The following is a 136,687-nucleotide window of genomic DNA, read 5'->3' on the forward strand; positions in this document are numbered from 1 at the left end:
AGGATGATTAAATTTAAAGAGTCTTTTGGGGATTAAAAAAACTGCAATCCTTAGGGATGTGGCAGCTGAACTTGTGCAAAAATCAATACATTTATTACACTATGGTCAGTGATAGTAAAAATTCAGAAAAATATGCACTAAATAGTTGCATATAGTTAAATCAGAAAAATATAAACTAATTTCTGAATGAGAATATTCTAGCATGTAAAATTTAAAATGCAAAAATTCTATCTGGTCAATAAACTGATTTTTGTGATGTAATCATTTAAAGACTAATGGATAACATATACATGTGGGGGAATGGTCATGGATCTTTGCATGAAAAGATCTGGGATCAAAGCCCTGGTTTAGTCAATGATCCTTTGTATGACCTACAGTGGCTATGATTCTGCAAGCACACATGTTTAACATTATGCTTGGGAATAGTTCCTTTCACTTCAGTGTATGTGTAAAGTTAAGAATGTGCACATGTGTTTGGCGAACTGGGGCCTACATGTGCAATAAATGATCAGTGAATAGCTTGGACAGTAAATATGCTGTTAGCCAGTACACACTCTAGGTTCTGTTTGGTTGGGGACATGGCACAACAAATTGTGTCTGGATATGGACATATGAAGTATTTCTTTAATGTTAATTAGTTCAGAAGTTGATTCAGAAGTTAGGATGCTTATCCAGTCCTTAGTGGGGGAGGGGGTCTATAATTCTCATAGAAGCAGGACTTCTCCCATGATTTCTGGCATTTCCAGCAGAGCCAGACATACTGTGAGAATCTTTCCATTGACACTGCCACTCCCACACACAGCCTGCAAGCACAGAAGCAAAAATTAAGAAAATAATTTGGGGCTTTGGGCTGGTTGTGGATTTTTCAAGTAGTTTTGAAACTTGTAGTTTACATTTCGATTGACAGTTGAAGTTGGTTCCTTTATTCCTTAAAGTTGCTAAGGCCTGCTCTTGGGCATGTGTTGTGTGGGGCTGAGACCATAGAAGCAATTTGTCTTTTTCACGTTATTTTTATCTCTACCTTTCTCTTTTTCTTCCTCTCACTATTGCTCTCCAACATATGGAGAATCCTCACTGGCACTTGGGCAAACTCTTTATTTTGGGGTCCATTCCTTCTATCATTCTGCCTTGAATAGGCTCTTGTCTTACTGGAGCCCTTTGATTATTTCCTCCCCCATGCCCCCATTGAAACCGTTATCTTATTTATGAGTGCTTCCTTTGCATAGTCTGTGGATGAAGCATCCATGTCATTGTGGATATCTGTGTCAAATGCTTCTCTGTCCTCACTCCAGTCATCTTTTGGAACCCATGTCTCTACATTTCTCAGTCAGCTTGTCCTGCCTTTTGTGGGCTAATGATCAAATACTTTCATCACAGAATTTAGCTGTTCAGTTAAAATGGTAGTTCATAAAGTACAGAATCTCTGATCTCATCCCCAAAAGCCATATGGAAAGGACAAGGCCACTTTCCCCTTATATAATTCAATTATTGGAGTGTGGCTTTGTATGGGACAGTATATTTTATAATATGAAAACCCTCCTGTGCTTTGACCTCGTCCTTTTTGAAATGGGACTAGATCAAAGCATATTCATGAATTGTTAATGTGCATCAGCAAGGTCTATATGGACAGTTAGTCTGTGGCAGGATAGTGCAGGGTATATTCATACCCTAGTTTGCTTTGTGTAGACAAGCCTTGAGTGTGAGTGTGTGTGTAATATAGATGGATATAATCTGTCTATGAAAGCAATGTCATGAAATTCCATGAATTAGAGGAGTGGAAAGTCTGGTTTTCTCCCAGCCAATGAAGAGAGATCCATAGGTGAAGTTTGAAAACAGCCATTTTTCAAACCTTCTATATTAGGTGTACTTTCCCTGTGCACACAACTGTTCTTTTTGTTCCCTGAAAATGCCGAGAGGCCCAGAGACAGATTTAGATATTTAATTCATTTTCATTATTGGTAAGTTTCATTCTGCAAGCAATAAAAATAAACTCTGCTATTTGTGGTACAGTTCATTACCATTTATCAGTAGCTTTCAATATATGCAGTGCACCTTGAAGTTTGTAGTGGCACGTTTTGAAACATTCAGGATTGTTGAAGTGTTGGTCCCTAGCAGTTTTTCTTTTATCTTGTGATTTTAAAATGTAGTTCCATGTTCTGTACGTACTCAGAAAATTTAAGGATGGAAGGGAGCACTGTGATCATTGAGTTTTGACTTTCTGCATAACATAGGCCATAGAATCTCATAAAGCGATGCCCATAGCTTCTGGTTGAACTACAACATATGTTTTACAAAGATAACATGATTTAAGATTTCAAGTAATGGTGAATCAAGCACACTTTTAGGTAAACAGTTCTAATAATTAACTACCCTCAGTGTTAAAGGTCAGAAGGGACCACTATGATCATCCGCTTGTAGCTCCCAGTGGCCGTAGTTCACTGTTCCCGGCCAATGGGAGCTGCAGGAAGTCGTGGCCCGTTGGGGAATGGCGAACTGTGGCCACTGGGAGCTGCAAGCGGCTGTACCTGCGGACGCTCAGGTAAACAAAGCATCTCACGGCCCGCCAGGGGCTTACCCTGAACAAGCTGTGAACCAAGTTTGGGAACCCCTGGACTAGAGTAATCAGAAAGGGTCTACATTTGATTGGAGCACAAGAAAAGATCAAAAGAATAGTCAATTAGAACAGGTCAAAAATTGTATAAAAGACAGAGGCGGTAGGCAGGAGTTAAGAAACTAGGGGCAGGAGATAAGTTAAGAGCAGGATGAGTCAGGAGAAGTGAGAAGAAGCAACCACAGGGGCTGGGACAGAGCAGAAAAGGACCCTGGCAGAACAGAGGGAAAGAAGACTACGGAGAGTAAGCATGCTAGCTATAGTGTAAAATATAGATATAAATAGGATTAATGAATGTGTGTCTGTATGTTTGGGTGAATAAAAATGTGTGTTGGTCCTGTTAATGTTACATTATTTCATATGTACGTAGTTTAAGATTGCTGTCAGTGACAGCAGGCGACTGATCACCGAAAGCAGAATACAGCCATTTAGTATTGCTCCAACTATATGTTTACGGTTCGGATACTTTTAGCTTGTATCTAAGGATTGTGCTAAGGGATTTATGTTTAGATGTCTTGAATCAGGGAATATTGGTTACATTAAATAAAGAAAGTACTTTGTTTAGGAAGAACACTGCCTGGTTTCCAATCAATTATATTGGGAGGCTGTATCTGTGTCCTTTCAAGGGTAGCAGGTCTAATAGGACGTTTTTCCTGAGAGTGTTTTCTGCAAAATCCTGGCAATTCGTCTAGGGCGGGACCCCTTTCACCTTGCAAAAATGGATAAATGAGTCTACTGAAGAGAGCCTCTGGTAAACCCAGGAAGGGGACATAGGTGAGCTATTCTGGGAGTACCCTGGGTCTGTTTTTGGAGGTAACTCTGGCTGGCGTTAGTTATTTCAAGATTAGGTCCTGTGGAAGCAAAATGCTGAACATGTGCTTAACTTTAACCACTCCAGTGAGACTATTCACAAACTTAAAGTTAAGCACCCACTTAAGTACTTTGCTGGTCACATTGCTTTAGTCACACCCCAATGCACATTTATCCAGTGCCATCTCCTCTTGCTCTTGAGCCCAATACTTTCTAATTTGTATCTGTTTATTTTAGACAATAACGGCAGGAACCTCTTTCTCTGTTTTTCTAAAGCATCGATCATAACTCTAGTGATACATATTATAAATAACAGTAACAGGCCTAGCATGTTTGTTGCAAACAAAAGTGTTTTGGGGGCCCATAGAGAGATGAAGAATTTCTGCATTCAAACTACCTTATAATCATTCAATATCTGGGCAGCTCTGACATTTTAATGCAGTCTTTCAGTAAGAGATCTTTTTCTAAATGTATATGGCAATGTTATAGTTTAACCAACCTGTTTCTAAGGCAACTGTCCTTGATTTTATCAAGTTACAGAAGGGAACAACTGGACATATTTAATTATACTACTTGGGATGTACAGAGGGGAAAAATGAATTTATCAAGTACACATGGCCATCCCAGTCACCCACCTACTCAGATGTAGGATATTTTGTGTTGCCAGACATGTATTTTTGCAGTGGGTTATTCCTGGAGCCTTGAGACTTGTTTTCTAAAGTAAATGCATATTTTCCTAATTGTAATCTCGGATGTTGTTCAGCCCTGGAGAGGTGCCTTCATAACTCTGCTTCTTTTTCTGAACAACTGCATTCATATGTATGAAGAGAAATATAGAAAGGATCAAGTTTCATGAATGATAGATGCTTTGCAATTTCAGGTGGATGTCTTAACTCAAGGATAATGGGAGTGGTTGCTGTGTTTTACAAGGCAGTAATCATCTTTGATAGGATAAACTGAACATTTATATTGCAATAACACCTAAAAGCATAAAGAAAAGGAGTACTTGTGGCACCTTAGAGACTAACCAATTTATTTGAGCATAAGCTTTCGTGAGCTACAGCTCACTTCATCGGATGCATACTGTGGAAAATACAGAAGATGTTTTTATACACACAGACCATGAAAAAATGGGTGTTTATCACTACAAAAGGTTTTCTCTCCCCCCACCCCACTCTCCTGCTGGTAATAGCTTATCTAAAGTGATCACTCTCCTTACAACGTGTATGATAATCAAGGTGGGCCATTTCCAGCACAAATCCAGGTTTTCTCCCCCCCCCCCCCCCCCAACCACTCTCCTGTTGGTAATAGCTTATCTAAAGTGATCACTCTCCTTATGCTCAAATAAATTGGTTAGTCTCTAAGGTGCCACAAGTACTCCTTTTCTTTTTGCGAATACAGACTAACACGGCTGCTACTCTGAAACCTAAAAGCATGTTGCACTAGACACAGTACAGATGTAGAAAATGACTGTTCCTGCACCAAGGAGTTTACTAACTCCTGAAGTAAGAGTGGTGTAATGATTTAGGACCTCTCCTCACAATTCCTGGGCAGAACTGCAGACCAACTGAAGAGGACTGTAAATACCAGAGAATCTATCTAGTTTCTATAGTGAACACAGTGCGTGCTGGGTATAAGGCTGTTGAGTCAATACTGTGTTTTCAGCACCCATGCAGTGCAGACATGATCAATAGATCTCCTATTTGTTACCTTGATATAAGGTGCTCCTGATAAGTGAATGAAAGAAATTCTTCATAGAAGGAATCGGACTGTTTCAGGGGGGGAAGGGACATCTCCATATCATAAGACACGAGAAAATATTCACAGCAAATCCAGAAACCAATTAGAATTTCTTAGTTCAGGATTTGCTACACGCTCTAAATTTACCCTGAAAGGGTCACAAACCTTTCGACCAAAAATATCCTGAGTTTTTATGACTTCAAGTGGATTGACTGTCGCACCTGGAAGCCCCAGGCATAGCCCATTGTGCTAGGTGCTGTACAAAGGGGGTTGGGACGGGGACAACCCCAACACAAACCCAGGTGAAATGTTGAAATGGTATGATGGGGTAACATGATTTTGGCAATTAATTGATCTTTAATTATTCATGGTAAATAGGCCCAATGGCCTGTGATGGGATGTTAGATGGGATGGGATCTGAGTTACTACAGAGAATTCTTTGCTGGGTATCTGACTGGTGAATCTTGCCCACATGCTCAGGGTTCAGCTGATCACCATATTTGGGGTCGGGAAGGAATTTTCCTCCAGGGCAGATTGTTGGTTTTTTGCCTTCCTCTGTAGCATGGGGCACAGGTTACTGGCTGGAGGATTCTCTGCACCTTGAAGTCTTTAAACCATGATTTGAGGACTTCAGTAGCTCACAGATAGGTGAGAGGTTTATTGCAGGAGTGGGTGGGTGAGATTCTGTGGCTTGCATTGTGCAGGAGGTCAGACTAGATGATCATAATGGTCCCTTCTGACCTTAATATCTATGAGTCTGAGTTCTGAATTTCCATTCATGGGAAATTTCACCACTTTTACATTTGTTTTTCTTCCAAATCAGAACAAAAATATTCAATATAATTGAAAGTCCATTTTTAACAGAAAATAGTTTTGACTGGGGGGAAGAGGGGGAAATCTGCTTGGAAAATTTTCAAGCTGCTAAGAACCCAGCTTTTCATGGCTCTTGAGTACTTATTATCCCTTAATCTTGGTAAATGCAGATTATTAAAACTATTTTCTTTAAAGTAAAACTTCTTCGCAACTGCCTCCTTGTTGCATTTCTGCTTTAACCCCTAACTGGATGCACGTGTGTGGTTTTTATTTTTTAACTGAAAATAAAATTGAGGGATTTAATCAGCAAAGCATTTCCACAAAACTGGTATTTTGAACCCCTTTAGTTTACTTGCAAGATTTTTTCATAGCCTGCAGTTATGCTTATGTTTTCCTGAGCAGATTACAAACTATAAGATGGCAACATTCAATAGATTGAATGTTATATTTAATCAGTTAGGCCCTGTTCCTGTGAGGTGCTAAGTGCCCTCAACTCAAGCATCTACCCATTGGTAGGATGTAAGTGTACAGTTTGTTCTTGCTCAGTACTATGTGAGATCAGATCCTTAATTATCATTAATGTTCTCTCTACTGAAAGGAAACTGGATTCAATAGATTGCAATAGTGCTTCTAGGATTTATATTCCCATTCAGCATGAAAGAAGATTTGCTGAAAGAATGTTAAGCAGTGAGTTAAATTTGATGGTCTTTAGCACATCTTCAACATGGGGTTGAGTTGTTATAAAGTGAAATTGATTTCCAGATTACTTTGTCTTTATGCCATATATTTTAGGCCATAATAAGGAGATCTGTTAAAAGTGGTAGTGTCCCAATAAGAACACTTTTTATGGGACTAAAAAGTAGGCTGATAAAAAAAGAACATTTACATTTTCCATGTTGTGACTTATGACCATTAAAAAATGCCCTGTCAGTGTTCTTAGGTATCATAGTTTTAAGTAGGTGGAAATTAGCAAGAAAGCACCAAAATCCTGAACATAGAGATATTTTTAAAAAATTAACCCTTTGATCTGCATTTACATCTGAATTTACATTGGTCATGAGAGTTTGCAGCATGCCAGGATGTATAACATGGGAATATTAATGTGAATTACTGTTATTGCCAATGTAGTTGTGTATTAATATGAAATAAAACACATTTTAAAATATACGCTCCCAATAGTGATGTGGAGAGCAGCAAATCTGTGAGCACCTACTAGAAATGAGTCAGTGCCTAAGCCCTATTCTCCACATAACTGTCTTGTTCCTGACAAAAAATGTCCCTGGGGTTAAAGGACTGTCCAGAAAACTTCACTTCACAATACCCTCTAGGTATTACACTTGTACAAGCATGCTCTGCTCTCCCCATCCTCAAAGTGCCAGGTCTCAACTCCACTTTCTCCAACTACTGCCTTTTTGTCTCTTCATTACTAAACTAAATGAACATGCCATTTGCAATCATTGCCTTGAGTTCCTCTGGATCACTTCCAAACTGACTTCTGCCCTCTACTCTATTGAAATAGTTCTAATTAATATTTGCAGTAACCTCACGGGCTCTTCTCCATCTTCCTTGATCTCTGTTACGCTTTTGACACTTTCTGTCATGCTCTCCTTGACATCTCCTCAGTTCACTTGTGAAAGATATTTAAAACACACACACACCTCTCTGAACATTGGTTCAGTTTCTATGTAAGTAGATCTGCCTCCTCTTCTCTCCTGCTCTCTGTAGAGATCTCCCAAAGGTCTGATAATGTCCCCTCCTGTTTTCCCCTTCACCTTGTCTTTGGGCAGTCTCACCTACACATGTGGCTTCTGCTATCATCTCTCTACTGATTACACACATCTGCCAGTCCTCTCCAGTCTTGTGTTTTTTCAAACAAATCCTGCATTTAGTCTGTCTTGGGTGTCTCACGTTACAAACTTAATATGTCCAAAACTGAAATCCTTATGTTCCCTTCCCAGCTCCTCTCCACTAGCTCTGCTTATTGTCACTGACTACACTAAAAACCAGTGTCTCAAGCCACTTATTTATGACTTTTCTTCCTTTTTCTCTAAACATGTAGTCTGTGTCTATACCTTGCTGTTTTTTTCCTCCCAATTACCTCTGATTTATACTTTTATTTCTTCCATTACAACTGAAACTTTCAATCAAGCCCTCAATATTTCCAGTCTTGCTTATTACACCATTTCCCTCCCGTCCATTCAAAAAGCTTCCCTCAAAATATTTTAACCTATTAGTCTAACAATATCACCCTGGTCTTTGAGATCTTCCACTATATTGATTTCAAGCTGCTTATTCCCAGCTTCAAGGTCTTACATAATATCACCCTCCCAACTTATCCACCCTTGTCTCATTTCACTTCACTTCACCTCTTCCAGTATGGTAACAATACTAACCCTTCCCACACATCTAGCAGCATATTTAGGTTTCTATTATTTGTACTACGGATGTCCCAGAGGACCCCCATATGGGATCAGGCCTAATTGAGCTAGATACTATAGAAACATACAACAAAAAAAATACTGTAAACTCTTCAGGGCACAGACTAACTATAAAAAAAAAACAACAGGTGGATATGGGATATATGTGGGGAGCTGAACAAAGTGGTAATCTCTCAGAAATGTCTACATGCCTTCTTCCATGCTGTCCTTTATACATAGGACACCCTTCCTGATCTCATTCATCATGGCCTTATACACTCCTCATTCAAGTCCCACAAAGGATCCACTTCTCCTGTGATAACCGTGGGAAAACTAGCCGATTTACATTGTTAAGTGTATGGAGCTATTAGGAATAATGTATGCATTAAAACGAAACCTGTTAACTTTTCATTACCATGCCATGGCTAATCATCACCATGACACCACCTTTACGTTTGTTTGTTTGTGTGTTTGTTTTTTGTTGTTGTTCCTAGCTCTCTAACCTTTGTCTGTCTGTTTGCCTGCCTGTAGACTATACATTCTTTGAGGAATGGACCTTTCTTTCCCTGCATTTCCCCTCATTGGGAATATTATGGGCACTATCATAGACAAATAGGTAGAGTATTGGTAGATAAAGTTTAAAGTGTCTGAAATTTACCAATCTGCTAGCTGTGGTGGATATCTCTGCATATAACTCAATGAGTAGAAGCCCATGAATAATTTTTTTTTCAGTTAGCTGTCCTACTTTCACTCAAAAAGCATTCCTTCTGTTGTTTTTTGTTTTCATTTTGAGTGCACTTTACATGTGTGTATGAAATCTGCTTTGAAGTATGCTTTAAATGCATTAACTTAAAATTCCACACAAAGTAGTACAGTAGACCTCTGAGTTATGAACACTTCAGGAATGGAGGTTGTTCATAACTTTGATCAAAACATTCTGATTGCTTTTTCAAAATTTTACAACTGAACATGGACTTAATACAGCTTTGAATCTTTACTCTGAAGACCAATGCTGCTTTCTCTTTATGTTTTAGTAGTTTATGTTAACACAGTACTGTACAGTATTTGGTTTTTTTTTTCATCTTCTCTGCTGCTGCATACTTCTGGTTCCAAATGAGGTAGGGGTGTGTGTGTGTGACTGACTGACTGGTCAGTTTGTAACTCTAGTGTTAGTAACTCTGATATTCTACTGTATTTTGGAAATAAAGGTTACAGCTCATTGTGACATTCCCCAGAATATAATCTGGACACATGGACATCTGTGTTCCCTCAATTCTCCAACCTGGGGTTCCCTTTACACTGCCTGACTGTGAGAGAAACCATTCGTGGTCTGCTTACACACAGCCTCCAGCACATAAATCACTCCCAGCTATACTGTCTGAGTGTTATAGCCAGTCAGCTATGACTTACACTGCAGGCAACACCAGCAAACTGAAGTCCCAGACTTTCCCCCAGAAATGTGCATCTTGTACTGCCCAGCACCCTCCTGGACAATATAAACTCATATAAAGTTTGTCATTTCACTAAAAGAAAATGACATGCACAAACCTTGTTATCTCAAATGGAGTTTCCAAAACACCTGAATACAAACACATGGGTTTAGATAAAACAATAAAACAAGTTTATTAACTACAGGAAGATACATTTTTAAGTGATTACTTGTAATGAGGCATAAAAGTCAGAATTAGTTTACCAATTCGTAACTTTGTAACCAACACCTAACTTAATCTAAGTGAATTCAAAGCAAAGGTTTTGCTCACCACTTGCTTTCCACTGGCTGGAATCCTTTCAGTTAGGAGCTCTCCCCTGTTCATTATTAATTTCCTTGTCCTTCAGGTGGTTTTACCATGAGTAGAAATGAAGGGGGAGAGATTTTGGATCCTCTGTTCTCCTTTCTTATAGCTCTTTTTTTTCTTTGAAAATCATCTCCAGCTGAGGTTCATGATAAAGTATTACTTGTCTGAGTTGTTCTCTATATTGAAAAGAGAACGCTGTTGTATTAGGCACTATAACACCATGTAGTAAGACAGTCCATGCCTTAAAGAGGTGACAAGCGTGTTTGTGGAATGCACATGTGTGTTCAAAAAAAATTAAATGAGATCATTTATTCCTAGGGGAGCAATTTATTGCAGACCCTAATTTTGCATCTTTTTATAAATACATGTTTTTGATATTTTGTCACTTTGGGTCTACCAGCTGTTTTTAAGGCAAGGATTGTCTTACCGCTTGTTTCTGGAACACCTAATGGAATGTGCCTTTGATCATGGATAAGCCTCTGTATGTGTTTGTAATACAAGTAATAACTACACACTGCTCTGAAGCAATTATATTAGTTATTTTTTTCTTATATTCATCTAGATATAGTATCTTAGCAATTTTGAGCAAGTTTTAGGTTCAGATCTCTGTCCAAAATAATACTTGGTGCTGAGAACTCTTTCAGGTCTGCAGCTGGTTTGAATGTTATATTTTCCATGGAAAGCACTGTCCCTATCCATTAACCTTACTCCAGTCCTCTGATGCATTCCAGGTTCTTGGTAAGCTTTTCAAAGCTGAAGGATTTTCTTCTCACTATTCCTTAAAGAATACTGAAAGGTGATTCATGTGGGTTTCATACAATGACAACTTTTAATAGGTTAAGTTGTGAAACTGTTGTATCTGTTCAAGTATAAGGATAAAACCTCAACATCCCATCTCCAGGATAAAGCCTTCCTATTCTATAGGAGGTGACCTTCAGGTTCTTTTAAGAATACCAGGGTAAAGATTTCAGGCCCTTGGGAATATCAGCCTCATCTGTCACTAACCTCCCATTTATGTCCCTGTGGAGCATATGTCTGTATGATCCTTAGATCTTTATTTTTACTTTTTAATCAGTTCTTTACTTTGTAGCATTCTGTTTCTGTCATTTGCCACTCATTGATTTAGACTCCTATTCCTTTGTGTTCAGACTACATACCACTATTCCTCTGGCCAATTTCTCACTTGGTATTTGATTTCTAATAAGCTTAGTGTTAGGGGGCTTATTCCTTCACCTACTTACTTCCCTGGTCCTTCTCGCACGAACAGAGAGCAACAATACCCGAAGTCCAAAGGTGCAAACAATTCAATGTTTATTGGGGTGAACTTCCAGCAAGCATGATTCCAGTTTCCTTCCTTAGTGTCCCCCTTCCCAGCTCTGACACCACAGAGCCTTACCTGTGTCCCTGTTCCCATTCCTGCCCTTAGCTAAACATGATTCCAATTTCCCGCCCCCTTCCCTGTTCCCATTCCCCCCTACCCACTCACTTCCTGATTGACTGCAGACTATATAGTAAACCTTGAGTTCTGCTTAGCTATACCTTAACCAATCATTTTACCGAAATTTAACTAACCAATCCTAACATATTGTAACATCATTATTTAACCAATTATATCCCACCACCTTAATTAGTTTACACCCAGCAAAATTAGTTATACAGCAGACAGGAACAATCACAGAACCAGACAGAGATTATACAGACAAACAATAGGGAAATGGGGACTACAGTGATAGAACAACAAAGAAATGAGGATTTCACATCCCAGCTATTGATAAGTGAGTTCTTGCCAGACAAGATGCTATCAAACTAAGTTTCCTTTTACATCTTCTAGGCACTTCCCTTTCTCTGGAGGTGATAGGCATTATCAGGACAGGATTGTATTCCTAACAGCCTAATAGCACCTTATTTCAATGTGACTCGTTTGGAATGTGAGGATCTGACTGTTCGCTTCCCAGCTGATGGCTGCCTCTGCTGCTTGGCCAAAGATCTTAGCCTAAGCACAGGGCCTGAGACTGTCACAGTAAGAGAAAGCTCTTAACACCGGCAGACAGTGATTTTGATTCTTTCTTTTATACCTCTATAACTAGCCAAGTGATAAGAATATAGCTAAATTCTTAGAGTATAGGCCTTTACAGACAGGCCTGAATATCTATATCCTAACACTTATCATTCAATCTAATCTCTCTTATTTTTATATTATTGTATCAGCTAGTGAATAGGAGACCGCAAACAGGGGAGCTTGAGAGGAGGAGAAGGAGATCCCCCTGCTGCATGAACAAGGTGCAAGTACTACTCTTGGGGTGAGTGAGTTTGTTTGGCTGTTTATATTTTTCTTTCTCTTTCAGGTTATTTCCGTTACAGGGTCCATTGGGATTGTGTGTCTGGGGACTGTTTGAGCCTTTGTTCCCTGCATCATCTTTGATCAGTCTCAATCAGTCTTGTGATTGCCCTCCCATTGTGTGATTAATGATGGGGGGGCGGGGGCTGACTTAGGAGAGAAGGCCTTAAAAGCCAGAGGCTAAGCAACCAAGGGGAGCTAGCAAATAGGGGACTGCAAATGGTAATTTGAGAGGTGGTTTGTGGTAGTGAGATGTAATATAATAGCTATGGTTAGGAAGGGCCGCATCACCAGTGCCAACACTGTTCCTGTCTCCTCCACCTGCATGAGAACCTAACCATGGATGCCTCGACCCAGATCCTGGTGTGGATTTGCAGAGACTGTGGCCTGCATTTCCTATTCACAGAAAGCCAGGATTGGGGGACCATCCAGTGTGAAAGGTGCCTGCTGGTGGAATCTCTCAGGAAGCAGGTGGGAAAACTACAGGAGGAGGTGGCTAGGCTGAGGAGCATCTGTGCCCATGAGGAATTCATTGACCGTGTTCATATGGAGACTTCCAAGGCTGAGGACGCTATCCAACTGGAGAGGACTGCTGTCATGTCACAAAGAGAGGAGGATAAGGCTTTGGTACAGGGAGAACACTGGCTGCTGGTTACTTCTGGCAGCAGGCAGTGCTCCACCCCTATTCCCAACCCACTCACCATGGTGATGGAGAACCGTTATGATGCCCTGGCAATGAGTGATGAGGAATCACCCCCAAAGGTTGAAGAGGAGAAACCATGTACCCCCAAGGCTGGGAGGATCATAGCCACTACTCCCAGGAGGAAATGTAGGGTAGTGGTGGTTGGAGACTCTCTTCTGAGGGGGACAGAGGTACCCATCTGTCACCCTGACATGGCATCCCGGAAGGTATGCTGCCTGCCAGGGGCCCATATCAGAGGCGTTACAGAGGGATTGTCGAGGGTCATCCGGCCCTCTGACTACTACCCCATGCTACTCATCCATGTGGGCACTAATGATACTCCAAGGTATGACCCTCGGGTGAGGGAGTTGGGAGCATAGGCGGTGTTCTCTCCAGTCCTTCCAGTCAAGGGTAGGGGCTTCGGCAGAGAGAGATGCATCCTGGAGGTGAATGCCTGGCTGCGAGGATGGTGTCACCAGGAGGGCTTTGGCTTCCTTGACCACAGGATGCTCTTCCAGGAAGAAGGACTACTAAGCAGAGATGGGGTCCACCTATTGAGGAAGAGCATAATTGGCTACAGACTGGCTAACCTAGTGAGGAGGGCTTTAAACTAGGTTGGAAGGGGGCAGGAGAACAAAGCCCACCGGTGAGTCAAAAACATGGAGACCTGGGAGAAGGTTCGGAATTTGGGGGGAACATGGACGGTTACAGCAGGGATAACAGAGAGACAAGACAGAATTGGGGGAATCAAATCAGGATATTAGATGTCTATACTAATGCAAGAAGTATGAGGAATAAGCAGGAAGAACTCGAAATGCTAGTAAAAAAACACAACTATGACCTAGTTAGCATTACAGAGAGTTGGTGGGAAAATGCATATGATGGGAATATTGGACAGAAAGGTACAACTTGCTCAGGAAGGACAGGCAGGGAAAAAGGGAGGAGGTGTTGCCTTATATAATAAAAATATACTTGGACTGAGGTTGAGATGGAAATAGGAGACAGACTTGTTGAAAGTCTCTGGGTAAGGATAAAAGGGGTAAAAAAACAAGGGTGATGTCATGGTAGGGGTCTACTACAGAACACCTAACCAGGAAGAAGAGGTGGGTGAGGCTTTTTTTAAACAAATAACAAAATCATGGAAAGCACAGGACTTGGGGGACTTCAACTACTCAGACATCTGTAGGGAAAAATAACACAGCAGGGCACAGATTATCCAACAAACTCTTGGCATGTATTGGAGACAATTTTTTATTTCAGAAGGTGGAGAAAGCTACTGGGGAGAGGCTGTTCTAGATTTGATTTTGACAAATAGAGAGGAACTGGTTGAGAATTTGAAAGTGGAAGGCAGCTTCGGTGAAAATGATCATGAAATGGTAGCGTTCATGATTCTAAGGAATGGTAGTAGGGAGAACAGCAAAGTAAAGACATTGGATTTCACAGGCTAAAATAGGAAACGAACAAGTTATAAATTACTTAGACAAGTTAGATGTCTTCAAGTCACCAAGGCCTGATGAAATGCATCATAGAATACTCAAGGAGCTGACTGAGGAGATATCTGAGCCATTAGCAATTATCTTTGAAAAGGTATGGAAGATGGGAGAGATTCCAGAAGACTGGAAAAGGGGAAATAAAGTGCCTGTCTGATAAAAGGGAAATAAAGAGAACCCTGGGAATCATAGACCTATCAGCTTAATTTCTGTACCCGGAAAGGTAATGGAGCAAATAATTAAGCAATCAATTTGCAAACATCTAGAAGATAATAAGATAAGTCACAGCATGGATATGTCAAGAACAAATCATGTCATACCAATCTGATAGCTTTCTTTGACATGGTAACAAGCCTTGTGGATGGGGGAAAGCGGTAGACATGGTATATCTTGACTTTATTAATGCTTTTGATACTGTCTCGCATGACCTTCTCATAAACAAACTAGGGAAATGCATAAATAGCTGGAAAACTATTCCCAGATAATAGTTATCAGTGGTTCAGTCATGCTGGAAGGGCATAACAAGTGGGGTCCCACAGGCATCAGTTCTGGGTCCATGTCAGTTCAATATCTTCATCAATGATTTAGATAATGGCATAGAGAGGACACACAAAGTTTGCATATGATACCAAGCTGGGAGGAGTTGCATGCGCTTTGGAGGATAGCATTATACTTCAAAATGATCTGGACAAACTGGAGAAATGGTCTGAAGTAGATAGGATGAAATTCAATAAGGACAAATGCAAATTACTCCACTTAGGAAGGAACAATCAGTTGCACACATACAAAATGGGAAATGACTGCCTAGGAAAGATTACTGCGGATAAGGATTTGGGAGTCCTAATGGACCACAATCTAAATATGAGTCAACAGTGCAAAAAAAGTGAACATCATTCTAGGTTGTATTAGCAGGAGTCCGGTAAGCAAGACACGAGAAGTAATTCTTCTGCTCTACTCCATGCTGATTAGGCCTCAACTAGAATATTGTGTCCAGTTCTGGGTGCCACATTTCACAAAAGATGTGGACAAAGTGGAGAAAGTCCAAAGAAGAGCAACAAAAATTATTAAAGGTTTAAAAAACGTGGCCTTTGAGGGAAGATTGAAAAAATTGGGGTTTGTTTAGTCTAGAAAAGAGGAGACTGAGAGGGAACATAACATTTTTCAAGTACATAAAAGTTTGTTACAAGGAAAAGGGAGAAGAATTGTTCTTCTTACCTCTGAGGAAAGGACAAAAAACAACAGGCTTAAATTGCCACAAGGGGAGTTTAGGTTGGATATTAGGAAAAACTTCCTGTCAGGATGGTTAAGCACTGGAATACATTTCCTAGGGAGGCTGTGGAATCTCCATCATTGGAGATTTTTAAGAGCAGGTTAGACAAACTCCTGTCAGGGATGGTCTAGATAATACTTAGTCCTGCCATGAGTGCAGGGGACTGGACTACATGGCCTCTTGAGGTCCCTTCCAGTCCTCTGATTATGCGATCATTTTTTTTTTTTACATGGGTATAAAAATTTTGCTCAGACCCCCATGCATAGACCTGTGAACATATCTCCATTGCACTACTTTTAAAACTAAAATCTCACTCGTGTTAGATCTGTAATTTAATGTGTGACCAATTATCTGCAATTAATATGTAACCAACTTCCTAAAGTTCAGCACATCTGAAACAATTCGTTCTCTAAAACCTGATTTTTTTTTTATTGAAGAGGCTCAGTGAATACCAAATGATGTCACAGCATAGGAATCACTCGGTGTGTTGTGCTTCTTCAGAAACTAAGGGAGTTGTCACTTAATATAGCACCATCAGTAGTGACCTCTGTAGTTAAGGTCGTACAAATTCCAGGGTGGGGGCTCAGATGGAGGAAAGCTTTTCTGACCAAAAAAAGTGTTTTTGTTTTTTTAAAAAGCGTTCTTTACTCAGTCTCCTGGATACTGAGAAGACCCTGCAGTTCTAATGGCTCGGAGATTTAAGATAGCCTGAGCTTCCAATTGTCAGTAGATAAAATCTCCATAAATCCTGGGTGGGATTGCTGTCTATGGTTCCAAAATCTGAACGAACTTGCTTTAAAGTTTAAAAATGCTTACCCATTGTGTAGTAGTAGCAATAGGTTCTTGTAAAGGGATCACTCATAAATGGATGATCAAATCTGTGCATGTTAGTCAAAATGTGCTGGGCACTCTACAGGTATACAAGGAGAGAAACAAAACCTACCCTTATGAGTTTACACATGCTGAGGTACTCCAATCATGATTTGCTTGCCTTGCTTGTGTGTGGTGGGGTTTTTGGGGTGGGGGGCAGGGATTGTTTGTTTAGGGGGGTTGTATTCTTGATCCCTAATTAGTGTGAGGTCTTTGGGGAAGCATCTTTGCTTTATTTTGCCTTTTTATACTATGTCTAGCACACTGAGGGCACTTCCAGAGCAAATATTTATAATGGGAAACTTAAAAGATAGACGAAATACAGTGTGTACAATGTGGCATGAAACTGGAATGAATGAGAAGTGGACTGAAAGGGGACAAAGATTCTTCCCTAATTGCACAAGTGTGTGGGGGGGGGAGGTGATGGGAGGAGACAGAATAAACAGAATCTTGTGTTGGGCCAAAATGTGTGAAGGGTTCAGAAATTTATTGTAAATGGGTTTTTCCAGGTGTGATTAGGGAAGCCTGGCTATTAGCCTGTCTAAATTTGACTTTTTACAGAGCCTGAGAAGGCTAAGAGTGTGTGGGTCCATGGTGGTGGCTGTGTCTATGAACGTTTATCTTCTGTGATTTCATCTTCCCATAATGTCTGAGAGCTATGCTTTAAACTAGGAGTCTGTGATTGTGACTGGTGAGATAAAATTTTCAGTAAGATACACTAGCGTGAGCACTCTCTATGTGACAAATTGCAATGACAAGGCTGTGGTGATGTGAAATGAAATCATGACCACAATATTATAAAGAGGTGTGCTTGAGGCATCCTTGCTGAACTCCGAGTGAAGGAAGATACAGTTAAAATGCCCACTACTTGCACGCAGTTATTGCCAGAGCTGGTCAAATAGTACTCAGATACCACATTTGGAGAAGGGTGGCAATTGCTTTGTGAATCATTCACATACTAGTCTTATGTATCAAGGATATACACACTATCTGAAATTATTAACGATGTTCATTATAAAAATAGTGATAATGACTGTGGACTGTTCATACTATATGACGATGCTTGATCTGGGAGATTAGCTACTCATTCTCATGGTTTTGTTTCTGGGTAACTGATTCTTTTTAAACAGGAGAATAACTAATGGGAAATGACAAATAACTAATGCAGCTATAGCACAAATTCATGAAACTTTTTCAGGATATTCAGCCATCTCTTGCATACCTGGCAGTCATCCAAATATGCATAAATAACTAGAAGTATGAGCCCACAAAAAGATGCAAAAGCATTTGTGAATCTGTTCTAAATATTTATCTACCTGCTGTGGTTAGCTCCATACCTAACCAAAGGGCACAAATCTTATTCTCTCTAGACAACAGGCAGTTGTCCCAGATGTCCCAATTTTATAGGGACAGTCATAATATATGGGGCTTTGTCTTGTATAAATGCATATTACCCCTCACCCCATCCTGATTTTTCACACTTGCCATCTGGTCACTCTACTTGTATCACCCCATGCAGCCTGATCAAAAGTCCATTGAAGATGATGAAAAGACTCCCATTGACTTCACTAGATTAGGTCCACAGAGAGATATAGAGGCTTGGCAATTTGGAGACTGCCTGCTGGGAGCAATGGAGTTCAGGACCAAGTTTCATCCCAAGCCAACTAATGTGGGTGCTGAGACTATTACAGCAGCGGTGGATCCTGCCCCTTGGTGGGAGAATACTTTACAGAAGTGGGCTTGACAGGCTCTTTAGTGTGCAGACTGTTTTTGTGGGTATGAAGGTTGCTGCAACAAGGGGCCTCTTGAGAGTGGATAAAAACAGAGAGGAATTGGGATTCGGCTCTGGAACAGAAAAGAAACGAGAGGCAAAAGAATTAAAAGTAAACAGGAGATTAAATTTCTCTAAATCTTAATGCTCTGAACTACTAATTAGAAAAGTCATTAGAGAGAATTAGGATTTTAATCTGAGCGTGCCCCTGAGTTAGGTACTCAATTGGAACAGAGGGACTATACATTCAGGGCAGACTTCCAAAGGTACTAGATGGCCTTGCTTGCAGACCCAACTGCCAAAACAAATTGCCAGAGTAATTGAGTTCTTGTTTTTCTAACTATTTGATTGGAATATGGTTGCAAATTTTTCCACTGTGAATGCATGAAAAATAGAAAGGTAACCCATAAACATATGCTGCACTTTTGTTAGTTTCTATTTCTTAACATTTCTTTTCTAGTTACTTACCATTTAAAGGATAAAAATCTGTTATCTTTTGGTACAGTATCTATTTATAGTTGACAAGCTTGCTAAGATTTAGATGAGAGTATGCCTGTGTTTCCTTTGAAAAATTGTGGTTTTCGTCATTTGATTTCTGGCCCATCACACTGAGCTGATTAGTGTACTATGCAGATATTCTGACTACAAGCATAAATCAGTTAAACAACCTTTTAACTGTAGTTTTCTTTGAGAGGAAATAAATTAACTTTGACATGGTTTCAAGTGCTTTTTAGGACTGCTCAAAAACACTTTTACACTCATCTTATTCTCTCAAACAATGTCCGTTTAAACAATGTAAATAGTTAACAGGAGGTACTTTCCTAATGAAGGGGGGGAAGGAAGAGAGAAGTAATTACCATATAAAACCTTTTAAGTTCCTGATTTAAGAACAAGTACATATGAACATGCAGTGATTACGACCTACCAATAGGTGCCAGTATTAGCTAATTGTGATAAGGGATCTAATGACAAACTGAAACACATCATAGAAAAACAGAATAAAAATCATAAAAGGTGTATGTTATCTTTAATTCAAATGTTATTAGTTTCTATTTCTCCAGTCTTTTCTTTAGACCTCAAAAGGAACATTATTTTATCAGAAATTCCAAGGAAGAAATAGGAGAAGAATCATCCCCTTCCCCCCCCATGGCCTTAGTCACTTACTAAGTATTTTTAATTGTCTTCAAAGAGACTGCCCATTTTGAATGCAAGCTTGATTTCAGAAATGTACTCCATCAGCCTCTTCATGTGTTTTCTGCAGCATAAGGGTCTCTGGCATCTCCCACAGTTCAGCCATGAAGTAAACAAAAACACAGATTGGCCCTCCGTGTGAAAGAACAGACTGGGTGCTGCAGGTATTCATTTTGTTTCATCACAGCCCACTCTTTTAGGTAGGACATAGTCTTAGCGATGTGCAGCATCAGGTAGGTTTGCTGAGAATTCTGTATTCTATCTTCTCACCATTTGTGGTGGTGGGGTTTTTGGTTTTGTTTTCCCCCAATAGTCTACACTGCAGCCAACCTGCTTTACCTGGTGCATTTCAATCCATTTCAGAGAAATATTTCCCATGGATGTTATAAGTGAGATTTATGAAATATCTCTTAAAAGCAAAGCGCCCAGCCAGGGCTATCCTTAGGATTTATTTCACCCTACGCAGTATTATTAAACTGGTGCCCCTATGCTCCACTGAAGCCAGTCCCCATCCAGCACCACAACCCCAGTGTGTCGATGGGGCACAGCCCCCCCCACCGCCCACAGACCCCCAGAACGCTGCCCCCCGACACCCCACCGTTGCTGAGCTTTGTACACAGCAGACTCTGCGGCAGTGGCTCAAGGCAGGCTTCGCGCTGTCACATGCAGGCTACATCTTGCCAGAGCCCCCAGTCCTCCTGCAACCTCGCACCACTCCTGGCTCACCAGGAGCATTTTGACAGGAAGTACTAAGCAGTAATAACAACAATAATACATTTTGTGTATGTGTGTGTGTGACAATCTGTATTGGGGGACTGTGACTCGTGAGAGGCAGAGTGTGTGTGTATGTGTGTGAGAGAGAGAGAGCGAGCCAGTCTCTGTGTGTGTTAGGGAAGTGTGAGAGATATTGACTGCACTGTCACTTTAAATCCCCCCCTCCTTCCTTCCCTCTCAGCCTGGCTCCCCCCACCCCCCGCTGATTCACATGGAAGTTTCACTCCTCCTGGCCTGACCCCCACCAGAGACCGAGCGGCGCAAGCAGGCAGGGTCTAGGGAGGGACTCCACTCTGGGCAGCGGTGGGCCGGGCTGCTGCACCGCCAGTGACTGGCTGCTGAGGAGCGAGTGAGGGAGCGGGGTTGGGGGCGGGGAGAAGCCTGCAGGCCCAGCATGAGGGAGGGGCCAATGAGGGGAATTGTGCCCCAAATTTTCAGGTGCCCTATGCAGCCACGTATGCCTAAGGACGGCCCTGCGCCCAGCTCACAGGAGAAAAAATAACAAAAATGTCCACAACAAAGCAAAATCTCTCTGTTATAAGCCATAGAAACTGGCCTTAATTCAGGAAAAAGCTGATAACAATTTTGTATTGGTTAAGAATGGTGTGATATTAGGCAATATGACATTTTGTCTTTGTTTTCCCTTTTTGGTCAAACAGTTTCACTCAGTTTCTTTTTAGCCATACAACAAACAGTTCAGGTTCACTTAAAAACTGAACCCAGATGAAAGTGGCAAATCTGGTCGATGTTATCATTCCATAACAAAAGCTAAAATCTAGTGACATCTGGCCTGGGCTTTCACTCTGAAGGTTTTGCACAGTTCAGATCAGAACCCATCCTGTGATCTGTGCCCAGTACAAGTTTCTATAGTCAACCATACCGCTTGGTCTTTGTCTAATCTTACTGGACATGTGACCTTTCAACACACTGGAACAGCTGTATTTACAAATCTATTAATTTTTATTCCTATGAATCTGTCCCCTGTAAAATTGAGGCGTAATTGATCCATATAGGAGCGTGGCCACTGGTCAAGGGCGGCATGGGCCAAATAGCCCTTTCCCCCCTTTTCACTTTTACTACCAGTGGGACTGTTTAGAGATTAATTGGACTTCTTTGCATGACAAGGCAGAAGTGGCAGAATCAGGCCCTTCTTTGGGTAAAGGCACATAATGAGTTGTTGGACATCTGCTGTAAAAACAACCCTTACCTCTGCTAGGCAGATAACGTCTGTCTCTGCCCTTTATATTTTTGAACTATAACCTTTCCCACTTCACAAGCTGAAAACATTAGATGATTTTACAAGCATGGACTCTGTAAAGACAGCGGTGTTTTGCCAATGCAAAAAGTAATTTTTGGTTTGGAAAACTAATTTTTTTTTTAAACTTACAAAAATACTCTTACATATTGGGGAAAATTACATGCAGCAAAACACAGTAGCCCTACACAGCACTTACCATAAAGGCAGTTCTTTACTATCTATTTTACAAAATTCTCTTATTTTTTTCTCTTTGTCACGTTTAGTCCTCAGAAAAACCTAAAAGCAAAATAACTACTTTTTTTTCCCATTGTGTTAATCTGAGCTCTAGAAAATGTCACTCGCTAAGGTTTATGCAATTTTGAGAAAGTAATGAGAGAGCCCTAGCAGGTGAAAGTAGAGTGCTGAATGAGTTTTGCTATCCCAAGAGAATTTTCAAGATTTTAGAAAAATTTCCTGTCCAAAATTGCCTAGGCAATCTCAACAATCTTCATGTACCGAAAATCCAAAGAAAAAGTTGAATCAGGTCATTCAAAACATTTTGTTTCAATTTTGACCTTTCAACTTTTTCACTATATATTAACTCAAATTTCTAAACAAAAAATCATTACAAACAAAAAACCAGAATGCTTAGGATGTTTTTGGCAATTTCAAAACTCTTTCATATTCTTTTCAAAATGGAAAATTTGTTGTAATGTAGCCTTTTCCAGGAAAAAGATTGCCTCTTTATTTTTTTTTAAGAGTATGGAAAAGAGCAAAAAGCTATACAAATCTGATGTAGGTTAAAAATAGATGGATGTTCTGATACATGCTCCAGTAGTTGTCCATTGGGCCATAATTTCATGCAAAGTCTTTCTATTTATTTATTTATTTAATATAGGTAATGTTCTTGAACAGAATTAGTTTTTATATATTTATTTATTTATTGTGAAGTAAGGTGTGCTTTATAATGTAGAAGGAAACTGTGAAGGCTGTGAGAATGTTAGATAAGCCCATCAGTGTTGAGATAGCTGGTGTAAAATTATTTTGTAAAGAAAATTACTTTCCAGTGACAGCAGGGGATATTAGGTTTGCAGAATCCTTTGATGTTGAGCAGACTCTAATATCTCAACAATACTGTGCTATTGGTAAGTTAAAAAGCAGTGAGTATTGGCATATAGAAGTGTATTTTTTCACCTGACATTTAAACTTTTGTAAAGTATGAAGATAAAACATACAGAGGGATAGACTAGCCTGTTGGTGGCAGCAATAACTTATATTTAATTTCTTGCGAGAAGTCTGGAAAATATGCAGCCCACAAGCAAACTGTAGGCAACTGCATGTAATAGAGATTTCCAGCTATGCATCTGAAAATTCTACATTGATTCTTAACTCTTAATTTTAAAATCCAGATTTAAAATTACAAAAGTGGGTCTAGTCTCTAGTTAATAATTTAGAAAAATTGTGTATGAGCATGTGAGTAAGGACAGAGGCATATTGCTTGGCATGGAAGTTAAACTAACAGCATAATGAGATTGGCAGTGAGCTGACAACATGCCATCATTCTATTCTCAGCTTTCCCTTACAGAAGCTAGTTGGAAGTCTCCCGCTCTCTGTGCAACTTTTGTGGGCCTCAGCTTTGAGGAATGTTCAGCTTCCCCAAGTAGATCAGCAGACTTTATGGTGGTAACGCATCTGCAGTTCCTTTCTCTTGCTGATTTACCACATTCAGATTTTAAGAGGTTATTTTGAAATGTATAACACTTCCTGAGATCACTTTGCATATGTATTTTGAGCTGGAATTGCTGAAGTTCTGGAATAGCCTTCCAAGGCAAGCAGTGGGGGCAAAAGACCTATCTGGCTTCAAGATTAAACTCGATAAATTTATGGAGGAGATGGTACGATGGGATAACATGATTTTGGCAATTAATTGATCTGTAAATATTCATGGTAAATAGGCCCAATGGCTTGTGATGGGATGTTAGATGGGGTGGGATCTGAGTTACTACAGAGAATTCTTTCCTGGGTATCTGACTGGTGAATCTTGCCCATATGCTCAGGGTTCAGCTGATCACCATATTTGGGGAATTTTCCTCCAGGGAGATTGGAAGAGGCCCTGGGGGGGTTTTCACCTTCCTCTGTAGCATGGGGCATGGCTCACTTGCTGGAGGATTCGTTGCACCTTGAAGTCTTTAAACCATGATTTGAGGACTTCAATAGCTCAGAGATTAGGTAAGAGGTTTATTGCAGGAGTGGGTGGGCGAGATTCTGTGGCCTGCATTGTGCAGGAGGTCAGACTAGATGATCATGATGGTCCCTTCTGACCTTGATATCTATGAAGTTGTGTAGCATTTTATTCATTTTCCTGATTGGCTGTGCCTACCCCATGTGCTCAGGATGGTCAGCTGAAATCATTTCAATCTTTTCAGGAAAAAGTTACTCTGTTTTGTGTTGTATATTTCAGACAGTGTGCACGTGTGTTTGTGACTTCAAAGCTCAATGATGCATTGACAATATCTTTATAACCATGGAAGGGGAACCAATAAGATATTACAACATCAATTTCATTTGTCTGTTTGCACTTAACAAAACGTGCTTGTCATTGGTAAAAGGCCCAAATCAGAGGGGCTTGAAAAATGGGGAGGGGGGGGGGGGAAATCTTGTGAAAATGTTCATGAATTGTCACTGACAGTTAATTTTAGGTAAAATAATTTTGACACACTCTACACAAAAGGCAGACCGTGTCTGCCAAGAAGCCCACAATTAATAGACAAAGAAGATGGTAAGAAGTGGTAAACCCGGAGGAAGGGAGGTACTTGGATTAAATCTTTACTGCTCCTTGAGTTTTCATGATATAGTTTATGGGTCGACATCATACCTGTTACTAGTGTTATAGCCTGTTGTAGTGTAATCCAAAGAATTAGATTTACTGTGTGGGGCCTTTCTCAGGAAAAGACAGGCTTTGCACTGAAGATAACATACTGAATGTATCAGTGCATGTATTTTCTCATCTCCACATTGCCTGTTCTTTCAATTCTTCTTGCCGGAGTTTGCTGCAATGTTGCTGATGTCTGTGTCCTCAGGCTGCCTACCTATCTTGAATTCCATCATACGTGCCCCTCTTCCAAAGTTTGCACAAATGTTGTCAGCTAATCTACTGTAGGGAAGAAGCTGCAACACAATAGAGAAAAGACTTGTTGACCAGTGTTCAGCCCACTGGTGCACTGTGTTTAAAAGCTCACTGTGTTAGTTTTTGGGAGGAAAATTAGGACACAGGGTAGGCTTTTCACATCTAAAACTTTTCCCATATTAGTGTTATGGGAATTAGAATGAAATTTTAAGAAGATTCATAGCAATTCCAACAACTGGTGGTCCCTTCTCCTCCACCTTTCTTTCTTTGTTTCATTGTTTTAATATATAGTGCATAACAGATGTAAATTATTTCCTATCTCTTTATCACATTATAGTCTTAGCTGAGGATATTTGCAGGATCCCGATTTCTGGTTTATTTTGTTCTCAAATCTATAAACTTTACCAAGTGTTTCTTAAATGAATCCTCCATTTTCTTTTGCAATCCCAGAACGAATCAGTTTTTCCCATACATAACTTGTTCTTTTATCTGTATGGAAGATTTTTCCTTGACATAGCCCACATTTTTGTTTTCTCTTTCTTAATAGGCAAAAATGCTTAATATCATGCTGAGATGAATAATGGGATTGCAAATACAAGTTAAGTGCAGGTCAAATCCCAAAGTCATGTACATACCTAGTTAGTTCATTTAGCCAAGATTGATGTCCAAAAAGGACATGCTAATTTTTAAAGTCCATTAGGGTGAGTATTCAACTAAATTCCATGAAACTTTGTGTTGTTTTAGTAAAGATCATCAAATCTCTTTAACTTTTTAAACAATTCTAAGAGGCTCTCCTGTGCAGGGTGGACAGTAAGTCTGCCCACAATGCTGTTAAAATAAAGGACCCTGTCAAATAGGAGAATAAAGACTATTAAGTGGGGAAACTGTTAAAATATAGACATATTAGTTGTGCTCCTTTTCTGAAAACTTGTAGGAGCCAGATTGTCTGGTTTTGAGGATCTTTTCCAGTTGTCTTTAGCTGAATCATGTTCCAAAAGATATAGACTTCTTCAATAGCTTGTAGTTTTGTTTGAAATAATGGTGGTGGTTTTTTTTCCCCACTCCTGCCACTTCTTATGCCCAGTTGACGGGTATAAACCCTTTCTCACATGCTAGAGTGATAGCGCTTAGGTCAATAAAAGAATAACATTGCCCCTATGACTAAAGCTGACTGGAAGATTTCTTTCCTCTCAGATATATAAAAAGGGTAGCAAAAGTAGTAGTACTTCTAGCATTATCCTTGTTTTTGTATATATGGATCACGTAACCCCTTTCCACATGTATTAGTTCACTTTTGGTGTCCGCTTTCAGAAGTCCCAGAATAATTTGTTGGGTCTTCCCCCCACCCCACCCCCAATCGCCTGGGTTCACAATCAATGTCTGCTTTTCTTTTTTAAACCGGACTTGGTTCTTAAGTGCTTCCAATTTTCTTTACAATGAAGAAATGTTATAAATCAGTAACTTTTAAAATTTGGACATTGCTTTTTCACAGTTTTTGTTTTTTACTTTACAGTTAAATTCCATCTAACTCTTTCTCTGCTAACTTCTCTACACTGTTTACTTCAAACCCACACTTTCCTTTACTGAGGAGACAGATTTTGGTAGAGATTCCATCTTAGTATGCCAGGCCCAAAAAAATTCTTCTTTTAAAAGAGCTTAAAAAAAAACCAAATTTTTGGTTCAGGCAACATTTTCAAAAGGGGCAGGATAGCACTGGCCCCATTCCATTTCCGCCCAGACCCTGATGGCTTGTAAAACTCTGGGCCATCCAGTTACCCTGTAAAGGGGAGCAGACCTTTTTATCAGTCTGGAACAGGAAGAAGCTTTTGTGAATTTTTCATCTGCTGTAACTGAAACTGATCCTCTCTCCTTCCTCTTTCTTTAATATTATCTTCAACAGTGCCTCTATCCACCTACCTCAACATTGTGGGTGCACATTTCTTTTAAACGGGCAGCAATGTCAAACACCATACCTAAGAGAGAACCGTTCCTTTCACTTAAAACTAGTCAGTCACTGCACATGACTGAGTAAGAACATGTAGTTCTTTTGTTTTGAAACATCCTTTTTGAAATGTAAAAGTTCCATTTAAAAATGTTGAAATATCCTGATTCAGCATTATCAAAATGCCGTGTTTATTTTTTCACAACAAAATTTCTTCAGCACTGGCACATTTGTCTAAACATCAATTTAGATAAAAATGGCATTTTCTTCAAATTCTATTTTGACAAAATTTCCGACCGACTCTTATTGACACCACTATGTATCACTAGTCAAATGATATATGACTGTGAAAACCCTATCACCAGAACATCTTTAGGTAATTGATACAATTGATAACTTTTTAAAGACGCACCTATACAATTGCAGAACCAAAGGTAGTTACCTGTGCAAGGCATATAAATGTATTGGAAACTTATTCTCATTAATAAAATAAATGCTACTATCTAAACAGACATTTTCTTTATCTAGGTGGCAGTTTATCTAAATCAAAAGAATAAAACCAACCTCAAGAAAATCTTATGTCCCTTATTAAAAACATTAATTGGGCATTGATATCCATTTCAATACTGTAGCTTCAAACTAAGTTCTGATGTTTTAATTTTGCATGACATTTGAGGAATAGTGTAGTCTAAAGTGATTTTCTGTAAATACAGACAAAAATATTAAAAGACTTTATTCTTTTGGTAGACATTACCAAACATGTTACCATGGCACATTTATTCCTTTAATTTCAAGTAAATTTACAGTTTATGATGTTTGCTTCTCCAAGATTATATAATCCCTTTTTTATTGAAAAGAATCACAATTATGCAAATGATGAAATCCAAGGAGACAACAAGCAATTAACAGTGAAAGACAGGCTGTTACCTTAAAGTGTTATTCACACTGAACAAAATAGGACTCACTTTAAAATAAACCTTTATTAAAAAGATTCAATTTAGTGTATTGGGGTTTTTGTTGTTGTTGTTGTTTTAAAGACAAAAGTTCAGACAAAAGTTAGTAGTCTTACTAATTGTCATAATGTTTGTTAATGTCTTCAGTTTTTGTTCCTTTTACTCCAAATAGATTTGTCTGTTCCCTTGCTTAAAAAAGCAAAGGATGCTTCAGCAATGACTAAAGAATTGATCCTGAAAAGCTCTGGTGGGAGTTCTGTTACATCAGGATGAGACCCTTTCTATGGTAGGATATATATGAAGCTATAGATGAGCATAGGTACCTTGATCCCAGATATGAGAGTAGTTGCAAGTAGAGTTAGTTGTGTAGTCAGATAGCTCATCACTTGCAATACTGGAGGCAAATAATGCACCTAGCACTGTGTTTGGAGGCCAAACAGAGGGTTTGGCTAATATAGAAAATAGCCTGTTTATTTAGTGCTATCCATGTTGCACTCTTTACACCTACGCTCCATACAATGCATCACCCTCTGTTTGCTTCTGAGTGCACTTTTAATCTATAGAGATGGCATGAGTCCTGTCTATTTTTAGAAGCATCATTCCTTGGATTCCATCCCTATGGTTGGGATGAGTTAAGGCACCACAATGAACAACAAACCTTTCAACTGGATTGCATCATGTGTTCCTTTCCATGCTAGAATGAATTTTGCTGCCTCTCCTGTTAGCACCATGTGCTCAGGTAGTGTTCTGCAGTACAGGGAATAGCAGTTGGCTGATGAAGATAGCAACATGAGAAGGAGCCTCTCCTCAGCTGCTGTGGGTCTCTCACACTTCCACTTAAGGAGCAGAGAGACTCTGAGGAAGGGAACACAGGAGTGACAGTAGATTTTGAGCAGGTGAGCAGTAATTAGGGATCAAGCATGCTAGGCCAATACATTATTCACATAAGGGAATTGGGAGGACGTAGTGGAATAAGCCCTGAGCTGCGGGACACTACAGGCAGGGAAGTTCCACACCCTCTTCGTTCCCTCTCGTGAAAAAAAGTAATGGCCCACATTGCTTCTGCCACCCTTCCCTTCCCCTCTGGGTAAAACACCTTCCAGTATCTAAGCACGTGGGCTTCTCTCTTGGTTAGGATAGGTTTACAGTGGAGCTGTAATTTCCAGCTTGGGTAGATATACTTACACTAGGTTGATTAGAGCTAATGTGCCAAAAATAGCAGTGTAGCTATGGTGGTGCAAGTGGCGGGATGGGCCATCCATCCAAATGCATACCTAGGGTTTCAGATAGGTTCTTATTAGGAGTGACTAGCTCATCCAGCCATTTGTAGTGCCTACACTTTTAGTATGCTATCTTGATCAGAGATATGTGTAGTCAAGATGGAAATTACACTTTCAGCAGAGTGCTGACATACCCTCTGGGGGAAGGGAAAGGAAGGAGCCAGTGCAAAGAGCTGTCAGATTAGTTGGACCTGCTTGTGGGCTAGCCCACAATAATGTCCTCCATGACAAGTTTATATTATCCCCCTCTTGTTCTGAATTAGTAGGGGAATATCATAGGCAGGGACACATTGACTTTCAATGGGGATGGTGCTCCTAACTCACTTGGCCAGACCAAAGGTCCATCCAGCCCAGTATCCTGTCTGCCGACAGTGGCCAATGCCAGGTGCCCCAGAGGGAGTGAACCTAACAGATAATGATCAAGTGATCTCTTTCCTGCCATCCATCTCCACCCTCTGACAAACAGAGGCTAGGGACACCATTCCTTACCCATCCTGGCTAATAGCCATTAATGGACTTAACCTCCATGCATTTATCTAGTTCTCTTTTAAGCCCTGTTATAGTCCTAGCCTTCATAAAAATGGTGTTTGGATTCCTTTAAATAACAGTAATTGTTGTGAATAATCTAGGGATTGTCCGCTTGCTGCCAACTCTTGGCAATATGTTATTACTGTGGTGTGTGTTTTTTAAATTATAAACACTCCCAGAGGTTTGTGTGATAGATAAATGCCTTATAAATACAGATAATGAATACTAACATGTTTTGCCAAAAAACAAAACATTTTTCATTCCTGAGCATTTTCTCACAATGAATAGCAAAGTTTTCAACTGGAAAACTCTCATTTTTAAGCCTGTATTATCATCTTGATGCGGGGGGTAGGGGGAGAACGGGGGGCTGGTGATATCACAAGAAAATAACAGTTCATTAATTTAGTGCCTCTCATTTGACATTCTCAAAACATTTAATGAGTTAAACCTCATGTTACTCTTGTGATGTAGCCATTATTATTCCTATTTTTGTTAGATAGGAAACATTAAATACGGAAATATTAAATTAATTTTTAGTCCCTTTTTCTTGGTGTGAGTCATGAAAATATGCCTGTGCATATTTGGGACCATGTACAGTACATCTGGGTACTCTGTGTATGTAGTATATATACAATATCAAATGGGAATACTTAAATGCGGTGCTGTTTCTATTTTTGGAGCATGGCTACACTACATTGACCAGTTCAAGTACTTTGGCAGCTGGGATACAGAAGAGAGTGAGCTTGAATGTGAGAGACATTCCAGACTGGGGAGGCCTAGAAAAGTGTGTGGAATAACATCTGATGTGTTGTGTGTGACAAGCACATGCCTCTGAGACTGAAAGCCCAACTATATAGAACAACATTGGGGTGGCTAGATGGCAGGGACAATGCCTACAAGTGTTCAGGTGATGTCTTCATGCAATAAAAAGAACTTCATAAAAGACAGATTTCAAAATGAAATTATTGGAATGGAAGTCAAAGTTCATGACGTTGCTGACAATGTAGGAAGCATTTTAGTTTGGACACGTACAGAAGATGAATGAAGAGGATCTGGTGAAGATAGCATGGCAGTAGAGAGTGGTAGGAAAGAGACACCAAGGAAAGCTGAGGAAGCTTTGGATGGATTTCATCGAAGAAGATGGTAAGCAGGTGGACCTTAGTGCCTCTTTGGACAGACCAGGATGGCAGATGCTTGCACAACGACCCAACCTCAGATGATGGGATAAGAAGTGCGGGGGGGGGGTGTTATGTTTACATTTCAGGTTTGTTTTCAGGCCTTTCGATAGCATTCGTGTGTGAAATGCATTTTTCTGAGTGGTGGATATGAGACAACTGTCTATACTATTAATATTGGATCTATCTGTTTTTGGTTCCCTCAACTATAATACAATTAAGCGTTAGTCCAAAGGCAATGAAAGTTTGATAAGAGAGCTTTTGACTTAGGGGTACATTTCAGTAAATTGTGTGCAGTAGATGGATGCTGTTAGGAGTCACACACATGGTGTATTGGTGTTGTAGTTTTATGTGTGCGTGAAGCCACTCATAGAAATGTTAGGGTAGAATGGGCAGCAGTAATATATAAACACTGATTATACTGTCACTCCCACATGGAGTCTGAGTATTTTCTTGCTGTAATTTGTTGATTACACAATACACACCAGTCCCTAAATGGAGGTAGTCACAAACAACACAAACATAACCCCCTGTAATAGAAATACCAACCCATACATCAATGACTTGTTCCCAGGAAGCAAATGTGCCTCAAGAATTTAACTGTGGTTAGAGAGATTAAGGCTTGGAGCAAACTGCTGGTGTTTGCAACAGCTTCACCAGAAAGAAACTGCATCACAAAAACTATACAGCTTTTCTTGAGACCACTTTCTTACTGAGAAAAGCATTTATATGTAACAATGCTATCTAGTGACTCGCAGCACAAAACTTTTATATTTTGGCTATTATAAGTAAGGGCTTGTCTAAATGGAGGGGGGAAAGGGGAGAAGGAAAGGTAATGTACTCCACTAGGATATGATTTCTAAAGCACACTAACATGTTCTGTATTTCTTCACACAACGCACAGTCAACCCATGGAAAGATGTTGTGAAGGCCAAGACTATAACAGAGTTCAAAAAAGAACTAGATAATTTCATGGTCCCTCAATGGCTATAAGTCAGGATGCAATGGGATGCAAAACCATTCTCTAAAGCAGTGGTTCTCAAACTACGGCCGCCGCTTGCTCAGGGAAAGCCCCTGGTGGGCCGGGCCAGTTTGTTTACCTGCTGAATCCGCAGGTTCAGCTGATCGCGGCTCCCACTGACCGCAGTTCGCCGCTCCAGGCCAATGGGCGCTGCAGGAGAACCACTGCTCTAAAGTGTGCCTTACCTCTGTTTTCTAGAAGCAGGGAATGGATGATGGGGGATGAATCACTTGATTTTTTACCTGTTCTGTTTGTTCTATGTGAAGCACCTGGCATTGGCCACTGTTGGAAGACAGGATACTGGGCTAGATGAACCATTGGTTTGACCCAGTATGGCTGGTATGTCCTAATTGGTCCATGTAGACCCTGCTGGTGTGTTTATTGCAATGTTGTTTGAAATTGTACTACATTTAAGGTATGCACCAGCAAGGTCTACACAGACCAATTAATGTGCAACACATTAGTGATCTTGCAGGGCATTACCCCGCCATGTATACAAGCCCTAACAACTAAAAATAATCCAATAACAGTTGGATTATTGGTCCCATCCTGCTGTTTAATCAGTACAGCATTACAGAAGCAAGATAGCTGATTGAAGCTCCACCTGCATAATATACAGATACAGCTTCCGTTCTTCAGCCACATCATTCAAGACTTTCCTCTGAGGGCATGGGTAATGGTGCCAGGCTTGGAGGAGCTGTAGGTTTGGGCCCATTATTTGTGGAAAAGGAAAAATGCACAGGGAATTTCACTTGTTCAGTGGTTGCCCCATCTGTTGACCCAATTATGCTTCCAGCAAGTTAAGAAGATGCACATTTCAGAGATCATTTGACTGCAAGTAGGAGGAGTGAAAACGAGTATTTGACAGGTGTCAGGGGTGCTTTTTTTTATATATATCGGATATATTTTGAAGTCTTCTCATTTTCTCCCTAACCCTGTAGATAGATTTTGCCATGATAATTCTCACCTTCATGATCTCTAAGCATAGATGCTAGAACTACAGGTGTGTGTGTCGGAGCCGGGGGAGGGGGGGTAGGCTGCAGCACCCCCTGGCTGGGAAGGATTCCATTATGTACAGGGTTTACAGTTGGTTCAATGGCTCTCAGCACCCACATTAGACAAATTGTTCCAGCACCCCTGTCTCTACAATAATATGTCATCACTTTACATTTCCCTTTGAAACTAGGCGTAGATTATATATATTTCATACATTGCATGGTAATTGTGAGCCTCATCCAACTCCCACTTAAGTCAGTGGAAAGACATGTATTGACTTTGATAGGATGGAGTCCTCTGGCCGTGAGAATGGGAAACTCCTGGCCTTGTGACTTGCACTGATTGCTGGTGTTCAGCAAGCATAATTCAAGGTTTTACTATTAGTATTTAGAGCCCTAAATTAGTTAAAAATGTGCACACACACACGTGTGTGTGTGTGTATAATTTATGTATATGTAACCTAGTGGCACTGTTTGCCTGGCTACTATTAGGTATTGATGCTGATGGGAAATGTCTAAGAAGCAGGCATCATGTGCCCTAGCTATATGTGATGGCAGAGTTTTGGTTTTTTTTCTAGAAAAAGATGATCCCTGGGGCGGACTAAGCAGTCCTTTGGGAGAAACTGTATGAACAGCAAAATCTAGGATGAAGATTTTGAGCTGATCCTGGTTATTATATTATTTTCTTTATTAATAAACCAAACTCCAGGTAGAAAATTATTGTGGATTACATATACTATGAGAAAGGCTCCATATATATAAAATAGCTATGGGGCAAGACAAATCTACTCCCATTATTAGGCAAGTATATAATATAAATTTTATAGATTTTACTTTTGATCTTTACAATTTGTTTGTATGCAATATGGTCACCTGATGGAAGATAGCATGTCATATTGCATTCATACCATTTGCAGTTGAACAATAGACTGGACACAGAGGGCCAATAGCTGTGGCCAATAATGTGGATTTATTATACATGTGTAGTTGTTACCACCATAGTTTCTTTCCTGACTCTTCAGCATATTAATCAAGTGCACAGCAGTGTCAAAGGTCCTGTTCATGCAAGGTGCTAAGGATATCTTAATAGCATCCTCTCCTTCTGTCACTAAATGTCAGAGACCCTGGTCCACAGGGCTCTTTGGAGCTAACAAACTGCCACCATGGGGCCTGCTGACTGTTGTCAGAATAGAAGCTGAACTTAGAGGACCCCAATTCTGGGATCTGATTGGCAGAATGCTTGGGGCCCCAATTGGTCCACAGCCGCTATTTAAATTCAGCACAGGAACAGGAAGTTGTCCATGCAACTGGGATCCACCTTGTTCTGGACTGTGTGCTTCTTCCTTCAGCTCCCCTGGCCTTGACTCCCTGGTATCCCGATCCGGCCTGATTCTAGTTACTGATCCACGATTCTGCTTTTGAGTTCATCTCCTGCTTCTGATCTCCTGATAACCTGACCCTGCCTGACTCCTGACACTCAACTCTTGGTTTGCCCTCTGGCCTGTCTTGGACTCTGACCTTCCAGTATCTGACCTTGCCTCACCCTGCCCCTGCTTTGATCACTAGATCAGACTATCCATGTTCCGGTCATGACACTAAAGTCCATGGAATTGAGGGTATTCATCTGCAGCTAATTTCATGGAGTATCTATCCCAGCCAAACATGCTGAAAATCTTGTATGAAAGCCTTATGAAATTTCAAGTTCAGTTCTTCCTTGTTTTCTGTTTCTCATTGCAGAGTAAAAGATGGAAGGTTTGTTCTCTGGATGGTTGTCAGTGTTAGTATTTTGATAGTTGCCTGCCTCCAGAATCTAGACTCTTCATCTTGTTGTGAATATAACTTGTACATTCACCTCTGTGTCAGGTTTGCATGCTCACTTTCAGATGGCTGGCTGACTTTCAAGTCCCTTTTCCCCTGAGAAGTCAACTCTACCCCAGCTTCCTAGTAATTAAAATGGGGGGAGGGGAGACTAAAAACCTCCTGTGAACATATAGCACAGAGGCAGAATGTTAGCGAATGCATTGGTTTTCCAAGGTTTGGTGCAAAATAGAATATTTTTCTAAGTTGTCTGTAGTTCTTCAGTAGGTCTGAAAGTAAAAATACAGTTCATAACAACTGTCAGTTTTCCGGGGTGATTGTTATCCTATTGCTTAAAGTCAAAAGCAATGAGATCTTGACCTTTTCCTGGAGAGAATAAATGGGCTTATTTATCAATGGCCATCTCCTCCGTGAAGAGCTTACTTCCTGCATCTCTAGTAAATACGCAAACACTGTGTAAAATTATAAATATGCTTTAAGTGCTTGATTTTTACCTTTTAATTACTCAGTACATTCTCTATCTTTTAATCCTCCTCCTTTAGAATGTGTAAACTAAATTATAATAGCGTAATAGAGGATATGGTATCTCTACACACGAAAATGTGGTGTTTGATCATTTTAAACTGACTTCGTCACTTTGCAGGTATGACTCTCACTGGATTTACTTTATAAAGTAGAAAAGAAGAGGAGGCTCTTTAGGCAGCAGCAAAAAAGTAGGATTTATAATAACTCAGCATAGATACTTGTTAAGGATTAATCCTACCCATGACAGAGTTGATATAGAGAGAGTTTCATGGCTGTGTACAGCCACCCTCATAACCAAGTACTAGCAGTTTATATTTGACTTAATCCATGTGGACGGAATCTCCCCACGGTGTAGAAGTTTGTGCTAAGGGAGAAGGCGACAACTTGATGGAAAGGGGAATTTCTAGGTCCCCAAACCAATACAAATTTATACTGCCCTGTGCAGCAAGCACAAACTTATGGTGACCAGAGAGCAATTAGGGCCTCCTAAAAGCAGCACCAATACCATAGGGTATTGAGGTGGATGTGAAATCCTTATGACAGCAGGATTCCTTGTCAACTGACTGCACCAGATAGAACCTCAGCTTCATTTCACTGTGGTAGCTGTTAGCTGCATAGGACGGATTTGCTCTGTTCTTTTAAAATCAGATGACTGTGTGTCAACATTATTTCTGGTTTCAGAGTAGAGGCCGTGTTAGTCTGTATTCGCAAAAAGAAAAGGAGTACTTGTGGCACCTTAGAGACTAACAAATTTCTGATTGTGATGGCCTTGCCATAAGGCTCAGAATCCTTATGGCCACTGAAATATTCAGACCATACAGCTTACTACAATATCTCTTCTGGGTGGGAAATGGATAAAGGTGAAACTAAGACAATGAATTCTGTCCACTGTGGCTGGCAGCTCTCTTCATGCACTTGTGGACCACAGGGAGGGAGCAGATATTGGGGCCAGCATGTACATCTTGTATCACTTAGTCCAAAGTGAATCCGTCTTGAGGTTGGCTAGTCACTATCCCATCATGAAAATGAAGAAGAGCAGAAAAGCTACAAAAAGCAACTAAGTTAGTACTAGAGAATAATAGGTAAAATAGAAAGTAAGTCTAGGGGGAAAAAAAACATTTAGAGCCAGATTCTGATTTGTGAAACCAAAATATATCTCAAGTAATTCCACTGGAGTCAAATCTACAGTAGTATAATTTACAGCGGAGTTTAGTGCATAATATATAGAACTTAAAATCCTTGGCAGACTTAGAAATTAAGCTATTCAATAGCTAATTATTAATAAATATATAAAAATGTTAGCTGTGCTTTTCAATGTAACCCGTTTAATAACACAAGGCAGCACCGATGCAGAAAAGCACATTAAAAGCATATGTTCTTTTTTAATGGTAACATCTACATTATATAAAGAGCTATGAATAAAAGATAAATGTGGTTAATGCAGAATAAAACCTAAATATGCATTGCAGATGGGTGGAACAGCTACAGGTTTAGAGACTCATTTTAGATATTTTCAAAAAAATCTGAATGACCTGAAACTTATCCCTCCCTGCCATACTCAGTTTTCATCCTTCTTTCTCCTGAGCCCAACCAGATGCTCCCACAGTTTCTCAGAAAGGACTATGAAACTTTCTTACCTATCCTTACTTTAATACTAAAAATTGTACAAAAAACAAATCTCAAGTATTTAGAAACTCTATAGCTCAATATCTATCTATTTATTTAACTATCCTGTAGAGGTGATGATCATGGTAAACTGCAGAACCATACAATAAATTGGTCATGTTAAAAAGACCCCTTAACTCTGCCAATTAATCCATCTCCCAGGACATATTCTAACCCTCTGAGCAACACAAATTAAATCAGCCTTCCAGATAAACATTTCTTCTTCCCATCCACAAATATGGGTTCCCCTGCAACAAATCACACTAGTCTGAGGCCTAGAGATTGAGCTTTGGTTCAGTTAACTTTTCTTCTTAGGAAAATATATTGCTACTTCAAGGTCTGATAGCACTATAGGGACCTATGTTTGTTTAATTGGAAAGAGCTAATTTATCAGCTTTCCAATGGGAAAGCTTACTTGTACCCTGCAAGGGCCAGAGACTTTATAAAATCATGTCATTGGAAACTCAAAGACCACCTGTCATTTTTAGAGGTTTTAATTATCCCTCTGTCTCCTATACAGAATCATGGGTGATGAGGCACTTGGCTTAATAGGTGCAGGGAATATTTTTTTAAATTAATTAAAAAATATATTTTTAAAAATGCTCCAAAAGGTTCCTAAAATACATTGTCCTGTTGTATGTGGCATGCACAGCCTGCCTGATCTGATAGAAAGGCTTATCTATGGTCATTTGGGAAGTTCTGTAGAGCTCACTCCTCTTGTGAGTTAGATGCCAACCTTAAACACATAGTGCTAATTTTTTTATACCATGCTGCACCATCACGTACCCATATGTATAACATTGCACAAGATTATGTGTTAGGGAACTCCTGGATTCTAATTCAAGCTCTAGCTCTGACTTTACTGTCTGTTCTGGCTTTGGTAAAAAAAAACACTTAACTTGCTTAACCCTGCAAGATTAACATAAATAGATGATTATGTCTCCATATCTCAGATTGCCCATATGTATAAAACAGGTGAAACAACACAGTTGTGTTATGAGGATAAGTTAACATGGGCAAAGTACACAAAGGATTAGAAGCACTAGAGAAGTGCTAAATAAAAATATCATCATGATGTAATTGCTGTATGGGATTTGACACTTTATAACCTTCAGTGACAGACATTTATCAATACCCAGGACAGATAGATAGGATTTATCCTACAATCAGCAAAAACCCTAAAAGGACTTGTTGTAACTGTTCAGTGTACTTGGGCCTGTTAAAGGCATTAGAATAATTAGATTAAAGGTGGCCAGGATTAAAATGAAGACTCTCAAATCATTTTAATAAAATACTATAATATAAAAACATTACATAAAATGCATGGGTTCTTTCTTAAGGAAAACATACTTCTATATTCTGACATTTACCTAAAAACTAAAAAGGAAGAACAGAGAAAAGAAAAACTAATTCTATTTAGGTGCTTGTTCTATGCCCATCTTTGTGGAATCTGAGAACCAGATTTTTAAACGTATTTCAAGTATATTTTAATAATTTAGCCCCAAGTGCCTATCTAGGACTCAAGTAGTGACTGTTCTCTGGGACACATTTCCTGGCCACTGACAAATTGTTTCACAGTGGTTACAGATGGGATTATTTCATTTCTTTAGATTTAACCACTTTTTAAAAAAAAATGCCCATACAGAAAGTCTGAGAGCCCAAAATAATTACACTATAGTAACTATCCAGCAGTATTAAGTACTAATATATAAATTCATTCTGCCAGCCAGCAGAAAATAATCAAATGGAGATGGTAATTTACCTCAGCCAGTGAAGTAATCAAAATAAAATAAGAATCTCTGTAGAGTCCCTTGCTCCTAATTCTCCTCCTCCCACCCCTTTCATCCTGTCCATAGTAAAATATGCTGTGATCTAAATGTACTCTCTAAATGGACTCATGATGGGAACTGAGCAAATTAAACACCTCTGAGCCAAAGTAACAGTTAGTGTGATAAAGTCCAATAGTTGCCCAAATGGTGTTCTTCAGCCGACTGCCAGGATGTATGTCTGCATTAAAATACCTTGTGTTATCTAATACAGCCTGAAGTGCATTACTGAAGCATTAAGCCAAATAACTTGAATTGAGCCAAATAAATATAACTTGAACCTCTTCCATTTCCCCCTGAAGCCTTCAGTCATTGTGTGGGAGTGGAAGTGGAGGTGTGGTAGTTATGTAAATAAGTAAAGAGGGGAGCAGAAAGAGATCCAAACTAGTTAGTGAGTTGACAGACATACTTTAAGATTCAGAAAAGGGATGTATGTGCACGTGTGCATCAGGATGTAGGTGTAAGAGGTAGAAAGGGGAGGAGCCATCCACACCCTTTACTTTGAGCGTCAGCTGACACTTCTCTCTCATGCTCAAGGACTGAGGTGACACGTTATGCCTTGGCAGTGATAGGAGGATAGTGAAGGAAAACAAAGTAAGAACAACAACAAAAAAAGGGAGGGATGTGGTTTTCCTTTCCTATTTATTATCTGACAACATCTGTTGTACTGTCATAATACATTTGACCTCTAATAAAGCAAACTATTACTGTACACACAAGCTACTCCTTTATTGTGTTAGAAAAAGGAGCACTTGCAATTGTTCATCCTTCGATGAGAGGAAGAACAATATAGAGGGAGGGATGCAATCATCCACTTTCTCTAAATAGACAATTTATTTTGAATCTGTTGGGTTATAATGATAAACACACATTCATTTCTGTTTCTCCTGCCTTCTCCCTCTCTCTTTCTCTGTCAGGCTTTTGACATCTAGTCCAATTACTTTGCAGTTTGTCTTCTCCAGGCCTCGATTTTCCTTAGAGAATGTTTGAGAGTATTGGATAGAGTATTATCCTTCTGTGTGGTGCCTAAGGAATATCTGCGCTCTCCCTCTTGGGGTGGTTTGTGTCAGACATCCACAATGCATAGCAAAACTCTGCCTTTGACAGGAATACATACACTGACCTTCAATTAGACTGCAGGTTAAGACAATACTGGAAAATCAATAGCTCATTTTCTCTCTCTTCTGCTCAGATTTTGATGTTTACTAAGATAAAGGATGACAATGCTAAAGGCAGGAATCTTGGCTGAACATCCATTGATGTTACCATGGGCTCAAGGGGTTGTGCATTGGCCTAATCGTTGCAAAGCTTCCAAACTCAGATCTGTCAATAAATATCAGCCACCGCTTTAGACAACAACCACTACTTCCCCTTTGGCATCAAATATCACTTTCTCTCTTTTCTCCCCCAGACTTTCCACCCTGAGCTTTGCCGAGAAAGGTACTGAGTAATTGGAACTCCGGTCATGGAACGCTTTGGCACTGAAGGATGTTGTTTAATTTTATCACTGTTTGCAGTTGTCTAAACTTACTTTGCCTCCCAAAGGAGTGGAAAGTGGGATTTTGATGGCTTTCAGAAGTGTGCAGGTAGAAGTGTAGAGCAATAAAACTGTAGGGAAGAAAGATAATTATGAAATGTCCATCAGTTTTGTTATCGGGGGAAGTTTGCACTAAGAATACAGTAGTGATTTCTCTTATCCTGGTTATTGTCTCAGTTAATGCTGTTTGTCTTCCTCCATTTAATAATAGCAGCCATACTTATATTTCATATTGAAACTGTGCTCTAATGATATTGAGAGGTCGACACCACCCAACAAAAGCCAGGAAATTCTGTGTTTAAGATGCCATTCTCTTTTTTTAATTTTCCCTAAAAGCTACATGTTCCAGGGAACTAAACCCAGGAATCAAAGACCTGCTACTGCTCTTCCCAGTTCTCCCACTGATTTTAATGAGTGGCCTTAAACAAGGAACTTAGGCCTAAATTTCCAAAACTTGTTGCTTGCTATAATGTTGAATAGCATTTGAATGTTTAAATTTCTTGAAGGCACTCATAAATGAAGGGTATAATGTCTGTGTGCCTCTTCCTTAGAAATACGTATACCCAACTGCTAAGGTCTAGCCTAATAGACAAGCTCAGGAGCATGTTCTGAAAACCTAAGAAAATTTTCATGACAAGATGATATAAAAAAAAAGTTTGTCTCTTTATGCTATGCTACATCTTTGTCAGAAAATAGGTATGAATTTTTCTGTTTTAGACAATTGTCTCAATTTTTCCATCACCAAAATGGATGTAATAATTCCTCCTTCTGAATGAAAAAAACATTGTGCCATGTGTTATTATTTTGGAGTGGGGTTTTATAAAACTAGGCAGAAATCCTAGACAGACTTACAATGAGACTGCTGAGAAAATACTTTTCAGTTACCTATAAAACTTTAAACAATTAATCCAAGCAGAGGTATCCCTGCTCAATAAGGATCACTTAGCAACTAAAGAAAATGTGTAGTTTCAAACACCAACCATTTTCTCTGTGGTTGCATGTATCTTTAAAAGGTATGGCTAGATTTATTTTTTAATGGAACATGTTTATTATCTGCTGAAAGTTAGCTAATAATGGACATCAGTTTGACCTTTACTACAGCATCCGTTACTAGTGAAAGTTTTCATAAATAATACACATGGTCTTATAATGGATTTTTTATATGTAAGAAGTCAGATTTAAATAATCACAGTGGCCACACACTATGTTGTACAGGCACAAAAAATAAAACTATGTACATATGAACATAAGAATGGCCACACTGGGTCATACCAATGGTCCATCGAGCCCAGTATCCTGTCTTCAGACAGTGGCCAATGCCAACTTCTTCAAAGGGAATGAACAGAACAGAGCAGTTATCAAGTGATCCATCTTCTGTGATCCACTCCCAGCATCTGACAGTCAGAGACTTAGGGACATCCAGAACATGGGATTACATCCATGACCATCTTGATTAATAGCAACTGATGGATCTATCCACCATAATTTCATCAAATTCTTTTTTGAACCCAGTTATAGTTTTGGCTTTCTTTCTTTTTTTAAAAAAGCAACCTGCTGCCTATTAATGTCATTGGTTGACCCCTGATTCTTGTGTTTATGTGAAGGGGTAAATAACACTTTCTCCACACCCACGTGATTTTATAAACCCCCATCACATACCCCCTTGGTCGTCTCTTTTCAAAGCTGAACAGTCCCAGTCTTTTTAGTCTCTCCTCATATGGAAACTGTTCCATACCCTTAATCATTTTGCTTTCCTTCTCTGTACCTTTTCCATTTCTAATAACTTTTTTGAGATGTGGCAATCAGAACTGCACACAGTATTCAAGGTGTGGGTGTACCATGGATTTATATAATGGCATTATGATATGGACTGCCTTATTATCTATCCCTTTCCTAATGGTTTCTAACATTGTGTTAGCTTTTTTGACTGCCACTGCACATTAAGCAGATGTTTTCAGAGAACTATTTACAATGACTCCCAGATCTCTTACTTGAGTGGTAACAGCAGACTTAGACCCCCACCATTTTGTATGTATAACTGAGATTGTTTTCCAATGTGTATTACTTCACATTTATCAACATTGAATTTCATCTTCCATTTTGTTGTCCAGTCACCCAGTTTTGTGAGATCCCTTGGTAATTGTGAGATCCCTTTGTGGCAATATGTATGTGGGAATATATGAATAATATGTGGCAAATATATTTACTTGTAATTTTATTTTGCTCTGAAAGTATCTAGTCTGCTTTTTGAGCTAATAAATCACACTTTCGATAAAAAGCTGTGTTTAAAAAAAACAAAAAAACAAACAAAAAAACCCCACCTCAGCATAAAAATTGAGCCAGAGAGACCCAGTGGTAGTTCTTTGCCATGTCCTATGGGAAACTCTCTCTTAAACTAGCCTTTCTGCTGTGTTAGGCCTGCAGTGAAGGAGTGCCCCACATCACTTTACTTCACCCCTCTGGGGAGAGTAGTTTTCTGACTGGCAGCTTCCAGGCCTTGGCTGAAAATACAGTAACTGTGATGTGAGACCTTAAAGGTGGGGAAGTGTAAAGTTAGGAAAACTTATTAGGTCCCTTAAGAGCTACTTGAGGGAGGTGAAGGAGTCCTTAGACACTATCTGCCGGTGACTAAGAGTACAAGAAAACACAATAGTATGTAGCTAGCTTCACTTATCTGAATGAGAAATCTTTAAATTCTTCTATGTTTCTGCTGGCTCCCAGAGTACCTTTTTAGTTTCTTTCAAATTCCTACAGGTTGGCATCTCTCCTCTCTTCAGGTATATTTTCCTTAGGCCTTGAATATTGCATTTTAAAGGAAATAAAGGGTATAGCTCTCCCTAGTGAGATCTGTGCCTACATTAGTAATCCTAGTGACATGATGCTTTCTTAGGCACTAGCTGTGCATTAGTGCAGGCTTTTAGAGAAGCAAAGCAGCACAAGAGTGCTTGAGGGAGTTTTCTAATGAGCTGTCCATGTTTCCTTTCGAAACTTTCAGATGCCTCCTCGATACAGAGGGAGCTTGGTAATGGGATCTCTTTTCTTCCCTTTCCATATAGATGTAGGTATGATATATCCATGGTTTTTTTTAAGTGGAAGGTATTCTGGGAGTGCTGCATCAAGAGTTAAAAGCCCAGCTCATCTGTAGATTTTAAGTGTAGGAATCAAAGAACTTTAGGCCTGACCACAATGTTACCTCTCACATGCATAATCACTGCTTCAGTGAATAATGGTTTGCAGGACCGAGCTTATGTTTTTTTTTTCCTGTTTGTATGATTATTTTTTAAAAAGGTTTAGAATAAAATTCTCTTCTAGTCCACATAGCAGGTGATTATTACATATTCTGCACTCAAAATTTCCATTGATGTAGGCAGAGTAACAGGGGTGTCATTTTAGAAAAATGGCAGGCGGGTGGAAGATGAGTCAGTATATAGAACATGCTCTGTCCCAAATAGCATAAAGAATGAAGAAAAATTAGGCAGTTACTGATTTCCTAATGACTGTGTCCAAAGCTAGGAGTGAGGGGGCAGCTGCCACCCTTTCCTCATAGCAAATTATGCCCCTGAAGAGCATGGGGCTAGACGTTAATTTTAGATGCAGTGTCACAAACAAATATTTTTTTCTTAACCACTTCTTTACTCTTCCAAGTGGAGGTTCTGTGCTGATGAGCATAGTATCAGAATCTAACCCAGGGATTGGCAACCTTTGGTAAGCGGCCCATCAGGGAAATCCGCTGGTGGGCCACGATGGTTTGTTTACCTGCAGCATCCGCAGGTTCGGCCGATTGCAGCTCCCACTGGCCGCAGTTTGCCGTTCCAGGCCAATGGGGGCTGCGGGAAGCAGCGGCCAGCACATCCCTCGGCCCTGGTGTTCCAGTCGAAAAACAGACACCTGGCAACCCTTAATACAGATCTGCTTGGGGTTAAAGTAAAGGGAATTGGAAACAAAGAGTTTCTCTCTGAATTGGGGGAGCCGTGTTCTGATTTTGCAGCTGAAGTAAGTTCTCCCTCTTCTGTTTCAATTGGCTGTTAGTCACTGCATCCCAGAGATCTACGGCAAGGTTTTCTTTGTGGTATTGTATCCCTCCTTAGCTGAATGTTCTCATTAACTATGGGCACCAAAGTGTTCCTCAGTCCTCTCTGGTGGCGGTTGGGTTGTGCAATGAAGATTGGGTGACTCCTTGAAACTCTGGTGCCCTTACTGAAATATAGCACAGAACAAGACCCTTTATTCACTTTGATCTGGAAATTAGATCCTGGTTCTCTTATCCGCCTGAATTTTTGATGGATCAGTGGCCTGGTGCAGCACTCAACATTTTGAAAGAAACTAAGAGTGCCAAGCACCTAACACATTGCTTCACTCTCCTGGGAGGAAAATGGAGCTTTTATCAAGTTGGGTGATGTGGGGAGGAAAATACATTCGAAGCTGGCCTCAGAACATGGGTTGTTGTTTTAATTTTTGTTTCCCCTTTTCCTCTAAAAATAAATAAGTATCTGGCCAGTAAATTTACAGATTTAATCCTCCCCTCATACACAGTATCTCCCAAAATATTCTAATCGCTGAAGCAGGTTGAGCTAAATTAGTCAAATTATTCATTCTAGATTATTTGCTCAGTTCCCTTTTTGGTATTCATGGACTGTCTATGAGCAGAGTGTTTGCAGTGTTGGTCCCAGGATATAAGATAGACAAGTTAGGTGAGGTAAGATCTTTTATTGGGCCAATTTCTGTGGGTGAAAGGTACAAGCTTCACAAAGCTCTCCTTCAGGTCTGGGAAAGTACACCAGTGTGTCTGAGCTAAATACAAGTTGGGACAGATTGTCAAGCATAAGGCGTTAATATATATTGTGGAAGACCACTTTAATGAAGTGGGCAATTGGGTATTAGATTGATGAATATAAATGGATTACCCATGTTGTAGGAGACCACTTAAAATGAAGTGAGCAATTAAAGATCAGCAGGCAGTACCTTGTTTTACAAATTGTTGTGATAAGCCATACGAGTGTCTCTGAGTCCATGGTTTTTAGTGTCTAGAACAATTTTCCACTACATTTTAAGTGGTTTCCCACAACATGTGTTAACCACTTATGCTTAACTGTCTGTCCCAAATTGTACCTAGCTCAGACACTCTGGTATCCTTCCCCAGACCTGAAGAGGAGCTCTGTGAAGCTAAAAAGCTTGTACCTTCCACCAACAGTAGTTGATCAAATAAAAAGTATTACCTCACCTACCTTCTCTCTATGAGCAGCTTCTTTTCCTCAAATGTTAATAGTTAAAAAAACAAAACAAATTATTTGAAATAATGCTGCATGATCTAGATTGCTCATGAACAATTCTGTGGATATTCACTCCTGGAACTGTGGGTTTTTTTATGTCTAGTCAGATAAATCCCATGGCAACAAACCCTTCCAGCACAAATACTTGCAGGTGTTGATTTAAAATTCTTTCTGCAAATACTGATGCAGCTAACTTTGAAATTCATTTTGCATAAACGTGCATGCCACTAAGTCAGTCAGTCACAAAATGTTCATGAAAATCAAACATACTGAATGGATGTGAGTGTGGCGTAAGAAAACTGATTTTAAAAGCTGAACATTCACAAAGGTACTCCTCTTCTCCCTCCCCCCCATCCCTCAGAATGGGCCTAGTAATTGCTACATTACAAATAGAACCTTAACTCTTGCAACTATACCATTTAACCCTTCTGACTCAGGTCTGCAGCTTGACCTGCATACATACTGCAAATTGACAGGGGTTGGACACACATGTCAGCAGGAGTCATGGTCTGACCTGCCCCCTAGCAGGGTCATAAGCCCAGGTCCTGTGTTTGCTGCCCCAAGTCAGACCAATTTGCATGTAGATGGAAGGGGGATTAGGCTCAAACCTGAGTCAGAGCTCAGGTTTAGTGTACAGTGTAGACATAATCTCTCACGGAGTCCCAGAGCCTGGGCTCCAGTCCAAACCTAGACATCTACACTGCAGTTGTATAGCCCCACAGCCTGAGCCCCACAAGCCCTAGTCAACTGACATGGTCCAGCCATGGGTGTTTTATTGTAGTCACTCATACCCTGAGTGGCCTGAATTTCACTCACTTCTGAGTGATTTTTGAAATATAGTTCATCCAGGAGCCATTGAATTCTGACCTCACACTTGTAAAGCACCAGATATGACAGGTGCACAATGGTGCACCTGTCACATCCACTTCTGAGCCCAAACTCTCATATTAGGACATGGATGATAATTCTGGGAGTAGATAGCATATTTGGAAAGAAAATAATCTTTGTTTATTTTCTAATGGAAGAGTTACCAATCTGATATTGGTGCTACACTTTGGCATATCCTGCAGCACCCCACATTTCCTTCGCTCAAATGCACCAAAACAAATTTTTCATCTTTCACTGAGATCTCATGAGCGAGAGCCTGAATCTGATATCATACTGTCTTTCAAAAAAAAGGTGCACCAGTGACTTAATGGAGCAACTGCTGATTTACACTGGTATGGTGGTATTAAGAATTGAGCCTCTAAGGAGAACTTAGATATATCCCAGTTCTCCCCAGCATATACCTCATTAATGCTTTGAATGCTAGGCTCACTAATAAAAGGATTTCACTGATGCCTAAACAGCCTAGACAAAGTGCATAAACTCATCCGTGAAAGATACATATTATGTCTCCTTCTATTCTCTTTCCATTTTTTACATTAAAACACTCCAGACCATCATGTGTGCCCCTACACTTGGAAAAAGCATAAGATCTTTGACCACAGCTCTGGCTTGTAAGTAACTTTCTTTTGTGCTTCACTTGGTTAAGTAATAGCTTACATTAATTTGCACTGCACAGGATAAAAGCGTTTATAAAATCCACCTTCAGAATAACTTTTCTATTAACCTTGTGACTAACTTCCTTATCCAAGTCCCACATTAGCAGTGTGTGCCAAGAACATGTGCAGCAGGGCATGTTGGTGTGACTGCTGGTGAGTTAGAATCCGTCCTCATCCCCATCTTTAGACTTTCACTGGGATCCAGTAAAATGGTAACTTTTTGTGATGGATGAATTTCAGTTTGAATGGTGTTAATGGGGTTTGGAATGTGAATCTTTATCCTCTTTCAGGGGCCCAGACCTAATTTAACTTTCCAATCTCTGCCCCAGATGTCCAATAAGGCCATCAAGGTTCCTTTTTTAATCATATGTCGGAGTATAATTTGGCTGCTGACTTGTCAGATCCCACTAGAATTTTCATTAACTAAGCCACTTGGGTAACTCCAAATTACAGCTAACATGATGATAAAATACATAAGATTTGCCAGGACCACTCTCGGTGTAGGATAACTTTTAGGTATGATATGGCTGCTTTTGATACAGAAGATCATCACTCTTGAGTTTATACAACACCAGAGTTATTGCGTTTTTTTGTCAAGTTCTTACTAGATCATCAGATTTTTTTTTAAAATAAGTTTATTTTCAGTTCATATTTACCCAGCGCTTAGCGCAACAGGTGCAGGCTTGTTTAGGAAGCCAGAAATGAACAGAGGAAGCCAGCTACCTTCTTTGTGGATTTGAACTTCAAATGTTTGTCATTCCAGCTTTTCATTGCAGGTATAACAGGATTTATAAGTGTGGCTTGGAGCCATTGTTCAAATCCCAAGACAGCCAGTAAACTTCTAATTTGTTTCAGTATAGATAAACATGAAATACTGGTATGGAGGTGTCAGTAACAACTCCATCATTAGAGTATAGACCTTGGACTCGTTCCTCAGATGCACTGATCATAAGCCTAAGGGCTGCTCTCAGTTATTCTGGCTAAGATGGTTCCATAGGGATTAATCTGCTGTCCAAACATTGCCTGGAGAACTGTGTGCTCCTAACTCACCTCTTCTGTGCCTGAGGAAGGAGAAGGTGGCATAATGCTAGATCTAGCTATTTAAATCCCCTTTTGAACTTCTTGAGCTGTGCTGAGGGGACATGAGCAGGGCCAAAGGTTTGGCCTTTTCATTCTAAGCCTGATTTTCTAGCACCTTCTAAAGGTTTTTATCTAATTATTATTTATATTTATATAACAATAATAATAATAAACAATAACACCCCCCAACACAAGATTGGAACTTAACATACAGAGGAGAAAAGTATAAATCATTACCTTATATACATAAAATGAAATACCAATTACATAAAAGGCAATGAAAATACAGAAGACACAGACATAGGGAAGGGGAGGGGAGAGGATGCCAGAACAAGGTACTCTTTCTGGAGTCCTAACCCAAACTACCAATTTAGTCTTCCATTTCTATGAAATCTGCCCATTTGTCAATGAACTTGTCTGTAGTTCCCTCTAACTTTTGAATAAAGTAACTTATTCTTTCACCAATTGCTATGCTTTAAAAAGGATGTAAGAAAAACTTTGCTGGAGAATTTATTGAGGGCAAAAATTAAGCTAATGATAATATTTTCACCTAAGTGTCTTTTTCTTTTCTTTTCTTTTTTTTGAGGAGGGGAGGCATGTATTCACATCTTCTCTAAACTCTTACCATTGCTCAGAGATGGCTCACTTGTCACAGTGCAGTATATATTAATAGGATATTTTCTTCTGAGAAGTGTTTGACATTGTGCACTGAACCAATGAAGAGTAGGAAGGAATCCAAGGCATTGTCCGGGCTGACTGCTACCATAAACCACAGGTGAGTGTGTGTTGCAGATCCCCTCTATCCTGATCTGCAGAGGACATGAGGCTGTGACATCTCAGCTAGAGAGCATTAGGTCAGGCTGTAGCAGCTATGCGATTAACTCTGAAGGTCTCCATTTCAATCTCCTTTGTGTCAGTCAAGAGGTGATTGTCACACTACTACTTTCTAATACCACTGTTACCAGAATTACCCAGCCTTAGAGGTACTGTTTTTGGTGGAGACCATTCTAAATCAGACTTGACAAAAGGATAGTGTCTCCTACAAGAAAGAAGAGAAATTGGGTAAAATAAAAATATTTTAACTGCTGAACTCTGACTGTGCCTACTTGGTGATCCATATTGCATGAAATGGGCGATTTTAAATATATGGTATCTTGTTTAATGAGAGGGGTCCAGAAATCGAGAACAGAAATTATAAGAGGCATGGAAAGATGTCCACATGGGGATAGACTGTAAAGATTGTGACTAATAGCAGACATGAACAGAGAAGAGGAGATACTTTTTTGCACAGTGCATACACTAACCTGGTGGGGTTAGTAGATTTTAAGAAAAATAATTACCCATTATATATTGAGGAGAATATCCAGAGTTGCAGTAGAAAGAATAAACATGAGGGATTAGCCAGATGCTATGGTGTAGTTAGAACAAAAATGTGGTTATGAGTAGGATATTTCACAACTGTCTACTGTGGGGTTATTGAACTTTCTCTGTAGCATCTGGAATAGATGGTACTACTATTGGAGGCATGATACTGGACTAGATGGACCACTTCTGTGATATAATATGGTAATTCCTCTTTTTCCTGCACTATAAAAAGAAAAAGTATAGCATAATGCTATGCAGCAAGTAGAAACGCTGTAAAAAATGGTGGTTGTTAATTTGCTTGATCTGCCTGAAATTTGGTGTAATGGTGTCTATATTTAGTGTAGAAAGCCTTTCATTTCTGTTGGCAAATAAATGTACCATGTGAATTTTCATTTCGTGCCACATATGTAACATACATATTCTACCACTCTAACTATAACAAGGTGACCCAATCTTTCTAGCTATAAAATTTTAGTACTTGGTTTTATTGAACCCTAACGAACACAGCAAGCAGTATCTACACTTGGAGCCCTGTGGAGCTGTAAGGAGGTATAACTCCCACTAGCCCAGAAAGGAGAAGTAGTATAGGTTCATTAAAAATACGTGAATCTAAATGATGTTCTCCTGGATAAGAAACATTAGGACACACCATAATGAGTTAAAGGCAAATGAGATGATCAGAATTATGTTCTCTATAAATAGCTGCAAAGATGCTGACTGTGTAAAGAAAATGTAACATTTCAATTTGCAGTTATATTTCACAGCTAGTTACAAAATTCCCTGGTGCAAGATACACATTAATAAATAGACATCACACTGCACACCTCAACAGGATTGTATATATGTCCTTTAATGTATTTTCAGGCAATTTCTATTTGGGGGTAAAATGGCTATCAGACAGCATTTCAGCAATCACTGCCTCCCTGAAGGTTTAATCCAATATTATGAGTTCTCTATCACGTGGTTTCCATTATCAAAGTCATAAAATCACCCCAGCCATGTGGTGTAGGATTATTCCCAACTATTTAATCAATTTAGGAAATTATATGTTGCAAATCACCATGGTATTTAGCCCTGACTAGAGATAGGTTAATGATAAACAAAATTATTTGTTCTAACTGCTCTGACCTACACTGTGTTGTATCTTGCCCCTGAGGCTGTTACCCAGTCTGGGAATTGCAAGAGAGCATAGGCCACAAACCCAGCATGCATGCTGTGCCAAAGGGAGTTGGGAAAGGGTCAATGAAGCCAACACTGTAGTAGCTGGAGATCCTCTTAAACCAGAAAATTCACAGATGTATTAGTGGAGCAACTATATTATTGCACAGGATCTGGCCCTATGTATTAATAAAGCTTTTACCCATATCTGCCATTGTTTCCCTTAAAAATTGGAGGGATGCATATTATGTTAATCTTGGATTTCATGTGCCTAAAAGTGTTTGAATTTCTGTGTGCCAAATGGAACTTTCTTTGCTACCCCTAAAAATGTATCTGAGGAGTTGTCGGCCATTTTCTACCAGAAAGATGGATTCAAAGTTTTGTGTTTTTTTTTTTTTAAACAAATCTATCACTTTCATATTTCCTGCTCTTAGTTTCCATCACTAGTTATGAGGATAATTCTTTCCTTTATTCCAGCTGGAAAAATCTTTATTTTTAATTTACCGTCTGTCATTTGATATCTTTTTTCCTCCTGTCTTAAAAAATGCTGTCCCTTTCAGAGTTTTTACTATTTGTTGATCCTTTTCACATCCTAATTTTATCACATTACTGTTTCTAGCCTTTCTTATTTGTTTAGATTTGACTAGGGTGAATTTCAACTGACATCTTAATTCCATATTCCAGAATATATTTTTATAACTCAGATCAGCTTTCCTAAACTGATGTGTATGCTTGTGCGTGCTTCCCTTTGTATGTACACATCCCTTGTAAGCACATGGTGTGAAATGATGATTTAAAATTCATATACCCCATGCTCTCCTCCCAACATAAATTACTCCATATGGGCCTGATTCCAGGACACTGAGCAAAGCCTAAGGAAGCAGTCAGTATTGCTGGGTGGTGGCATTGGATGTAATCTACTGATACCCCATGCAGCGTATTAGATAGGTGGATGAGCCCAGGAGTTATATCTTCATTTGTGGTCAAATTACCCAGTTGCTCCCTTCTCCTTTCCAATTCCTATTATAGAGGTTGACCATGGAACTGAGACCTGCAGCACCCTGCTGATTCTCTCCCCCACCCCACCCCTCAACCCCCATGCAGCAAACTGCATCATTTCCTCTGAGCTAGATGTAGAATAGACTATATGAACACTTTTCAGAGTAACAACCGTGTTAGTCTGTATTCGCAAAAAGAAAAGGAGTACTTGTGGCACCTTAGAGACTAACCAATTTATTTGAGCATAAGCTTTCGTGAGCCACGAAAGCTTATGCTCAAATAAATTGGTTAGTCTCTAAGGTGCCACAAGTACTCCCTTTCTTTATATGAACACTGACTCTTTGACAAATTCTATAGAATATAGTCTTGCAACTTTTTTTTTTTACATATCATTTCTTTGTCAATAGCCAAGTAGTTACAATGCTCTTTTGCACTTCACGATGGCTTTTAATAGGTTCCATTTGCTGATGTTTCCTGATGTAGTTTCTTATACTACCAGAGTTTAGGGCAGTGACTAAAACCTTATTTCATTGTTTTGAAACTTAGTCAAATAAATAGGCAAATAAATGTCCATCACATTAACTTTTGCAGAAAGAAACAAAATTTATTTCATTCTTCATCAGTAAGGCAGTTCAGACCCCTTTATTTTGTCTATCCTTTTTAGTAAAGTATATATATTCTTATATTTTAAATACCCAGTCATTTTTCTGATTAAACCCTATATCTCATTCCAATTCCATTGAACAGTATCTTTCATTAAAGACACATGACTCTCATCCATCAGTCTTACACATATGTGCTTCTATAATTTGCGGAAGAACAATTACTTTCATAATGTCCTTTTCTCTCAACTCTTCTTTTGCTTTTCCTTAGTAACCCTTCGCCCCCACACTATTAGTCCACAAGTACAGAATGTTCATTCTCCGTTTGGGTTTATCTCCTTCATTCTAGCCTTCCTCACAGTCTATCTTCAGGAAGGAGGGAAACAAATCATTCTGAATCAATTCAGCTGTGTTATGAGATCTGCTCACTGGTTGATAGAGAAGTCTGATGCATCACTTACCACTGGAAGAACTGTGCATGCTGCAAGGGTTCAAGCCGACTCCTATTCAAGTAAAGGAAACGTCCTCGTTGACTTGAATGCTAATCTGAATCAGACCTTTCATACATAATTATACATCTGTATTGATGGACTTGTCCACTTATATTCATACCCATGAGCTGGGACACCAATCTATACAGAAATTAGTAGCTGTTTCCCACTACATCAGACAGAGGCGAAGAATGTGAAAGTAAACTGAGTGGCAAAAAACAAAAGTCAAAGTAAAGGGCTTGTTTTAAAAAAGTAGTGAGAAGGAAGTAAGATGAAAATGAAATGGGACAAGGAGATTACATTTCCTATTTTAGCTATAGTCATTGATTTTGATTTTTATAGGAAAATACACCATCATTTTTCTGTGTCTAAGGCTATCCTTGCCTTACCTGAAATGGTATGTTTCTTCATACAAGTAACAACATTATTTCAATTTTCTATTTAGAAATTGATAAAAATGCCTTCAGGAGACATAAGCTTCTCTAAAGATGTCATACACAAAACTACCTGCTGGTATAAAGTACCTACACTGCATTTACACAAAGAAAAATGAGCAGTGGAAAAAACACAATGACCCTATTTGGATAATTAACAAACCTTTAAAAACAAAACTGTTTATATCTTCTACCTGAATCTCAGCTGTGGTAAATCAGCGTTAGCTCATTGTGTTTAACTTAAGCTGATTTATTCCATCTGAGGATCTGGAATCCTTGTGGGTTTTTTTTTTTTTAAAAAAAAGCAGTTTCAGTATTTCTTTGAATATAATTTAAAATCACATATTCCCTTAAAACAGTTTAGCCTTCGGAGAGGCCTGAGAGTAAATCAAATGATATTTAACTTCATTGAAAAAATGACCTGTGTAGTCATGTACTTTAGGTCCCTACCACTGAGCAATGCAGAAGTGAACCAAATCCACGGTGCCAAGCAGATAGTGGGAATATTGCTTCGTGTGGTGCTTTCCATCCCCCTACAAAAACATCCTCACAATCCAGGAGCTATGCAGATAAAAAAAAACAAAACAGTACTCAGAGGCATGCGTCCTTTCATAGTCTGACAAACTACAGGAAAAGTCATGGGAAATTCTTACTTCTGCTTGATTTCTCAACATCTTTCATCAGCTAGTCTAAAAATTGACCCATCACCATAATTAGAAGAACAAACACAGTTGTTCATGCAAAAATATTTAAATCAGCCCTCCTGGTTCCATAATGCTTTCTGCCTGAGGATCTGAAAGAACTTTAGACATTGAATTTTCATTTCAATCATCCCTCGGAAGTAAGTATTTATTAATCCCTTTTCAAAGGAGGAGTCATGGAAATGTTAAGTGAGTTGTCCAGAGTCACACAGGAAGTTTGCATCAGAGCTAGGGATCAGTGTTAGGCTTCCTAGCTCTCAACTGTGTACATCACTAGAAAGAATAATAATTTCTTGACTTTGCTGGCTCTCCTTAGAAACAGTTCAGTTCAATCTGGAATAGGAAAATTATCAGCTCTCAAAAAATTTCCAGCCAGTGAGTTTCACACACAAGCAGAGCTGAAATTTTGGTGTGAAAAGCATGCTATCACTACGCAAAATCCAGCCTGACTTAAAACTTTACTAAAAGAATCTGAGCTAATCATTTTTCATCACTCGTCTACTGACCCTTACAAGAATTTTCCTACATGGTCTCTGGACCGTGGATTTTCACTTCAATCAGTGTCAGTACTTCTAAAGGCACATTTGTATGAGCATACCATTTCTTACCTGTAGAATCACAAGTCTTTAATGTTTATGATAAGAATGCAAATACACAGTAAAGTAAGATAAACACAAATGTGTGTACATGTATCTCTATAGTTAGCTATCGTCATATTGGAACTAAACATAAGTATTATATGAAGACTGAACCCTCTGGTTTTGTAGCATACCTCCTATGGTGATGTTCCCTCCAAGGCAGAGGTTGCATGAAGAGGTTATTACAGTTGCTCTTTCTGTGCCTGGATAGGCAGTTTTCTCTTAGCATTAGTCCAGTGAATGGCAATCTTTCCATTTCCATTCCACTTCAATGGATTTTAGATCAAGCCCAGTTTGCTCTTGTTTCTTTTTTTTAAACAGCAAGTTTTAAGGGATGTTTGTTTATTTTTCGTTAAAGCAAATAAACCACTATTATTTTGGAAATACAGAGAACAAGATAAAAAATCATCCTGAAGTTTCCCATTGAATTCACTTGGTTTTTGGATCAATCCCCATGCAAATGAAGTAACATCAGAATTTTTTAAAATACCTTTTTGGGTTTTTTTTTTTTTTTTGCTCATTCTAATTTATTTTGATAAGTCTTGTGAATGTAACTCAGTCTAGAGCTAAAGAATGAAGTCTCCACAGAGCTCATTATGCCTAATTCAACCTGAAAATTAAATCTGGCAATTTAACTTTTCAGAAGCAATGTCTCCTGTAGTGGAAAACAATAGATTCCTACAGTGGTTCTACTATTATAAAGCTGTATCATGAAATTTTAATAGGTCATTCAATATGTTGTGGCCTTGGGCTATTGATAAGCTACAATTGATAATTGTACCCATGTCTGTGGAAAACATGTAATTCAGAAACCTTTTTTCTTTTCACATGTAACAATTTAAACCTTATTTAGTTTTCTTGTAATAAACTGGAGCTTTGTCAGACTTGTCTCCCTACAACAAAGCTTCTCAAAGGCAGGTATCTGTTTGTCTGTGTAATATCTCTTTCCTACCACTGAAACATTGCACATTTATTCCAGGAGTAGTGAAAAGAGACCTGCATCCTATTAAAGAGCAGAGCTTTCAGTGGATAGAGTTGCATATATTTTCACTCTCCTTCAGGGCCTCTGGTTTAGTTAGTTATTATTTAATATGATTTTCAGGAGTCCAAGCACTGGATAGGCTCCTACCCATGAACCTTCAAGCTATATATTAAGTATTTATTAGACAGAAACCAAAGCAGGAAAACAGCATTCCTTTTCCAGAGGTCTAATTTAGTCCAAACACAAATCAATGCATAACCATGCCTAGTATTCTTCCAGCAAACACTATGTTTTTAATATGCACTTTTCCCCATAAGCAGAAAAATATTAACTACTTATATTTTTAAATGTGTAAAACAAATGTGTGCATTTCTGATCAGTAAAAATAGAAAGAAGAAAACTGACCATGTTGGGTGTTGGTGGAGAGTCTGAATTTCCCAATGTCTTTGGATCTGTTCAGGGGTGAAAGCGACACAGTTTTTCCTGCATAGCTCTACAGTAATCATAGGGTGAAGATTTGCTTCCGAGCATTTACCTTTAAATCATCAAATTCTTGTCTATGTAGAGACAGCTTAGACACATGCTGGATCAATGCTAGTATGCTAAGGCAGACGAAATCCAGGTCATGAGACCAAAGACTTGTATGCTGCTTTTTTTTTCAATGCCTTTTGAAGAGAGTGGGTGGCCTAACACTGTCAAAGGAGAACTCCTTCAGAGGTGGCCACAGCATTTCAGTGATCTTTTGAATTCACCGTCCAACATCAGAGACAAGGCACTAATAAGAATAGTGAATCAGCCAACATGTACTGACAACATGGATCAGACCCGTCCCTTGATGAATTTAGCATGGCTATCAGTGTCATGAAGAACTGCAGGGCTCCCATATCTAATGGCATTCCTGCAGAAATACTCAAGTACAGAAGGAGAGCCTGCTGAAGGGACTGCCTGGACTATTTCTTAATATATGGAGTACTGAAGATGTACTTCAAGACTTCAGACACCACCACTGTCACCATATACAAAAGGAACGGTGAAAAGTCAACCGTGGCAAGTATTATGGGATCTTGTTACTCTCTGCCATTGGAAAGGTTCTGACTAGAGTTCTCTTTTGAACATCTGCTACACAACATGGTTAATCATGTGCTACCAGAGTCGCAATGCAGTTTTAGGCCAATGCAAGGAATGGCAGGCATGGTATTTGTAGCCCAGCAGATGCAGGAGAAATGCAGAGAACAGGAACTTTACAGTCTTTATTGACCTGGCTACAAGCTTTTGACACCAGCAGTAGACCCAGGCTTTGGCAATTATTACCTAAGTTTGGTGGTTCAGAAATATTCACCAACATTCTGACGCTATTTTATGATGGAATGCTCAGATGAGTCTGCATAGATAGTGTTCTGCCGGCCCCATTTCCTATCACCTCACAATCAAGCTCAAAAAGAGGTCCTGTATAAACCTGTGCAAGGGAAATCCTGCACAAAACCAAAAGTCACCATCAGCAACACACAGCTGAGTGCTGTTACAGACTTCTGCTATCTTGGTAGTATATTGTCTAATGATGTTACTATAGACAAGAGCAGACAAGTCATATCAACAGAGACAGTTCATCAGTTGGCAGACTATCAGAGTCAGGCATCGATATGGTATTAAGCGCAAACCAAGTTAAGACTATAAAGCGGTTGTGCTATCCCACTTCTTGTATTGGTGTAAGGCCTGGACCTACAACAGGCATTAGATTAAGCTCCTAGATAAGGTTCATTGATGACATGTGTGTGCCATACTCCTGCATCAAATGATAAGATAAAGTTACCAATAATGAAGTTCTGGAATGTAGTCACTGCACAGGGCTTGAAGCCATGCTTATTGCATCAAAGTTACAATGTCGACTGGTCATGTGTTGAGTATAGATGAACCAAAATGCCAAAGCAGTTGCTGCCTGGTGAACTGAAAGTGGGCAACCGCATATGAAAAGGCCAGAATAAAAGCTTCAAGGACACACTGAAGCAGTTGAAACAGTGCAACATTGACATTTAGAACTGGGAGTCATCACTGACTGCTGGATCACGCTGGCAGTCTGTAGTCAGCGATGGGGTTACCTGATTCAAGATTAATTGCCATAAGTATTTTGAGGCACAGAGGCTAAATCGTAAACAGCAGCAGGCACAAATTGTAATTCCTTCCTCAACATTGAGCTACCTATGCACTTTATGAGGAAGGGACTGCCAGTCGCACTTCGGTCTTATTAGCTGCAAATGTACTCACAAGACATAAAACTGTCATCAACGTCATCTTCAGCCACCACCACAAACAACAACTACAACAAGCTTGAGATGGGAAGGAAGGATGGTCTTGTAGTTAAATGTTGGACTGAGACTTGAGAGATTTGGATTCTACTTCTGGTTCTGTCACAAAGGACCAGGAAAAGATTTCCCTCTTCCCCTCCCCCCCATACATACACACTGTCCATTGTATTCTGGGTTGTTGTTTGTTTAATCTCCTTCCTCTGAAGTGTCCAAATGGCTAGTGTCCTGTGGGCTGTAATATTTTGGATTCATTTCAGTTGTTGGGGTTGATTTGCAGGTTCCTGGGTGGGGTTGGTGGCCTGTGATAGACAGAAGGTCAGACTAGATGATCTAGTGGTCTCTTCTGGCCTGAAACTCTGTGACAAGCTTCCAGTATGACCTTGGCCAAGTCACTTCATCCCATTTTGTAAAATGGGGATAACAATACTCCTGTTTCCTTCCCTTTTGTCTTTTCTATTTGGATTATAAGTAAGGCTACCTTTTAGTCACAGGTATTTTTAGTAAAAGTCATGGGCAGGCATAGGCAGTGAACAAAAATTCAGAGCCCGTGACCTGTCCCTGACTTTTACTATATACCCCTGACTAAAACTTGGGGGGAGGGCCCTAGGGGTGCAGCCTGGGTGCTTGGGGGGGGCGCAGCTTGGGTGCTCGGGGACGGTGGCTCAAGGGGGTGGCTTAGGGGGGCGCTGCAGGTGCTCGGGGGGGGCGGGGAGTTGGCAGGACTCGGGCAGGTTTCCTACCCAGATCCTGGGAAACAGTGATCTCCCATTCCTAGCTCCATGGGCTGCCTCCGCTCCACCCCAAGTTCTGGTTCTGCAGCTCCCATTGGCTGGCAACCGCAGCCAATGGGAGCTGCGGGGGTGGTGCCTGTGGGCTGAGGCAGCACGTGGAGCTAGGAGCTGAGGGAGGGGAGTTCGTGTCACCCTTCTAGGGAGCCTCCCCAGGTAAGCACTTTCCCGCACCCGAATCCCCAGCCCTGAGCCCCCACACCCCCCTCCCCAAACTCCTGCTGCTCGGGGGCGGTGGAGGGTGAGACAGCAGCAGCCGGTACGACTGGCCCAGGGGCTGCCCAAGCTGCTCAGGCGGTGCCTGGGCCAGCCGCAGGGGCTGGTGCACAAGTCACAGAAATCATGGAAAGTCACAGAATCCGTGACCACCGTGACAAACATGTAGCCTTAATTATAAGATCTTCAGGGCAAGGATTGTCTGTAACTAAGTAGGTATATAATGTCCAGCATAATTGTTCTCCAGACTCATTCGGGGCTTTAGGTGCTATTTTAATAAACTGTAGTCAGCTGGTGTGATTCATCACCAGAGACATCACATATTTAAAAAGAATACCACTAAAATACCCATATATAACTTAGTTAACCTAAATTGACCAAGGAAGTGCAGGTTAGTTTGGAGGCTTTCTGATTTTCCTTCTGTGACAAGTTTACAAAGAAACTATTATAATTGGCTTGTGAGAAAAGTTTAATTGCAATATTTCTGAAAATATTTGTACTTATTCTATAGTTGCCATCATTTCCATGATAATTTTATACACTTTCCATGACATTTCGGGGTGTAGTTTCAAGTTAAAAAGAGGGAAAAGGAGGATACTGGTTGTCTCTAAGGCTCTTAAAGCTTCAGTTTTCAGTAGTGCATTGAGGAAGATGGATGTGAGCAACAATGCCTCTCAAAGCTACAGCTAAACAACATTTTAAGTTAAGTGTCTTAGAACTTGTGGGTGTAGGGGGAAGGTGAACCTTGTAATCCAATTAGTTGGAGGAGTCAGCAGATTTTTCCCCCCTTCAGCACATGAAAAGCATTTAAAACACTACCCTATATAAGAGGCAACGTTTACTAGGTAAAGCACAGAAAGGGTCAATACGCTCTCTATTACTGAAGAGTAAGCATTTTGTGCATTTGGAGGCAGTTATTAGACTTCTTATCTCAGAAAAAATGGCATCTTCTGAATGATTTGCCCAATGCTGACGCCTATTCCATTCCTGAAGGCAGTACCTTACCCCAATCCTGAGTGCTGGATCGAAGTACTGGTCTCAAATATTAATTTCTTTGTTTTTTCTTTGTGGATTCAAGCTGCTGCTCTTCCTCCTCTGGCGTAAGTAGTGATAGGAAAGGGAAATAAACTGTGAAGTTAGCTTTTCAGCTGCTCCCATGTTATTGGCTTTCAATGTCTTAGCAGACCTGGGGGTCCCGGCTTTAAGATTCATGACAACTGCCTATCTCTTGGGACTCAGCTAGGATCACCACCTGTATTTCAGGTGAAGACACAGTCATGAAGTGGGATCCATCCATGGTACAATCACCAAGGACTTATACGAGAGATGGTTTATGACCATGAGAGGATGTAGCTATGGTTGCTGTTGCTCAGGTAATAATCCCAATGAAAAGATAGCATGAGAAGTAATGGTATGCTCTTTTCTATTACTAATAGTTGCTAAGGTGTCATTTTGTGTGTTTCCTGAATACTCTCATACCCTGGGAGTGTTATTTCCAGACCCTTTTTCCCTTAAACTTTTTGACTTTCTATTTGTTTTTCTCTTCAAAAAATCACGATTAATACATTTCTAAAGCTATTTTTGAGTTAGTAACCTCTCGCGTGGCGTGGGAGAATTATTGGAGGAAAGCCACTTTCTGATGCAAATCCTCTGTTTTGTTTTAGTTTTGGGGTTGCTTTTAAAAAAAGGAAGTACATAATTTTAAAACCTTGCTCAATAAAAATAATCCTCTATAGAAAGAATAGCATCAGAGTTTGAGTGTCATGCCACTAAGGAGAAAAATAAAAGCCTATTACATTGCTCACCCTGTTATCCAACATTATTCACCAAATATAAACTACTTATCAGTTATGATTTCTTTTACCTGATATCCAACTAATTCTATTGTTTTTTCTCTTAAAGAATTCCATCGGTGACACTGATATGATCATCAGTGGCATCCAAGACTTTATTTACTTAATCCCTTTCTACCTTTTTATTCCATTCCCATATCTTCCTTTTTTTCTTACCCTTGCATACTCCAGCTAGCTTTACAGAATTCTTCTTTAAAATCAGCCATACTTCAGGAACACAACATGTGGAAACATGACTACTTCTGAACTCGGGGGTAAGTGGATACCATCTCCTTTTCCCATCTGTATGCATGTTTCCCGTGTATGTGTGTGTGTGTGTAGTGGGTTTGTTTGTTTTTACTGTGATCACTTCCTAAATCTCTGCCTCTGCAGGTGGTGCTTTCAGGAGGGATGTTCTAGTCCTGAAATCCCTGATTCAATGGGACTTGGATGTGCTAGTTCCAGGAATTGGGTCAAAACAACTGTCCCATCTAAGAAATGCATCAAAATGCATAATTTTGATGCATTATCAAAAAGGCAACTGGTGCTGGTTTGAAACCTGACTTGAACAAAGGTAAAAATCATCAGCCCACCAGAGCTGAAAGAGAAACTCCATTAAATAGTTGAATATGCTCTTCCCAGAACTGCAGCCACGGAGGCTGAGAACACTTACAAATTTATGGTTTTCTGCTTAGCTCAAATGCCAGAAAACTTGAACCATAAATGTTGCTCTCTAGTTTCATTTTTTGGTTCATATTGTGTTCAAGTTCCACCATTACAGGACCTTCCATTTAATCACTGATTCCTGTCAATAAACTAATTTGATTCAATGCTTCCTTCTCCAGAATGCTCCTCAGATGAAATTTTGTAAAGCCTAATTTAAGAGGAATAGCAGATAAATCTAAATGACTATAATTACCTTTATTATGATTAAACTTCGTTGTATGAAAAGCTGCATTACAGGAAAGGCTGCATCAACTATTTACCAGAAGACACATGATGTTGATGATGAAAGAGTTCAAATGAAATAAATAGAACACACACACACACACAATGTGATGATGCTGATCAATAAATTCTCTTCGGATAGAGGTAATTAACAAATTCAATCTGTTGTGATTTGAGAATCCCAAGTGATTTGAGAATCTTTAGGAAGAGAAATGCTAAAACCTTTGTCAACAGTAAGAGATCACATTTGTAAGATTAGTCCCGTCAGAGTTTAAAACAATAAAACGTGTACACTAGAAATGAAGTTCTGCTGCACATACAATGGAATAGAATGCAAACAAAATGGCTCACATGATTAAGCACACACAGGAGATGAACAAAGAACAATGAAAAACATTGGCTTATGAGCTCTCTTTCCATGGAAAATCCCGGAAGTTTTTTAAAAATATCCACAAATATTTTGCATGGTTCTGTTTCATAGAAAGTGAACTGCAAATCTGTTGGCAGGTGGCCTTGGATTTAAAGCAGTAATGTTGGGGCAAGGACTATGTCTACCAAACGTAGAGCAGTAAAGGATCCATGAGAATGGATGATCCTGGCACTGCAGGTCTTTAGTCATTTGTGTGTAGCGGGCTGTCTCTACTTACATATCTCAATCCTTCTCCCCATAGATCTTGCCACATAGTTGGCTATTCTGCCATGCTCCCACTGACTCCTGCATCACAGTTTTCCACACTGTTCCCTGACGAGAGAGGCTGAGGCCCTGGAGTAGAAACTTATGCAGCAATTCACCATGTAAGTTAGGACATGTTTTGATGGCAGCATGCTGCATAAAGCAGCTATACCTGCCTGATGACCGTGCCCCTCCAGTGCACAGCTTTAAGTACATATTGTTGAGTAAGAGCCAGGGGCCAGTGGTAGCTACTTGGTGAAGGGGACAGTGCTTCATAACCATCTTGTCCTCTGCCTAATCAATGAGTGTTTCCTTCTCTCTGTGCCATATAGCCAATGCCTGAGGGTCCTTGTCCTTTATATACAGGAAACACTGGACACCAATTTTTAATGATGTCTTCTTTTTATATTTAAACTGAGACTGAAATTAAGCTTTGTGATAGACCAATTAACGATGACCAAGGCCTCTAGTATTTTGTGATGGGAGAATTTTTTTTTTTCCAAAGAGAATTTTCTTTTTGTTGCATAATTCATTCTTCTATGATGATTTCTTTGTGTGATTGTAAGAAGTCTCTGTCTACCATTCCTTTTTGCCAGGATTTGCTGTGCCCTTTCCCTGGGATGACAGGGATTTATTTGAATTAATTTTAATTGGCAAATACATTATTCACATAACTGTGGCAGAGATAACGTTGTGTTGAAGCCCCTTGTCACAAATCAATTGTCACAGGAGTGGCTGAAAGCATACCATTGCTCAGTAAAGCACTTAGCCTGCATCCCTTGCACACTACTCTTAGAAAGGAACAGCGTTTATATAAACGAATACTTAAAGGCATATGTCTCAAGTAAATCAAATAAACAATGAATTGTTACTACAAAAGACATGTAATTCCAAGAATGACACTCATTACCACAGGTTTCAGAGTGGTAGCCATGTTAGTCTGTATCAGCAAAAAGAACGAGGAGTACTTGTGGCACCTTAGAGAGTTTTTCTTTAAGGTGCCACAAGTACTTCTCGTTCTTTTTACTCATTATCACCTTTCTTTCTTATTATTATTCTCACTACTTATACATACAATATATCCCAAACATCTGAGAATATCTCACATTTTTAGAACTATGTTAGTCTTATTCATAAGAATTAGGCTGAGTGATCTACCTGAATGACGGGGTTGTTGAACCATAGTTTGTATTTAACTGTATTGTGTTGTCACTCTGATACGCATGATAAAGCTCCAGTAGCATGACAAAAGGTTTCCTATCCTACCCTAATTGAAGAGGGCACTATAAAGGGTATGATAGTTTAGGCCTATAGTGTTGCCATTGGATATATACTCAGCTTCCTTCCCAAGCACTATTCAGCATATTTGTATCAAACTTCAAGACATTTGAAATGAGATTCCAGTTTGCATTTTGATGTATTCCTGAAGCTCAAGCCATGCCCACAGATATTTAACAAATGTGGGTGGGAATCTCCCTCCTGCCCATCTCTAAACAGCAATATCCTTTCCAACAAGCCCTGGCACCAGCTGCTTTGGACCTCAGAGGTTTTTGTGGGATTGTTGAGGCTGGGGCATGTTTAGGGGGTAATGAGGGGCCTCTGGGAGTGACAGCAGTTAGGGAAGCAAGGATGGTTCCCCTTTGAGATACCAGTTTTTTCATTGAACCTCTAGTACAACCTGAAGGGGTTATTTCATTCCCAGCCCATGAGAACCAAATGGTAAGGTTCAGTTTGTTAACCCAGTAACAAAGCAAACCTTGCTAGCATGCAGAGCCTGCCACACATTATGTACCTTTCTGTACAAAGGTGTATTTAAGGCAATACCTTGAAGTGCACATAGCAGTTAAACTTTAATTGTACCTGTAACACACTTCATTAGAGTCAAGGTGATTTGAGCCACCCCTCTAAATGTATTCCTCACTAGTAATAAGAAAAAAAGTTGTACAAATCAGATCTGGATAGAGATTGAGGAAAATTAAGGCTCCCAGTGCTATCTACTGAGATAGATGTGCATACCTCAAAGTATTTATAATATCCAGAAAATATACAATTGTTTTGATAAAAAGTTTTAAATTGTCAGTGTTTCAACCATATTTCAGTTGCATTAACTGCATATAACTCTTTGCTCTGAGACACTTGAAAATGTGACCCTAAGTCTTTGCTCAGTTTATGAGACTATGATTTACCAGCAGTGAGCAAAGATTTTTATACCACTCTAGTAGGCACTGCATTTTCTAGCAGGTACAAGATGGGTCTGAGAATTAAGAGATTAGGGAGTTTTTTATAGCTTTGAGATCCATTGATGAGCTTTAGGGCAAGGACTGTTGGTGACTATGGTTACATGGTGCATGGAACAATGGGGTCCAAATGTGCTTTGCTTCTAGGCACCAATGCAATATAAATGTTAAATATAAAAAGCAACAAACAAACAAAAAAATGTTCTAAGGGAGAGATCTGAAAAACAAAAATTGAAGTTAGGCACCCTACTTTCATTGACTTTCAGTGGAAAATGGGCAATTAACTGGCTTTCTGTGCCTTTTGAGAATCTTCTCCTTAGGACTTCATTACAAATTAATATTTCCATTGCAGCAGCATCTAGAAGCCAACCAGGTTGGAGTAACTAGTACCACAGCCATCATCCTATGTTATTGGAGAGGTTTTGATTGGCAGGACCTTTTTTCTTACTAGTGAGAGTTTTGTGGTGGGAGTTTCTAGTCAGAATGAAGCATAGTTATTTGTTGTACGGTAGAATTCTAGACCTTCCACAGACAGCAGGGCCTCATTCTGCTGGTTGCTGTATATATGCACAGTAAGAGCTTGTACCAAGGAGTACTGTGGTCCATTTCCTGGAGAAAGGATTGTTAATTGATAGTCCTCTTTGAGTTTATTAAGACTGTCCCATTAACTTCTGCCATAATGTGCTCCAAAGGCAACTCCATGCCATGTCAGGTTACAGAAAGTTACTATTAATGCAAGGGAATGCTTTTATTAATCAATAAACCAATTCCCCTTCTACAAGCAAAATGTTCTTTTGAAGAAATAGTTCTATAGAGCTTCATAAATATTCAACTCCCCCATTAGCCCAGTTATGTATACAACAATAGGTTTCTAACCAAAAAACACTTTTTAAATTAAAAGCGAATTCTGTCTCAGACACCAACCTGCTGGTTTCAGGTAGACATAATTCAGAAATGTAGTAGTTACAACTTGCATAGTTCTTTTTTAACAGCAGGGAAAACAGGAGAGGCCAACAATTCACCCTCACAGAATTGTCTTCGTCGAGGACATTAGAGGGATGACAGTACCTGACATATCTGCATTAAAAATACATCTGTTTCACAAATGGCAGGAGAGAAGCAGATAAAGGGTATTTTAGTACTTACATGACTCTCTTTGATGGTACCAATCTAAAATTCATATTGTGTCTAATTTAAAACAGCATCTTATTACACAGCACTGTATATTCCTTAAAGATATTTAGGAACAAACACTAGTGTACATAAGCCCTTTTAATTAAACTGAGGGAGGGAGGTTTAAGTTTTTTTCTTTTCCCTCAATTTTTTAAGTGTACTTAGCGCTTACCAAAGATATCAGCTGCTAGTGGAAACAAAGTAGGTACAGAATTAGAGAGATAGGGGTGAGAGGCCTCAGCACTGGTGTGACTCGTATGTGTTGTGGAAGGACAAAACTCAAAGGCCAGCTATTACTAAAGCATCCTAACTTTTCATGTTGCTTTACATCAGGTAAATATACCCTAATAAGGGATATACTACAGTCTCTTTCCCTTGGTGCAGATAGGTAATTTTATTATTAATGACAATTATGTGTATATATAGCTAAGAAATCATCCCTTTGTTATGGCTTGTTCCCATTATTATAAAAGTGGCATGTTTAATGCTGTTTGTTTATTGCAAATGCCACCTCACTGAAACCTGACATTTCCTGATTAGTCTCTTGCCCAGCTTGAATTACTTCATTATTCACAAAAGGAACAGCTGAAACTTTTTTGTCTTATAGAAAATTGTTCATTAGCAACAGCAAATAACTAACATTATCCAACTTGAAAAGCACAGTTTAGAGTGTCTGATTGTTCAGTGAAGAAGTATATGCACAGCAGATTATTTTCCCTCAACAGAATTCGTGGTTGGGCTATTTGTGCGGGTTGGGGGATGGAAAGGGCTGACAGGGAGGTACAGAGCAGGGAACTGTGTAAAGAGAACACAGAACATATATATAAGAGTTTAATGTTAAAGGCTTTATTCTTTTCCTGATGTGCATTTAATTCCTAATGTTGGAAGTTACATGTGCACATGAAAGCCCTTAAGAGGGAGCGATTCAATTTGCATTTTTTCTTTTGAAAAAACAGGCCTGATTCTCCACTCTTTTACACCAGTTTTATGCAGGTGTAACTCCAGTATGGCTCTTAAGACCAAAAAGCCCCGCATCCCATGTGGGTATCAGAAGCATCAGATACTCCCCACATGAAATCATAGCCCCATCGAAATCAGCGGCAGTATTCCCAGTGATTTCAATGGGGTCAGTATTTTACCCCCATTTCTATTCCCTTTTCTACTGCAGCCTGTTTGCTTTTGCCAGATGGGTCTATTCTCCCAAACGGCCCTCCTAAATATATGAGGAATGGTCATTTCAATCTGCCTATATAAGAAGATGAGACCCTTCTGGGAGAAATTCTTTGATTTCTCTTTACCATATTCAGTAGGTTCTGCTCTAGCATCTACCTATTTGCTCTATATAGCAATCAATCTGCATCTTTTCCATTCACAATTTTAGCAAACCCTGGTTGTCAGAAGCTGTAGCTGCCAAACTTGAGTTTGCTGTATAGTGTACATTCATTCTGTACACCACTTGGCTGCATGAGAAAACACACTACATTCTTCACTCTGGTAATAAATATGTCACTCCCCGCCTCCCTTCCCCCGCACACACACATATGCATAGAGAGTAAACGACTGCGTGCTTCCAAATTTCACAGGTGTCCCTGCCTCCATCTGGGTTCTAATTGAGTGACTTGTTCTCTTTATACCTCGCTGAGAAATAAGCTAATTTTATTTGTTTTGTTTTTAACTCCCACCTCTTGGCCATGCACTTCTGGTTTTCCATTCATTTCTAATTCACATGCCTAATTCCCATCCTTAAACTCCCACTTTAATTCCTTTTGTAGGTGGACTCTGTATGTGTTCTCTTTCTAGCTCTCGCTTTTCCTACAGCTAGAGGGGTTAATTTATGGTATATTAATGGTTTATTTGAAGGTTATGCCATGTCATCAACTACCGAAAATGCATTTGTCTTTTTAAGGATTGGCAATTTCCTTATAAATTGCTTACTGAATATACCTAAGGCATTTAGAATGAAATGGGGAATCTTTATGATATAGAAACTCCATTTGCACTGGTTGCTGAGGAGTTATAATTTTTCTGTCATGTAAATAAATTGTAAGATATTTATACACCTTGGTACATTATGCAGCATGCTTGTATTATAATATTAATTCTTAATAGCTTATTGTGAGACAAAGCACAAACCAAACCATTACCAAGAGCACTGGATGTTTGTATCACCACTGTGCACAAGAAACCTTTCTAATGCTTTTGCCCTGATCACCCAAGGAAGATAGTCGGTCTGAACCTTTCCCCTTTAATGCTGAGATAATTTTGCATTAGCACAGCACATCAAGAAATCCTAGCACTCACTACAAGGCTAAAGAAATATATGAATAGCTCTGCTGAGAAGGGAGAATGTGAAAGAAAGTTGTGGAAGATTGACAAGTGCTTTAATGAAAGAAGGAGTTGAATCATGTTATCTACATAGGCTGTACATCATATTTGGCCATGATTCACGTAATTTACTTTGCTGCTGATAGACACAAACCTATCTATCTAATATGTTGTACCTCTGCTGACTCCCCATGTGTAAGATTATAAGAGGATTCTTTCATATCTCTAATAGTAAAGGTCCTATTTTTGATATACTATCCCAGGTTTTTAGCTTTTTCTCACGACTTTGTCTCCGTATTTTGGAGTCATCCCACTAATTAATACTTATGCGCTATATTCTAAGATAATTGTCTTATTTACATTTACTTCCCCAATTTCTTTCAGGGCTCCTTTCAGATTCAAACTGCAATGGGAGTTACCACTACAATGCTTTTAATATCAAGTACCTTAACTGTGAACAACCACTTTTCATTACACCTCACCACTAGCCACCCAACATAAACATATCACAGCAGAGTTTGCTAGAAATGCTGCTGATAGAGGCAAAATCTAGGATGTAACCAGCATATGGATTAAACTAGTAGTAATGTTTTTAGTTACAACATTCATTATGGTATTGTAATTGCTGATAAATTATCTCTATTCATATTCTGTGGATTTTATGTGCTCTTACATATTCTAACATAGTTTAACTCAAGAAATGCAGCTAGCATTGTTAGGATTCATACCAACACCTAACTGATGTTGGCAATGTTTCCAACAATATATATAAGCACCACTGAATACGTCTACTTTAAAAAAAAAGTCTTATTTTTTCAGTATAGATTTAGAACATAGCAAATACTATAGATTCATATACAAGCAAACACGGATATAATGTATATGTAACAAGAAAATAAAGCTATTCTAATCTTGTGCAATAATCTGACCAGACCAAGGGCATCTATGACACATATTGTGTATTTTATTAGCTAGCACCTTTTTGAACAATCAAGCCAAGCTTTGTGTCATCTTTAAATAATTGTGTCTCCCTGCCACACCAGTCTCTTTCTCTCCAGTAAACTGGTCAAGGCTCTCCTGGCCCAAACTTTTCCTAGCAGATAACAATCAGTGAAACCCAGTGCCTGAGCACCTCTGTAATGTTTCTTTGCAATGCTCAGCCCCTAATACTGGGCATTCATAAAAGTTCACTGCTCTGTTAAAGGTCTGTTAATGTCACTGGGGTAAATACACTGTTCCCTTCAAACACAGCACTGAATTGGTTTACAGTAAAATTAGAACCAGATTGTTAACAAAAGAGCATGGATTAAGTGATACCAAGTAAAAGAGATATAGGTAGAGATGGTTACAAGCAAATAAAAGTGAAAACATGCTTCTAAGAGTCTAAACCTTAATCTAGCAAGATTGTCTTTGTTCAAGATGGTTTCTTTTACCCAACAGTCTCTCTTCCTGCTTTTTTATTGGCCAGGACCCATTACAGAGATCAAATCACTTAGTTTCTTTATCTCCTAAAGTGAACGAGAAAGATAGAGTCTCTCTCCATTCCTTACATCCCCAAAGGAATGTTTTTGTCTTACAAGACAGGATGGTGTCCTGGCGATTCTGCCTCTGGTGTGTCTCTGAGGTGCGGAAGCCAAGTTAATTCTCAGTGTCTAGAGTTCAGGAGCATGATAACACCTGCCAGTTTAGCTCGCTGGCTTTATTGACAGGTTATATGTAAACTGAGGTAAACTCACATTCCTTTCTCTAGAACAGACCAGTTTATCACCTTTACCTGGGCTAGACTGTCTGGTCTTAAACATGTTCTAGTAACATCATACAGAGGGAATTTATAACTTCACATATAAAGTTAACACACATGTGAAATGATCTAGAGTGGCTCAGGAGTATGAGTATCAACCTCAGGACAGATTCTTAAGAAGCTGTGCGCAAACCCCAAATTGGTTGAGTGTATACTTAGATTTCATCAATGAAGTATCAAGTGTGAACTCCTCAAGCACTATAACAGCCTTCATAAGTAATCACTGATAGTCCCCTTGAGTACAGTACTCCATTCTATCTTGCCGCCAGGCAAGCTTGCTTTTGTGATAGATGGTCCCTTACACCAAAAATCACAATAATATTCAGGTTATTCCCAGTCCCAAAGGACCAGTCATTTACCCGAGGTCAGTTACACCATAGATCTCTCACAAAAGACAACACTTATAGCCAATCCTATAATACATTAACTAAAGGTTTAGTAACTAGGAAAAAAATTTAAAGAGTTATTTAAAAGGTTAAAGCAGGTAAACATACACACACACATGAGTTAGCCTTAGGTTCCAAAAGGTATTAGAAACAGCTATAATGTGCAAGTTCTATATGTCCTTTAGGGCTAGCCCAGGCCAAGCACTGGGGAACTCTTGCTTATGCTTTGAAATCTTTGCCCCTCAGAGTTCAAGCAACATAGACATATAGTTCCTTCTTGTCAGGGATATTTATTCCCTTCCCCCCCTGAGTTCAAGCTGATGGGATGAGTCCACCTGCACATCTCCTTTTCTTGGGTGTTGGGGGCGGGCGAGCAATCAACAAAGTCTTTGTTCTTTGACATTTCACAGTGGCTTATTTGGTTTCAATGGGCCTTCTTGGTGGCAGGACCTAACACCTTTCGTAGGAAGCCAGTATTTATACATTAATTAATGCTCCTGTCCTGTTTGATTTACACAATTACAGAGGATTACAATGCAAATATTTAATACCACCTTCTAACATGGGATACAGCTTTTATGAGTAAGAATAATACACGAAGCATCCTACAAGTAGTTCAGAAAGGGTACACACATTCTTATAAATCTAATATCTATTTTAACAATACTAACACACAGGAGAGCCAGAGTGGTTTCTAGCTAAGCATCTGTCTGTGTTCTGTGTGGCCTAGGAGGCCTTGGCATGAGCTGGCACCTGGCCTGCCAGCATCACAACATTCATTTTTACAATGATAGTAATAACCAGCATCCTATTTGCTTTCATATGACACTTCACTAAGCATATTTTGTGCCAATATTATTGTGGCATGGTAGAGTGTGAATACCCAGCATAAATAATCAAGTGTTGGTGTACCACCAATTAGGCCATGCCAGAACATTAGGCATCCTAAGGTTGTAAAGAGAGATTCAACTGGAAGTATAAGAGAAATTGAGAACATATATATGTTGTGGAGTTCTCTCATTCACTCCAACCAGAACTTCAGGGAAGTTATGTATGTTTGGCTGGGGCAGGCAGAGAGTGTGTGTGTGTGTGGCAGAGATTGTGTATGGAGGCAGGAAGCATATTAACTAAGACCACTTAAATGACTTTCTTCTTCATCAGAGTTGAGAGAGATTTGCTGGGTTTGATATGGTTCTCCCAACTGATATGTAGGAAGGTCCTTATTGGTCATTCTGTCTATGCTTGATTTTGATGGCCAATATGATGATTTTTCTAATGCTACTCTTAGCTTTCTATACCAGAAGAAACTACAGAACAAATACTCCACCACCACTGATAGTATGAGCTTTGGTCCAAGATTGGAAAAACAGCAATACTGTATGTCAGGAAAGACAGAGATGAATTAGAAAGACATTCTGGAGTAAACTGCCTATTCTATGTTTGGCTGTCACAGGCAATACTATTACTTTGAAGAACATGTAAGTTTGCCAAATAGCGTTATACAAATCATTCATGGGTCCTCACCTCAAAACGAGAAAGAGAAGTGATCATGAGAATGGAAGAAGGTTATTAGTTTAGTGAGTGCCCATACGTATTAGAAAGTTGTCACTTCCTATTGTAGATAATGGCAACTAAAGCTGTGTCTGACAAGTCTAACTTCCATTTTTCTTTTTTACTTTCATGTGAAAAATGAGACTTCCAAGATCTGGAGAGCTTGAAAATACAGATAAATGATAAAAATTCTGCCTATTCCTTCAGCAAGCAGAGTTTTATTTCTGTGGGTTTTGTTTTAGATGTATGACTTTCAGGGAAGGGACTGTGCTTTTCTCTGTGTTTGGAAAGCAATGAGAATGTTTTGGGTGCCACTGCAATATAAATAATTAGTAATAGTAAGTGTGCAGATATTGACATTTAGCATTAACTAAAAGAACAATTCCTAAGTTTGCTCACATTCTGAAACTGTGTGTGAAAACTACCTTTTGGGGGAGCAAAAATCTGCACGGGTTTTGCCTGAGATGACCCCTTTTTGCAGAGAATAGCTAAAACCAAAGTGCCAAATGTTTCACTTTTTTTCAGAAATGAAGGGTGTGTGTGTGTGTATCTATATCTATATATTTCCAGCAATGTGAATGTTTTCACCCATCTCTGCTCTTTATTAATGACCAGATCCTCCCATCTGTCCATGTGTAGAACTCCTGTTGTGTGAGACTCAGACACAGAATCAGATTCCAAATACTAATAGGGTAGAAAAGAAGTCTGTTAATCCTCTCAGCAATTTAAAATTCCTACTTGGAAATTGATGTTCTGTCTTAAAGATATTTTGCTCATCCTCCAAAGATAATTACTTTTGAGTCAATCTATTTAAAATTCACCCCAAATATTTATCAATCAAAATGTTTCTGGAATATGTAATTGTTGGAGAACTAGCTGTGATTCCCTTATCTCCTGCACAATTTCAATCAACAGTAACTATTTTAGAAGTGGTGAGAGCTGCAGGGGAAAAAGTACCTTCACAAAAAACTCCATCAAAGATTGCAATCAAAAATAATCATAAATACTGTCTGACAGCTGTACAAGCACTCCAGTCTGACTTAGAAATTAAATTAAATTTGTTTAGCCCCAACATTTCTGAGTTGGAGAAGATGCATTCTGAAAAAAAATCCTTTGTTAGTTTAGTAGAGAAAGTTACAGATTTACAATCCTCCACTGCACATTTTTAAACTCTATCTGATTAAGGATAATGCTTTTATCATAAAATTGGAATATTGGAAGATAATATTAAAACGAGAAATCTGGGGTTGCCTGAGAACTCAGCAGGTTTAGATTTAACTACTGCATTATCTTTAGAGTGTGTGTGTGTGTGTGTGTTAGAGAAATTTGCCCACCATTGCATATCCTTACACCATTTACAATTTCATTTAAATATGGATCACTGATTTCAACAATTCTTTCATCTCACTTTGGCTATTACATTTACTTCTGGTAGAACTAAAGAGAGTTATGTCTGTAAGCTTGCAATAAAAAGTAAAGTATTTTGTATAGGGGCAATTCAAATTCATCACAAGAAACTTCTGATTTTAAAGTTAATGAGATTCTGTGCTGTACTGCTGAGGTGCTGGGCAGAACTCACAGACCAGGTGCAGGAAACCTAAAGTGAGTTTAAGGCAGAGTTGGCCAAACCGCTGCTTGTGAGCTGCATGTGGCTCTTTTACAGTTAAAGTGCAGCTCGCAGCGCCCTCCATACCCCGCCTTCTCTGCCTACCAGACTTGGGGGGTGGGAAAGCTCAGAGATTCTGCCCAGCAGGGTGGTGGGGCTAGGGGCTTCCTCCCACTGGAGAGGGGAGCATCGGGGCTTCAGTCCTGTGGGAGGCTTCAGCCCCAAGCCCCGATATGCACCTCCCCTGGGGCAGAATTCCCTAGACCCACCACCCTGCCACAGAGCTGGAGCTCTGGCTGGCGTGCCCTGCAGGGCTGAAGTCCTGGCCCCCAGCTTGCACACCTGGGTCTCGAACTTCTGAACATTATTGTATGCAGCCCAGAAGGTCAATAAGTTTGGCCACTCCTAGTTTAAGGCATCCTTTCAGCCTGCCAATTCTGGACTACCCACCGGGAATGGTGTACCCACCAGCATAATTGATTTTGTTCTGACAGCCTGTCTAAGCTATGGCAACCTCCTGGGGTCCTCTATGGGTAGTAGCGTGGCATGCTGCAGATCCACCCCTAGAACACCCACTACAGCAGGGCTTACAAGTGGGGTGGAGGGATCTTCATGAGGCAGCCATACAGCTGTTTTCTGCAGTGTCTGCACCAAGGGAATTCTCCCACAACCAGAACCAGGACTTCTAGGGCACCTTCATGTTACTATGGCCCTTTTACCTGGCATTAATGGACTGGGAAATGGGATCTCACCCAGAAATTGTAGTAGTTATCATCATAACATCTGTATTATTTCCTCTAGCACTTTGTGGATGGGGAAAATATCTTTTATTTGATGCCATCTCAGTAACTAAGAATTATATGGTGAAACGGATCTTTAATGGCCTACAGCGGGGCAGATTGTTACCAATACCAGTGAAAATTCAGATACAGTACAATGTTCTCAATGCAAAACAGTTTATCTGAGAGAGAATCACACAAGCAATAAAAGGTTATATAATACATCTTCCTAATAACCTCAATTCCCCAAGCATAAACCTCAGTAACTATGTTGGCCCTACACAGTATCCTGATTGACAAACAAAGCAGGTATAGCTACCAGGCTTAGATGGAGACTTCTTTTCTTCTTTTCTCTTCTCAAGTATACTTGGTCTGTCAAATGTCCCCTGAAGCAGGGTTTGGCTAACCCAAGGCCCTCTGGTTCAAAAGTCTTACAAAAGTCCCTCGTAGCAGAGTGTCAGCTACCCTGAGACCCTCTGGACTTCAGATATTAATTGGGGCACTAACTAATACCGCAAGTCTGATATTCATAGTACTTTTGTTCTTAAAGGAGTCCATGTTCCAGAAATATGCCCTGTGGGAGTTTCATTACTTGTTTTTCTGATTAATATTTTGGAAGGGGCTGCAAAAAGAGACACACCAAAGGCCATTTGTTATTTACTCTCTCATCAATCATTCACTTAATCTCTTAGTGTGGGTACCATCCTAAAGGGTCATTTTGACCTAGGTCATTTATCACCAAGCTCACTGGTCATGTGTTTTCTGCGTATTTACTTTTCTGAGCTGGCCATCGGCTGACATGACCAAAGTTTAAAGTTGAAACACGCACACAGAGAGAGAGATAGAGGATTAGGAGTGTGAACTACAGTAAGAGAACCTTTTAATGTACTATACGAACAGGCTTCATATTTTCCCCCCACATTTCCCTACCAACTGGATCTATAATCCAGTTCCAGAATTCATCTCACGTGTAATGCAAGGAGCTTTGAGTCTTCATCGGCAATCCTCAGGGAACGTATTGTCTGTTCCATTAGCCCTCTCAAAAATATGAAGATTGGTAGGAGATGGGGGAAGGGGAGAAAAGGGAGGCTATTGTGTTTCAAAGGTCAAGCAGAAAAAGGAGATCAAGGATCTTCTTATGGAACATTTTGAAATTAGCCATGAGGTTGGCTTGGCATCTGAAATCATATCAAAGTAATTAGATTTTTCTGCTTATATTCTTATTAGTTTTTCTCTGTTAAGATTTTCTTTTTTTATTTCAGAATTGATAAAACCCCATTTATACTGTAACCTACAAATTCCACAATCCACAGGTGTCCAATACTAGCCTTTAATCAGGAGGAGAATATTGTGCCTTAACGAACATATAACACAATACCTGCAATATTTTTTATATTGGCATTTAGGGATTTTGCCGTGGGGTTCTTTCCCACTGTCCCATTTCTGTGCAAAGCAGTCAAATCATTTGAGATATTCTTCCTGTGTGATTGCAGTTTGATAACATTTTGAGCAATTTAATGGATATCTGCTTTGCATAACCTCCTATTTCTCTCATTCCATTATAGCACATAAGGTTAATCAATTATAAGTTATGCTGTAAGAGAGGGTTAAAAATGGTCTTTCTAATACTCATTACTGGAGCTTGGTTCATATAAATCATTAAGCCAAAGTGGTGTAAGCCAATTTAAAATGTTTAATTTAGACATCAAGATAAATGTTTTCAGGATTTCAAGTAAGCTTTTTTGCTGAATCAAATTATAAAGTTTGTATTTGCACAGTTTTTTATGAAAACCGTTTACTAGTGACTGAGGACACAGGGTATTCAAAAGGCAGAGTACAGCACCAACCAATCAAATGCTATCAGTGTGGATATCATTTTGAAACACCACTTACCTTAAGGTTCCACTATTCCATCTTTCTCTTTATTCCTGCCTCAGGTGCCCTCATGTCAATTATCAACAGGATTCTTTTTGGATCTTAGTGCAGCATTTGATAGAGTTTGGCATAATAAGCACTTAGTGAAACTCAGTGAGATGGGAATCCATGGTAAAATGTACTTTTGGATAAGAGATTTCCTACAGTTCATAAAAATAGCAATAAAACTAAATGATACTTTTTCAAAGACAAGGCTGCTCAGTGTGGGAGCACCTCAGGGCTCAGTTTTAAGCTGTCTTTTCCTTTGGAATCTCAGGACACTTCAAATAATCTGTATACACATATGCAGACAATTTTGTACTTTGTATCATGGGTCATGAAATAGATGTACTGGAGAATGAACTGAATGAGAACTTGGATATTGTAACTAGATTGGCAAAGGAATATAAATTCCATCCAAAACTAGCAAAAATAAAGTCGGCCTACTGTTACATAGGAGGTTCAATTGCAGTCTGAAACTGACATTGGACGGAGATGTTATTGCTGTTGAGAGGAACCCAATGTACCTTGAGGTAACCTTGGATACAGAACTAAGGTTTGGACCACATTTCAGAAAGATGACAGCCAAAGCAGAGATTGAATGTTCTGTGATGTGTTGCCAGTAATTATTAGGATTCCTATGGTAGGACACTGAAAGCAACATACTACTCAGTAGTTCATCCAGTACTTGAATATGCCTTACCTGTCTCGTCACATATTGCTCTCAGTAATCTTGTGCAGTCATCTGTAGTTCACACAATAATTGGAGCTGTAAGATCTACTCCAACAGCAAGTTGTGAACAAGAATCTGATGTTCAACATTTTGAGAATCATAGAGAAGAACAGCTCATTTGGTATGAGAACTGTCTTTTCTCTCTGAGCATCACTGCTCAGGTCTATTCAGAAATTGTGAAAAGAAATCAAGGCTGAAACAGTCATCTTGTTTTGCAGGGTGTGTACAGGCTATGAAAGAAATGGAAGTACTTGATGATGTTAGGAAGGCAGAGTGAGCAAAGAAATTTTGTTTCCCTAGTAATTGAATCTGTTTGCTTTAGTACATTTCTCTCCCATTTGAAACCTTGCTTGAAATAACACATGAACTTGGCCACCCTAAGGAAAATTGCAGAAAAGACTATCCAACAGTATCAGTAACAAGACAAACAGATTCATGTATAAATGGATGATTCATCAGATAAATCCTTCAAGAATGGTGGATTTGGTGTCTTCATCCTGAGGCCTAATGGAGAGAGTACAGGAAACAGGATCGGTTCATGATATATCAGTTTGAGCTCTATGGCTGAATTGAAAGTTATTTTCACTGCACTGCAACAAGTAAACAGAGCAGAAATAGAGGTGCATGTTGTGATGTCTGTTGCCTCGCAAGCATTTGCAGTTTTTCAGAGTTTACGGAAACAGCAAAGGATGGTATCTAGAGTTTGTGACAGAGAAGCAAGCGGACAGTGTAGAGTATCCATCTAGCAGTCAGGTTGATTGCCTACCAAAAATTCATTCTTGAGACATTCCCAAATGGAACCACATTTTAAATTCAAATTCCTAAATAACAATAATGTAAGTTCCTAGACAACAATTTACACCACTTTCCTGTTGTCAGGCCTCCTGGGTCTTGAACCCAGATCTGAGGCAGGGGGCATCTTGGAAGTCACCACTTTTCAATCCTCCACACAGCAGCTCACAGGCAACAACTAGAACTGGAATCTAGGAAGCCCAACTGGGGCACAAGCCCTGCCGCTTTGCTCTGATTGGGAGTGCTCCAAGGCTCCTGATTGGTCCATAGTCCCTATTTAAGTCAGAGGAAGAAACAGGAAGTTGTATGTGCAATTGGGCTTCATCCTGCTGTGGACTGCTGGTGTGGTGTTTACCTGTTCCTGTCTGTTGATCTATTGGTATCCAGATAACTGCCTCCTGGTTCCTGTCCTCATTTATATCACCTGATCCCAACCTCCTGGTATCCTGACTTGGCCTGGCTCTTGGTAAACTGCCTCCTGGTTCCTGCCCTCTGGTTCTGTTACTTGAACTTGACAACCTGGTATCCTGACTTGGGCTGATTCTTGATAACTAACTCTTAATCCCTGCTATCCCGTTTGTCTCTCAACTCTGATCTCCTGGCATTCCACCCTGACCTAACTCCTGGTAATTGGCTTCTGGCCCCTGGACTCTTGGCTTATGCCTGGCCACTAACCTGGCTGCCCACGTCCCAGTCCTGATGTATGCCCTCTCAGATGGAGGCTGATAGAATCATAGAATATCAGGGTTGGAAGGGACCTCAGGAGGTCATCTAGTCCAACCCCCTGCTCAAAGCAGGACCAATCCCCAACTTTGTCAAGCCTGACCTTAAAAACTTCTAAGGAAGGAGATTCCACCACCTCCCTAGGTAACACATTCCAGCGTTTCACCACCCTCCTAGTGAAAAAGTTTTTCCTAATATCCAACCTAAACCTCCCCCACTGCAACTTGAGACCATTACTCCTCGTTCTGTCATCTGCTACCACTGAGAACAGCCTAGATCCATTCTCTTTGAAACCCCCTTTCAGGCAGTTGAAAGCAGTGATCCAATCCCCGCCTCATTCTTCTCTTCCGCAGACTAAACAATCCCAGTTCCTTCAGCCTCTCCTCATAAGTCATGTGTTCCAGACCCCTAATCATTTTTGTTGCCCTCCGCTGGACATTTTCCAATTTTTCCACATCCTTCTTGTAGTGTGGGGCCCAAAACTGGACACAGTACTCCAGATGAGGCCTCACCAATGTCAAATACAGGGAAACTATCACGTCCCTCGATCTGCTGGCAATGCCCCTACTAATACATCCCAAAATGCCATTGGCCTTCTTGGCAACAAGGGCACACTGTTGACTCATATCCAGCTTCTTGTCCACTGTAACCCCTAAGTTCTTTTCTGCAGAACTGCTGCCTAGCCATTTGGTCCCTAATCTGTAGCAGTGCATGGGATTCTTCCATCCTAACTGCAGGACTCTGCACTTGTCCTTGTTGAACCTCATCAGATTTCTTTTGCCCCAATCCTCTAAATTTGTTTAGGTCCTTCTGTATCCTATCCCTACCCTCCAGCATATCTACCTCTCCTCCCAGTTTAGTGCCATCTGCAAACTTGCTGAGGGTGCACTCCACGCCATCCTCCAGATATTAATGAAGATATTGAACAAAACCGGCCCGAGGACCGACCCTTGGGGCACTCCACTTGATATTGGCTGCCAGCTAGACATGGAGCCATTGATCACTACCCGTTGAGCCTGACAATCTAGCCAGCTTTCTATCCACCTTATAGTCCATTCATCCAGCCCATACTTCTTTAACTTGCTGGCAAGAATATTGTGGGAGACCATGTCAAAAGCTTTGCTAAAGTCAAGGAACAACACATCCACTGCTTTCCCCTCATCCACAGAGCTAGTTATCTCGTCATAGAAGGCAATTAGATTAGTCAGGCATGACTTGCCCTTGGTGAATCCATGTTGACTGTTCCTGGTCACTTTCCTCTCCTCTAAGTGCTTCAGAATTGATTCCTTGAGGACCTACTCCATGATTTTTCCAGGGACTGAGGTGAGGCTGAATGGCCTGTAGTTCCCAGGATTCTTCTCCTTCCCTTTTTTAAAGATGGACAATACATTAGCCTTTTTCCAGTCATCTGGGACCTCCCCCGATCGCCATGAGTTTTCAAAGATAATGGCTAATGGCTCTGCAATCACATCTGCCAACTCCTTTAGCACTCTCGGATGTAGCACATCTGGCCCCATGGACTTGTGCTCGTCCAGCTTTTCTAAATAGTCCTGAACCACTTCTTTCTCCACAGAGGGCTGGTCACCTCCTCCCCATGCTGTGTTTCCCAGTGCAGTAGTCTGGGAGCTGACCTTGTTCGTGAAGACAGAGGCAAATAAAAGCATTGAGTACATTAACTTTTTCCACATCCTCTGTCACTAGGTTGTCTCCCTCATTCAGTAAGGGGCCCACACTTTCCTTGACTTTCTTCTTGTTGCTAACATACCTGAAGAAATCCTTCTTGTTACTCTTAACATCTCTTGCTAGCTGCAACTCCAGGTGTGATTTGGCCTTCCTGATTTCACTCCTGCATGCCTGATAGATACTATGTTGATAAGACTGTACTGATAGATACTGTGTTGATAAGACTTGAGGTCAAAAAGACTATCCTGTACTATTCCATCATGAAATTTGGATGGCCGGGATCAGTCAGGCAAAGACACTATTAGGAGTATTTTTACAGTTCTTCAGGTTTGAGTCTACTGTTTGCTAGGATGGTACAAAAGCCTTAAGGCAACAGCAGGAAAATGTTTACACTAAAAATCAGGAGTCAACTGTCTAAAATTAAGGACTAAAAGCCACATTTAAGCAGCTAAACAACTAAATAATTGGTGTCATTTTCTAAAGTTCTGGACACCTGGAATTCCTACTGAAGTCAATAGGAGCTGTGAGTACTCAATATCACTGAAAAAACTAGACCTCTTTTAAGTATGGATTTACATGCTGAACTTTAGACAACTAAGTCTGAATTTTTTGGTTCAGGATTATTACACTTCTGAATAAACACAAATTAACTACCCTCCTTCCTCCCTCCACCTCTTTCCCACTGTCATTGTTCCCCTATCATCTCAAGTCTTAACTATTTTAATGAAAAGAGAGATACAGTATAGCATAGAGCTATCTTTACCTTTCTAACTGCTGATTCTTAAATCTCTTTAGAGTTACATTTTTGAAATAATCTACAAAGTCTGCTGAAAGTCTGCTGGCTATCTTGGCAGTATGCAGTCTAAAATAAACCCTTAAGGGCTGCAAAGACTTTTCCAGGCATACGTTCTCTTGGTGGCACAAATAATTGGTGAGACTGTAATGCATTATTTTACACAAACTGGCCTCTAGGTATTTCTAAATGAGTTTAGTCTCTTGTAGACACATAGTTTTACTGTAACTGTTTGTGTTTATTTTCTTAAACTAAGCTTAATTACCACATAAATATTTCAGTTACCACAGGAAACTGTTTCCATTAATCTGTATACTTTATTTACTGTATCCAGTTAACATCCTGACTCTAGGGCTGTGGTTAAGCAAGGACATTATTCTATGGAGGTCATCCTCTCTCATCACACCAAAGTCTTTGCTTTTATACCCTCAACAAGAACACAACAGAATCACTAAACAAAAGCTAATTATCAAAGTTGAGCAATGAGTTGCCTTGAGCTGACTAGACTATGATCTGAAGGACTCATTTTACAACAGGAAATTATGTAGATTTCTAGTGATTATGAAAATATTATTTGGCTAGTGCCACTATGTCCTCAAGAAGGAAAACAAATGATGCAAACTTGTGAATAAGATGATTTGTCAAACCAATTAGTGCCATAATACAAAAGGATTGCAGGAAGAGAAAACAGGAACAAGTGACTTAGAGTAAGAAAATGGTCCAGGGGTTGGCACACCTAGTCCTAGAAGTGTACTCTTTCCAGGTCTCATCCAAAGACCATTGAAGTCAATGTGAGTCTTTCTAATGACTTTCATGGGCCCAAGTTCCAATGTAATTTTTCATGTGCTGAGTGGGGTGGCACTAAATGAATATTGACTCCTCAAGTATTTGGGTGGTGGGTTTTACCCCATTGATTCGTGTGTGCCTCAGATTGGGTTCTGGTGCTAGGTGATGTCAGTGTTGCAGACTGTGTCTGAAATGTCCTTTTCTTTATGAAGAGTAGTCAAATCCGTAGTTTAAATCTAATGTCAATACCTCACCTTCCAGAGAAAAACTGAGGAAAGGTCTGACAATATGTCCTGTGCTGATATTATGTAAATTTTAATTTAGAATACTGAGTAAAAATTTTAAGACACTTAGAAGCTGGCTTTTGAAATGTTCACTGTTTTAAAGCTTTGGTCATGATGGGTAAAGTGGATAAGCTTGTTCTGATGACTCACAAATTAGTCTTAGTTTGTAAACAATTTTTCTGTAATTTAAACTGTTTTGTAAGAGTGGTTCCATTTTTTTCATAAAAGATGTTTACCTAGCACAGGGAAATCCTGAACAAAATGAGTTGGGAGGTATATCTCTTATTCCAAATAATCCCTTCAACCAAAAGCTTGGCCTACTCTACTGGGTGCTCTGTGTGCATGCAATGGGCCATTTCATCAGTTGGCATAAATCAAAATAGCTCTGAGGTCAGTGGAGCTCTTAATCTGACCCAGTGCTTCTCTAGTTCACTTGCATTTCTTTCTTGTCCTCTCTGCTCCTCAATATATTTTGTGGTATCTTTGTATTTATGCCCAAACTGTACTCCATTTTTGTCCTATTTTCTCCTCTGTGCCCCCTTTCCTCTCCTATGTATTTATTGATGTACACTGTTTTCTAAATAGATGATGCCAGTAGTATCAGTCAAAATGCTACATGTGCAGTGCTAGTATGTATTCAAAATTAAGTTGAATAAATTTCCCTGTCCCTGTTTTTATGTCAATTACTGCCACAGAAAAGCACTTGCTCACACATTCCTCCCCCTTACTCTACTGCAGTCAGCGAGCCATTGTGGAAAGTCTCAGGGGCCAGGTCACACACCGGCTGGGGTGTTTAGCACTGCTGGTGGCATTAATGCTTCTCTCCAGTTGTATGTGGGTCATGGCTACCCATCAGATCAGGCACAAGGGGGAGAGTTAGCTTTCTTATGCCTTTTCCCCCACATGGCTCCCATCAAGTAGGGCCATCCATATTTTGTCTCTCAGTATTGGACAAAATGAAACAAGCAAACAAAGCCACAACCAATATACAAGGTGACAGATCCCACAGTCCTTACTCAGGAAAATTCTTATTGACTCCAAAGAGAGTTTTGCTTGAATAAGGACTGTGGGATTTGACCTATTGTTTTGGGTTCTTTGCACATAGGACACCTAGAACATCAATAATTCTGGGGGGAAATTATAAAATCTCTAAGTTTCCAGGTTCTCCTAAGCTTACTCTGTAAACGACAAACAAACAAAAAATAAAACCAGCAGGGCTTGATTTAAGATCAGGATGAAAACTGGGTGATGATAATAAGAATCCAGTGGCCCATTAAGATCTAAACTACCATAATCATTATTGTACATTATGACAAGATATGGAGATAGCTCTAGTATGTTACAGTGACTGCTGAGTGAAAGTGTATGTAATAAGGATAGCCTCACAATGTAAAACATTTCATTTTCAATAGAGGCCCAGAGGAGGGTAGGTACAATGTAGTAGATGTAGAGTCAAATTCTTGATTACGCTGGTGTAAATCTGTTCCTTTAGTGATATATTCTTGAGAGGAGAATTTGGCCCACTCTTTCACATTTGCAAGCTTACAATCTCCAAAATACAATAATTAAAATGCTTATTACAGAAAAAAAATTATAAAAACACCATTTAGCTTACCATAAAAGGCACAGTACTATATAAATCTCATATAAACAAGATATATAGTTTAAATGGCAATATTACTCAAAATTACAACTGTCCTATAAATAGCCTTATAAGCCATGCTTGAAGGATATTATGCTATTTAATCACTTGAGCTCAGGAAGAAACCTATTCCAATCACCTGGGGCTCCAGAAGAAAACCTCATTTTGCAAGTTATTTCTTTGTCTTAGGTACTGTATATCTAATTGTATATCTAAATTACAATAAGGACCTCAAACCATAGGTTACCGAATTCTCAATTAATAACCTTTGAAGATAAGAGGAAGCTTCTTTTTTCCCCTGATGAAATGAAAATCAAAACTCAGGCAGGGAAACTGTCTGCTTTAATGTGGATGTAGTTAATTTAGCTTTTTGTAAAGGGCAAAGTGATGTGTTTACAGTAATTACAAAGTAAAACAAATCAGCATATGATTTATTATATTTGAGATGCAGCATCCCCACTAATGCTTTTAGCACATTTTTTTTTATTAGTTTGGAAATGTATTTATCTGTGCATTACCCCTAACATGGAAGTGAATGGGAAAACAGAGAATAGGAGGTGGAGTTCCTGGGAAACAGAATGTTAAAAGCAAAGTGAATTTTATTTCCTTTTATCCTCAATAAAGGTATCTATTAAAGCTTTCCACAAATATTTATTTGAAATTACTTTCACTTTATTTCATTTTCTATTCTAATATAATGTAACACAAGTCTAAAGCAGAACAAAACTATCAATATGAACAACATTAATTGGGATGGTGCCCAAAGGTCAACCAAGAATGGGGCCCCATTGTGCAAACAGAGTAGCAGATGTTCCCTGCCCCAAAGAGTTTAAAGTCTAAATAGTCCTGACAGACACAGGGCATGACAAGGTATATAACACAATCAGAGTGAACAATGTGATGGTAACAAACATCAGGGGAGTGCCACAGTTTTTTGGCTTTGGGATAGATTAATTTAGGAGGGGATAAGCTAAATGGAAAGAAAAGAGAAGGGGTGAGAGGGACAGAGCAGGGGAGAAAAGGGTAAGAGGGGAAGGTGTGGAGTGAGTGAAGAGACTGTGACGGGACGGGAGGGAGAGGATTGGCGCAACCAGACAATCAGCACTGGGCAGAAACTGTAGAAAGGTCTCTGCGGCCTGGTCTACATATTAAACTCAGGTTGACTTAGCTACTTCACTCGGTGCTCTGAAAAAATTTAGATCCTTTATGACGTAGTTCTAGGGTGACCCTAGATGTCCCAGTTTTATAGGGACAGTCCCAATATTTGGGGCTTTCTCTAATATAGGCGCCTATTACCCTCCCACTCCCTGTCCCGATTTTTGACACTTGCTATCTAGTCACGCTACGTAGTTCAGTTGACCTAATCTTGCTATAGATGCAGCAAGAGCAATGAAAGAGGTCTCTGACTGACTTCTTTCTGCAGTTTCCCCCCCAAGGCAACGTGGTGGGGAGGGGAGACACCACCTGGCTTCTAGTGCTCCCTCTCCCCCGAGTAGTGGCATATCTTCTGCCTAGTTCTGGGTCTCTGGGGTGTTGGGAGGAGCTGTGGCTGGACCCCATTTCCCTTTCCCTCTCTTCTCAATGCAGCAGTCTGATTTGGCAACTTTTGCTCCCAAATGGAATATTTTGATTGTGCTGGAACATTTTTTAGTTTTATTTTTTAGGAAATTTCAACATTTTCCATTCTGAAATGGAATTAAAACACATTTTGAAATGTTAGAATTCCCCCACAGAATGGAAAATCTGAGTTTTGACCAGCTCTACTGATAAATTAATCCTATCTAGGCTATGATTCATCAAAATGCTTAAGTATTTGATGTGCTTAACTTTAAGTCTGCACAAAGTTTGGGATTTTGTTACAATAAATTTGCACAACTATATTTTTGAGTCATTTCATTTTGATAGAGCTCCAAAAAGTGGAGTGTTACAGCTCATGGGTAATACTGTGTTGTGTCCATTTGGGATGAAGATCCCAGAGAGACATTTGCAAATCCAACTTTACTGACTTTGATACAAGGGATACATTTGACCAGGATGTACAGTGCTTTATTTGAACTTGGAAATCAGCTTCCTCCAGACCCAGGGACAATACAAATAATAGTAACTTTGAGTTTGTACTGGATTTCCCATAGTTTGCCTATATATTTTTATTTCATGGCTCATTTAGTTCCCAAAGTGGTATCCCTCCACATGTGGTGTTAGTGAAGTACCTGGGAATCAGATTTGTCATGAAACAGTGCTTTTCGTAACCCTATAGGCACTTAGTTCAGGTTTTTAGAAACATTGCAGAGATTTTGAAAAAGCATAGATGGCAGTTAGATGCCCAACTTTCACTGAAAGTAAAATAACTTCCCTATCTGCCTTTGAACCCTTCTCTTTGTTTCACACGGGGCATGCTGAGAAACTTAAGACAGGCATAATCACTGCAGCTGGTTAAAAACTTTTCAATGGATCAATTTTCCATTGGAAAATAGTTTAATCAAAATAGTGCTATCAAAATAAAACTTTTGGATGGTCCCAAATGGAATTTTTTGGCATCTGTGTTTTCACAAGAAATTTTGCCATCTTGTGGAGTTCTGAATTGGAACAAAAAGCTCCCAGAACATCAGAATTTCCTGCAGAACAGAAATTCCAGTTCGTGACCAGCTTTAATAATCATAGTCTCATTTATATACTTGACTCTACGTTCCCCACAGCAGACACTTCTAAATTCCGAACTCTTACTTTAAAGTCTATATTGCCAAGGTTATGGTAGTCTGCAAACAATAATTAAACAAATACAAACATCATACCTATTTTGACTACAGAACAATTAAATATTTTCAGTTGTGGGCAATGATAGGTGGAGAAATATTTAGCTGTCTTCTAAATTAAGGAGGAACCAATTAATTTTTAAATGTTCATCATTACTCTAAACAAATGACTGATTTTGGAATACTAAAAGACTGGTAGCCTTATGGTCTTGAAATAATTGCTGAATTTGGGGAGGGACATGTTGTACTGTGTTTATATATCTTCCCCCTCCCCCGCCCCCTTCCACACAGATAATGAAGTTTTGCTCACAAATAATGCATTTCACTGAAAGAAGTCAATTCAGACTCTTGCGTGGGAAGCAAGTCAACAAGGAGAGCTATGGAAAACGTTCACCGTATCTTCTAGGTGAGCCTGAGTTGAGTTCCCAGTGAACTGGGTTTCAGGGACTGCTTTTTTATGTTTGTTTTTGTTCAATGTCACAAGGCACACCAGCCGTATGAACCTACTTGAGGCAAATCAAACTCCTGAGCAAACTTAAATTGCTAAATTACCCAGTTTTGTGCATAGTCTTTTGCCTTAACCTGGTCAGAATATGCATATGTGGCAATGTTTGTCCCCTGTTTTACTTTGTAAAGTAAAGCAACTTTCCCCTACCCCTCTCTCCTAATTTTGGCACAACTCTATACTTTTCTGTTTGAAGTTTTAAAAAAACACCACTGGCTAACTACAAAAGAACCAGCTTGGATCAAGATCAAAGATAGATGTGGTTTAAAAAATAACATAAAGCTATTATAAACCTCCAGGGCAGCGTAAGGAGATAGAGCAGGAAATGTTTGTACTGATAAGGGAGTCCTAATGAAAGAGCAGAAACTTGATCACCGGTGAATTTTATCTTGACATTGTCTGGAATAAGAATGGAGAAATGATCAGGAAATATGACAGGTTTCAAGAGGTACAGTCTTGCAATGCTGTCGTCTTAGTTAATCAACAAACAAGACACTGGAAAGAGGCAATCACAAATTTAGTCCTAGCAGCTGAACCAGATACAGTAAATTGGATACAAGTTTGGAAGTGTCTTATGAGTGATGAAAGCAAACGTAGGAAGAGTTAGGAAATATACTTTGGTAGTTAGAAGCATTAAAATGCTTAAGTTTAACATTGCAGGCATTGAGACAATACAAAATGAGCAGAAAAGCAATAGCTGAAATCAAGTAATATTTGGATTTGCTATAAAACACATGATGAAAGTAACTGAAGTTTTTAAATATAATTCAAGGTCATTACTGTAAAAATTATTAAAATAATACAGAGGGTTGGATATGAAACTCTAAAGCTATACATTTGTATGTTTTGATTTGAGTGACTTGTCGTAGGGGAGCTTTTAGTAGTGATTTTTTTCCCCTATGGAAATCAGGCCAGTTATTTTCCGTGACTATCTTTAAAAGAAATCAAAGCTTCTTTTTGTTAACGTTTATTTAGATTATCACCTTGATGCTATTGTCCTGACCTCTGGAACCATGCAGGGCTGCGCTGGAGTCAATCGGGGTCCACCCATTTATAGGGACCTACACCTTAACATTTTTAACAATAATATTTGTTGCTGCAAGTAATACATTGAAACAACACATCATGTCGATTGTAATTTTTATTCTGTTTAAAAATTGTGCTTTTCTTACAATTGTGGTATGCAGAACAGTGATTGATTAGTATGTACGATAAAGTAATGACACAAAAATCACTTTAAATGGGCCACTTGCAAACATTTTCATCTAGAGGAAGAGCAGTGTTTGCCAGCAAAAGTGGAAAACTGTATGCAGTTCCCCGCAATCTGTATAAAAAGGATATAGACATGTTGAAATGAACTATATTGAAAAGAGACTAAAATGTGCTTTGCTTAATATTTTTTTTTTACTTTCTCCGGAAAACAGAAAAATTAACGTGAAGACAAGAACATGTTCTACCCTTGTGTACTGTGACTGTTAAAACCATTCATTGACTAGCCTCTCAAGCGTGAAGGCCTTAAGGAATTTGGCTGTTAGCAACAATAGCTTCTCCCTCTGAGTCTGTGTAGATTTGGATGTGTCTGGGGATGAATACATTTTGATTTTTGAGCAGTATACTACAATTTATTCCCCCAGATCTGGCTTCATGTTCTTTCATGATTAACTTATGAAAAGAAATATACCATTATGTGAAATGGATTTTACCAGAAGCTTTGATTTGAAATCTGTTAGGATACAAAGTATTTGAAGGGGAGGATTGAAATCACTAATAGAAAGGATTTCACAAATCCTCCCAGTCAATCTTCAGATAAATTAAAAACATGTAGACTACAAATTTAGCATAATTCTTAAACACTTCAGCTTACTTACCTTTAATTAAAAGACCACAAGTGTCACAGTACTACCTTCTCTATTTTCCACAGCAAACTATATTCTAGAATTTCTTTAATTTTTGTGTGTAGATTTGAGTTTAGTTTCTGTATCAGATCTTCAAGGTACTGAAAATAATTATAATAGTTGAGCTTCTCAGCCTTGTATCTCGAGAAAAATATTTCTAAGTGTAATCTTAGAAGTATCCATGGAAACTATTTGCTCTCAATCTCTCCTGCTGAAGTTGTTCCACTTTTTGGATAAATAATTAAGGAGACATAGGAGGAGAGGGACTGGACCCTGGGTGTCCTATTTCCCAATATATGCCTTAACCACCAGACTGCAGAGACGTTCTCTCTCTCTGGCCCAATCACTGTTTAAGTATTTATCCAAAGGGGAGTTGCTTCAGCAGGAGAGATTGAGAGAGGTGGTTCTCCCACATCCTGGATGAGTGTTCTTACCACTGAGCTAAAAGGGATGTGGCATAACCTCCTTCCTATTCCCCCAGATTTTGAATGGGGCCCAATCCATGCTCTGTGCATGCCTACTGGATCAGGCCTCCCAGAAGAGTTAGGCTTTCCACCATTCATCCTTCCCTGAACTGTGATGAAGCTTAGGTGGAAGATAGGCATCCAGATATCTGGAGTGAGGCAGCAGCACAGAGGCAGAAATTTAGTTCTCTAAGGAACTCTTACAGTGAAACTTTAGGTGCCAAGTGAATTTAAGCATCTGCAAAGTTGGGCAGCAGTGAAGCAGGGATTTTGTCAGTCACAGAGGTGCCTAAAACCAGGACTTGGGTGGTTAAAACTGGTGCTTAGGGAGCTAAATCCATTTGTGGATCTATGCCTTAGTCTATATCACTGTTACAGGAAACATGACCAGTACTGTGAGGAGACTGAAAACCACCTTTTCATAATTTATCTCCCACTTGGAGTCACTGTAATTTCTTACTACAAATTCCTTAATCTTCTTGCCCTTATTTTTCTGCTTTTATATTAGGAAACACACTGAAAGCAAAGGGAACGAATTATGGTAAACCAAAAATAGCTATGAAAGCCAAGAATATAAAAGAGGTTTGAGATTGAGAGGATAAGAAAGCCAAAAGGCTCAGAATGGTAAAGGAGAATTGAAGATAAGGCCTGGTGTCACCGGAAGAGCTGAAACAGTAGTAGTGGAATAGCAGAAAGATGTGATTAGAACAACCAGGAGAATTACAAAGAGGGGGGAAGCAGAGTGGCTGGGGAGCTGAGAAAGACAAGTGGCATGTGTAAGAGAACAGAGATTCTCATCAACAAGAAAAGGATTTTGAGATTTTCACATCCGCAAAGTCATTTCATGCTTAGTGGAGGTAGCCAGCTCTTATTGCCTTTTCTTTGCTCTTATGCTTGCCTGTTGATCTTTCCAATTGTCACTCTAGCAAAATAAAACCTCTGGATGGGAAGGGGAGTTGAGTGTTTTTTTTCCATGAAATTTGAATAATTTTATTTAATGGATCCTCTTTTATCTATTTGTGAAAAAGATTCCATTAAAGAGCAGCAATTGCACCCTGAATTCTTTATAATGTTATAAAGATGCTAGGCAAAGTAGCAGGATTTTCTAGGGTAATTGCCCTGAGTGTTCTATTAAGTGCACCATGGCCTGCTTTAATCAGCTAGTAGCCCTGAAAGCAGTAGTAAACATGCCATGTAGGATTTTGCATGAGAGAAATTAAATTAAAAACATTTGAAGCAAAGATATTGAGGCTGAAAGACTGAACTCAAGAAGAAGTGTTGTATCCTATAATGACTATCTGTTCAGCTGTTGAAGAAATGTTACATCAATGGTGATCTGGACAAGTGCTGGCCAAGAGGATGAGAGGGATTGTGGGACTCAAACCCAAGCCCACAGGCAGTGCCAAGGCCAAGGCCAAGACCACCACCTAGCAGCTCACCAGAGCAACCTGAAAACAGAACCACTGAAGTGCTAGCCTTCAAAGGGTCCTGTCCCAAAGCTCCTGATTGGAGGAAATGTCCAGCACCTTAAAATAGAGCTCCCCAGCCGTTAAAACTGGGAAGAGGCACAGGAAGTTGTCTGAACAATGGGAGGAATCCCTGGCTGACTGCTATGGTAGATCCTTCCTGCTTACATGACTCCCCATTGCTGTATTCCTTATTCTAGACCCCTTGTCTGTTCCTGGTTCCTGCTTTCCTGCCTTGTTCTAGGTCCTTTCTTCTATGGCTTACCCTGACTCTGTCTCCAGCCCTGATCCTTAGTTTGGCACCTGCCTTGAACCCATAGGTCTGACTGCCGACACCCCAGTCATTACAGCGTGAGAATAATTGTAAATGTGTAATTAAAATAATAGTCTCTAAACTTATCATGTAACACTTTATATCTTCAGCTTGTTATCCTGATGTCAGCTAACTAATCAATTTTGTCAGCTAGGTTAGTCAGGCATAATTACATAAAGCAATTTTGCTTCTCTGAGGGGATTATTTAACTGAATATGCCCATCACTGGAGAGACTTAAAGTGTGCTTTGAGTGTGACTCTCCAAAGCACCCTTTGTTTCCTAGCCTCAAAGAGTGCTCTACAATGCTTGATGGCTTGCCTTTTGGAGCCTCTGTTTGGGGAGGCCTGCTTGATAGTAATGGGGAATGAGAGTCTGGGCCCTTGGAGTCCATTCTTCTTCGAGTGGCTCTGCTACTAATTGTGTGATGAAGAGCAAGTCATTTGGCCTAACTTTTTTTCAAAAATGACTAGTGATTTTAGGGTGTCCAATTTGAGACATTGTAAAAGGGCTTGATTTTTTGGAGGATGGGTGCTCAATACTAATGAAAATCAAGTCCACTTAAGGTCTCATGTTGAGATATCCCAAATCAGTTGTCACTTCAGAAAACAGTTAACCTTTATGTGCTTCATTTTGTCTATCTGTAAAGTTAACTACTGCACTACTGGAAGGCACTACAGCAGGAGTCTCAAACCTAATTTACCTTAGGGCCAGTGCCAGTCCCCAAATCCTCCCAGCGGCCGAATAATGTCACCAAAGATGGTGTTCAGAAAAGAAAATGTTTACATTGTATTTTTTTGTTTCAAATTTCTTAGAAATAATAAAACTGTCACACAACTTTTCTGTCATACAATTCTTCACCTGCCGGAGAGTTTTTTAGTGTTTGCCAGACACCTGGCAATGCTTCAGTTCTGTCAGTTTGTTGATGTTTCGCCTCAGTGACTGAACAGTTGAAACCTTCAGGATTGCAGCAAGGTGTGCATCCAATAGTCGTGTTCAGTATTTTGACTTGTTTATATTCATTGTAGAAAAAAGTGACACTGCCTCCATGGCTGACTCTGCCTGGCAACTAATGATGCTATCTCCAGGGCTGACTTTGCCCGGCAACTAGTGATGGTATCTCTGTCCCTCTCCTCCAGCCAATGGGAGCTGCGGAGTGGGGCGCGGCACCTGCAGGAGACATTGCTGGCACCATGTCTGCATGTGTCTCTCCTCCGCGGGCCACAGTGGGGAGATTCTCAGGCCGCGGGGACTTTGAGACCTCTGCACTACAGTGATGAGTGTGGTATAAAAACCTATGTAGAGTAGAATTCCTACAGGTAGCATGGTGAGACTTATTTCATACGTATTTTTAACAGGCATCAAGATATTTGTGTAAAATGATCTTTATAAGTGTTAAAACATTATTGTTAATTACAAAGGGTGTCCCAAGGTATAATTGTATCCTATTTTTATTAAACAATCACCTGTTTTTGATGGGATTGATCAGTGTTTTGGAAAATGGCATTTTTGTTTGGTACCTTTGTTAACAGTTTAATCTCTACAAATCAATATCTCTATGTCAAGTCACTATTAACGCTCTCCTGATTTAGTTTAACTTCTTAAGCTTTCTGTTGTGGCCACATATGACATCTATAAAGGATTTCTTTTGAACATTTTTGTGTCCATTCATTTCAAAGAGAAATACCAGAAGCTTTTAGTTCATCAATTAGATATTAATATTGACTGAAATCGAGAGGTTTTTTTTAATATACATCAAACATTTGTCTTCCTTTTAAATAGCATTACATTTTCCACAGAACTTTTCAACCATGTTATCATTCCCATGACTTTTGTCTTCTATTTTATTATTAACCAAATACTTTTCATCAGTATCTTTGTGATATTTCTACTGAAATAAAATAATGGGTTGATCAGTGTATAAATTAAGTAACTAGAGAGGGATATTTCTTATAGGAAATGTACTAAGCATTTAAATTTGCTGTCTAAATGTTATGCAGTAATTCAATAACTGAGCCAGAATTCAAAGGTTTGCTGTCTTTTGCACAGTATCTACCAACAGTGTAGGACTGTTACCTGATTAACTGCAAATTTCAGCATCTGAAGGCTGTTTTACACATCTACAGTATGTAGTGGGTACTTATCATTTGGGACACACTGAAAATCATTTAATGGAAGCTAAAGGTATTTTCCAGAGTCTGGCAATGTATAGCTCTGAGACTGCGTCCAGCAGCTCAGGCTGCTGCATATATTTTACTTTTCTGCCACCATAAAGGGGAGAACAAAATTAAACAAAAGCTGTTACTGATTATGCTTGAGTGCATTCCTTATTTACCTAGTGCCTTGGAATATTACAGTTTGCTTCAGTGTCCTCAATTCATTTACAGTGCCAACCCAATCCAGAAGGAGGAAACATTTGTTAGATATTATACACTGTGGGTAAGATTCACTCACAGGTACATAAGAGAGGCCATACTGGGTCATCTAGCCCAGTATCCTGTCTTCTGATAGTGGCCAGTGCCACATGTTTCAGAATGAACAAACTGAGCAATTGAGTGATCCATCACCTGACATCCAGTCTCAGCTTCTGGCAATCGAAGGTTTAGGGACACCTAGAACGTAGGGTTTCATCTCTAACCATCTTGCCTAATAGCCATTGATGAACCTATCCTTTACGAACTCATCTGATTCTTTTTTTAACCCAGTTATACTTTTGATCTTCACAACATACCTTGACAATAAGTTCCACAGGTTGACTGTGCAATGTGTGAAGAAATAGGTTTGTTTTAAACCTGCTGCCTATTAATTTCCCTGAGTAACCCCTTTTACTGCATTGTGTTATGTGAAGGGATAAATAACACTTTTTCTCCACACCATTCATGATTTTATAGACCTCTATCATATCCCCCTGTCACTTGTTATGGGTTTTTTGAGGGGTCTCTGCTTCTCCTGACTGACCATCCTTCATTTGTTCTAAGTTAGGTCAGTTCCTGGACCCTCACCTCCAATTAAATCTATTAGCCCTTCAATTTTAGGGCTTGTAGTCTCCTGGCTGTTTTCTTGGAAGCAACTTGGTATAGGGCTCTCAGCCCTTCCTTATCCTGGACCTTTCTGCCTCCTTTTCCTTCTTTGTATTGACGCCTTTATAGCAGGCCTTGTTTCCTCTATTGGGTTGCAGCGGTGGTGCCTGCCTCCATGATTGGCAGCTGCATGGGGGGTGTGATCAGGCTGCTTGCTTGTAAGCAGGAGACACTCCTCCTCCTCCTCCGTGTTCAATTTGTAGACCTTGTCCTCTCTTCCCTTCCTCCCCCCCCCACCATATCTTCCAAGATGAACAATCCCAGTCCTCTTAATCTCTCCTATTATGGAAGCTGTTCCACACTCCCTAATCATTTTTGTTGCCCTTCTCTGTACTTTTTCCAATTCTAGTATATTTTTTGAGATAAGGCAACCAGAACTGCATGCAGTATTCAAGGTGTGGGAGTACCATGGATTTATATAGTGGTATTATGATACTTACTGTCTTATTATCTATCCCTTTCCTAATTGTTCCTAACATTATTACCATTTTTGACTGCCACTGCACATTGAGTAGATGTTTTTAGAGAACTATCCACAATGACTCCAAGATCTTTCTTGAGTGGTAACAGCTAATTTTGACCCCATCATTTTGTATGTTTTTTCCAGGTGTATTGCTTTACACATATCAACAATGAATTTCATCTGCCAGTTTGTTGCGCAGTCACCCAGTTTTGTAAGATCCCTTTGAAAATTTTCATAGGTAGCTTTGGACTTACCTATCTTGAGTAATCTTATTTCCTTTGCAAACTTTGCCACCTCACTGTTTACCCTTTTTCCAGATCACTTATGAATATGTTGAACTGCACTGGTCCCAGTACAGATCCTTGGGAGACCCTGCTATTGACCTATTTCCACTATGAAAACTGACATTTATTCCTACCCTTGGTTTCCTGTCTTTTAACCAGTTACTGATTCACGAGAGGACTTTCCTTCTTTTCCCATGACTGCTTCCCTTGCTTAAGAGTGTAGGTGTGGAACCTTGTCAAAGACTTTCTAAAATTCCAACACTTTGGAATTGTGTTATCCACTGGGTCACCCTTGTCCACATGCTTGTTGACCCCACTCGTAGAATTCTAATAGATTGGAGAGGCATAATTTCTCTTTACAACAATTGCAATGATTCTTCCCCAACATACGATGTTCATCTATGTGTCTGATAATTCTATTTTTACTCTAATTTCAACATACAAGTCAGGCAATGCCCCTGGGAATGGCAGGCCTGTAATGAAGCAGCACCATAAACTACCATAACCCCCAACAATACAGACTGTGAGAGCTTGATACCAGGAGATGCTCTTCATCCACACAGCCAGGGCTCTTATTAATCAGACAAACTTTAGAGATGCGTTCCTACAGTGGAATCTCTGCAGGAGGGTAATGGCAATACTCCTGCCATTTCCTCTACAAGTTATTTCCTTATACAGTGCAGCTATTGCCATGAGTACATGAGACAGGGCTGTTACTAGTTCTCTGGTAGTCTGCCCTTGTATTTGTTGGGAGTGACAAGCATAAATGAAAACTGTGTAGTATCTCTTCTTGCCTCGCTTTTTAAAATATTAGACACATCAGCTCAATTAGGAGCAGTGAGTCTGCTTCTAAACTCAGTTACAGCACTGAAAATCCAAAGGGATTGCATCAGCATTAATGGAGTTATATAAGTGTGATTGAGACCAAATTGTAAATTACATGTCATTTACCTTTTTATGTTAGGTATCACTCCCATTCACCTGCAGCAGTGATGTCCCCCCTTCCCCGCCATGGAATGAGATGCACAGTATATAAGGAAAATAAAATGACTAAAGAGAATCCAAGTCTTGCACAAAGTAAGCAAAGCAGAAGCAAAAGTGACACCAGCTCTGCTTGGTTCTTGCTAATCCATACGGAACCTGGGAGCAAAGCTGGCAGATAGCATTGATTGCTTCCTGGATCACTGCTGGAATTCTAGTGAAACTGGCGACCCCTAAAACGGCATAGTTCAAAATCAAGTGCAATGCTACCCAAAGTAATGACAAAATACATTATAGGCTACCTCACTATGTTCAATTTATTCGTTTCTTTTAAAGTAATGTTTATTTTAAAGTAGCATCTATGTTTGTTTTAAATGTCAGTGCTTGTAATTATTTGAAGTTAGAAACATACAAAAGCCTTATTTGCAATAGCTTGACAAGCAAAGAGGATGAGCTTTCCTTTTTCTCCTAACTTCTTTCTTCTCTTTTTTCCTTGAAGAGCCTGATGACTATGGTTCAGATTTATAACAATGCACAGAGGCCAATTCCTATCTCAGTTACACTGCTATAACTCCATAGTAATTCTCTTGACTTTAGAGATTTACAGAGATGAGAATTGGATCCAGAATTTGAGATCCTTTAATCTTAATTGTTGTAATGTGTTGTGCATGCCAATTTTTCCCACTGTAAATTTATTTATGCTTTTCTTTTCTTTTTCACTATAGGGAACCTGTATGGTTCAAATTCATCCCAACGCAAGGTGCAATGTATGTCTCAATCCCCATTCTGGTCCTGTTTAGAAATGTGGCTATGAGGAAAAGGTGGAGGCAAACTGTGGTGCTTTCCATCACCCATGTATCACTGCAGAGCTCTCCACAATATGAGTGCATGGCCTTGATTTGGGGGGTCAGGCTACAGTAAAAGCTGCATGGTCTGCTGCAAGTTCTTCTGTATCGAATAGAATGGGGTGGGGGTGGGCAAGAAACTGAACTGCAGCTGTGTGCACTCTCTTTGAGTTGTGGGTTTGATTTCACATCTCTCCCTCTCCTTCATTTCACCTGGATGAACAATTTACTCCTTGATTTGATTCTGGAAAAGTAGATTTTACATTGAGTTAATAAACCTGAAATTAAAAGGAAAAGTCATCAAAAAGGCAAGTTTGAAATACTTCTGAAATATATATATTAATGAGGATGGAAAGAAAATCGTAACTAATATTTGTCTGATATTAAATTAATTTGTATTGATCTCAGTGTTTTTTCTCTTGAGACTTATCTTAAATGGTTCTGTCCAGGTCTATTCCTTTTAAATCATGGCAGAGGCTTAATAAAAGAACTAAACTCTTGAAATCTTGGAGACACATATTCTAAAGATTGCAAGTGCAAAATTAGATATTCGGTACTGTAACTTGTAGAGGTTTTTATTGCTTCATTTAGTCGAGTCTCATAAAATATGTCAGCCTTAAAAATTTAGGAGGAATAACTTTGCAAAACAACTCTCAGCCTTGTGGGTTTTTTTAAATTAGCCCGTTTGTAGGCTTAGAGGCCGATTAGCCTAGCCAAACCAAACAGGTGCCATAGCACTCAATCCTCTAGATGTAACATTGTTCTGGTAGCAAACCTAATAAAATGTGTTTTATCCTTAATTTGGTAAGTTGAAAAAATTCCCCGTAAGAACTTGCAGAGATTTGAGCTAATAAAGGAAAACAAAATGCAGTTAAGGAACGATATCTCATCAAAGGGAAGATGTTTTACTAGCTTTTACTTTTTATCTGCAGTAGCCGGAAGCAAGAAAATGTGTGATCCAAAATAAGGGCAGAGAGAAAACATAGGGGAGGGGGAAATAAAAGAAGAGGTATATATTAGAAAATAATAACAAATGAATGTAGCTGACAGAGGACATCAGCTGGCTAGTTAGACTCAGATTTATTGAAGTCCCATATTTACGTGCAATTATAGAGGTTTTCGAGCCCTGCTGATACCACATAAAAAACTTTGAAAAACATTTTATTTAACCACAGTTCTGCTGGTAAATCAAAATATTCTGTTGTATTTCTTCTTCCCTCACTTTTCTTTTTTAATATTGGACACAGCAGCTTAAAATTAAGTCCATTAAGTCTTTTGCTTCTACACTCAGTTACAGCACTGAAAATCCAAAGGGATTGCATCAGTGTTAACAGAGTTATGTTAGTGTGATTGAAACTAAAATCTGACTCACCATTTTAAAAGTTCATCTACCTCAGCTGCTTATTCCTCCTATGAGGCCATAATTGTTCTGTGGGTGACTCACAAGCAGGACAGTGCCCTTGGAAACATTACAGTACTCCTCCAATCACCCGCCTGACCATTCTTTGTTTTGTACTGGATTTTTGAAAAAAACAAACAACCCTTGTTAAGCCATACATGGCACCCATATTATTACATATGTATCTTGTGGTTGCACTGTTAGGCCTCAATCAGTGTTCCCACTCTGACAGGCTTTGGGCAGACATATATTAATATATGTAAAGCCCTGCACGGATACAAAAATGGAGGGTCTGCCGTGACTCCCCACAGCTGCTAGTATGGCTCTCCCTGACTTTGCTCTGGCTTGCGGGGCGGACTCAGAGCCACAGCCCGGCCACGGTAAGAGCCAAGCAGGCAGTTGTGGGGAGCCACGACAGACCCTCCACCTGCCCTGGGCGGGGAGACCCGAGCAGCCCCAGGCCACATGCCCTGGGCAGGTGGAGGGTCCACATTGCAGTTCCTCACAGCTGCCCACCCAGCTCTTACCATCAGAGCCCAGCACAGATACAAAATGTGTATCTGCATCCAAGCAGCTATCCACAAAAATGGTCCATGGATATAAAGTGGATACCTGCAGATTTGCAGGGTTCTAAAGATATGACCCAAACAGTTTACTTCCCTTGCTGAAATGCCCATTCCCAGAGCTAGACAGAGTAACCATTTCAGATAGCCAATTTGCTGCCTCCAGCAATATTATACTAAATGGCTGAGATGCATGGGTCTCTTGTGGCGGCATCAAGGATGGAGCTGTCAGCAGAACAATACTGGAATACTGCTCTTTTAAAATGTCCTCTGTGGCCCTTGAAACTAATTGATTTGTGGGGTGGAGAAAGCCCTAGATGCAGTTCAGGGGAGGATTCTACAGCCTGCAATAATGAAGCTAGGCAAATCACAACACGCTTCTTAACTGCAGGTGCCCGTCACTGGCAGGAGAGATGGATTAACTGCTGAGCAGGCAGCCTGTGGCCAGATGCAGGTGTAGTTAATAGTTCAAGAGGTTGTATGCTTTACTGGACCAAGCAAATCCTCTGTTCTAATCTGATTTCCTATGTGGCCTTAGCCAAGTAATCTTACCTTTCTGCATTAATTCCCGTCTCTCTAAAATGAGGGTGTATACTTAATCTACTCAATAGGTGTGATAGGACAGATAATTATTTAGGGTTCATAAAATGTTCTAAGTGCTTGGAATTTCTATGATGAGAGAAAGAGAGAAAAAATAGAATGTGGGTGGTTATAAGCAGAACAAGCGATGAGAATGCTGGACCCTACACTTGTAGTACCCTGAAGAATCAGCTCAATAATCTTCTTCCAAATTGTTAGGCCAGAACTGTGGTAGGTGATGGAAGTGGATGCGGAGGAGTCAGTAAAGTTTAGTGACGGAAAGTGGTTATACAGCACTATCAGAAAGTGTAAAGACAGCTTCTGATCATGCTGGGCAGATTCAGAGTCCGCTTTTGAGAAAACAGGTAAAATAAAATCCAGAATTAGGCATTATTGGGGTGTTCCTGCTTCAGAAAAGCAACCGTTCTCCATGGATGCAGAGTCCAGGAGTACTGCACAGAATCCATGGACAGTAGCTGCCTTCTTTGGACTGGAGTGGGTCTCTCAAATGTGAAAATGGCTTCTGCCGTTGGATGCCAAGAAAGTGCTAAGACTCCACACTGAAAAGGGAGAATATATAAATGGCAAAACAAATGCAATCATAAACCTTAAATGTTCATTGTTACATATGCAGCCTGCACAGGACACTTACTTTAAAAATAAACTCATTTAAATTAGCCAGCCAGCAGCCTCAGACATCAAGCCTTCCTCTGAACTGAGACTGGTCTCAGAGCTTTAAAGCCTGACCAAACACTGACACAGCGTTCATGCAGGAGCCTTGACCCCTGAGACTACCTACCAAATGTACTCAATACGCTCACTGAATGTCTCCAATGCTATTATTGTCGGGGAAAAGAATCCTTACATAAATATTGTATGTAGCAGCTCCAAGGCATGTCGTTATTGCTCTAAATACATTGGTTTATTCCTGGATAGATTTATCTATTTAAGCGCATTATAAAAACAAGTTGAAAAGTAGTGTTCATGCCATGGAAATAAGTATTGAATAGCAGCAAACAGCAACAGAGGAAGATGACAAAAACCTAGATGACTTCATAACAAGGGACTACTGCTTGTCGGCTACTTTTGAACCTGGGACTACTCTCCTCCTGCAGTCAAGTGTGCCAGCAATAATCCACAGGCTTGTACCACATTCCAGCTGCTTGTTAGGGCCAAAGTTATTCCTTTATATCTGTTCATATTATTCCTTTTTGAATATTATTTGGAAGAAAGGGATAAGTCTTCATGCAAGAGGCACTGCCTGTCCTTGGGTAAAATATTTGTTTGTTGGCCTTACCTAAGTATAAGCTAAAAAGTTCTGTGCCACATTTAACTAGGACATGAGTATTCTTTATTCTGTTCCCCCTGTGTCTGTTTCTGGGGGTGGGAGAGGAATAGCACTGGACAATTATAGACAACTATGTATCTGTGACAGAGCGTCTTGCCCTGCACTGACCCTGCAGGGATTAACTCCACCCTATGGGCCATGGAGGCCACGCCTCCTCGACCCTGCTGAGCGTGCTCCAGCTGGAAGCCAGGTATAAAAGGGAGCAGCTTGGCTCAGTTGAGGTTGACCACTGAGGAATGAGGAAGATGCTCTACCTGGAAGCTGTGGAAGCCCCAGAACATGGAAGTCAGAGGCACCAAGATCCTGGTTGATACCCAGGTACCTGCAGACACCCAAAGAAGGTTGGAGCTACCAGGAGCCGCACAGGCTAAGGAGCCCAAAGAAACCAGACCACTGCATCAGGGATAGGAAGTAGCCCATGGGACTAGACATTGCACTGGGTGGCATCAGCACGTTTTGATCAGATTCCCACTGACTGAGTGACGAGCACGCTCACCCCTGCCAGGGCCCTGCTCTGGGACCAAGTGGGGTAGGGAGGTCCCAGGTCCCCCTATCCCAGCCACCATGCACCCCAGGTGGTGACCCACTTCCCTGACTGGCCACTAGGCCACACAGTCCTGCTGAGGTGGGCAGCCTTATTGGCTCTGGCTGTTAGGCCACACAGCCCCGAAGGAGAGGGCAGCCACCTTTGACTGTGGATGTTGGGCCAAAGTACCCTGAGACTAAGGCGGATTGGGCAGATTTAGTTGCAAGGCTATAACAACCTTTACCCCACCCCATAAGGGGACGGGGCATGCTTGCCCTGCAACAGTATCAATAGCTTTTCCTGAATGTGTTCTTATAATCACTGCCCTTTGCAGCCTTCTCCCCCTGTCCTAGCACTAGTAAATTATTATGTGTCACTCTCTTAAAAACTTTTCTAATGTTATATTAGAAACAACTTTCTCTTCCTAGTAGACCCTTCAAGTGGAGTTCAACCTTGAATCCAGATTAGGATTGTTCAGTAGTGCCCATTGATAATTTCGCCAGTACATTTAGATTATAAGAAATTCTGAATTGCAAAAAGAAAAAAAGAGCTTAAGAACTAACTGGTCTAATTATTTAGAGAGAGTGGGTCAGACTCTGCACTCTGTTATACTAATTTTATGCCAATGTGACTCCATCAAAGTAAAAGGTATCACACTTATGTAATTGAGTGGTGAATCAGGCTCAGCGTTTTTCTCCATTGCAAAGTCAATGTTATGGAAAATGATATTAAAGTATAATTTCCATACTTCAGGGATTACCAGAAAATGACTCATGATAAACTGACTGCATTTCTGGAATTGGCATTACAACATAAATTTAGCCTCCCTTTTCAAATCCTTAAATATTTCAGACTATAATTTAAGAACATTTCCATTGCCTTCATTAATTCTTCTGATAGTTTTGCAAATCCTTAATAGTAACTTTTACATCCACTATACATAAGTAAAGGATTATGCAGGCAGCCTGGAAGCAAAAAGATATTCTGGAATATAGGAGGCAGAGAAGAGGAGAAAATCCTTATTCTTCCAGTTTTGCTAAGGCAATATAAGTGCAATATATGACATTGTTGCTTTTGGGGGATCTGAATTTACCTCATTGGGGATTAAATTGTCAGACTTTCTTCTTTGGTAGATTACATGAGACCATGCTGTATATACTGTTGTCAAGATATTTCTTATAGAACAGAATAAATAAGAGAAAAGCAGATCTGACCAATAAATAATTCAGATGGCAATAAGACTCATTGCTCCCTGAATATGAATAAGTTTAGCCTTTTTCCGCTGTACTGGTTCCATTGAATTTGTCAAATATAGGTGGAATTTTTACAAACCCCTAAAATATTTAGGAGCACAAATCCCACAGGTGCTATAGAAAATCCCACCCATTATTAACATGTAGGAGTAAACTCAATACAGTGATTTATTTTAGTGTCATTTTATTAGTAGCGTGCCTGGAGATGGCCAATTTGATAAATCTGAGAAAAAGAAAAGGAATCAAAAATAGAAAAAAGGTAGACATAATCAATGTCCATTTATTCATGTGTCACTTATGAACAAAAAAAAATTTCAAGTGTAGGTATATTTTAAACTGTGTTAGTATGACAGGAGTGTTTGTTTAATCTGTAGATACATTTAAAAAGAAGAGTACAGCATATTTTCAAAGCAGAGTGGAAAAAGAGTGGAAGTTTGCAATCTGTGATCCGTGGATCACACTGGCAGTCTGGAGATCTTGCTGGCCAGCTGATCCTGGCCCCTCCTCCATGGTTACACCTGCCGAGTCGCATTAATGACCACTAAAACCACATGTGTTGCTGCTACTGATTTTCCATGTGAGTAATTGTAGTTGACATAGGAATGGTATTTGATTTCTCAGGAAAAGTTAAGTAATTTGCAGAACTGGAAATGGGAGGGAAGATGGCCAGTGAGGCAGTCTCTCTGTTGATATGTGGTCTACTCAAAAATGGGGGTATCCCTTGCATACCATTTTACTCTTCTAATCTCCATTAAGGGTCTGGTCTGAAATTCACTGAAATAATTTGAAAGACCCCATTGGATGCAATACACTTTGGATCAGGCCCTACCTGAAAATTTGTTTCAATCTTTCAGACAAAACTTGAAATTATGAAACGCAGTCAGCAAATAATGAGATTCCTGTACACTGTACATTTTGATTAATCACCTGTTCACCAGTTGCTCTTCACTTTAACCAATGAATTAAGAGGTCATGGGTCTCTGGTTCATCCTAATTTTCTTCTTTTAACAATTCAATTTCATGTCACTTACTATAAGCACCTTACCTTCTCTATTATCCCAAGGATGGGAAGGAATAGCAGACCAATCTTCATGCATTAATTTATGATTGTCTTCAAGAATTGCCTTGTGCTTTCTCCTCCAGACATTCAACATTTATTGAAAATTTCACTCCAGTTCGACACAAAACTAGTCAATAGTGCTGGTGTTCTTAGACTGCTACAATCTCTTTTATCTCAAAACAGCAAAAATACGATGCCTGGCCAATTCGCCACTGAGCAGTACAACACATTAGAACACAAGTATGTTTATTTCCCCATGGGCCTAGGTTGAGAATCAAGTAAGTTGCATCTTACCTGACTTAAATGTACATCAATAAACCCATAATTAATTACCAATATATAGTTACAGTTAATCTAGATGCCCTTGAGCATGTTTGTGTTTGCTTCTTATAAAAAACCTCCTGTTTTCCAACTGAAATAATGATAAGAAATCAGGATCAGCATTATTTCAAAACTTATTTATTTACAAGAGGATGGGGCCTATTCCCTCTATCTGGCTTTTAATTATCATTTAAAAGGCTTTACTGATCACTGACAGCCCTTTTCTTGCACCTTTACTCACTGTGAATAGCACTGCACTCCTTAAATTGTTCCATTGAAACTGTGAGGGCTACTAGCTTGAGAGTTAGTACTCAGCAAAGTGACAAAGTCTGGAACAATTTGCCCTTAAGGAAATGACCACATTAAAATTAACAGTCATTTGATGCCGTTCTAGTAATATTTTATGTGCAATGCGCAGCTCTGAAAAACACTCATATGACTTCCACTGAAATCAATAGAAATTGCATATGCTGTAAGTCAGAGTGCAGAACTGGGGCCTCGTGACAAGAGCTGAGTGAAAGTTTTCATTCAAAACTTATTTCAGTGGAAAAATGCAGATTTGGGGAAACTGCAACATTTTGCAAATTTGTGTTGACTTTTGTCCAATTGTTCAGTTGGGGAAGGGAGGAAAGGAATCAAAATATTACCTTTTGACATTTTCAATATAGAATGATTTGATCTTTTTTCTCTTGTAATGACTTTTGTTTCAATCTTTCCTTAAAATGTTTTTGATTGTAAAATAATAATAATAATTAATAATAATGGTTGAAATCAAAACTAATGTTTCCAGTATTTGAAATTGCCAACTGACCAAAAAATCGGCTATTCACCCAGCTCTATGCATACCATGATTTGTAGAGGTGCTGAGCACCCCAGCTTCTGATTTAAATTAATTGGACCTGCAGGTGCTTGGCAATCCTTAAAATCAGGCTACTAATCTCTCTCTGCCCCAGCATCTCCATCTGTAAAATGCACTTAGAACTGCCCTGCTTCCCAGGGATGTTGGAAGAGTTATGTCATTAATGTTTGGAAGGCATGTAGATACAAAGAAAATGAGCATCAATAGAAGGCCTGTGTATAACACAGGCAGGGACACTAGGTACAGGAGGGAGAAGGGATGTCACAAAAGCAGGTGACTGAACCCTGAAGTTTGAATTGCCTCTTGGAAATTTTGTGATTTTTTGGTGGGGACAGGGTGTAAAGATTATGGCCAGAATTTTCATGACTTTGTGCAAGAAAAATTGGCAGTTTAGACATCTAAAAATGGAATTTCAGGCTCTTCTGGGCATGTATAGCCCTTTCAAACGAGACATAATAGACACTGTGCACCAATATGGGAAGGAGGGAATGGGGTGGTAAAGGGGCACACTTATGGGCATGGCCATTTCCCTCATATTTTAAAGAGTCCTAACAGGGGTCCTGCACACTCAAATAGGTGTCGAGTCTAGTTATAATTCAAGCACGACTGATTCACCAAGCATAAATTAACACATTCAGCTCAGCTGGCCACTCATTGGCTCACAGAGATGCACCTCCAAACCCTATTACACAGTGACTAAGAGGTCACCTAATACAACTGCCTGAGACATCTGTGTGATAACTTTTTGCAGCACTAAACCTACTATCCTATCACACATCTTATAGAACATTTGGCATCATAGGCTGCTAGAACTTCCCACCTTCATCTTCTGTTTTGCTAGAGTCCTGCTTTTACCTGTGTCTCCACTATTATTTTAGGTCTGCTGGGTCTGTAGGTACCTCAGAGAAAGAGGGAAATTGCCAGTAATTTCTCTTAGTGAACCCCGCTTCCCCTTTTAAAAGAGAGGCAATTTCATTGCCTCTTTCATCATCTAATGAGAAAAGTTCTGAAGTAGTTTAATGAATAATGGATTTTGCAACAATCATTCTATTTGGCTTTTTTTCAGAGGATTCTCTACAGAGCAAAAACACATGTTCCAGCTCATCTTCCCTCCTTTGTGGTAAGAAAGTTTTAATAAATTATCAAAATTAAGAAGATGAAAGGACCATTTCTGTGTACGCCCAGCAAACAGGCAGAAAAGGAAGATTAGTGTGAAGAAAAAAGCACCTTTAACTGTATTAAAGTACTCTGAAGTTCCTATAGACTCTCAATACAATAGGCTACCTGCATAATAGACAGGCACTGAAAAGGTTACAATTACCATTGAATTCACTCTGGCTCAAAACATTTGTCTTGGGTATCTCTGAATGCTCAGATTCTGTATGTTGCATGGAAATGGAAAAACACCAACAATGATCTGGAAATCTTTGAGTGGAGGAACAAAGAAAATAGGGCCAGGTTGGGGCATTGATGCCTTAGCTTGTGCGGGAGGGTATGCAGGGGAGATTCCTCCAGTAGTGTCCAGTGGAGCGGGACATGCTACATCATCCTTAAAACGGTTTCCAATATTTGAACATGGCCTAGTGCCATGGGGATAGATGAATGACTTCTCAGGGCCAGCCAGTCAGTATTTTTCATGTTGAAATGTTCACTATGGAATTAGTGTTGGATCAGGAAGACTTTGGAGCCTGACTCTACTGAGAAAGGGAAAAGATAGGCAGAATATCAGAAATATTTTCCTAAGAAAGATATCTATTAAAGTGGAGAATAACCTCCCTCCCCCCACCCCCATTAAAGTGGTGGAAGCCACCTCGCTCCTGGAGACTAGATAAATACTAGAGACTATCCTGCAATGGTACCGAGATGAAATGCACTTTTTCATCTTTAACTTCTCTGATACTCTGGAAATAGTGACTCATGCATATCTGAATAGGGTGAAAATTCTGCATGCACTAAGAAGCAGTGACAGGAGATGATAAAGTTTGAAGATTAAGTTCCAAAAGTACTGAAAATTTTAGGGGGCTGTCCAAATCATATTAAAACTTATCCAAACCTCTTTGGTCTAGAAATTCCATAAGGATAGTTTTTCTCCTGGTATATTTGGTATCTCTACTTTCTTTCCTGGACAGAATCTTACAGCATAGAGGTGGCAAAAGACAATGGTAATGGAAAAGTTTACTGAGCTTTTTAGAACATTAAGTTTAAAAATGAAATACTCAGATACTAAATGAAGGTTTAGGCAGGTTCTTTATTTTACCTGAATCATTCATCCATCCTATTAAGGAGAGGCAATGTTGGCAAATTGCCTTACCTGCAGGTTCCATAGCATGCTCATCAATATCTCTACCAGGAATGTTACATAAAGGTAATTCATTTATTGGCACATTTAACCCTCCCTATTTTATGCATAGCTTTGTCAAGGCTGATTGGAATCAAATCAGTCAAACGGTCAAATTTACTAATTTTAACAAGCAGCAGCCTCCGGTTACGCAGTTATCAGAACGCTGCCCTTTCCTAGCCCTCTGCAAGATGGATCAATGCAATTATCATCCATTGACATATGGCAAGGAGCTATGAGTATTTTCACGTGAACTAAATTGAATGGGACACAAATCATCGACTTATGTCAAGGGAAACCAGAGTCAGCACCTGAAATATAGAAAATTTCAGTGGGAGTTGACAGGCAGTGAGGGAGGAAAACAGAACAGAATGTTGTTGATATTGCTGTGGACAAAAATCACTCAACCGTGGTGCAGGTTAATATTTGCCCTGTCACCCAGAGCAAGTAAAGCAGTGCTGTGTGATCTGCACTCTGCATGTCTGTTTTACTTATAGAAGTGTTTGCTTGTTCATTTTCATATTCTTTCCAGTGGGTAAGTGTCTCTATTCATTTAACACGTAAGTTTTGTTAAATATAATCAGGTACACTGCAAGTGCACCTGGTAATACTTCTTCTCTTCTTCTTTAATGCCCATCTGTCAGCTCAGCAGTGACAATAGGGCCAAATCTTTCCACCACTTTGTCTTGTATCAGTTTCACTGTTTCATTTATCTTTAAAACTTTTTGTTCTATGTCATGCTTCACCATGTCTATCCAATGGTTTTCCTTTTTCTAGTTCCTTGCACTCTGATATGTATAACCATGATCCCCTTTCTCGGTCAATTTTTGACATGTGTCCAAGTCATCCAGTCTTTCTTGAGTCTTCTCTAACAGCCATTTTCTTATCACTTCATTTTTGAAACTCTCAGTATGCCCTCTCAGCCAGTTCATTTCTGCGATCAATAACTTCCATTCATTTGCTTTCTTCATACTCCAACATTCCGACCCATACAGTTTTCTTGTAAGATGCTGATTTTTTTGGTTTTATCTAAATGTGTTTAGCCTTCCAGATCTTGCAGAGCTTTTTTCCCAAATGCAGTAGTGGCTAGTCTGATTCTTCTTTTTTATGTCATTTTCACAATTCCCATTCTTCAATACTAGTCCTCATGGGTATGCAAATTTTTCCACTTGTTCTCATTTTTCATCTCTGACATTGAACTTTACCTCTTCCTTCTGCCAGGAAGCTATGGAGAAGCCGCCCAGAGACAACACCCCAGAGAAGGGACAACCGGATCGACAGGCTGCAGAAGCCTACTGATCCATGGGAAGTAGGAAGGAATTCATGGCACAGCAGATGTTGTTGAGGCCTGATTACACCTGCCTGGGTTAAGGGCCCTGAGCTGGACCCCAGTGGAGTGGGTGGGCCTGGGTTCCCTTACTGACCCCTGAGAGACTTAAGGCAGAGGTCCCCAAACTGTGGGGTGTGCCCCCCAGGAGGTGTGGAGTTAGGTTTGGGGGGAGTGCGTGGGTGTGGGGGGCCTAAGCCTCCCCTCATGGGGAGAGAGGAGGAAGCACCAACCAGACCCACTCCACTCCCAGCTCTGCTCTGGCCCGCCCCCGGCCATGGCTCCTCACCCAGCCCCAGCCCTGCTTCCCACCCCAGATCTGCCCCCAGCTGCAGCCCCAGCTGCAGCCCCCACCTTACCCCTGTCCATGTCCCTCCTCCTGGGAACTGTGGCCCTTCTCCCAGTTCTGGGGGGAAGGATGCAGACGAGTAAGGGGAGGGAAGTGACCCTGAAAAGTTTGGGGACCAATGACATATGGACTGAAGGGATTTCCAGACTGTCTGAGTATCAGGACCAACTGCCCCACCAAGTATAACGGGAAAAACCGTACATCCCAGTGGACTGAAACTGGCACTCTTCATAGCCCAGAATGGGACTACCGTTGAGACTCAGGCAAAAGGAGCTGACTGACCTCAACAGGGGACTGAGTGAACTCTATAGCACTCCATCTGACCAAAAGGGACGTGATAGCATTAACACTGCAATTCACATCTCTTTTGCCTGTGGGCAGAACTGTGTTATATGACACAAAATATAACAATGACATAATTAGACATGGATCCTACCAATATGACTTCAGATTTTTAATTCCACAAGATGCTGGAGGAGTGGGCAGTGGCTCAAGACCAGCTTTTTTGGTTCAGACTGTCTGAGACATGTGTGACGTTGCACCCCATAATGCTTTATAGAAATATGCTTATGAGTGTAAATATGACATAACTGGAATGTGTTTTATGCTAGATATGCCATGTAACATATCTTTGCAAAGGTTATGATCTACTGAATATATTCATCCTATTTGTATGCATGTATCATTTTTATATCTGAAGTTATGAGCATTGGCTCTATTCTTGTATTTAAAGTGTTTGCTGTAGGAAGCACATAAGGCAGATTGGGTCAACATAGTGTGAAGGGGTTATTCAAGTAATTGGGAGTACTTAACTAACAATGGACTTTGGGAGGACACCAATCCACATCTGAGTTTTCCTGGGAACGTTCAAACTAACATGTAAACAATGGCGTCGGCCTGCAAAAAGCTGAATCATTCATAGACATGTGACTTGCCCAGGTGGCTAGAGACCCTATCTTGTGGCTCTGATATTGCACAAGAGAAAGACTATATAAGGCCCTGGATACCCCAGCATTTTGTCTTCAGCTGGCTTAGAAGATAGCCTCTCCACCCCAAAGAGATGCCTGAAAGAAACTGGAACAAAGAACAGTAACTACGGGGGTGTGAGTGATTGCTGGACACAGACCAGGAGGAAGTCTAGTCTGTAAAAGAAGCTTATTGGAACATCTCTGAGGGTGAGATTTACCTGCATTTAGTTTCCTACTGTATTAGGCTTAGACTTGCATGTTTTATTTTAGTTTGCTTGGTAACTTTCTTCTTTCTGTCTGTTATTACTTGGAACCACTTAAATTCTACTTTTTATATTTAATAAAATCACTTTTTACTTATTAATTAACCCAGAGCAAGTAATTAATTACTGGGGGAGCAAACAGCTGTGCATATCTCTCTAACAGTGTTATAGAGGGCCAACAATTTGAGTTTACTCTGTATAAGCTTTATACAGAGTAAAACGGATTTATTTGGGGTTTGGACCCCACTGGGAACTGGGTATCTGGGTGTTGGAGACAGGAGCACTTCCTAAGCTGTTTTCAGTTAAGCCTGCAGCTTTTGGGGGATGCGGTTCAGACCTGGGTCTGTGTTTGTAGCAAGCTAGTGTGTCTGGCTCACAAGGCAGGGTACTGAAGTCCCAAGCTGTCAGGGAAAACGGGCTCAGAGGTAGTCCCAGCATATCAGGTGGCAGTCCCAAGGGGATATCTGTGACCCAACCCTTCACAGCATGATTCTATAATGACAAGAGAGTGTTGGCTGCAAGATTGGGCTCTGTAGGTATTTCGAACATGAACCCAAAGTTCCTGGCTATTAGGATCTGCAGTTCTCGTTGGATCCCATGTCCCATTATAGGACTAAATATAATATTTTACATATATAAGCTAGCTTTCATGCACAACACAAACTAATGCAAAAATTACATCTAGAAAAGTTATGCTATATTTCCTCTCCAAGCCATTTATTTTTCCTTCTCCAAACTGCGAACAGTGAGAAATGTGGCAACACCTTAGCCTCATAGTCTCATCTACTATGTTGCATTATTCGCTCCTCTTTTTTCTAGTTATTACACTTTACCAGAAACAAATGTTGGAAATGTAATACTCAAGTTGCCTTGAATGTTATAAATCTGCACGGCTGCTGAATTTCATTTGATTTTTTTCCTTTAATTTTTAAAAGTCTTTTCTCTTAATAGTCCAAAGGTGAGTTAGTCCTGTAATGTATTCATATTTGATAAGTGCAATTTTGATTGCCAAGTGTCAACAGCTCTGATGCAGAAGCAGCAGTGGTAAATTAGAAAGACAGCAAGCATTGCCTGTACAAATAACATATGCAGAGTATACAATGTGAGACTTTTGTTTGACAGTGCTCAGAAAGATGTGATTAAATACTATTAAATCTTCAGTCTGGATATCAGGCATTCTAATACAAAATTATTAGTGCATAGTGAGGGGTATTGAGAAATAAACCATGCAAATAAATCTGTGATTTTTTTTTTAGAATTTTCACTCTTAACCTTCAGGCTACCATGGACTCTTGTCTGCTTCCTCCTTATCCCATCCTTTCAAAAGTGGTATGAAAAAATAGCGGCTGCCTAAGGATTAACTTCAGAGCTTTTCAGTTTTTCTCTTTTCTGCTTCCCTTAAAGATGTTGAAAGCTTCTGACCCTTCCTCAATTACTCCAGGTCCATCTTTCTCCAGGCACCTTCATCCCATTGACCATTTTTTACAGACCCTTCTAATATCTTTGGCTTTTACCTAAGGACTGTATCCACCCAGGCCTTAAAGAAAACAGCTCTGCTGCAGACCCTGAAGAAAAACTGAACACAAGACTGCTTTCAGGCCTTTCATATGTTGAAAAAGCTAAGAATTGAGAAATGGATGTTTAAGGGTTTTTCACAAGAAAACTGACACTGGCAGGCTTGATGCCAGCTCTTGCCAAGACTGCAGGCATTAGCAAAAAACTAACAAACTCATGGCTGGACACCAGACCAGTTCACCTGTACATTAGTTTTGCTCAAAACAGTATTAGTCTTATAAGAATGTTTTTTAGTGTTGTTTAGACTCCACGAAATGCTTGTAAATTGCTGCATGTGTTAATCTCACTTGTAATGTCTGTATTCCATACTATAAGAAAATATAAACACTTTGCTTTATAACTTTGAAAGTATTTGCTGTGAACTTAAGAACCCAGGCATGGGAATCATCCCTCCCCATCCCCTCTCACCCTCCAATCCAGAAGGACTATCAAAATCAGATGGGCCATCAAGGAACATCACAACTGGTTATTGGGACTTTTGCACCTGAGAAATGCTAAGTACAAGGAAGCTCATCCCATGAACTTGGAGTTGAATGAAGGCAATAAAACAAAGTCACAGGAAAAATTTCCCTCTTTTTTGTTTTAACTCTGACAGGACTAGAGATACCTAGCTGAAGCCAGAGATCCCCAGGGGCTGCCCCAAAAGACACTTTGAATTGACAGATCACTACAACTCTGTCACTCTTAGGATTTTGATAACTCGTGTGTGTTTGCTTGCTTTAACCTGTAAATAACTCTCTTATTTCTTTTTCCTAGTTAATAAACCTTTGGAAAATGTATTACAGGATTGGCTACAGGCATAGTCTTTGGTTGAAGATCTAGGGTACCAACTGATTTGGAGTAAGTGATTGATCTCTTGGGACTGGACGCAACCTGAATGTGGTGTGATTTTTGTGAACATTTATTACTAAGTCCGGTTTGTCTGGGTGGCAAGATAGACTGGAGCGTTTAAGGGGACTGTCTGTGAGTAAGACTGTTACAGTGATCCAGGAGTTTACATGTGTTGTTGGCTTGGTGAAATATAATTCTAGAACACACCACCAGTTTGAGGTGTCTGACCTGTTTTTGACAATCTGCCCTGAGGTGGGCACTCAGGGTAGTGAGGTACTCCAGACAGCATGATAAAAGCCACCACAAGTATACAATGGCCCTGATTCTCAGCAGTTTTTTCCTTCATTGAGTGAAGTGCTGGTCATGAAGATTAGCTTAGTCTCCTTTCCAGGTATACATCATCTAAACAATCTATGTTTAGGAAGAGAAGCGGTTAGTATCTTAAATTATAATAGCATTTCAATAGCTAATTAACATTATTACAAGAAACATTTACATGTAATCTCTTGGCAGTGAACTGCTTGGTAATAGTGACCATGATGTAATTAAAGTTAACATCCCTTTAGGAGGGGAAAACACCAAAGAAGTCCACCACAGTAATATTTAATTTCAGAAAGGGGAACTACACAAAAATGAGGAAGCTAATTAAACAGAAACTAAAGGTGCAGTCCCAAAAGTGAAATGCCTGCAATCTGCATGAAAACTTTTTTAAAACACCATAATAGAGACTCAAATTATATGTGTAGCCAAAATTAAAAAACATAATAAGAGGACAAAAAAAGTAAAGAACTGTAAGAGGCAAACAGACATCCTTTAAAAATTGGAAGTTAAATCCTATTGAGGAAAATAAGGAGCATTACCTTTCACAAGTCAAGTGTAAAAGTATAATTAGGCAAGCCAAAAAGAATTTGAAGAGCAACTAGCCAAAGACTCAAAAAGTAACAGCAAAACATTTTTAAATACATCGGGAGCAGGAAGACTGCTAAACAATCAGAGAGGACACTGGACAATTGAGGTGCTAAAGGAGCAGTCAAGGAAGGTAAGGCCATTACAGAGAAACTAAATGAATCATTTGCATTTGTCTTCACAGCAGAGGATGTGAGGAATATTCCCACACCTGAGCCATTCTTTTTAAGGTGAGAAATCTGAGGAATTCCATGAGGTTACGGAACAAATTAATTAATTAAACAGTAATAAGTCACCAGAACCAGAGGGTATTCGCCAAGAGATCGGAAGGAATTCAAATATGAAATTGAAGAACTACTAACTGTGGTATGCAACCTTTCATTTAAATCTACTTCTGTGCTAAATGACTAGAGGATAGCTAACGTGACATCCATTTTTTAAAAAGGCTCCAGAGGTGATCCTGGCCATTATAGACAGATAAGCATAACATCAGTACCAGGCAAATTGGTTGAAACAATAGTAAAGAACAGAATGATCAGACACATAGATAAACATGATTTGTTGTGGAAGAGTCAACATGGTTTTTGACAAGGGAAATCACGCCTTACCAATCTGTTAGAATTCTTGTCTACAATCATGTAGACAAGAGTGATCCAGTAGATATAGTGTAATTAGACTCTCTGAAAGCCTTTGACAAGGTTGCTCACCAAGGGCTCTTCAGCAAAATAAGCAGTCATGGGATAAGAGGGAAGGTCTTCTCATGGATCAGCAACTGTTAAAAGATAGGAAACAAAGGGTAGGAATAAATGGTCAGTTTTCAGAATGGAGAGAGGTAAATAGTGATGGTCCCCCACATGTCTGTACTGGAAGCAGTGTTGTTCAACATATTCAAAAATGATCTGGAAAAAGGGGCAAACAGTAACGTGGCAAAATTTGAAGATGATACAAAATTACTCAAGATAAGTCCAAAGTAGACTGCGAAGAGTTAAAAAGGAATCTCACAAAACTTGGTGACTGGGCAACAAAATGACAGATGAAATTCAATATTGATAAATGCAAAGTAATGCACACTGGAAAACATAATCCAAATTGTACATACTAAATGATGGTATCTAAATTAGCTGTTACAACTCAAGAAAGATCTTGGAGTCATTGTGGATAGTTCTCCGAGAACATCAGCTCAATGTGCAATGGCAGGCAAAGCAAACAATCTTAAGAACCATTAGGAAAGAGATAGATAATAAGACAGACAATCAGGGCTCTGGAGCAGAGCCCGGAGCTGGCGCGCGGAGCAGCTCCGGAGCAGTGGAGCTGCAGGTTTTTGCCTGGAGCTGGAGTGGAGCCAGAGCACAGCTCCAAAGCCCTGCAGACAATATCACAATGCTTCTATAAAATTCCATGTTACATCTACTAAGAGCTGCCACATACTGGTCTGAGGAAACAAAGCCTCAGAAAAATTCCCAGGAGCAACAGGAAAGTTGATTCCAGTAGCTATAAAGACATGAGTGGTATTAACTACATTGTAGTCAGTATGGAATAGAAATGACTGAGGGCTTAACTGGTACAGGCTTAGTCCCCAACCCTGGGCCCAATATGCCACAAGAGTCTGGGAGAGAATTTCTTGGTGCAGGCATAGTGTCAGATCAACATAATCTGCCCTAGGATACCCCTCCTCAGAGCCTTGGTGTATAGGTGAGGGCAGGGACATGTCGGGGATGGGATGTTAGAGTAGTCTCAGTAATGCAATGCAGTTCCCTAGGAAAATTCTGGGCTGCTATAGAATGTGGAGAATTCTCTCTTATTATAAGTTATGGGGAAGGAAGGGAGCAAAAAGTTGAATTATGCATTTGTGGCATAATGCACCTTTTCCAAGACCCCACAAAAAGCCCTCATTAAGGATTTCAACTTCTGAGAGTTGGAGTGTGTAGAGAGGTGAGGACAGAGCTGGTAGAGGGTGGAGTAGGGGTATTAGCTAGGTTCCTCCCACTTCTTCCAACCAACAGCACAGTAGGAGTTGATAAAATATTAAGATGCATCAGCTTCCATTAGTTTTCTCTTCTGTGCCGTGGAACCCTCTCCTTGGGGAAAATGGAAAGGAAGCTGTACAAGAAAAGCTATAGCCAATGAGGCTGTGACAGCATTGCTCTAGTTTCTTCCTCGTTACAGGAGAATACAGGATTTTTGTCTTTAATTTTTTGCTATTTTTAAAAGGTACAGAAAATACCTTATGGAGTAAATAGTAACTGGAAATCAAAGCTTTTGATTCAGAGCTATACTTCACAAACTGGTTAGAAATATGTCAAATTACAATTGATATTTCCAACTAAAACATTATTTACTTAACATTGGGGGGGGACTGTTTGTTTTCCTTGCTAATTTATTTCTGAGAACCATTTAGATTATGAAACCAGTTTTTCAAGAACTCCAGTTACCATAGCAAATGTCACTACCAGTCACAATTACCATATCATGTTGGAACATATTTTCCACATGATGATACAATTGCTATAGTAACTGTGTAGTTATTAAACAGAAATACAACAGCAACTTTGAAAATCTTTTCAATGAATTGTCATCTTGTTTTGTAAATCTGCCATTTGTTATAACTTTTTTCCTTTACTGAAAAATTATCAGTAGTACCAACACAATATAATTACACAGCAATTACAAGGGTAGAACAATAGATGTACAGTATCTATATTCAGAAAATGAATTTATTATTGATAAGAAAATCTTTAAATAATAATTACAGAATGCAGTATGTTTTGCTAAGCCTCCCTTTTCATTATGCATTGTAGTTGTAGCTGTGTCAGTCCCAGGATATTAGAGAGACAAAGTGGGTGAGGTAATATCTTTTATTGGACCAACGTCTGCTCATGAGAGAGACAAGCTTTCAAGCCTCACAGAACTCTTCTGGGTGTCTAGGAAACTAGTTGGTTCAATAAAAGATATTAGCTCACCCGCCCTTTCGCTCTGTGCATTTGTGCATTAGAAAGATACTGTAACTCAAGACTTTTCTATCTTCTAATTTTCATTACCATAGGAAACAGCTAAATTATTGAATACTTATGGGAATTTAACCCACTGTTCAGAGGTTAAGTGTCCTCTTCTAATAGCTGAGCTACAGATTTTTGAGTCTGCTACTGCTTCCTGCGAGCGGACTTAGGATCCGGGAGAGGATTCCTTGGTGCAGGCACAGTGTAAAATCAACATAATAACAAGAAGTGGAGGGTCATACTTTTATTATTATTATTATCTGTTGTTGGTATTTATTATTATTTTATTAATTTATTAATTTCTTATTAATTTATATATTTATATTATGGTAGTGGCTAAAGGCCCCACGCAGGATTATGGCCCCACAGTGTTATGTTCTGAGCAAACATAGAAACTAGACAATCCTTGCCCCAATGTGTTTATAGTTTAAAGAGCTTTTAGGATTAGGTTCATATTCTACTTGTAGCCTTACTGGGATTGGCTGTATATATGGCGCCCAAGTGGGACTAGAACTCTGGAAGATGTCAGACACTTGAAATGAAATTCCTCAAGTAAGAGAAGTAAGTTCTGTATGTTTCATGTCCCCCGATAGTGGCTATTCCATGGAGGTTGGTCTGCTGTAATCCCTTTTCAAAGATTTTCAAAAGGTTCTTTTGAAAATCCCAGCCCCAGTCCTATACCTTTCAAGTCAAGAATTCAAACCCCACGGTCTAGACAGTCAGCTACAGAAAATGTCCTAGGTAGGGCTATCTCAAGAAGGTTAAGCAGAAAGCTGCCAGCTATCCAAGAGTAATTTTTCCTTATGCTGTACAAAGGGACAATCATAGGGCTATGGTGGGAAACATCTCGTCGAGATTTAACCATTAGCTAATACAACCCAATTCTTAATTATTCAATCTTAGGGCTGGTCTTCACTACAGATGTAAATCGACCTAAGTTATGCAACTTCAGTTACATACGTTATGTAACTGAAGTTGACATAGCTTAGGTTGACTTACACCATGCTATGTAAATGGGAGACCCTCTCCTGCTGACTCACCTTACACTTCTCGGGGAGCTGAAGTACGGGCGTCGATGAGAGAGCACTCTGCCATCGACTTAGCAGGCCTTCACCAGACCCGCTTAATCAATACTGCTGCATCAATTGCAGCAGTGCTGATCTAGCTGTAGGTATAGTCATGCCTTTAGTTGCTTAAATATCAATTTACTTCAGTGGAAGTGAGGGTTTTTTTTTTATTTTATTTTTCATTGAACAGGTAAAAACAAAATGGTAGCAGTAAATAATCTGATCTATTAATGCACATAAAATTCTGTATTACAGAATGGGGATAATGTGGCCATTAGCATGAATGCTTCTACTTCCTATCAGTGGCGAGGTTGTAATAGCAATGAGCTGCCAGGACAAGGCCTGAAAGGAAACTCATGACTGAGAAGTGGATAATCATGTCACCACATCAGATAACAAAACTTTTGTTCATGCAACTGCTGAGTTTGGTGGGTTTACCACCTGGTATGGGGTTTCAATTGCCTCTGTTTCATTTTTACATTTATGGAATGTTCATAGTTCAATTGTCACAGGTGAAAATGCATCACAGAGAAGAACCAAGGCTATGAGTCATGAAATTCCATCAAATCCATCACTTCCTTTTAGGCATAGCTAAGGAACAACTTCAGCTTTGGGACTTAAACATTTCTGGTTTTTTGGATGAAAGGTTTTTGTCACTTCTTTGGTATCAGAGAGTTAAAATACTTGTACTCCAGCTTTAAGTTTAAGCTTCCTGTTACAAAGTATACAGGGAAAGAATAACTAATTCAGAATATGTCAGAGGTCTCTTTATGGCGATAAACTTTAATGGAAGATGAGCAGCCCATATTTTCCTGTGCTGAGATGGGTACCCATTTTGTCTGCTCAGACTGACAGGTTTAAAAATTAATGATTTTTTCTCACTCATGATGGATACCTTTTCTAGACATATTGCTGCATAACAGACAAATATCCTCTCTTAAAGACTTGCTATATAATTTGAAAAAAAGTGTGTATCCCTGAGACAGACATTTCTATCAATATCCTTAGGGAATAATGAGGCCCGAGAGCAGAGTTTAAGTCTAGGAGATGGTTCAAAATACTGTGCTGTGTCCTTATCTCCTTTTCGCAGATAAGACGGGAGAAGGCTGTTTCTTACTTAGAGAATCAGAAGAACAGTAGCAAATAAAATCCACAACTGAAAATTCCTCTCTATCCTTTGAAGAATATTTTTTTCTAGAATTTGCCCCCCCCTTACTTTATTATAGGGGAACAGTACTTAATGAAACCATATTTACCGTAAAATGAATCACATCCGGTTTATTTTTAATACATGAAGTTGAACCGCATGTTTGGTTTTTAATCATAGATTTTGTTTTTAGTATTCCAATGTGAAATCCTAAAGGTTTGTCTGCTGATTGGGAATAGTCCTCATATAATTTGTGCTTCAGTTCCAAATGATTTCAAAGGGCTATGTAAGTTCCAGATTATGATCTTAGTGGTATTAGTTGATATGCCAGTCAACCATTTTGATTTCTCAATAAATATTTCCATTATTTGTGTTATGCTTTTGAACTGACTGTCCACTTTAAGGCCGGTTTCAGAGTAACAGCCGTGTTAGTCTGTATTCGCAAAAAGAAAAGGAGTACTTGTGGCACCTTAGAGACTTGGTTAGTCTCTAAGGTGCCACAAGTACTCCTTTTCTTTTCACTTTAAGGCCCTAATTCAGCCAGGTACTTACTTACATCCCTGTCTTGCAGCAGGTGAGCAGTCTTATTTAAGTCAATGAGATGACTGATGGGCTGGAGTATAAGGGCATGCATGAGTGTATAGAAGATCAGGGTTCTATTTTTCATGGCAGAACCTGCCTCCAGTCCACAGCAACAGCTAACTGGGCTATGTACTGAGGACCTCCATCTTGGACATGGAGTGGCAGAATCGTCTCCTCCAGCACACTCAGTTGTCCACGTTGGGCTACTTATGTGTTGCTGACAATGGGTGACAGCAGCTGGCACAACTCTGTAGGTGCTGAAACTGGTTTTAACTGAAAGGGTAGCCAAGGACAAATCCTGTTTGGCACCATTTCAAAAAATGTTGTTAAAACCTGCAGTAATATGCTTGCTTCAGATACAGAGAATAATGAGAATATATTTTAACCAAATCAATCACAATTTAATAAGAGGATTTAGGGTGGGGATATGGGAACATTGATGTTTGGACTGGTTTAGAATCTTTCAGGCCCAATTCACCCATCCCAGTAGTTGGTAGAAATAACATTATCATCATCTTGTATATGAAGTTCCTGGGATAACCTATCACTCTACTGTGCCAGAATTCTTACATTCTTGCTTTGGTATAGTGAGGAAGAAGGTTAATACTTAGGACTTGTCTGCAAGTGAAAGTTGTTTTGGGTTATGCTTATCCACGTTAAGTGATCCAGAACAACTGGTGCACGAGCAGTACATCCTTATTGCTTTCTTATCCCATCTTAAGATACTTCCCTTAGGGATAATCGCACCCACACTGCACTGCATTGTTCCAAAATAGGAGACAAGGTGGGTGAGGTAATATCTTTTACTGGACCAACTTCTATTGATGGAAGAGACAAGCTTTAGAGCTTCACAGAGTTCTTTTTCAGATCTGGAAAAGGCAGCCAAATACAAGATGGGACAGATTGTTAAGCATAAGGAATTAACACATGTTGCAAGAAACTACATGAAATGAAGTGGACAATTAGCACCTCAGCAATCATAGGACAAAGGAAGGTTAGTAGGTTACAATCTGTTGTAATGAGCCATAAAACCAGTGTCTTTAAGATCATGGGTTTTAGTGTCTAGTAGTCTAGCAGAGTTATGAATTTAAGTTCCCAGGCTTGTCTTTCGAAAGCATTGTACAAGTTTTCCTTGAGGAAGAGGACTGGTAAATCAGATGTGGAGTGATCTCTTTGTGAAAAGTGTTTGCACACAGGGGATAGGGTGATCTTGCTTTTTATTATTTTTCTGTGTAAGTTCTTTTGACAGTGTAATGATTGTCTGGTTTCACCCACATAGTAGCTCCTGGGACATTTGATGCACTGATTGAGCTACGCCACATGTTGTGATAGGCATGTGTAGGACCCATATATCCTGAAACGTGTGGTGTGGGGAGGTATTGGTTATCACTGCAGTGGAGATATGTCTGCAGGTTTTGCATATGTTCTGGAGCCACTTTGAGTTGATGTGTCCTGATCTGTGGGGCACTTACTTCTGATGATGAGCCTAATGAGGGTAGGGAGTTTGAAGGTCAGCAGAGGTGTCAGGAAAGAGTTCTTTCAGGATGTGATCCTCGATCAAGTATGGGTTGTGGTTGTTTGAGACCCCTTATGGGTTTTTGAGGGTGGTATGTGACAACTTGTGGTGTGTGGTTGGTGGGGTTCTTTTTTCCTGTATTGAAACAGGTTCTTCCAGGTTATTTGGCTGGCCCATTTCATGATGTACTTTACTTCTCTGGTGGAGTGTCCTTATTTGGTGAAGGCAGTTTTAAGTGTGTGAAGGTGTGAACCCCAAGGTTTCTTCTCAGAGCATATTCTATGATATCTGAGTACCTGTTGTAGATAAGATTTCTTGATGTTCCTGTGGTGATTACTGGGTCTGTGGAGGTAAGTGTTTCTTGTATGTAGTTGTCTGTAGGATTCCATTGTTAAAGCTGATCATGGTGTCCAGGAAGTTGATACTGTTGCAGGAATGTTCTAGAGAGAGTTGGATGGATGGGTGATACTTTTGACATGAAAATCTATGAGGGAGTTTAGGTCTGTCGGGAGGATGAAAATATCATTGGTGCATCTCAGATTTATAATTGGCTTTGTGGTCTAAGCGTTGTATTTCCAGAGAAAACATTGAAACAAATTGCAAAAAACACTGAATCTAGAGAAATGATAAAGAACGGCTTAGTTTGATTACAATATGAACACAATGTGAAACGCAATATAACTTGGGGAAATCATCCTGAGCACATATATTTAATAGGAGTGGGGATCCAGGAAAGTAAAGATCCTAGAAGAGGCTTAGAGGTGATTGTGGACAACACATTAGATCAGATTTTTTCAATGTGCTACATCAACAAACATCGCCAATGCGGTTTTTCAATATACATACATTGATATCATAACCACAACACAGAGAGTCTATCTCTCTATACAGCTGTGGCAGGACCAAACCTGGAACACTGCAGTTATTTCTGGCCACCTTTTTATCAATTTTTTTTGGTCAAAGTCAAGAGATTTTAGAGCAGAGTAACAAAAACATTTCATGGGAAGCTGAAGAGTTGTTTTATGAGGAAAGATGAAAACCTACGTAAAAGTGTATACTGCTTTTAGTGACACCAGGTCTAAACCACTGTTATTTGTATCACAAAATAATACATTCCACTACAATAATATTCTAATATATATAATGCCTCCCAAATTTATGGCCATGAACTAGATGATATGTGAATGACCTATGGGCAAAGGAGAGAATTAACTTTAAAAACTAGTCTGATGAAGCTAAAATTCTCAAAAAGGGAGATTAAAGTGCCATTATTTACATATTTTTTTAAAAAAACTTTACAATAAGCTTCATCATTAAGGCCCAAATCCAGCAAATTATCTAGACACACAAGTAATCCTATTCATTTCAATGGTACTAGTCACATTTAAAGTTAAGCACATGCTTTGCTGGATCAGGGCCTTATACTACATAGGATATAAATATACACTATTTAACCAAGAAAGAGCAGACAGCAGATGTTGCGTGGCCTCGTTCTGAAATTATAATAAATCTTGGTGTGTTTTAGGATGTAACTTTCACTAGAGCCATTAGCTGTTAGTAGTAACATTTGCTTTCCTGAACCTATTAATGCTCCATGAATTAAGTCTATACATCTATCTAAATGCAAAAAACAAAGATAATTACTAATTTACAGTAACTATATAAAGAGGATAAACTGAGAACCATACGATTATCACAATGATTTTTTAAAATCTTTTAGCGTTATCATTTGGAAACCCTCTTCCACAAAACAGTGCATAATATTCAAGTCTCTTGCAGGGGAACTATCACATCATAAAATATTTAATTGGCACTATATGTTGAACATGCTAAACATCACTTTACCCCACAGAAATAATCATACTTTTCTCCAAAAATACTAAGTAACTCAACTCTCTTTTACAAAGTGACAGAATCCCCCTGGCTTTATTAATAGTTAACAGATGTATAAAACTAGAAGAGAAACTGAAAGCTGGGGGGGGAAAAAAGCGACATAGAAGCTACAAAGTCAGAGATGCATACTGGCCTCTCCATCTTTTTGTGTTTCACTTTTGAGCCCTACAGATCAATTACATACATATGCTTCACCTGATCTAAGACCAAAGAAGTGGGAAGAAATAAAATAAAAGAGGCTAGTACGTTAGAGCAAGCTGTTGCTGCATCTTTTTTATTATTAACCAGTTTTACCTTGAATCAGACTACATTTTATAGTTCAGTTCTACGAAAAGCTATTCCTAGGGGGCACACAGAGCCAAATAACTTTCTTCTTCATGCTTAACAATCTCATATGTGAGGAGCCAATCTAATTTGTGGAAACAAATTGCTCCTCAGGGTTATGTTATTTCAACCAAAACTGAATATATTACTCATTTAAAAAGTAGTAATAAAGATTATATAAGATGTAATTCATTATTTTTCTAAATGTTCCATGATTCCATCGGGAGGTGAGACTTAAATAGCTTACAGGAAGCATACCTTAATTAGGTTGCTTTCAAATCAAATATAATATAATTTTAACATAAAAATGACACTCAAGGGAAGCATTCCATTTGCAAGGATGATTAATGAAGTTTAAAGGGAAAAAAATGATGTAAATCTACAGGTTATATAGAGTGCAAGTGTGCGTGCATGCGCGCATACACACCAACACCCCCTCCACACACACAATTATACAGGTAATTGTGATTTTTACACACATATCCAGCTTATACATGTACAGATTTACACGCACATATCCAGAAAAGGTAAGGATATCATGACAAGCATAGCAGCCACTGTCAGGTGATTTATGTCTTCAGATACAAATCAGATCTTGTTCCTTTTTTTTTTTTTTAAACACTAGATTTTGTCATACATACTAAGGAATAAGAAGAGTTTAGCATAAAAACAGCTTGAAATCACATTATATTATTTTTGCTTATATTTTTAAAACTATAAAAAATAGAAGAAAACTTTTTAAAAGCTTTTTGTCAGAGATTTTGTTTGATTTTAAGACAAACAGCTCATCATTGAACATTCAAAATGTGGCAGAGGTACTATAACTCAGCCAATCCTCAAAAAAAGGGAGTGCTATTAAATTTCAACAGGTATAGCATAGATTTTGAGATTTAGTAGTTATTGCATATTCTATAGAGCAGTGCTTCCCAAATTTGGGATGCCGCTTGTTCAGAGAAAGCCCCTGGCGGGCCAAGCCAGTTTGTTTACCTGCCGCATCCACAGGTTCGGCCGATCGCGGCTCCCACTGGCCGTGGTTCGCTGTGCCCGGCCAATGGGGGCTGAAGGAAGCGGCGCGGATGGAGGGATGTACTTGCCACCGCTTCCCGCAGCCCCCATTGGCCGGGCACAGTGAACCGCAGCCAGTGGGAGCCGCGATCGGCTGAACCTGTGGATGCGGCAGGTAAACAAACCAGCCCAGCCCACCAGAGGCTTTCCCTGAACAAGTGGTTTCAGAGTAACAGCTGTGTTAGTCTGTATTTGCAAAAAGAAAAGGAGGACTTGTGGCACCTTAGAGACTAACCAATTTATTTGAGCATAAGCTTTCGTGAGCTACAGCTCACTTCATCGGATGCATACATGCAGACAAGCTTTCAATCTTACAGAGAGCTTTCAATCTTACAGAGAGCTCTTCTTCAAGTCCTGAGGAAGACCTCTGAAGACCTAAAGAAGAGTGGTGTGTAAGCTCGATAGCTTATCTCTCTCACCAGCAGAAGTTGATCTTACGAAAGATATTACCTCAACCACCTCATCTCTCTAATACCCTGGGACAACATGGTTACAACATTACTACAACATATCATGGTGTAGTAACTTTCGGTAAATATTCACTTTTTCACAAGGACCACTGTAGTTGACTTAATTTGCAGACTGTGGTCCTATTAGGTTTGAGAGGTAGTATCTTCTAGCAATTAAAGCTGCTGCCTGGGAGGCAGATTCTATTGCAGGCTTCACGACTTTCTTACTGTGCAAACTTGGTCAAGTCATGTAAGCAAAATTTTTCAGACTTGGATGCCTTACGATAGGCAGCTAAATCCATCTTTAGCTATCTAAATAAAAGACCTGATTTCCAAAAGTGTTGAGCACTCACAGCTTTTGTGGGCACTTGACCCCTTTCGAAGCCTTTGCAGCTTTGGAAATCAATGTGGATTTAAGTCCCTGAATTGCAGAAACCCATATATGAACATTTTATCATTAACTTTTCTGCATCTCCATTAACCAGTTAGGAAAATGGGTATGCTCAAATACCTGAAATCCTGACAAAAGTGTTTGAGGCTTAATGACTTAATATTTATTAGGCATTTTGAGACCCACGAATGGAAGATTCTCTGTAACTGTGTATTACAGGGCCGAATCTTGCATCCATTATTCAAGCACAACTCCTGTTGAAATTAATGGCAATGTTGCCTGAGTAAAGGGTTTGGGATTCTCACAGCGAAGCAACACCTCGTAAAACTTTGCGACAGCTTTTACCATAATAATTGCTGTTGAAGAGTGTGGTTACCTGTAACTAAAATAGAATACGAATACAGTATTCTGTGTCAGTGATCACTTAGCTTTCCCAGTGATGAAACAGTCCACTCCAGTAGTCCAAACTATTTTTGACCAGTCAGAAGTGATGATGATAATATTTTATTAATTGCAATCTCTTTATCGAAGACTTGTGTCTGGTAATATGCCAGAAATCAAATCAAGTAGAATCAAATCACATTTGTTCTAGTGAAATCCAGTATAGTTTGCAGTTTCATATTCATGGTGAGAACCTATCACTTTTTTCCATTGTTGGCAATAAGATCTTTGCATTGTAGTTTCAGGTATGTAATCAGATGTAGCAAAGTATTCTGTTAGGAAAGGTGTTACCTCATTGTCCATAGAAGCTGAATATTGGGTGAAAACTTTTCATAAAGCAATCACTCTATATCTGACCTATCAGTCCTCATCCTCAAAGAAAACCTGCACAACACGTTCAAAAGATGAACCCGGGAGCTCAAATTCATAATTTAGCTAGACCCTAAAAATCATGGAATGAAAAGACACACTGGATTTATGGCTTATTACAACCATCTATAAGCCACTAACAACCCATGCCCCCCAGTTGCCACTTCATCTTGAATGGTCCCTTGAAAAACATATTTACTACTTTTTCTAAACAATCTGTTCCACCTTGTATTTAGCTGTGAAACTCTGTGTACATTTGCCAAAGCTGAAGAAGAGTTGTGTAAGCTTGAAAGCCTGTCTATCTCATCAACAGAAAGATCAAATAAAAGATATCACCTCACCCACCTTGTCTCTCTAAAATCCTGGGACTGACACAGCTACAATGACACTTCATACAATCTTTCCATAATGAAGAAAAGAGATACGAAGTTAGGGGCAATTTTAAAACCGGAGACACCTTAGAAATTGGAGGGTCTGCTATTTAAAAAATGAAAAACAATTGATCATTTACAAGTGGCAATTTGGAAGGAAAGTAGTTATAGTGATGGCTTGTCACATACAATCACTGTGTATCCAAACATTTATTACCTGCTTTATAGTATTATGTTTTCCGTATTAATTATTATGCATATTTTAAATAATTTGCATCCATTGTTATGATTAATCTTTACTGACATTTGACAGATGTCAGTCATTTTTCCAGCATTACCCATTCCCTATGTCTACATTTGACCTTATCTATCCTCTCAGTCTGGATACATAGTCATTCTGGGAGCAAAAGTTCCAGTTCTCACTGCAAAAAACTGCACAGTTAGTAGAGATTCTGTCATCATGGGCCTTTCCAGATGACCCCACATTAATACTGGAGAACCTTCCTCGGTGATCCACCAGACCTTGAAGCACCATGGAGAAATATTCCTTTTGTTGATGAACTTCAAGGTCTGGTGTCAGGGGCAAAGAATAGGCATATTGGTACCATCAATGACCCCAATACAAACTGGGAACCCCAAACATGCAAATTCATCAATAACTTCCTGTGCATTGCCAAGCCTTAGGACCCAGATGACAGCAACTTCTAGATAGCAGTGTCCACCTCCATGACAACAGCCCTGACAGTTGATCTACTAACACCAAACTGGTTAGGTACTGACTGGTAGTATTTAATGGAGGCAAGCTTTCAAATTACAAATTGCCACATGCTTCTTCACACTGATCAGAGCTCTCACATAGGTGATATCATGCTGCAGCATACAGGTTTTAGAAAAATGGCATTTGACATCCTGGAGTACTGCTGCCACTGCTGTTCATCCCAGGTCTACAGTGCTTTCCTGTCCCACCAGTCAGCACTAGCTAGCTCATCCCAGAAGTGTCAGCTCACCTGAAGCTGCTCCAGGAAAAGCTCATGCAAAAATGACTGCTCAATTTCATCTTTCTCATCCTCCTCAGATGACAATATTGCCCTGCCTCTCAAGTTATTGCACAAGTGCATCAGCTTGTTCATATTAATGTCCATCAGAATCACAGTGCTCAGCAGAGTACTGCCATGCTACCTGACAGTGGTTGGAAAATGGCACTGGGCTTGCAAAAGCCAGATGAATGATGTAATGAAAGGAGAGAAATTGTGGGATTTTTTTAAAGCGTGCCAGGGGCTTCTGATAGGTGTCCCACAATGCACAGTAGAAAAAATCCAAGAGTGCACAGACACTAGCAGCAGAACATTGAACCATGACATGTCTGCCCAGAATGCTGTGCATTTATTTCTGAACACACCACGCACTTCATTATGACATTGATTGCTTCAGGAAATAAATAGACAAATCCTCAATAAACAACACATCCGCCACAATCTCACCACCATTGAGAGGATAGCTATAAAGTCCCTGAAATCCAACCACCAAATAGTGATCAAACTAGGAGATAAAGGGGGTGCCACAGTAGTCCTCAACCACGATGACTGCATTAACGAGGCCAAATGACAACTCTCCAACACCACCTACTATAAAGAACTAAAAGATGATGCCACACCACAATTCATATAGGAATTTAAGAATATCACATAATCCTTCCCCAGACAACTCCAAAATAAAAACTCTACAACCTCATTCCCTAGGAACCCACCTCAGGGGCCTTCTACATGCTTTCCAAGATACACAAACAAGGGAATCTAGGCAGATTCATCATATCTGGCCATGGCCTAAGTAAGTGGCCTGACACTCAAAAGTGTTGAGCACCCAGCAGCTCTCATTTTTTTCCAACCATGTAGCACTAGTGCCTAGACCTCTAGACCTCTAACTGGCTGCTAGGGTTTTAGCCACCAGGTCATCTAAACCTGCTCAGAACTCATCAAAATGATGTAGTTGTTAAAATGTTAGCAGTTGTGAGGGCTTTGTCTACATTAGAGCTTCTACCACCAGTGGAGCTGAACTAGTGGTAGCAAAGGTGGGAAATTTTAGGGGAGAAACGTGGTATAGATAAAGCCTCAAGCTCTCTCAGATTATAATAGGAAGGGCTCTCAGATCAGAGGCTAGCACAGTAGGCTGAGAATTGGAAGACCAAGATTAAATTCCCTGCTCCACCACAGACTCCATATGATTACTTAGGGCTTGTATATGAAGTAAGCTGGGGTGTGAATCTATCCTGCACTTGCCTGCTGCAGATTGTACATGTGGACCCTGCTGATGCACATTAACAGTTTGTTAGTGGACTTTGATCTAGTCTTATTTCAAAGAGGACTAGATCAGAGTACATTACTGAATTGTTAATGCACGTCAGCAGGGTCCACATGGACAGTTAGTTTGCAGCAGGCTAGTGCAAGGTAGATTCACACCCTAGCTTGCTGCAAACTAAACCCTCATGTAGATGAGCCCTTAGTGTCTGTGTCTCAATTCCTCACCTGTAAAAGGATATAACATTATCTCCTTACCTCAAAGGGGTGTTGTGAGAAAAAATATATCAAAGATGTGGATGTGAGCAAAAAACTACAGTAAGAGGGGACCATATAAGTATCTAGATAGAACTTTCCATTCACCAAACCCTGGAGCTGTTACCATTTAATACAATAACCCCTGCACTATGAACCTCTCTCTGGTATGTATGCATGTGGGTATATCATGTCAGAGGAGTATGAACTATGCTTCTCTTCCTTCTCTACTTTACTGCTGCATTCTGTCCTCCTAACTTTTCCCTAAATCTGAGAAGCTGGTCTTTGGTTTTGATTCCTTTGCCTTAATAAAGAGTTCTTTTACCTGACAATGGTAGGCATTTTTTCTCCCCAGTTTGGATTTAGGAACAACGTGATCTGTGAAACAGTCTGTTCTTGCAATTGCTGCCTATGACATTCCCCTCTGGTGTTATCTGTCTGGTGATCTGCTAGGTCACTCCAATCCTCGGCTCTGGGAGCCAGCCTTACCCTGGTCTGCTGTGAGAAACCTCACTCCTGGGCTGTTCACGCACAGCTTCTGGCATGTGAACTGCTCCCAGCTACCAGTGCTTGGATTGTGCAACCGAATGACACTAGCCAATATCTCCGGTCTCAGACACAGCCCTAGGAACCTCCGTCTTGCAGTGTCCAGTTATGCCCACTGGGCACTGCAAGCTTATGAGTTTGTCAGTTTAACAAATAAATTGATATGCACCAGGCTTATTATCCCAAGGGGAATCATAGAATATCAGGTTGGAAGTCCAACCCCCTGCTCAAAGCAGGACCAATCCCCAATTTTTGCCCCAGATCCCTAAATGGCCCCCTCAAGGATTGAACTCACAACCCTGGGTTTAGCAGGCCAGTGCTCAAACCACTGAGCTATCCCTCCCCCCTGACACCCTTCAAACTAAATGCATTGCTTCAGGTAGAATAAACAAACAAATGTATTAACTACAAAGATAGATTTTAAGTGAATATAAGTCAAAGCATAAGAAGTCAGATTTGGTCAAATGAAATAAAAGCAAAACGTATCTAAGCTGAGCTTAACACTTTCAATTCCCTTACAAATTTAGATTCTTCTCACCACAGGCTGGCTGATTGCTCTTTAGCCAGGCTCTCCCCTTTGATAAGTGCTTCAGTCGCTTGGTGTGGTGTCTGCAGATGGGGGGTGGAAGGGAGAGGTAGAGCATGGCAAACATCTCTGCCTTTTATCATGTTCTTTCTTCCCTCTTGGCTTTGCCTACCCACCTTCAGAGTCAGGTGAGCATTACCTCGTCGCAGTCCCAAACTGACCAAAGGAAGGGGGGTGACTCACTTGAGAGTCTAACAGATCCTTTGTTGCTGCCTAGGCCAGTGTCTTTTGTTCCTGTGAGGCTGGGCTGGGCTTGTCCCATACACGCCCTGATGAGGTGTGAATTGCCCCTCTGCTCTTGAAGAGTTTTGCATGGGCCTGTTTTAAGCCATGAGGACACATTTTCAGCCTCATAACTGTATACATGAAATTAGAACCTATAATATTACTATAGCATTACTGTAACAGCAATTACTATAACATCACTATAACAACAATGCTCAGTGCATCATGAGCCTTCCAAAGACAACCAACATGACAAACTTTGCATTGGATACCACACAAACATATTATAAGGATGAACATGGGGGTGCTGGGTGTTACCGCAAAGTACAGAGCATCACACTGCCATTAAGCATAGACTACAACTGGGGCTATAGAATGTACAAGAAAAGCTGAAGGAATAAAACATTCTGTGTGGTACTGCACTTCCATATTCTGACTGGTGCTGAAATGATGAAAGGGAAGTTGTGGTGAGTTGTGCATTGGCTGATCCCAGGAGCAGGAAGTACCTTGCTGAATTCTTTTATTGCAAGATTTCCATCCACATTTGTTTCCTATGCTGTGCACTGGATAATATCATGAGAGGTTCCTTATTTCTAAAAACTAATTGGGCTCTTTATTAAGAGGACTATTTACAGAGGGTCTGCAACTGCATCTAGCATTCTAGCTATGTACATATAGACTGACTTCCTGATTGCTCCTCCAAACTCTTCTTTTCTGCAGCCTGTGATCTTCCCTACAAATTCCATGCAGGTTGCTACAAAATTGTGAAAACCCAATAAGCCTCGATAAGGTCCTGCTAAGAGCAGAAAGGGCAGAGGAGTCAGCATTCAAATATGGGTCAGCTTTAGAATAGGGCCATTTTCAAACTTGGGCACTAAAATTTGGTTCCATGTACAATTGACTTGGGCCCAATTTATACACAGGTGGCTAATGTCATCTGTTATTCCTGTTTTATTAGATTTTAGCTATCCTCTTTGATCTCCTGTAATATCATTTTTTCTTGTATAAAAATACTGGTATAGTTGATTGAGGATTTGGATCCATGCAGATTATTTTGTTTTCCTCTCTCAGACTTTTTACTGGTTAGATTCTGGGCCATACTTTAGGGAAAGAAACCTTCTTTTTAAGTTTCTCATGTTGGTATAAGGTCACTTTGAGTTCCTAGTTGTGTCTGTTATTTAATTCCGCAGTCTGCCACCTTGTTACTTGTCCAGAATGAGTATTCTATTAAAGTTGGCTATTTTTGTTTAACAACAACAGTGAATTCAAATTGAATAGCATTGTATCATGCCTCTTTGTTCACTGGAGTTATCAGTGGTGTCAGCATAGTCCTGGGAATAGTAATAGTAATTAACTGCCACACTCTGAAGAAGACATACCTTTCAGGCTGGTGGGATATGCCAAGTCAGCACCTCTGGGTGCTGTGCAGGAAACAACATTGCAGATTGAATTTAAAGCTAAGAATGTATATCAAAAAAGAAAGAGGAGAGAAAGGAGGTATCTGAGAAAAAAATAGATCTTGTGTGTTTTTGATTCCTGCAAACATGGTCTTCATTCTGTGAATAAATAAATTACAGAATGGGTTTGGTAACAGCTTCCCCATGTCAGCCTGCCATTGCTCCTCAGATACAAAACAAAAAATATGGTGGGGGCTTTCAATGAAGACTAAGGTCAGTGACTATTTTATCCAAATTTGCTAGCCAGATGGAAAATACTATTTAATTCTACTGACACTATAATGGCATACATTTCTTGAGGTCACATGACATTTAGGAAAATGAGTAAGCAAGGGAATTGCCTGGAATCAAAGGTACTTAGAGAGGTGCCATACGCAATCCAAGGTTTCTGGCATCTCTCTCTCAATTCACTTCAGTCCTTACCTGAAACCTTACTGCTGTTTCAGTTCTGGGTCTGCACATATGTTAACAAATGTGCTGGATTTATTTATTTGGTCAGAAGCCAATTAAATCGCAGTGAGATTCTCTGAATTTCCCTTTGTGTCCTAAATCGTGTATGAACTTTTAAGGTAAAATCCTGGCTCCACTGAAGTCAGTTGGAGTCTTGCCATTGATTTCAGTGGAATCAGGATTTCGCCCCTCACAGTTGAAATGCTAGTGTATTAGCTAACTACATCATATGGCCCCATCCATCTTGTTTGAACACATGAAGGCAAAACATAAATTCAGATTCTAGCATCCTCAAAATCTTTCCCTGCATTTCTAGAGACATCATCATTTTCTGCATTTCAAGTCATTGTCCAAGATATCCCCTATGCTTGTCCAACTGATATCACAGTAAGTGAATGGGATGATTTTGAATCATACTAGCCCACGTTTTCTACTCTTTCATATCTTGGCCTTCTGAGAACTTTAATATTCACTAAGACTCAGCAGTAAATCAAATAGCAGCTGTAAAGAATAGTGTTTAACTATCTGACTGCATTTCTGCATAGAATTCATGAAGCTTTCAATGTCCTGTCCCATGTCTTGTGGAAAACCTGAAACAGGTTTCTTCTGAGAATGTCTTTCTTTTCTTTTTCCAAAGTCTGGGTCTAAAAGTCAAATGGGATTCTTTTAAGGTTATGACTAGAGCTGGTCAAAACGTTTCATTCAAAATTTGTTTTCAATTAAAAGTGGAGTTTTCTGAAACAGAAAATGGTCACAAAAAAGCTTTTTGGTTTTAGATTTTTTCTGTTTTTCATTAAAAACAAAATTTTCAAAACATGACTTTTTAGATTTTGGGGTCCCCTTCTTTTCCCTTTTTGCCACTGAATGCAATAGAATGGATGTCTTGGCTTGGGGTTTCCTCTCCCATACACAGACACTCAAGCTTTCCCAAAGCTTCAGCTTTGAACAGAGTGGCAAAATGAACAAACAAACAAATTCTCTGAAACAAATTCTGTAATTTTGCCACTTTTCAAAAGGTTTTATAAGGTTAGAGTAGTAAAAGGAAAACTAAAGATGTTTTAGGGGTCAGGAGGGAAGGACGGAAACCCTGATCTCATTCATTTTATTGCACTCTAGCAAAGAGAGGGCAAAAAGGAGGAAAATGAAAAAGTCTCATAATTTCAACCCCGTTTCCCCCCCCCCCCCCCAAGGTGTTGCATTTGGAACTTGGAAAGTTGCTTTTATTTTTTCAATTTTTTGAACTTTTTGGTGATTTTTTTCCATTTTCTGACCAACTCTAGTTATTACACCAGTCTGATTCTGCAAGACGTACTCACCAGAGTAGTTCCCATTATCTTTCTGTGCATTTGTAGGATCTGTGGACTTCTTAGACAGGATGCTGTGTCCGGTTTGTTTTTCATCAACATTCTAGTGCTTTGAATTTGCCACTGAAAGGTCCAACTCTGCGGCCTTTGCTGGAGTTGAGTAGTATTTACTCCCAACCATACACCCACTGAGTTACCAAATACGACTGGAGGTGATAGAAAAAGGCTCTTCAACAGAATGTTCATAGTACTATATAGTTTATTAAAAACAGACTGGGCATCCTGACAAAGACTGATCCAGAAGCTTGGTGTGTGTCAGACCATCCAGCCACTGTCAAGAAATTTTTAGGGTAACCACTTGTATTTGGTGATGTGAATTCATTTTCAGGAATCTACTATAGCTTCAGGGTATGAGCCAATTCCCAATGCAAGTTGTTTTTATATAACTTGTATTGCTTTCCTGGAAAAAATGAGTTTTTGATGACACTTGGTAACGAGATACTACAAGATGCATTAGCTGTTTAAAACCAAATGACCCAGAGGCAGAGAGAGGATAAAGGTTGAATGCTATTACTGCAGTTATTTTTAAAATTACATTAGGTACCATGCCTTTTGCATAGTCAACCATATTGAAGGGATAGATGTAACAGAAAGCCGGATTGCGCCTTATTTTATTCCAGAGGAGAGGTAGCAGCACAAGCAGCAGACTCTAAATACTTAGACAAAGAAATATAGGAGCTGGAATTCTAAAAAAAAAACCCTTTCTTTTCCTTTAATATAGGTTGATTAGAGAAACATGGTCCTAAAGAGAAAAACAACCCCCTGCCGCACGTGCACATGCGTGCACACACTGGGGAAAAATAATAATTTTAGCCTCTGGACTGCCCTGTGCAATGTGTGAGCCAGACTTGGCTATTAAAATGGATCTTCCATGTAGGTGTCATATTAATTAAAGTGCAAGTGGCAGTGCTTTCTGTCTGTACCTCCGTTCGCCAACATCTTAAAAGGTCTGTACCTGGTGGAACAAATAGAATTTGACTCACAGCGAAAAAGATCATGCTGCAGAGACAGACTTCTTAGGGATTTGTTCCTCATACATCATATGTGCTCTTTATTATATTTGTACATCACTTTTAACTTCAGATTTCTGTGGAAACTGTAACATGTCACAGGTGTATTTGTGATTTCTTTCTGGCCTGACTTCTCATACTCTCTGCTCAGATACTGATGTCTTAACCCTAAGGTTTCCTGCTGAAATTTCTTCATCTTTATCCCTATTTCTTTTTTGTATGAGCTTGTACTTGCTACACTAATATCTTTATCATCAGAGTTCAAAGATTCCTGGACTTCTGCTATTTCAGGGGTTCATTCAGATTGCTCATGGTCCTGAATAATGTAGAACACTCAAACAATGCTCATAGCATAGTAGTTTAATTCCAAGCCGTTATTTAACCAAAAGCTGACTAAAAGTGAGTCACAGCAGCTTTATGCAGATCCCGATATCAAGTGGGGATTTCTTTTTCTTTATCACCTGACATAGAATTCACGATTCAACCATTCCAGAGGTTCTCTCTGCAGGCTGTATTTTATATGAAATGTGGAGTGTTAACTTACTCAGTCAATAATGTCTCACAAAGATGAATGAGTAGTGTTAGGGGGCATATTCCTTCACCCACTTACTTCCCTGCTCCTTCTCGAATGAACAGAGAGCAACAATACCCGAAGTCCAAAGGTGCAAACAATTCAATGTTTATTGGGGTGAACTTCCAGCAAGCATGATTCCAGTTTTCCTTCCTGAGTGTCCCCCTTCCCAGCTGTGACACCACAGAGCCTTACCTGTGTCCCTGTTCCCATTCCTGCCGTTAGCTGAACATGATTCCAATTTCCCCACCCCCATTCCCTGTTCCCATTTCCTCCCCGCCCACCGACCCACGCGCTCACTTCCTGATTGACTGCAGACTATATAGTAAAACTTGAGTTCTGCTTAACTATACCTTAACCAATCATTTTACTGAAATTTAACTAACCAATCCTAATATATTGTAACATGATTATTTAACCAATTATATCCCACCACCTTAATTAGTTTACACCCAGCAAAATTAATTATACAGCAGACAGAAACAATCACAGAACCAGACAGAGATTATACAGACAAACAATAGGGAAATGGGGACTACAGTGATAGAACAACAAAGAAATGAGGTTTCAGAGTAACAGCCGTGTTAGTCTGTATTCGCAAAAAGAAAAGGAGTACTTGTGGTACCTTAGAGACTAACCAATTTATTTGAGCATGAGCTTTCGTGAGCTACAGCTCACTTCATCGGATGCATACTGTGGAAGCTGCAGAAGACATTATATACACACAGAGACCATGAAACAATACCTCCTCCCACCCCACTCTCCTGCTGGTAATAGCTTATCTAAAGTGATCATCAAGTTGGGCCATTTCCAGCACAAATCCAGGTTTTCTCACCCTCCGCCCCCCCTCACACAAACTCACTCTCCTGCTGGTAATAGCCCATCCAAAGTGACCACTCTCTTCACAATGTGTATGATAATCAAGGTGGGCCATTTCCTGCACAAATCCAGGTTCTCTCACCCCCTCACCCCCCTCCAAAAACCACACACACAAACTCACTCTCCTGCTGGTAATAGCCTATCCAAAGTGACCACTCTCTTTACAACGTGCATGAAAATCAAGGTGGGACATTTCCAGCACAAATACAGGTTTTCTCACCCCCCCCCTTTTTTTTCCCAAAAAACACACACACACAAACTCACTCTCCTGCTGGTAATAGCTTATCCAAAGTGACCACTCTCCCTACAATGTGCATGATAATCAAGGTGGGCCATTTCCAGCACAAATCCAGGTTTTCTCACCCCCCCCATACACACACAAACTCACTCTCCTGCTATTTCACATCCCAGCTATTGATAAGTGAGTTCTTGCCAGACAGGATGCTATCAAACTAAGTTTCCTTTTACATCTTCTAGGCACTTCCCTTTCTCTGGAGGCAATAGGCATTATCAGGACAGGATTGTATTCCTAACAGCCCAATAGCACCTTACTTCAATGTGACTAGGTTGGAATGTGAGGATCTGACCATTCACTTCCCAGCTTATGGCTGCCTCGCTGCTTAGCCAAAGGCCTTAGCCTAAGAACAGGGCCTCAGACTGTCACAGTAAGAGAAGGCTCTTACACCGGCAGACAGTGATTTTGATTCTTTCTTTTATACCTCTATAACTAGCCAAGTGATAAGAATACAGCTAAATTCTTAGAGTATAGGCCTTTACAGACAGGCCTGAATATCTATATCCTAACAAGTAGCTGAAGCAGCGAGGATGTGATATGCATTGTATTCTGTGTGGTGTTGGTGGTCACAGGTTTTTTGCCTGTTCCACTTTGGGCTGTGCTTCCAAAGGCTGTTTTTGTTTTTTGTTTTGTTTCTTTGTTTTTGTTTAATGATAGTGCTCCAGGATCAAACACTTCTATGCAGTAGATAAACTGCATAAGGCAGCAAAGAACATATTGGTAAAAATGTGGAATCATCTCTGAAAATGAGCCAGTTAAAAGACAAAATACTCATTCTGTATCTAAAACCCTAGCAAACGATTAATCTGTGCAAAAAGAGGCACATGCGATGGAATTACATGCTTTTACAAGTCACTTTGATCACTTGGCCCATTGGTTTTTACAAGGCAAGTGATAGTGTTCAGACCAGTTTGCTAAGCAAAGCCATTCAGTTTGGAAGTGGGAAGGAAAATCTGAATTTGCCAACCAGTTTATATTTTCTTTGCTATCAAGCCCCAGGCACATTCCAAAGTTAATACAATTAGAATTAGCACTACTAAGCTATAAAGACTTTTTTTGTTGTAATAAGGTTACTAATTTGATGAAAAGTTTTATCATCATATTTTCATGTAGCAGCAAACAGCCTCATTTATCATTAATTGAACAGTTTAAAATTTTATGCTGAAAATTTTGGTAAAAATCTGTTGGCTCTAAATGT

At 39.7% G+C, this 136,687-nt stretch overlaps 2 long non-coding RNA genes across 3 annotated transcripts; both read left to right on the forward strand.

The window, feature by feature from the left end:
- Nucleotides 1-2,746: 2,746 nt before the first annotated feature.
- Nucleotides 2,747-109,578, forward strand: LOC119567137. Of its 2 annotated transcripts, XR_006283953.1 has the most exons (5): nucleotides 2,747-2,855; nucleotides 12,396-12,487; nucleotides 102,524-102,726; nucleotides 105,456-105,509; nucleotides 107,949-109,578. It is a non-coding gene; the product is annotated as an uncharacterized LOC119567137 (long non-coding RNA). The 2 variants fall into 2 exon arrangements; XR_005226919.2 differs by lacking the exon at nucleotides 102,524-102,726 and having other exon boundaries at nucleotides 107,949-109,039.
- Nucleotides 109,579-115,746: 6,168 nt separating this feature from the next.
- On the forward strand, nucleotides 115,747-134,916 carry LOC122461614. Its single transcript, XR_006283625.1, has 3 exons — nucleotides 115,747-115,863; nucleotides 125,097-125,101; nucleotides 134,887-134,916. It is a non-coding gene; the product is annotated as an uncharacterized LOC122461614 (long non-coding RNA).
- Nucleotides 134,917-136,687: the final 1,771 nt, after the last annotated feature.

This window comes from Chelonia mydas, chromosome 9 (genome assembly GCF_015237465.2).
Source record: "Chelonia mydas isolate rCheMyd1 chromosome 9, rCheMyd1.pri.v2, whole genome shotgun sequence".
Lineage (NCBI taxonomy): Eukaryota > Metazoa > Chordata > Testudines > Cheloniidae > Chelonia > Chelonia mydas.